Here is a 144,179-nt window from a genome sequence, read left to right as displayed (position 1 = left end):
GTTTCTGTTTTTATCTTGCCATTCTCCTTGGTCAGAACATTTTTGGCCATCCTTCCATCTGACACTTAACCTTCGGCGGGATGGTCAGCTTGGAGCATGCCAACACGGTCAACAACATTTCTTTCCCATCCCCGCTATGACTAAGCAGAGGAGTCAAAAAACAAAAAAAAAACAAAAAAGAACCTCTTGAAAACTTAGGACGATACTGGATGAATCGATAAGAGCACGCAGTTCGTTTTCCCCAAAGCTTTGTGTGCTTGAGAGTTTGTGTGTGTGCTGTGAAATCTAGGGCACAGCTGCATGGTGATGTCAGCTTTGAGGTCATGGCAAACAGCGTCTGGTGTCCTCTGGTGTGAAGTCGGAGGGACTTTTCCCATCTAGAGTGGGGGAGACTAAACACCCATGAATAGCAGAGAGACAGGAAAGAGTTGTTATTTTGTCTCTTGGTTTTAAATGTCGTACACCCCCAGCCCTTTTTTCCTTTTTGATATCCATATTGTGGTCTCCACAGCTCTTTGGTCACCATTTAGCATGACTGTAGGTATGAAATGACCAGCTTTTTATTGGTTTATTGAATGTGTGCACGCTTCTGACTGCATTCAATTCATTATAATAGCCAAGATGGCTATGCCACCATTTTTTTTTTTTTTTTAAATCAATAACAAATCCTGTGGTGGCTCTGTTAGCATGTTTTATTTACTGTGCTATGCCAGATTTGAGTTGTGGCTGCATTTTGCTCATTATACACATACGTGTATCATAACGAAGGATCTACTTTGTTTTTACATTTTTTTAACCAGCTATGCTTAATGCCACAGGTGTCATCATTAGTTTCAACAAAGCTGCTAGACTGTGTACTAGTGAGTGGATGTTACAGTGTCGTAGGGAAAGGTCGGGCCTTGTGTGTGTGTGTATGTCTTTTAAGTGCTGTAGCATCTGGTTAAAATACTTACCGAGCACTGAGGTGGATTAAAGAGCACTGGCATTTTGCATGAGGCATGAATTTCTGTGATTATATATGACTTCCATAGCATCTAGCAGTTGCACTACTTGCTTTGCTCATCTGTTTTTACAAAATGATAGTGGGCTACACAACTGTGTACCCAGATGTTGGGGCAAACTCAGTCCATTGACTGAGGTTTAAGTTTAGATGCCATGGATCTACTTTCATTGTGTTGTTATGACTGTGCGAGCCATGCTATGCTGTTAGCTAGTTAGCTTGTGCTGTCTCTGCTGTTGTGGCCCCTGTAGCTCTTGGCAGTGTGAGGGATTTGCTTTGGTATTTTCCATTGGCAGCGAAGGGCGGGTGCATTAGCAAGTTGAAGTGGATGCAGGCGCTGCTCTGCAGCCTGGCCAGTGTTGGCACAGCTGCAGAGTCTATTGTGATTAACTGCATGCTCCTCTGCATGTCATGTTGATTGCCCAATATACTGTACAGTATGTATTCAAAGTAAAGCAGCCGAACTGGGTTTTGCCAGATAGGAAAACCACAGCTTAACAAAAAAATTTTTTTTTGTTACAAGATAAAAGTCCGTGCAAGCGGGCAGTAACTAATAAGTCAGTAAATGTTTCATTAAGAATTTTGTTTTTGGACAATGTTCAGCTTTTTGTTTGTCTGCTCTGATACTGTGTGTCAAAATGGACACAGTGTAAAGACTCAGGTCAGTCATTCTGCTTCACACACGCTCACAAAGTACTCATGATTGGCCTTTATCATTATCATGTGAAACTCCATGGTGCAATATTTTGTCCTAGATAAATCCATCCAAGGCAACACATCCTAAATCTTGGCTGAATTAGCAGTTTAAACATCCAGTCCGAAGGCTTATGTTGAAAGAAGATTTAGTTTAATGTCCATTAAAGAGACCTAACCAAACGTGCTTTTAGCCAGTGTTGCAGCAGTTTTGAAAGGTTTGTGTTCCCTGTGTTGTGTAGCTGAGCAGGTGCTTAAATGTGAAGCCAAACTAACATGACAATGACCTTTTGAGAGGAGCTGTTACACTGTGAGCATGACTGAACACCCATTAGCAGAAGTCATATAAGACATTTCTTTTTTGTGACCAACATGCCTCAAGCTGCCTTGCTGCATCTCTAGAGAGCAACTGTCTTGATTATGGAGCTGCAATATAAAATATCGCCTCTGTACATGGAAACAGATGTGCTACTGCCTTATTAGAGTAGATGTAGTGAAGGGGTTTTGCTCTTGATTTATTCTGGATGGTAATGTGTGCGTTGTTCCAAGCATGATTGCTTCAGAGGAGAGGAGTGCTTTTGTATCAGTAGATGATAGCATCTGAACTAGTTCCACCTGCTTTACGAGAAGAGGATGTGGTTAAAAAAACATTTAAAAGCCACAAGATTTAAACTGTCACATGTTGTGTGGAATTTTACATGCATCGATTTTGTATCTGAGGGGGTGGTTGTGTCGAATTTAAAATACTGTATGTCTAGTTAGCTGTGGCACTGATGGAAATTGTCAAGATCAGATTTGGAGTATGTGCTCATTCTGTTTTTGTTCCATGGAACTGGTCGCTGTTAGTTTGTGATGTGAACTGACTAGGAAGTACGAGGAAAAACAAACAAAAAAAAAAGTCATTTATTTCTATGGTTTTGTTGTGATTCATCCTATCTGTGTTTTGTGTTTGGAGGACAAAAATGAACTCCAACAAGAGATTGCTTTGTAATCTTCTTGCTAAGGTGCATTTATGCTTATTTGTAAAAAAAATACATAGACAAAACAATAGGGGAGGTGGGTGAGGAATGAGGGAAGGATAAGGGGTTTCTTTTGTGCATGAGTGAACTGGAGGGCCATAGTTTTCCCATTGCCAAACAACGACTATGGCTCCCTGGTTTTTCATGTTTACCAAAATGAAGGGCTATATCAGTCAAACATCCATCCCATCCATTTCATTGAGTGCTTCGTCTGCTCCGTGCTGTCCATTTAAAGCCACAGTTGCTTTATACTCGATGTCCTTTTAATGGTGTGGTGGAGCTCATATTCAACAACAGATGATTGTATTCGACTGTGTATGTTTGTTTTATAGGCTTTAACTTTGCCTTTTTGTTTTGTCAACCTCAACGGAGGTGCGTGATGCGACCCTACTCCCCCCTCACGCCCCCTCTCCCTGCCCAACGAGTGATTCTTTCCTACATAACCAGCTGCATGTGTGGTTGTGACAGAGGACTTTTGCTTTGGACCGTGACTCCACCCTCCACCAACCGCTGTCTTGGTAACAAACTGTAGCCAACGTCGCGGCTGCCTGTCTCCCTCAGCTGCAGCCTGCATGTGGACCCTTGGAAATGGAGCACACATCCACCCATGCAGAAAGCGTCGACAGGATGATCAGCCAAAGGCGCCGCCATCTCCGTGCTACGCAGATCATCACTGTCTCCACTGGTGCGCATGTGTGTGTGTGTGTTTGTGTTGTGATGGTCTGTTTGGTTTCCCATTCTCAGGGTTATCTTTAACTAGCAGTGCTAGACTTTTAAATTAACACATTTTGACCCACCAGTCTCATAAAGCCAAAGCTGTCGTTTCATGGTAATTGTCTCCCCATGTTATATCTGCATCACGCATCTCTGTAGTGTATTGTACTTAACTCAACTAGGCTATGCAAAAACCTAAACCTACTGTTATATGCTGCAACCCCTTTCTCACATTCTGTCATTTGTCTGTAGACACTTGTACAAGCAATATAACTTCCAGTACGTGTGGCACTGCACTGTACTGTAATCTGGTCTGTGTATATGTATTTGTGACGCTACTACGATGATGTAACGAGTGTGTATGCTCCAGTGTCCGCTAAGGGGCTTGAGTTAAAAAGCCATTCTAGTTCATATATTGATTTTTTTTTTTTTTCCTTCTCTTTTTTTCCTGCCTGCCTCCTCAACCACTACCACTTTCTACTCCTGATTTACGGATAAACCACATTATTAAATCGTTTAAGCCGAAGGAAAAAGCTGAATATGTTTTTGTTGGATTAGTTCAGTATATCGTCTTTAGACTGTTTGCTACTTGTTCATCCCTCATTTTGGTTGCACTAATTCAAGGTGTTTGTTTTAGCAACAAGCTTTCTTCTTTTCCCATCTTGATGAATTTTCACTGACTGAATATTTAACTGATGCCTTTTAATCCTCAGTTATCACACCATCAATTTAAAATTTTTTATATATTATACATATGAAAGACCTAAACATGGAACACAGCCAGCTGACATTAGGCTGAAAAAGGAATTCTTTATAGAGCCCTGAACACTTAAAGCCTGCAAAAGGAATAATATCTCCATTATCAGTGTGGCTGTTACTGTCAAACAACTTGTAAAGTTTGTTTTTCTCAACTATAAATAATACTAAACAGATGGAGGTGTTGTAGTTGAACTGTTTTGGGTTTTTTTCTTAGCCAAAATGAGAAACATGGTAGATGGAAGCGGGCGTCTGTAAACATATACCAGACTCTACATTTTTTCCTAACAACTTTAAACAAGCCAAAAAAGAAAAAAAAAAAAAAAAAAATTAAAGCACTGAATGACGGATAAAAATGCTTTGGTTTTAGTAAGAAGTCTGCTGTGTACTTGTTGGGTCATCATTTGTATTTTATTTTTTTAATAAAAAAACATTGGCACTCATCTGACTGCCTCTTGAGATTTCTTGAGTTATAATCCTGTGTTTTTATTCACTGAACCTCGAGTAGCTTTCTGCAGAATCTCTCTGTTGTCTTACATATTTGTAAAGCTTGGAAAAAAGCTCCCTTCAGTGCTAAAAGAGACCTCGAGCGCTTGAGAATGAAAACCGCTCCTTCCAGATGTGTGACGAAGCTGATTTATTGAGGGGTGTCGAAACTACAGCCTGCAGGCCAACTGCGGCCACAGGAAATTCTAAAAATGTATTGGAATACGGCCCACACATGGAACTTGCACTGGACTATATTGTACTTCTTAGTCTCACCGCTAGGTGGAGTAACTGTCTTAAACGAGGCAGCTTCTCTATAAAATGAGTAATCGAAGAAGAAATTTGCTACAGGTGACCCAAAATGGCAAAATTAAGGAAACGTAAGAGAGCAAGTGAGTGTAGAAAGTTTCAGACGTGGTGTGCGATGAGAGCACAGCTAATAACTAATGACGATCACTTTTGCATTACAGAGGAACTGTTTGATGTTAGCAGTCTAAAGAGCACCATGACGGGTGAGGATGTTTTTGAAGCTGTGCCAGATGCAGTTGGCATGATGGGACTTAAATGGGATGAGCTGTGTGGAGGTGCGACGGATGGGGCTCCAGCTGGGACAGGCGAGCGCAAAGGAATGGCCTCTATGGTGTCCGCCGAGGGGCAAGAAAGTGGAGGTAAGGCTGTTAATTCGAGCACCAGGGCTCTAGCACAGACTATTTCAAGCTTCCCTCTCTGATGCTGATGCTGATGCTGGTGCTGGAGGGGGGGTGCTCTACCAACCTCATGTGCACTGGCTAAGTCGTGGCCCTGTGCTGCAGCGGTTTTATTCCCTGAGATCAGAAATCGACCAGTTTTGAAGACAGAAGGACAGACCTCTTCATGAGCTCAGTGACCCTCTGGTTGGCATTTTTAGTGGATCTCAGTGATCACCTTAACACACTGAACAAGAGCCTACAAGGCAAAGACCAGCTTGTACCACAACTAATAAATGAAAGCCCACTAATGGAAAGGCTGTTTTTTTTCTGGAATCATATTCAGTTATCAAGCAGAATTTACCTACATTTGATTAATTTTGCCAACTTTAATCCACTTGAGGTGAGGCGATATACATCACCTCTAGTGGATTACAGTTAGCAATATAGCTCACTTCTAGTGAGTGGCCCAGCCCTTTGTATGTTTTTCTGTATGTGGCCCTCAGTGAAAAAAGTTTGGACACCCCTGATCTAGAGGATCATCACGTCTGTGAGACGGGCGCCTCAGACAATTAGGCTTAATTATGGATGGTATATCATCCAAAAAGAAGGATAGCACACGATCAGATAGAAACATCAGAGACATTGTATGCTGTTGTCGTACACCATGTCAGTGAAGGCCTTGTTTTGTCTCCAATGACGCAATCTAAGTAGCTCAGAACAAAGAAACAAGATAAAAATGTTTGCAAACTGTAATTTTCTGGGTCACTGGACGGATACATGAGGCACATGTTTCTCACACAAAACAAACGGTAGAATATGAATAAGGTAGGATGGTTGTGGCTACGGGAAATGTGAGGGAGTCCTCACACATTACACTGCTGACAAACAAAGCATGGCATAAAAGATACACAATGTTGGCATGAGGTCCGGAACCATTTTCAGAACATAAAAGAAAATAGGTCCGAGTCAACAACAGCTGGCCGTCATAGGAGCAGCCTGAGGCCAGACCAGCCCTTTGGGCTTTGGGCAACCCTAATCAAAACACTTTTTACAATCCCTAAGACAAGCTGACCTCTAATGGTATATCACTTCACATTTTTATTCTATTCTTTTACAGTTTAAAAGCAATGAAGAATAAAAGGCCTTGTGCAAAAGTTTGGGAGCGATTTTGGATGATTCTTGTTTTTTTTTAACTTTTCACGACAATAGCTGTATTTACATGAACCCCAATATTCCACTAATAATTGGAAAAATAGCCCAATTTGAGTAAAAACGCCTAAAGTGGAAGATCCTGATCAGGTTGAGAGGGGTGATGTAAGCATTTGATAATCTGTTAAATAGGAAGTTATATTCTCATTAAATGCTTTTGGGTATCCAAACGCACATCTTATCAGATTACTTTATTTAGCATCCATGTTCACCATTAATTGGAATCTCTAATTAGAATGACTTAAACCAGATTTAAGAAATATAACCATGTAAACGCAGCTGGTGATTCTAAAAGCCCAGGCTCAGGTGAATAACTCATCAGGGCTCTAATGAGAGAGGTGAATACAATTCCATTCCAGAACTATTTACTTGGAAGCAAATGCATGTCTTCTAAATTATCCTCTAAACAGTTGAGCAAGAATCAGGGTAGTTCACTACCACCAACAAGGAGGAGGCTAAAAAACACTTTAAACTACCTATTGCCACGGTCAGAAACACTTTCAGAAAAAAACGAAACCAAAATGTAATTTTTTGGCAACAATCAAAGAAGTTCTGTGCGGAGAAACACCTGGTCAACTGTTAAGCATGGAGGTGGATCCACTGTGCGTTGGGGTTGTGTGGCAGCTACAGAAACAGGCGTCACATAATATGTGAGTGGAGAGAAGAAAGATTCCACCAAATATTGAGACGTCCAAGAGGCTACAGTTCAAAGGTCAGTCCAGACATTGAAGCTGAAGAGAAGTTCTGTATTTCAGCTAGAAAGTGGTCCAAAGCATGAATATTATTGAAATACTGCAGAGAGATCTCAAATATGCCTTGCGTGCAAGGATGCTGAAGAATTTTTCTGAGCTAGAGATGTTCTGCCAGGAAGACGGAGGAAAAATTCCAAAAGCAAGAAGTGAAAGGCTCTTTGCTGGCGTTTGCAAGCTGTTATGGCTGCCAGCAGAGGAGATATTATGTACTAACTGACAGGGGTCAGAATCCTTAGCACAGGGCCCTTTACCTTTATTTTTGTATTCTGAAACTGTAAATAATTAAAATAAAAATCAATCCTGCTTTAAAATGTGAAGAAATGTGTCTTTTTACCATTTTGAGGCTTGGTTAGCTTCTGTTCACTTAGATATTCATTGTAAAAGTCATTTTGATTCGGGGGGGGGGCCCACATTTTGCACACCACTATAGTGCATGACACAGTCAACAGAAACAGATTATATACAAAAGAGGTCATTTTAGTGTTCCACGTGCAAAGAAAAAACATATAAAACATATACTATAAATGAGTGTTCGTTAAAATCCTCTTTTGCTGTCCTGAACTCCATTTCTGACATTTAAATGTATCTATTTTAAATATATTTAGAAGATTTTGATCCATTTTCTCAAATGCATCCATAAAATCTGAGGAAGGAAACAATGAGGAATAAGAATAAAACATTTTCAGCTTGTTAAAAATTATAATTGTAATTAAATTAAAAGTATTTCCCTGAAACACCCAAATCTTTGCCACGTGCACCAATGAGACAGAGGTCAGTTGTCCATATGCTTTACATAAAAGGGTCAAGCATACTGTAAACAAGGAGCAGCGGGGGCCTGGACGATTCATAAGGGATGAACGTCGGCGAAAGTCATGCACACTACAGCTACAGGATGAGAATACACAGCATATTGTACGTTGTATGAACACAAAATGATTGAGTACAAAGCACTGGGATGCTTTTTCTAATGCAAACGAGGGTAGAGATCCCCCCCCAGTGAGCAAGGAGCTACAGCAAAGATGACAACAATGGTGTTTTTGTGCTATCTGGTCAGCGCTTCAAGTCATAACTGCAGCTGGTTCACGAGCAGGAACACACCGGATACTTTAACATAAGATAGTTGTCAAGCGCAGCAAATGGCAGCCAAACAGAAAATGTGGCTGCTCATTAGAGGTCATGTGACGTACTGCGCTTCTGCTGTGTAACAAGTACAGAGGTGGAGATGGTAAGGCCGAGTCGGTGTGTGTGTGTGTGTGTGTGTGTGTGTGTGTGTGTGTGTGTGTGTGTGTGTGTGTCAGACTCCGACTGCTGGATGACAGAGAATGGCTTTTTGTAGCAGGCGATACTTCTACTCCTTCTCCTGTCAAACTAGTGCTGTCCTCAGGATAAAAATCAACCCACTGGCCGACGGTTTCACTTTTGTCTCAGTGCGCTTGGGTCCACGGCCCACAGTAGTTATCACAATCACCATTTCCACCCCCCACCCCACCCCACCCCCCCCTTCTTTTCTTTCTCAGTAGAAGCGCTTGCGTCGGCTCTCGTTCCAGTGGCCATAGACCACCAGGCCGATGACGATGAGGAAGATACAACCCAGCATGGAGAAGAGCATGGTGAAGAAAATAGCTACTCCACTCATCCCTTCGTCAGTCTGACCCACTGGAAGAGAGGACGGCGGTCAGAGAGGTACAGAGGGAAAGGAAGAGAGTGACAGAAGGTGATAAAAAAAAAAAAAAAAAGACTGTGACTGTTTCATGTACTAGTGTGTATGTCTTACATCTGAGTAGTTCAAAGTTATCTACACTGGGTATGGTTATCTCCTCTTCCTCCTCTTCCTCTTCCTTTTTACTCCGCAACACCGTCAGTTGGTAGAGTTTCAGGGAAATGATATCGTGGTTATCTGTAAAGATCAGAAAATGTGATTACATGGGACAAGACAGTACAAGATATGTGATTGAAAGTCTCTGCATTTTCACTACAGAGCCTTTCCAGCCAGACCTAACAGTGGAACCATTTGCTATAAATGGCACAGTCTCTGTCCCAAATTGTGGGACGTTTAAAATGTCTTTACACATTACGACATGGCCGAGTGACAACAACCAACCTTAAAGTGTAAGAAAAGCTGAATTCTTTGACACACAACACAATAAAAATGTAACTCGAGGCACAATATCAGAGACCTAAAAAGGTTTCAGTTGCCACTTTGATGTTCATCAAATCTACACAACGGCAAATTCATACATTACTCAAGTGTCAGTGAATACAGATATACAGTGAACCTGGCACCGGTACTATGTGTGAGGATGTCAAGCTGTGAGCTGAGGCCCAGTGTTATTATTGTTGTTCTCTGTTCTGCATTTGTCTGTGTTCAATGTAGCCGAACTATAACAGCTCTGAACTGATTTGGAAAAAGATTCAATGGTGTGTATTTTAGACCAGGCTGACCGCATTCACTAAATACATATTATATAGTATTTAATACGTTTAAGGCCTTTAATTAGTTCATGTGAATTTACGACATTTTAAGGACTGTGTTTAGAACTGCAACGCCAAAAACACCTGAAGTGGTGAGTAGAAGCTGTTTGGCATGCTGACAGCTGTTTACCTGAGAGGTCTCCCGTGATGGCTGTAGCCCCGAAATAATAACCTTGGGGAAGCTGCACCCCGGGTATGTCCAGGCAGTCCCTCCACTCATGTTGCCCATCAATGTCTATCATCACCTGAAGAACAGAGGCAATCGGGGGTGTCAGTGACTTTTAGTGGGTCACAGAATGTAAATACTTTGGCATCTGGCTCTCAGCTCTTACCTAGAAAAAAGAAACAAACCAGAATTTTACTCAACTTCTTGAAACAGGCTCTGACCAAAGGCAATTTAGAATATGATTTATAAATATGCTGCTGTCTGCACTCTTTTCATTTATTCCAATCTTAGCTGCACTACTTGAAATTATTACATGATTCAACGCTGTATTTTGAATGATGAAGAGATGTAATAACTAGTGGTAATAATCTGTCTGCAAAGCCCATGCCATCTTGGACGTGTGGACAGACCATTTTCACTGCGCGCCGATCTTGTCAAATAATCTGCAGGGACCATTTATGTCCCTCTGTGTAACTTCCAGACTATTCTCAATAGTGACAGTGTAATTCTCAGTGCAGGTTGGACAGTTGGCGCACAAGTGTCTGCATGTGCTGAGCAGTGTTTCTCACCGTGAGCCTGCGGCGGACGTATCTGATGAAGAGGAAGGTGTCGTGCTTGAGGTTGCGCACCATGGCGTTGCAGCCGCCCAGCTCTGTGGGCCGGCCGTCCCGCTCGTGGTCGTAGCTGATGGTGCCGTTGCCGACCATGGCCAGGACGAAGGGGAAAATCCTCTAGTGGGCACACGAGGAAAAGAGAGAGGCAGGAAAATAGTCTTAATTGAAACTAACCCTCTCATCCTAAGTTGTTGATGGCACTTTTCATTAGCCAGAGGAGAGTTTTGCTGGGCTGTTCACACTTTGCAGCCAAGCCTGGAATCATGCAGAGACATTTGAACCAATTTTCACAGTCAGCAGTGCCATGCAAACTGCAGAAATATCTCATTAAAATCTTACGAGGCTTTAGCCATCTTTAATCATGTATATCATTCCCAGTCTGGACTGTAGGCGTGCTGAGATCTGTACAAGTAGCCTGATAATCACAATTTGTTGTCACTTCACTATTTGGATCAACATATAGAAGAAACCAGACTGTCTAAAAAACAAAACCGAGAGCAACGATTCTCTGGCCTTTAGGTCATGTATAAAGGAATGATGTTGGTCTTATTTTGTATTTAAAAAAAAACTCCTTTACAAACTTGTGTTGACTCATTCACTTCAATGCTACATTTACTTGCATGCTTTATTTCTATAATACTCTAAATACTTGCTCCATTAGTTTGTTGAGTTTCAAAACCATTTCAAAATGAATGTTATTCTGATTAAAACCACACAGCCACCATGCAGACACTAGATAAAGCAAACATGTTAGGGTATTGTCTCAAAGGCAAGGGCGTGTTTGCAGTCAGAACCCATGGAGGCTCTATAATGAGGTTAGACAAAGGGCTGGGATCAAATGTTACAAAAGCTGTTTACCTGTGTGCGAGGAGTGTATCTTTTCTTCTGCGCCTGTCTCCAAATGGTTGCACAAAAGAACACAAAGACAGTCCTTTTACACAAACTTGCAAGAGCACTTGCCCATGGCTTGCACTTGCCTTCAGCCCCACTTTACTCCCCCCCCACCCCCCACCCCAACATGTGAGTTCTAAGCGGTGCTACTCCAGCATACCTCTAAGTGCTTCTCCTCATTAGGATACGTGTCCACGAACACACCCAAGCCAGTGAAGTTGTCCATATTTCCAAAAACAGGACCTGTAAAAGAATGTGAAGACAAAGTGTTCATGGCATGCAAAAATGTGTTTCTTATGAGATAAGGTTAAATAAGTAATGTGTCCTACAGGGTTTACCTTTCTGCATGCGTTCTTTGGTGTACCAAATGGCCAGCCCATCACCGTTCAGGTTTTTCTTTCCTTGTCCGTGAATCTTGAAGTGAACCTGCATCTCCCAGTCCTTCAGATGGCAAGGCTAGAAACGCACATGGGTCAAATGAAGCTACCATTATAAGTAGTGTTTACTCCAACAACTGAGCAATAAACACATGAAATAATAACAATAACAGATTCTAGATTTTGGATCTAGGGGGTAAAGATGTTTTGGTAGGCTCCAACCCATTAAAAACCTGAGGACCTGACCAAAATGACTGTTTATCTAAGTCTGGATTTCCTTTTCAATAATGTTTTCTGTAGAGCAGCTAGGGAGGTAGGGCTTAGTTTAGCTTATGCTTAGGTGTCACAGAGTGGTGGTGACTGGTTGGGGTTAAGGCTACGGTTGGGTTGAGGTTGACTCTGGTGGAATTTGTGTCTGCGTCTTAGAGATGAGATATGAGGTTTTTCACCCAACCGCAGTCGTGGGCAGCAGATGACAAGGCTATTTTTTTTGTTTAGTGCGAGGTAAGATCAGGCTGGTTTCCAGCAAATTACATGACGGACAGTTAACTGAGTGAAAGCAAAAAGGTTACTAAAGTGTTATTTCTTCATTTTATATAAATATTTTGAGTAGCAGTAATGTGAGCCAGTGTAATTTCAGAAATTATTATTACGCTGAAAAATAGGACACACCTCTTCATAGTGGATTTTAGTGCTCCTACTATTTTTTATTATTATTTTAATGGAAATTTCATTATTCATTTTCAATGGATTCCATGCAATGTGAGCCAGTGACTCCACAAATAAGACCTACCTGTTCATATTGAATTTTAATGCTTCATCTATTTCATAGTAATATTCGTATGGAAAATTCATGATTTTTTTTCCAATAGCTTTGATGTGACTCGGTAATCAATTCCTGAAATTGTCACTACACTGGAAAAATAGGGGACACGCCTCTTTACATTCGATTTGAGCGCTTCTATTATTTTTAGGAATATTTTTTTTGGAAAAGTCAGATTGTGTGAAATCGCTGAAACTTACCACACCTTAACAACCTCTATTTTACTCACTAAAATATAAATAAGGGTCTTAAATAACCCTTTGATAACTTGCTAGAGTTGCCAGTCTCAGTATTTAGCGGGCAGGATAAATATTAGCAACACCTCTAAGTACAACTCAGTACGATTGAGCAGCATCACCAACAACATATCAGGGTAGGATTTACTGCAGGAGTGTTTTCAGCTTGGAGATCCTATAAACTAATATGTGTACAAGTCTGCTTCAAGTCATCTACTATTACATGATGGCCCTCAGCCTCCCTCTCATCTGTATCTTATGTCTCCTGGCTGTCAATGGAAAACCCTTTGATTGATTTTTGAAACTAGAACATATCAGAAGCCACTAATGGTTCCAGGATGTACCAGTAACAGGACTTGTGTATACTCACAATGCGGTTCCAGACTGCCCCCTGTCTGCTCTGCATGTCAGGTGTGAGGCGCACCTGGTCGGTGGTTACCATGGAGTCCCCCATCAGATCCCAGTGGGAGCCCAGGTTTCCCACACCTGAGCACACAAACAGTACCACCATCATGAGGAGGATGAAGAGGAGGAGGAGGATGAGAGCTGTCTCACAGGACAACAGAGACAGTGAAGCTGCTCTGCCTCGAAACAAAGCATGTTTGGAAAACGTAGCTGAATGTAAGGCACTGAATTTGGTGTTGAACAGTATAAGGGTGTGTTTGGCTGAATGTTCGACCAATTTGATGGCTAAAAGCATTATTCTGGAAACATCTGTCCCCTGAGAATCGGCGTTACCTTGGTAAGGCTTGGAAAGGGAATGCTCCCGCTTTAAAAACTCCTCCATTTCGTGTTCATCGTCGGCAAAACACCGGCTCGTGGTAGAAATAAGAAAGACGAAAGTCCAGAATGATACAAAAGACATTATTTTCCGTTTGAATGGTGTTTTGGGCTCCATGTAATGATGGTTCCTGCTAACGGCAGCCATCGTAGGTCAAAAATCATCCCACTGAATTTCCACCTGCCTTCCCATTGGTTCACTGTGTTGCATGGCTCATCACCATTGGTCCGTTTGATTGTCGATCAGAACCCACGCTTTTAATTGGACGTTCTTGTGATAGTAGTACTAGATATGCTTTCAGATAATGATTGTGAATCAGTTTTTAAATTGGAAGTGTGCAACTGCTGCAGATTTAAATTTGCTGTGACATTGTCAACACTGACATTGATTTTTGCCCGTGAGATGCCACCTTCTTTGTACATGTTTTAGTTCTCAAACCTAAGCAACAGATCTGTTTTGAATTTTGCTAATAATGATTATAATGTTTAGTGTGCACGATAATGTGTTGCCAACTAAGAAAACTAACAAGGCTCTGTGTAGTTACACAGGCTGTGCTTTTATAATGATCACTTGGCTGAGATTTGGGCCTTTTTTCTGTAATCCTGTCAACAGACAGTTCTCTCTAAATTCTCCTCTCCTAGTTTTCATTTAGGCTGTCTGTTACCTGGCTTTCCTCTGCAGGCTTTGTGAACCACTAAGCTTACACTACACTCATATGCTGACCCCTGGTTCCCCCCACACGCTTTGCATTATGCATTGTGTTGTATTGTCACCCATCAAGTACAAGCACATAGTAGACTACAGATAGCAGCTCCATTGAAGTAACCACCCAGTGGCCCTGCTGCCCAAATACTAACCCCACCCAGGTTTACTGTGTGTCAGTTTGTCTGTGGTAATTTGTTACCAATTATGAACATGCATATGATTTTACACAATCTGACTTTTCCCAAAAAAATATTTATTAAAAAAAAATAAAGATGAAGCAATATAAAGACATGTGTTCTATTGTTTGAATGTAGTAAAAAAAAAAATGTGGTATTGATTTGGAATCACTGAGTCAAATCAAAGCTATTGAACAAAACTCTTTACCATAAAAATATTACAATAAAATAGAAGAAGCACTAAAATCCAATATGACCAGGTATGTCTTATTTGTCTATTTAAGTGATACATTTTTGGCATTGATTTGGAGTCATCGGCTCACTTTACATGGAATCAATTGAAAGAAAAAAAAGAAAGACATTTCTATAAGAATATTTATGCACTAGAAGCATAAAAATCCACTATGAAGAGGTGTGTCCTATTTTTCAGTGTAATAATAATTTCTGAAAAAAAATTTTTATTAAAATATTTTTCTAAAACAAAGAAATTACACTTTAGCAGTCAAAATAAATGTGCTACATTAACTGAATTTAATTTCACAAGAATTCTCAGGTCAGGATGAAAAAACTTTGTTTTTATGTCAATTTAAAAGCAGTTTATTGATGGCCCCTTAAATTAGCCTCCAATCTAAAATGGATAAAGATGGGGACGTGATTGTTTTACCTTTTAATAAATGACAGACTCAAAACAATGTAACGATAGTGCATATAATAAAACCTTAAATCAAGTTATCATGTGTGGACAGATCTCTATTTAGAGTGGAGTCCGTGTGATGTTAGATCCGTGGAATGGAAAAGGAGGAGCAGTCCAGCAGTAGTGCTGCTGCCGCCGCCATGTGTCCAGCAGCGGGTTTGTCGCGGATGTTTGTGCTGCCGGATGCTGGAGGTAGTTAGAAACACGCCCCCCACACCCCCACTGCCGTCTCTCTCACACTTCTCATTGAGTTTACACAGCGCAGCACGGAGGGGATGGAGTAAAGGAAGGAAAACATGGATCCCACTGAAGAAAAACCAAGCAAATCGGTCGACATTTATCGCGACACATGGGTCCGCTTCTTAGGTGAGTACTGCCGTGTTTTAGCCGCTCGGTCCCTGAACACATCAGAGGTTACAACGGAGCCGCTAGCTAGCTAACAGCTAGCTTAGCTGGCTAACTTCTCTGTTAAAACCCTATTTATAGCCAACTTGGCCGTTGAAGGACGTTTTGTCACCACAGGACGTAACGGACGAGCAGTGTAGTTGTTACTGCTTTATTTCCACGCCGTATTTAACGTTAACTGTTAACTTATTGCGTTGCGTCTGTAACTCAGTCCTGTCTCAATAAGGGTAGTTGTTAAGGAAGTTGAGACGGTGAGTCACACAACCGCGGAGACACGCCCGCAAGGACGACCGTCACTGTGGCAGGTACAACATAATGTCAGTGTCTGGTTTCCTCTGCTGTGCCTCTCTTACTGAAACATTAGGGTCTCTCTTAATATTGGTTACACCGTCACCCAATGAGCTGGCGGCTGTGAAGGGCATGTGCAGGAGAAAGGCTGCAGCTGTCCCCTCGGTGCAGGCCGTGTGTCCTGGCGAACATGCCCTAATCTCCTGCTCCTCCACAGCCGGCAGTGATCATGTCATGGAAAGTGAATCAGTTTATCGTCTTAATCAGAAAGTCATAATCTGTCCGCTCATATTTTTAATCCTTTCTGTGCAGTGAAATATCTCAGTGTTTCCACTGACAAGCATATGAACAGACAATCAAAATGCTCCTACACCACTATCTGATATTTCTCTTATTTCTGGTTTGAATATGTCATGTTTCTAAACTTGTGGGATCTTTATGTAATTTAGGGTTAAAGTGGATACATCAAATGGAAAACTCATTTTCACTCTAATTTCATGCAACATTTCTTCTTCTACTTGAGATTTTTCGACATCTGTATCTTCTTCTAATATGATTTTCTCCCTTGAAATAGTTACTTGCTCGTTTTTATGCCAAGTACTGGATTCCACAGAACTCTCCAGCATGTCTGGAAAAGATTAGACAATGCTTTTTTTTGCTTGCGATGTGGTTATGCTACAATAACTAGGTTTAACATGAAATGTGGCTATTTTATCCTAACTGAGCAAGCTGGAAAATCCTGCCACAGACATTTTGAACACCATCGAATCGTGTATTGGCTTGAGGGGTGTAGTGTTCTGGTGTCCGTGTACAGCAGGCTAATTGTAGGCGGGTAACACCGGAGCATAGATAGGATTGCCTGATGCCCTTGCATATGCCTGTTTCTGTCAAGGAGACGTGTTATCCCAGCACACCCTTAACATCCACTAATGGTAAATGGTACAGCAGAAGTAGCGAGCCGTACACCCGAACCTGGATGTGCTTGTCAAGCGGACGGATCATCTTTATTTTCCTCCTTTTCTGGCTGCCAGTGATGGTTGTTGGAAATATTTTTTCACTCACCATCCAAGCCGTCACACCTTGCCCTCACCCTGCTGTCACTTTCATTCCTTATCTCCTCTGTTTCCGTCTCTCTAACACACCTTCATGCCTAACAGGGCTCAGGGCGAATAGTCGGTCACGAACTGTAATCTGAACCCTTTGCTCACAGGTCAGAAATTAGGCCCCAGTCTATTATTGCAGGGCATGGCACGTTTTATTATTAACTGAGTGCCGTGATGGAAGATAATCTTATCTGGACTCTCCTTGTTATCGTGCTTTATTATACCAGTACAGCTCTTATCACCTTGTGTTCACAAGTGCCTCCGGAGCTCCAGATCCAGTAGTTACTCCGCTGTCATTTTCATTGCTGCAGTATCAAACCAGGCAGCCTAGAGCGAAGACCGAGTTTCATAGAGTGTCTCAGCAGACACTTTGACTCGTCATAATAGGAAAAGTCGCATTAATGATGGGTCAGTTCTCTTCAAGCATCCCAGTAAGTCATGACAGTTTGATGGAGAGCCAGCGTAAAACACCAGGGCCCTGAAACTGAAGCAGCTAAATGGAATGTAGCTGTTCCTACTGTGACATGCCAAAATACTTTACACAGCGTAAGCTTTAACTCCACTTCACAACATATTGCTTACAGTGCTGGGTGTTGGGTGTCCTGCAAACGGCAACTAAATGCTACGCAAACTCAAATTTGGAATTATAAGCACTTACTGCACCTGTGATTTTTGTTTAGATGTGCAGAATTTGCATCTGTTTTTTTTTTTTTTTTTTCCTGAGACATAAAGTGTCCTGAATATGTCCACAGGGTTCTCTGCGGTGCTGAGTCTGGTGTTTAAAATCACTGTTGGGCTATTGCTTTCAGTCTTAAACACAGTCGACGATTAGTTTTGAGTTTAAAGGGTTTGATATGCTCTTTGGTTACTGCGTGGAGACAATTGGGGGACAAAACGAAGTTGTCATGAGACGTATTCTCTTACTGAAGCTGCAGAAAGATGATTCACACTTATGCATCTCTTATTAGTTCTCAAAGGAAACGAGAAAAAAACGTGGTAATGCCTGTAATCCTTTGAAACGGGGGGAACTCACCAGGTCCATGTACTTCAGCGTTTGTATGAAAATTCTTGTTTCCTGTAAACTCACCCACAATTCTGTGTCCATACCACCCTACAAATACTGCATGGAACTTTTTTGGACAGTATTTTAAAAACCGTGAATATAATAAATCTTGTGGGGAGGCATTAAGCCAGCTTTTTTTCTCTCCTAATACTGATACCTCAACTTAGGCCATCTGCAGATAGTTCTGCTCTCTTAAAATCTGTATACCACATTGCACAGAACATTTTTCATTTTTATGTAAGGTAACATCAGTACTCAGTCTATGATGGCACCATTTCAAGCACCTGATGATGCTGCTATCAGGGAGTTAAATCATCCAGATTTTGTCAAGCCAAAGAATACATTGATGATTTTTATTTGATCAACATATAAGATAGAAATCTTCTGTGTCTTGATAATCCACTAAATAGTTCTGGGGATTAATTACATTTAAATAGACATCTATAATCTGATCTGAATCTGATCAGTTTCCTCACTGAATCCTGATATGACTTCCTAAAGAGGAGAGTAAAGACTAAGAAGCGTACATATTTGATGTGTTAATCATGCAAAGTCCAACAAAAACACTGAGAGGTGTGTACTACACGTAGCACAGTGAAGTGTAGGGTTTGCACAGTAACCTCAGTTTAGCCAGCAGTAACAAAGATGGAGCCAAACAGCAGCAGCAGAATTTGACCTCAGTGCGATCTGATAGTTCTGTCGTCACCGAACCAAAGATAATATCTCCCGTGTGACCGGAGGTAATATTACCAGTGATTTACATGTAGCCGCTGTGGTGTACGGCACAGGTGACCTCTTAGGAAGTGATCAAGGGTGTCATTTAGTCCCCATGGAATTTGTATTACATAATTTTCCAAATGTTGCTCTTCATTTTCACAATGTCAGAGAAACAGTTGAGGACCATTAGCATCTTGTATGTTTCAGGATACGCAGTATGTACTGGAATTTTGAGACACTGTAATTTAACGTCCTAGGAGTACTCCCGGGTATGACATCACTGAAAAACTGAGCTTCTGAATATTAAATACACCCCCCATTTGCTCATAATGGCTCTAAACCTCAGTTATTTTCTAATAAATGTATAGGTTTAATTAGTTTTTTATAGACCTGAGGCTTAGCACCTATTAGCTGGGTGGCTAACTGAGGTTATGATGTAATTAGAGGAAACTAAGAAGGTTAAAGTCTTACCTGCAATTATGTATGTGTGCCCACAGGCTATGCCAATGAGGTTGGGGAGGCCTTTCGTGCTCTGGTACCAGTGAGTTTTGTGTGGGGCAGCTATGCTGTGGCCACTGCATACGTTACTGCTGATGCTGTGGACAAAGGGAAGAAAGCAGCGGTGGTAAGAAATTTCATGTTTTCTCTTCAGTATTATTATATTTGTCAAATTTTCATTATTATGTAATTAGAAGGGGGTATAAATAAACTAGGCTGACATCATAATTCCCTTTTTTTTTCTGGTGACACACTGGATACTTTTAGCGCTTCAAGACTCAAGAAATTATTCAAATTAAGACAAATTTAGTTGTTAAGTGTTCGCTTGCCAAAAAGTTTGGAAACTGTCTTGGATGATCAGGCTGAAACTGGGTCTTTTTAATAAAGAAGCAAGAACAGAGAAAATAGAAATTCAAGTCCAAATCATGAATGAATTTTTTTGTTTTGTGCCCTCATTTTCATCTCCTCCATCCATTCCTCAAGGCCCACGGAGACAACCCAGGGAGGACCACACGGGTAGCAGTAGCAGTAGTGGACACGTTCGTGTGGCAGGCCCTCGCCTCTGTGATCATCCCGGGCTTCACCATTAACCGTGTGTGTGCTGCATCACTGTACCTCCTGGGCAGGACCACTAAGTGGCCCCTGCCAGTCCGCAAGTGGACCACTACAGCCATAGGCCTTTCTACGATCCCCTTCATCATTACTCCTATAGACAGGTAGGTTGGCACAAGTGTATTTGTTTCTTAGTATGCAAGTGGATTATGTAAGTTACCCAAGACTTGATTTTAAGGGTTGGGCTGCTCACACGTGATTAGAGGCTTTAGCTGCACTTGCTGCTGCAAAGTGAGTGCTGGCAGCTCAGTTCAGCACTGATATGTTATTATGTCGGTTTAGGATAAAGTTTTAAAAACCCCAAACCAATAATGAATTCTCCCTACGAAAAGGACCGCCCATGTACGCAAAGCCTAATATAGCTCCTTTCTCTATGCTGCAGAGCGCCGTTGTTGTCCCAAAATGATTTAAAAACACATTACAGAGCCACACTGATGCACGATGATCTATTACTTCATCACCATGAACTACAGTCAATCCCGCACACACTGTCCTACTGCTGGAAATGCTCACTATTACAACACCAAATGTGCATTAATCCACTGCTAAAAATAGTCGCCACTACTTGCTCCTGTTTGGGCCATGTCTGGTTCACTGAGCCTTTTAAACTGAAACTAGATATTTGTGAGCCGTTTTTACACGTTAAGTAGGAACAAATGGCCACAGACGAGGGAGGGAAGTGAGAAAGTATTGAGACCCGAGCACTGAAATGAACACTTTGTTGGTTTTGATCTTCAAAATCATGAATCTGGTGTTAATATACATGGCTTTATCAAAAAAGATGCCAAATAGTTTAGAGCTAAAGGGTTTGGCTGAGTGCATTTCCTTGATAATAAACGATATCAATGCATTGCCATACTTAACTGGAGACATTCCTCCATTTAAAGGTGATTGATGGGGTCTGAATCACAATGTATATTTTAAATGAGATACTGATGATGACTACTTACCATGTTTTCGTTTGAGAGCTGCTGCTACAAATAAATACCGTTATAGGTACACGTGAAAGTATGAGCTCCTCTTGCCTCTCTTGTTGTTAAGCGACAAAGTAATCAGCCACTATTGCAGACCGGTGGAGAGTTACACAAACGGCTGCTGTCTAAAGGAGAGGCTTTTAGAGATCATTTCTGCTTCTGTGAAACTGATTCAGAAATGCTCTACTATGTGTCCATCTTGTTTCCTTTGCCCTGTAGGTCAGTGGACTACCTGCTGGACTCGAGCCTTCGGAAGGTCTACACCGCGGGAGAGAAGCACAAATAAGGAGAGAGCATGCAGGCAAAATTGGCCTCCCTCCAGGGTAGAGACCCATCCAGTCTACAAAGACCTGTGCTGATTGTCCGCCACTGTGTGAAGCCCTAAAGAAATGTGAGGAAGGATTTCATAGAGCAAGACGTGATAGTTAGTCAAAGTTACTTAAAATGAAATAGATTTTATTTCACAATGTTACAGTTCATCCAAGTAAGTTAAGCAGTACACGTGAAATCCTTCTTCATCAAATATCCTGTTGGGGATCCTTAACTTTAACCTTTCAGGGCAATCTGGGTAGCAACATAAAAAATGTTAAAATAGGAATATAAAATAGGAAACTGTATAAATGTTCCTTTTGACGGAGTGAATTGCTGCTTCTTAAAGTATTGTTCGGCAGGGATACAGTGTGCTGTTATATTCCTGTTATATTTTTCAGAGAGAAAGCCTCCAAGGTTGCCCTCGTGGTTTAGAGTTATGAGCAGTCCACCTCATGTCCACATGTCAAGGAGACGGCATAGACCCACACTTTCTGCGTTTATCAGCCATATTCAGTGGTACTGTAATGACACACCAAAAAGCCAGTCTGCCATGATGTCCTCCTTATCCGCTACTTGTTTAACATTCATCTTCTTTGTGTTGTCTGTTACTTTTGGGATCGATGTTTCTTCTGATGCACTTTTCCATCGTTTCATTCTACGTTATTGTTGGTCATGTTTGCACTGGGAGCATTTTTAAAAAAAATTTTTTTTACACAACTTCTACAATCTATATATCGTATATACGAGATGGTGTACGGCCACCTTAAACTAAGAGTACTTGTAGTAGCAGCAAGTACTATTTGTGCAGCGAACCTCACAAGTATTGAAAGACTATTTTAAAGCTGTCCTTCGAGTATGATGAGTCGTATACAACTGGTCTAAGTTTTACATGCCATTCTCCAAACGAGCTTTTAGATATTTCAATTTTAATAGGTTTTCCACCTGAATGCAGATACTTGTGGAGGTCTGTGTCGTACCTATGCACAAAATGGTTAATGGGATTATTTTAGAAATCTACATATACTGTACGCCTACATTATTTCCTATGCTTTTCTTTGAGGAGCCAAGCAATATGCTGTATCTCATGCTTAACTATGCAAGGGAAGTGTACATAGTGAGTGTCACGAACTGCAGGGACTGTACTCTCACCTTTAAAAATAAGGTATGTGAATACATAATGTTAATGTTGTGAAATAAGAAGGGAAATCTGTTAAGAAATGTTGCTTGAAACTTGGATGACAAAGCGGAACATACCGTGTTGGGAACGGTTACATTGCCAATTATCGTGTCCGTGTACACCAGTGTACCATTTTAGCAATAATGTTTATTTAACGTGTTTGTGTCACACCATATCCTGTTTGCTATGAAAGATGAGGATCACTGTGTCCTGCTGGGGAAAAAAAAGATTGTTAAAACTTGGGGTGCACCACTTTATTACTACTTGCAGATACAGAGTACTGATGCAACCTTTGCAGTAGTATTTAATAACCAGATGAGGTCACAAGGCCGCTTACACAGCACTAGTTTTTTGCTGGCTTTTTACAATGACTATGACACATGCTCAAGGCTCCAGTGTGTCGAGTACTGGATGTTTGATTCACTTAAGCACAGAACTTCATTTTTCATTTAGAGCGTGAGGTTAAAGACCCCTTTTTATGTCAGCGCAATTGAACTCGTCATAGCAGGAAAAGCAGAGGTAACAAAGGCCCTAAAGACAAGTTTAAGCGTCCCAGTAAGCAGTGCCGGTGATTAAATGTTCATAGTAACATGGCTCTGGAACTGGGACACTTAAATGTAATGCACACATAATTAATGTTAGAATTACTCTTGTGCTTTTCCTTCTGTAACATGTCAAAATACCTGCATTGAAAAACAAGCCCTAGAGAAATATGTTTATATATTCCTATTCAATTTTAGCATTTCAGACTGTACACAGAACAGAACATCACTGTATTTTTATTGTTTCAAATGAAAACTTACTCCTTTTGTAAACATTATTGATGTTTTTTGTTTTGTGGAAGTGTGTTCGGAAGTGGGGGCGTTTTTTTGTCACATTTTCAGCCTTAACTGAAAAAAAAAAAAAAAAAAGGAAAGTCAAACCTCAAATTTACTTCCGTGTACTACTCAGTTCACAAGGTGGAGATCATTTTTTTTTCAAATGTGAAAGCAACTGTTGAAAGCCGGAGCTCTGTTCATTACAAAGGACACTCAGCAGTCCTCCTACTCTGTAACAGCTTCTGGAACACTGGGAAAAAAAAACTGAACCTGTATAGTGAAATAAATTATGTAATGACGAGCATGTGTGATTTTTCTTTCGAGTATCACAAATGACAACATAAAATAGAATTGGTCTAGTTCATCAATATGTGATATGGTTATAATCATTCCTGCAGCTAATATGGACAACTACAGCAGAGCCACTTTTGTAGCTGTGGGGAATAATGATTGACAGCTCAGTGTTTATATATATATATATATATGTATATATATATTAGCATTATCAGTCTGCATCATGGGCTTCTTGTAAAAGCACCTTTCTACAGTCTGACGTCAAGCGGCAGCATAACTTTCGGTCTGTGCAGCCACAGCTTCCACTTCCTGAGTAACCCATCTGCACTTTCAGCTGGAAGAGGTGTAATTCAAGGGGCAGTTTAACCAATGAGGTTGAAGCACTAAAAAGCACATCGGACCAGGTGATTTGAGAGCCCAGTCGCAGTAAATTAGTTAAATTGAGCCACGGGCCCAGCTGGTGTTAATTCTATCTAAGTGCCCACATAAAAGGCTCAGGAACTCAAGCGCTTCTTGGCTCAGTCATGTTTCATCTTAATCTTGTGTTCTTGGCTGTTTTGGCCACATCAACATGTCAGTCAGGTAAGAAGACAATTGTTCTATTTATCTTCTAGTGGCTGAAGCTTTAGTCATTTTGGCTGGATTTAAATTTATTATTTTTTTTTTTTTGTGTGTGAAAGATCCTGCTGAAAACGTTGAATCTGCTCCCCCTGCCATCTTCTGTACCACACTCCTGACATGTTAACATTTACAGGCATTCCTCGATACATCCAGGGCCAGTGGATTATCACTGATGAGAATGCGCAGTATGAAGACGCTGACAGACAATCTCTAGTAGTAGAGGAGCACATATGGTCTGAGAGCCCACCAGGAGTTGTTGAAGTGGTGACTGGGGAGGACCAGAGCTTGCCTTCTACTCCAGAGCCATATGTTGTGAAGGAGCAAGGTGGGATGGTAACAGTAGTACATTTATAACCCTGAGTTTTATGTCTGCAACGTTCTAGTCATAGTCAGTCTTTGTTAAACTGCCCTTTCCAGACTACATTAACTGAGTGCTCTTTATTTTTTTTCCTTCCTGTTAGATGCAGATGAAAGGGAGGAATCGGCAGTGTGGAAAATCGTCCTGGTGGTAGCCATCCTGCTGGTGTCTATAGTGGGATCTCTGAGCGTGGCCTACTACCTGTGTGTCTGGAGAGGAGGCAGGATTTACTACCAGCCTCAGAAAGAGGGTTATGCTTAAAATAAAGTGAGATTTGTGTGGAAACTGTTCTCGAAGTCTTGTCTTGAAATGCCTTTGGCATTAGTGCAGTATGTGACTGTAAATCTTACTACATCTTGTTCTTTACTACTGAAATTTCAGTGGGCCTGTTAATAATTCAACAACTGGGGGGGGTGGCAGTGTGCTACCTGGTGTTTGTTTTGGACAATAATTGCAGTGCAGGTCAAATGCACATTTTTATATTTTAGCCTAATAAGATGGTCTTTGTTTTATAGCTAATGCTTTTCAGGCAAAAGTGACTGGTTTAAACAGTATCATGTTCCAGTTATTGTAATGGCCACTAGATGTCATCACTAACATTGTGTTTGCCATGCTACACCTGTCTACTTGACCTGATAGCGGCTACACACACCTTCAAGGCCTGTATTTCACTGAACGGTTAGTTTATACTGAAAATGATAAAGATGTTAAACTCTTTACGAATCAGTGGATTTGTGGCCAATCACCACAATGTTTATTTCTGTTCTTATAGATATTTAAAAACCTCTCTGTTGGCCCACAGGGGAAAAAATGCCCAAACTTGCTAAATTATACAAAAGGCTCATCGTGTGCACAGCCTCTGACACTGTCATGATAATAGACCTAAAGTTGCTAGGTATCTTCAGCGCTTTAATAAGATTAGCATGAAAATAAAAAGCTCTACATAATTCAACTTTTTCATGAAAAGCTTTTTTCTATGAAACGTTTACAGTGTGTTCCTCTGTAATCTCCAGCACCCATCAAAGTTCTTTTTCCTCACTTTTCAAACTCCAGTTTAAGTTTTTGTCCTCAGCCTTTGGCAAATTTTCCACTTCATAGGAATTCATCTTGATCAGAGTTATGTCAGAAGTGGCTTTCAGGCTGTTGGCGAAACCAGTGTACTGCTCAGAGTAAAGAGTAATGTTTTAATTCAATGTCAAGCAAGCAGGCTCACATCAGATCCACAAACATTTATAAGTCCCCCCTGAGCAATATCAGGTGGCATTAGGGGGCCCAAGGAGACAAAAAGCTGATGAATTGAATTAATCTCCCCTCCCGTGATGGATGGCCCTGTTCACAGGGGTTGGAAAATGGGAGCATTGTTCATCTGTCACTCGGATTGCCATGTCCCTCTATGATTTGTGCCTGGGTTGTGAAGGCCACAAGTGGCCAAAAGACCTCCCTCTCTTCTTGTCACTCGTCTCACTCCTTTTTTTTTTTTTTCAGGAATTCCCAGGCTTTCAGTTGCCTCCACCCCCACAGCCCTCACTGATATCCATACAGCCAGATGCAGAAAAACAAGCCTTCACTCAGGACAAGCAAACATAAATATGTGTCACTCTTGGCTTATTTCATAAACAGATTGTAAGGTGTCATTGTCGTTTGCTTTTCATATTGAATTCAGATGCAAAATCCCTAAACTATTGTGGACACACTGGACTAAGTCATAATTTGCAAGCATTATGCAATTTGAAAAGACTTTCATAAACTTTAATTAAATTTTCTTTCCATAAGGAAGCACAAAACTGGATTATGTCTATTATTGAAAATAAACTGAACAGTCCTAGAAAAAAGTCTCCCTAATACATCATGTCAAGTATAAGGAAGCTGCTTGTTCTCTGTCTGCATGCTTGGTTTTGCTACAAGGTTATGCTGAAATTATTTTTCTTTCGGATTTGCCGTCTGAGTTTGTATGCATTATTCTGTTTCATTGAAATATGTCTTGGACACAGAGAAAGTCATGTCGGGCCTTAATTTCTTTTCATAATGTTGGTCGTAATCCTCTTTTCTTGCTTTAACTGTGAGGTCCATATAAGTGCAAAGTGGAGGAGCCTGGCTTTTAACTGGAGCTCTCATTTAAGTTGCCTTGTTTGGGTTTCCAAAAAAAAAAAACTGATCCTAGCTAATATTACTTTTCATTTGACCCTGTATTCAGACTGATAGATTAACATGTAAGCCTTCTATAGTGATCAACATTTCATTTAAAAAAAAAAAAAAAAAAACGTAATCCAATATTGGCAATGAAGGCTGCTGCGCTTTATCACAAATCTGCATTGTTTCTCTCAAGCACCTGCCCCTTCAAAAGGTTCCCAACCTGCTAAAGAAACAGCTGCTAAAACTTGACTCAATAGAGATGCAGAGCTCCAATTTCTTCACTGCTTTTGTGCTACGTGTGGATTACAAATTGAGATCAGATAATATCTGCTGCCTTGGAGCGAAGAATACTGGAGAGGTTCATGCAAAAGCTGCAACAGGTGAATAGGAGGTAAAGCAGTAGCTGTTGTAAATGAATACTGTAGACCAATGTGCCACTGAGTGCAGAGGTCGTCGGCCAAGAGAAAAACTCAGTCAGAGTTACAATGGCATACTGGTTAATGCCCCAGTGCCCTATCCCATCATGGTTGCAGGGGCCTGAACTGAACAATCCCTAAACCAGACGGGATAACCAGGTATAAAAAAAATGCATGCATCACCAAAGAACTGTAACAGAGAGTAAACAAGAGTCTACAGCCATGTCAGACTGTACTTAGACAAAGGGAAACAGTAGCATGATAACATGTTGGTGTTCAGCAGGAATAATTCTAATAATATTTACCATCTTCACAAACGTCATATTAACACAACAAAGAGCAGCAACACGCAGTTTTTCCAGGTATTTAGTCATAAACCAAACTATTGGACCAGTTAAAAGTTTGATCTGATGATGGCGCTAGATAAAAAAAATTAAAGGCACAACAGAGTTTAGATTACATTAGATTAGAATTCATCCTGACAGTGTGTACCAAATTTCCTGGATATCCATTTAGTAGTTGTCGAGATATCTCATTGTAAATCACCAGAGTCAGTGGGATACATCCTCTGGGAGCCATGAATGTACAATATTTGGTGCCAATCCATCCTGTGGGTTGTAAGATTTTTCACAGGATTAGTGGAAACATTTACCCTCTGGTGCAGCAAGAGGAAAGGTCAGAGGATGATAATCTTCTGGGCACCATGAATGTCTGTATGAAATTTCACAGCAATCTATCCAGTAGCTGCTAAGATATTTCAGTCTGAACCTGCAGACTCACGTTGTCGTCTCTAGAGCAACAGTAACTAGATATCATTACATTTGACCTCTCCACTTCTTGACTTTGCTCTTTCATTTGACACCTGCATAAAGGGCAGATTGAATGGGACCCCTCCCCTTAAAATAACACAGACACAACCATTAGTGATGGGCAATGGGCTGTAATTTTATTATGCTGCAATGGTGGTTACTACAACCCTCTTTCTCTCTCTCTCGCTCTCCCTCCCTCTCTCCCTCACACACACACACACACACACACATGCACACACATGCAGACAGCTCTCAGTGCCCCCCTTTAGTGAAGGACTATGTTTGTGGAAAGGCCACTTTAAGGGCACTAACTGAAATGTTTGACGCTCAGTGGTCGATTTATTGAGGTCAGCAGAAGGCTACGTTTTGAGAAACAGAGGAGCGGGCTATGTTTGGATTGATTTTCATGAATGATTTTACGCTGTGAGCAAACGAGAAACAAAAGACAATCACGGCACATCAAATCACGTCACAAAAGAAATGAGGAAAGGCAGCATAAAAGATGAAGGGCAAGGCCAGAGCCATGTCACTGAGCATTAAACTAATAAATATCAGTTTCTGTCTCTAAAACATAAAAAGAGAGCGCGTGGAGAATTCTGCTGTTATGCAAATTTGATCAAGTTCTTTACTACGGAACAGGGTAGACTCAGGAAATTATTGGTATTGTAGTTAGTGATTCATTTTGAAACTGTATCTTTAGAAAATAAAGGCAAGCATTATGCTTATTCTGTACAATCAACTGAAACATGTAAAAAAGATGATAAATACAACATCAAAGCTAAAAATTCAGGGTCAAACAATATATTCAGCAGAAAAGAGAAAAGAAAACGAGGGATAGTATGATAAAACAACCAGTGGCAAAATACAGTATACATGAGGAAATCAGGATGTTTATATTTACAGAATAACACCAGGAATATTTCTGATTAATTTGAGTCAATATACATCCCAGTAGATTCAAGCCAAATAAAAGGCAACACGACAGCGCTTGCTTCAACAAGAAGCTGTCAGTGGCGAAGCGGTGATTCCTGATTTGACAGCGTGCAGCGTGATAGGGGCTGTGTGCTCTGCAGTCTGTGTGCTGGCAGAGCTCTCTCTCTCTCTTTGTGAAATGAATTAGGAGAACATGAAAACTGAGCAGACCTTCAGCAATACATTATGTATGAGGAGCTTGAAGGCTCCTACTGAATTCTGTTCAGGTGGCATCAGAGGGTGCAGCCAAGTGGAAATGCTGTCTGGTCACTTAAAGCACACTATCTGTGGTAATATTTCTACATGAAAGTGCAGCACACGGCTCGGGCTATATTCTTCTACGTGCAGGTTGGAATATGCAATACAACCAGGTTTCTATAGAGGCCACAGATGAGGTTTACTGGGGCAACAGGGGATTAAAGGCCTTGCTCTAACCTTCAGGCTATCTCCTACCCTGCATAACGTTAAACTACTATTTGCAATTTAAATTAAAATCTATATTTTCTTCCTCATCTAGCACTTGATGTCTGCAACGTACAGTAAGAACAGGCTTGCATCACACATGCCATCAGTGTATCAGTGAGTTTGACAGCTTGACATCATTTCAAAATCAGATAACATACCAAATCATTCCTCATCTTCTATTGTTATGAGATAACATCTAATTTCCCCATCTCTCGAGTAATCTCACAAAGACATCGTCTGCTCATCGTGAAATCAATATGCTGCGGAAACACCATTACAACAGTCTTCACAGAGCTTGAGCGAATCATTCGACATCACAGATGAACATGCAGAGACACAGAGGAGCGGGTACACAAACACACCGTCACCTCCAGTGTGTCCTTTGATATAATAAGACTTATTAAAAAGTCCAAAAGGCAGTGCTCACAGTAATATAATTGTGTCTCAGTACTCAAAACAAATCTTTGGCATGTTGAGAAATGTGCATAAAATCACATAAGAGCAGAACCAGTGTCAGGATGAATTCCACTGGCTGTGGAGGGCTCACAAGGGAGAGAGGATCATGGTCAGTGGAGTGCATCCTTTGCCGACAGACAGACAGACACTCCAGTCATTAGCAGCAAAGTACAATGGGAAGGGGCATCTAGCACCACAAGGCGGATCAGGCTAAAGAAAACGGAATACAAAATACAAAATATTAAAATATGTGACACTAGATAAGTAGTAAGTGAGCAAACCTGAATTTGGTCTTATTAGTATTAGTCAATCAACAGGATATTATTCAACAGCTTTTGTCATTAAACTACATGTTTAAATAATTTGCAAAGAAAGAAAAGTCCACAACCGTGCTAGCATCTCCGTGAGGCTGCAGGCAAAGCACTGCTTCGAGCTGAAAGCTAACACTAACATGAACATCATCTGTTTCACAGGTATTTGGCCACCAGTCAAACAGCATGAAATGTCGACCTGATGATGGTGCTATATGAAAGGCCAGGGGATTACAGTTGCCTCAGTTCATCCTCTAGAGACCATGCCTGTTCCAAATTATACAGCAATCCATCCGATAGTCAAGATATTCAAACCAAAGATGCAAAAAACAAAAATGAGAACCATATAATGGCGCAAGAGGAAAAGTCAGGGGATCACCAAGTCATTAGGATTAATCCTCTGGGGACCATGAATGTGTGTACAAACCTTTGTGCCAATCCTTCAAGTAAATGTTAGGATATTTCAGTCTGAACCACAGACTGTTTAGAGGAACGACTTTTTTTGTAGCCATTGTGACCCATTTTTTGTGGGCTACCGTTGCCAGACGTGATGCTTGTTTTTTTCCCCAATGCATTCGGTTAAGACCTGCCTCTGATTGGTTAGATTCAGACACGCCTCTGAGCGTGTATTCACAAGGTAGAATAAATCATACCCTGTAAAGGGGCCATACCTCACAAAATGACTATCATAGTCTATCATTTGAAACTGGTGATTGAGATCATAAACTAATTAAGAAAGTGTTTACTGAGGTGATAAATCAAGTGGAAAGTATTCATTTTCTCATAGACTTCCATACACTACAAACATGGACTTCTATTTGGAGGCAGCGGAGTCGGAGTCGGTCCAGATGACCAGCCAACAGACCATTAGCATGGCTAAAAAAGTCAGACATACAGGGTTCCTGCTTCTTAAATATCAGGATCTGCTGTTTTGTTCTACATTGTAGTGTTGTAAATTGAATACTAGTATTGCACTGTTGGTTATACAAAAAAATGTCATTTTACAGACTAACTGATTACATTTAAAAACAATTGCCATACAAATCAATGATAAAAATAACCACTAGCTGTCGCCCCAGTAATGGAAAAAGAAAAGAACACAGTCTGATTTGCAAGCTGATAGAAACAAAAATACACACACACACACACACATACATATATATACACACATATGGAAACAGACATAAGCACATTCAACGTAAGCGAGTTACAGTAGGTAGACAGTAAACTGACAGGGAGACAAACAGTCAGACAGTCTCCTTCCAAGAGCAAAATCAGAGGTGGACTGGGCGGTTAAAAAACAACAACACTGACAGTCGAAGAAGAGTTAGACCTATAGATGTGTGATTTAAAGTCTCTCTCTCCCTCTCTCTCTCTGGCACTGCTATAATTTTCCTGGGTGGAATGATGGATGAGGTGGTGTCAGCCCATGTTCATTATAATGCACACCATCTATTCTTCTCAGCCAGACTCTCCGCGCTCCAGGAAATGCCAGAGAGGTATTGGAGCTGCGAAGAGAGGAGAAACTCTCATCTGATTTTATGGAGAGATTTTGCTGCTAGGTGTGTGTTAACTTAGTGCACGGTGATCCATCAATCACTAATGAAGATACTGCGAGGCTACTGTTTGTTCTTTAAAGAAACACATTGCTCTCCGGGTATGAAGGATAAACAACCTTCAATGTCCATGCAAGCAGGATCCCTTGCAATATGCGCATGCTAATTTAATAATGAGCATCCCAATAGTTAGCTGTGTGCAAAACATTTAGACAAAAGTGCAGATCAATGCTTGCCATCATGACCTATTTGTACTGTTTTAAAGGCCCTGAAAACCTGTCGTCTCAATCAGTATCTTACTATGAGAGATGACACCCTGCAAGATCACACAGTTTTCTGCCAAATCTGGAACAGTTTCGGTTATTTTTCATTCATTTTTAAAAATATTTTTCTTTTTTCATCACAGCAGTTTGAAGTGGGTGGGGCTCAGATATGAGATTGTGATCTCAAGTAAGTACATGCACCAATCAGCATTCAGTCAGGATTTAGAAACATTTGAATCAAAATGGTGACAGCTGTGGGCTTGTTTGACTATTGTCAGTCAACTCTGATCAAACCGCATCTGCAGATAATTGATCACTAAGTTTATGTGTAAGCTCTTAGCAGAGCTAGCTAGTTTCAGACTTTAAAGCATAAGCAATGTCTTAGCTAGTAAAGTCTAGTTTAGTAATGTATAAATTGGTGGCTGGAAAACATTTCTGAACCCAGGAAGTCACAGTAGCATTACAAACTACAACATGAATTCAAAATAACAGTTTCAAGAGGCCAAACAATCTATTAGACTTAGCTGCCAATCCTGTTTTATCCATATATGGATAGATAAATGGCATTTAGGGCCTAGTAGCATTCAAATATCTAATTATGCTAACCTAACCAACACCATTAGGTCATTTAGTGATATTGTTAACATTATTGTCGTATTGTTTTGTTATATATTATATGAAATGTAATTTAAAGTCTTCCAATTTTACATGTGTATTAAACAGCATTGTAGTCAAATGTCAGGTCTGTTACTCTTGACTCGGAACGGGTAATATGTTAGCAAGCTAATGCTAACTTTTTTGAATAGCTACACAACAGAACACCTGGTTGTTACTGAGTGTAGATGTTTAATAGCGACAAATCTCTAGATAGACTTCCATGGTGCAGCTTGTTTTAATAATTCTAATATAATTAATAATTAATTCTAATATAAATGGGAACTATAACAACAGTAAAAACATATTTCATGTGTTGCAAAAAGACTTGTGCCGCCTGAATATATGTCTGCATATATTCATGTGAGTTCATGCTTATAGTTTACTGCATCTTGTCAGTTTATATGACAGGAGACTAAATGAAAGATCCCCAAACACTTTAACAGGGCCACACATTAAACACACACACACACACACACACACACACACACACTATCCACTCCATCCCAAGTCTAAACACATTGTCTAGACAAACACATTATCTTTAATCAGAGCAGTAATGCATTTTTCTCCTCACAAACAGATCAAGCCAGTGGGGGCCTGATGAGGGGAAATACGTGGCATATTGAAATAGATTTATTCAAACTGATAGCATCTCATCCCATCAGCTCCACACCAAGTGTGCCAAACTATGTGCGAGAGTCTTTTGAAAGCCTTTCAGGATGTATTGAACAAAAGGGGGAAAAAAAGTCTCCAAATGAGTTCTGGATCATTCCTGGAGCAAAGGGATCAATAACCGCCAGGCTAAGCCCTCGCTCATCCATCTGATTCATATCTTTCCCCCCTGGTTTTCAGATATAAGAGGAATGACTGGACTAAAGGCTCCCTCTCTGTGGCAATATGTACCAGCTGCAAGCTGTTTCCTCAAATACATAAAGCTGTATGAAGTGATTAATGTCAGCAGTATACTTATATCATAATGAATTGGATATGTCAGTTTTTGATGGTCTTTTCTAGAGATGTATGGCAGCAAAAGGAATATACAGTTGTCTATAAATAGCTCTGTTAGATTTACACTCAGAGGTAACATCTCTTACATGTCGAAATTCAGCCTGGAACAGCCTATAAATTATAAAATGGAAAGCAAACTACTGCCACTGTGTATCCGTTTATACACTTCACATGATGGTTCATGTTCAAATGTCTCTCTGAGAACATGTAAAACTCCCATAGCTGCAACATAAAAATCCTAGCTATGATGGCTCTTATGGTTAAATAATAGTTTTTCATTCAAATAATTTTGAACATGACATGCTTAAATAGCTCGTTGTCTTTGTTGCCAGTAATTAGACAAACAGCTACTTGATATCAAGAGTTTTTACATTATTTGTTTCCTCTCTTGACTAACCGTCAGGCTCCATCCTTACAGTATACAGGAGCTCTCACACACAGTGATGAGACTTCTTCCCTCTGCCGCTGATTCTGTTGCTCTAAAGACCACATCTCACATCGAGAGAGCACTGTTATTATTTGTACAGACGACGGTTGAGCTCAGTGGAAAACCTGTTAGGGAGAAGAAACTTCTCTTGCCGCTGTCTGTAACTAAGTCAGTCTAAAGCATATTCTCAGCTGAATCTTCATGCAGTCACAATGACATGCAAAATAAATCCCTGGAAAGACAGCCTGATAATAGGATAAGGGGTTAGGCAATATTTACGGAGTGTGGGCATTTAAAAATCATTGCGCAGTTATGGCTGCAAATGAAAAAGCCATTCAGTTCAATATGATACGTTTTATTTTTCTGTGAGGGACAATGTGAATGTGGGATAAAAAGCTTATTGACTGAATAAACTGCCTATTGAATCTTTTTAAAGACCTCTGGGGGGATCCATGTGCAAAAGTCTGGAGCTGCTGACTACTATTCATTTTCTGGTTTATTAATGATTAAAATGATACTTGAGATTCAACAGCCTGCACTAGTGTCAGAGTCACTGCTGTCTGGCCCGGGAAAACATCATCTTATTGGTCAACAGAGAATCAAACGTAAGGAAACATACAGAAAGTCTGTAGAGTCTGTCCACTTCAGTCACCTCTGTAATCCAAACATAAAGTATGTATAATACATATAAATGTAGCGTATAATGTCTAATCCATTATTGATAATAACACAAATATTTGATGCACTGACTCCTGGATGGCTCCTCCCGTCTACCTCAGGAAACTGTGGCTATATTAATAATCTTTTGTTCTTCAGCCTCAAAGGGCACCACCTGCAGTCTTGGAGAACAGAAAGAGTGACTGATGTACTCCTTTATAGACGGTGTGAACAAAACCTCCGACAATATGTCTACATTAATATAACAATGCATCACACACATCACTGGATAGTCGGAAAGATAAAATAATATGTTTGTACTGTAAAATTCAAATGAATCAAATCAGTATGAAGTCAGAACAGCCCCATAGCGACTATTGAGAACACTATGGCCGAGTCTCTAGTATTTTAATGATCATTTTGGGGAGGGTTGGAGTTAAAATTCTCCCGCTAAACCTCAAAGGCTGGTTTCAGCTTTTAGGCTCGACACATTTAATTTCACTTCCATTTCACTGACTTTATTTAGTAACCCATGAATTCCTACTAATTTTCTGGACAGAAATCTGTACTCAAATATATTTAGATTTCCAGAGGAATTTCTTTGAAAGGGACATCCACGTTTCAGTTAAAGGGGAATACACGTTTAAAAAAACCCCCCAAAAAACAACTTGACAGGTGATTGGATCACCGTCTGTCACAGGCTACCTTCAACCAATCAGATCAACTACAATGTGTTTAAAACTCTCGGAGGATGTGCTGTTCTATTCTCAGATATAACTGACGCTTTAGCAACATCCGTGCAATAGTTTGACCGCTTGCACATAATTTGGAGCCTGGCGAGATGAATTCTCACGTGACTGTCGTTTCGCGAAACCGCTTACCTCGCAAGGTTAGTTGAAATGTGTTCGCACGCCTAATAGATATGTAGCAGCATTACCACTCGTTTTGAGTCGTGTTTCTGGCCACCTGAATAAAAGTCCAATATTCACGCTCCTTTAGCTCTGTTTTTGGTCACCACCATCTCCTGAAGGAAGGAAAAAAAAAGTCTCTTTAGCTGCTAAATGCACCACTGTTTCACCAGCGAGTTGCTCACTTTGTTTGTCTATTGACAGTGGCTTTTCTAGCTTTATCGCTGTTGCCTACTTTGGCTGAAAACCAAGTAGGTGCGAGAAGTGAGCCAGCATAACAGCGAAGTTAAGGGCCGTAAAACAAAAACAACGAGCTGAAGAACGTTACAGTTCTGCGCAGAGCTGAGAGGAGCTGCAGGGTCGGGCAGTAATCCTCTGAGTCACGCATAGCCATTTAGTCATATAAATATATTGATTAGACTTAAAATAAACCGAACAGCTGCCCCAATGTGTAAAATATGGAAAAGCAAATGGTGTCTTGGGAGGACTTTACTTCGACATGACCCAGTGTCTCTAAAATCTTGGCTGCGGCCCTGGATGGAACCAGTTTGGATCACACAAGCGCACAATGCCTGATCTGAACATGACATGAAAATATCATCAAATGATAAAGAGCACAAAATGTTCCAAGTGTTACGGCGAGGTGAGTGTCAGACTAACCTACATAGATGCCTCTTATGAAACACAGCATGAGCTCAGTAAGTCATTCTGACCTCTATTCTGTCACATCCTCTGTTGTGAGAACAGTCACATTATGTAACAAGTGCATCACGGGAAAGGCACCACGGCAGCCACCAAAAAAAAAAAACACATCATGTAAAATAATCTCTCCGCAGATTACCAGACGCGGCAGAGACGCACGGAGCGTGGCAGGAAAGGACAGAGTGCTGACTGTCAGCGCGCACGACGGGCACGGCGTCTCCATGCAGCCTCTCATCATACTAAACAGTATACCAAACAGTACCGTAATCCCACACTTCGATCACGTGTGCGCAAACTTCGCCAAATGGGAAGGCGAGTCTCGGTAGTACGTTTCCGACCGCCATTACATTACAATGCGCGGTGGGCTGGACGATCGTGCGCGAAAAAAAATGCTACAGCGGCGCTTCGCGTAAACACACACACACACACACACACACACACACAGAGGCTGAGAATGACACAGTGGGGCGACACGCACACTTATCTACCAATCTAATAAGGCGCTCCGAGAGATCATCGGCGAGGAAAGGAAAGGAGTCGCCGCTGAGGACACCACGCACGCGTCCGAGGGTTTAATTCAATAATCAAACCATCCTTTCTCTCGAGGAGGAGGCTTTTAAATGTCGCGGTGCTTTATGAGGACAAATTCTCCAGCGTGCAGCATATCCCTTATGTCAACGATCGGCGTCAGACAAGGACTGTCACTTTCTCTCGAAGTGTGCATTTAGAAAAAAAAAAAAAAAAAAAAAAAAAAAAATCCCATCTGATATTTTTTTTTTTTTGAGTGTGTGTGTGTGTGTGTGTGCAAGATCGAGGCTGTTGTGGCCGCGACAGGACGTTTCGTAATGATTTAAAACCTGAAAGGAAGGAAGGATTTTTTCAGAGCTCCGTCTACAGAAGCCTGCTTGTCGTTTTCCTGGTGGTGGAGTGTGAGAATAGTTTCTCTTTGCTGAACGCTCTGACTCGTGGTTCTAGGTTACTGGGAACCCGCTCGACTTTGTCCGCCCTGCCACGGAGGATCACCGGGGGCTTTTTTTTTTTTAAAAAAAATATAATTTTTTTTCACCCCTTTCTTTTCCAGCGACCCCCTCGTCTGTCGGTCCGTTTAATTCAAGAGCAACAGAGGGATTAAACATTCCTGCTCGCAGCGCCTGTTTGTGCGCGGCGGACTGGGTTACATTGTGAGAGAGGAACGGTTGTGGCAAGAAAGAAGGCTATAAATAGCTCGTGCAATTCTCGAAAACTATCACAAGTGGTGCATCAGCTTGTGGAGCAGACGGACTCGCGTATCCTGCGTGTGATGTCTCGGCTTTAACTTCATTGTTTTTGCAGAGCGGCGAATCATTTTTTTTTTTTTTTTGGAAAGAAGTTCGGACTCTTAATTTGGCGTTTTCTTTTAGGAATAGGGGGGGGACTGTTCCTCGGCGCGGAAGAAAGGAGTCATCTCCCCATGGATTATGCTCATTTAATGATGAAACTATCAGCGGAAAGACTGATATGGAAACGGGCTGATCTTCCCCTGGATTGAGATGGATACATGTGTGTGCTCTCCGCCTTTGACAATGATCGCATTTGGAATCGCCTGACCTGGATTGTAACAATGTTTTGATCCGCGCACACGCTTGGATTTACATTACAACATTTCTCTCCGCTGGGGCTTTATGGATGCGTTCTGCACTTCTTTTTGAATACGCCCATTCCTCTGGCCGACCATCCCGAGTCTATTATCTGGACCTCTTGTGAGGTTATAAGCCTGCTTGTTTTGGCACACTCGCACGGGAACCGATTTGTCAGCCCTGCTCGGTGTTTGGTACCGATGTAGGATTTCGACATGCCCAGCGCTGACGACCCCAACGGCGGACGATTATGACTACAACGGCGAATTGGGTGGCTAACGGGGCAAGCCTTGAGGACTGCCACTCCAACATCTTCTCTCTGGTACAGTATCAATAAATCATGCTCGTCACAGACACGCGAGCCGGCTGTGATCGACAAGTCATAAGACCGGTGGGAGGCACGCTTAAATGTGTGTCTGCTGTACAAAGGTGAAGCCATTGCTGATGTTGTTATTAGGTAATCATTAACACGGGTTAGTGGTGAGGGGGAAACAGCTCCATATTTCCCTTCTAAGACTGTTAAAAGAACACATCTCAGCCCAGAGAATTACATCAGCATGGTTTTGAATGAAAGAAGAACTCCACTTTATTGTCTAATTGTGACATAAATCATAATGCTTGATTTCAAATGCTGCCAAAACAAACTGAAGCACTTATTCTGGTGTGTATTTGCAGTCTTGGCTTGGTTTAGCAGATAAGCAATACATAAACATCTCCATCCAAGAGTGCAGTGTGCTCTGGCCATTCTCCTCCTCCCCTGTTTAATCAGAATTTTACTGGATTTGTTGCTGGAAGTGTTTCATTGCCGAGCATCTAACTTGGAAGGAAGGCATGCTGCCGCCTCTGTCAGAAACTCTAAAAGGTTTTCTTATCTTTAGTGAATAATGGTTTCATGTGCTGATCTACAAAAATGTCACACGTCGAAGGATTGGGGGAATTTTTTTTTGTTGCGTGAACGTGAGGTAAAGAGGTTTTGACAGACAGCAGCATGTGTGTGGCACACAGCAGAAGCAGAAGCAACACCTTCACACTTTTAGTTTATCTGAAAAAGGTTGTTTTTTTTTTTTTAAATCAACAGACAGTGTCATTTTTGCAGAACTGTGTGTTTTCACAGTTTTCATCCTGCAATCAGCGAGTTAACTATCCTACTACAACAGGCAGCCAAGTGGAAAGGCATGCGGTAGACTGAGCTCAGGCATGGGCTGCTGAGAACCACCACATCACAGGGGTCCTGAGGGCTTTTTAGGTGATCATGCAGGTTGTCCACCAGCTGCACCAGAGCCACAGAAACACACGTCACACGGCGTAGATTTTGATGGGTTTTTTTTTTTTTTTTTGCTGGAGAGAGAGGAGAGTGGTTCTCACACATCTTCCAGAAATCTCTAAAATTTCTAAAAAAGAACCGGCGCGTCTTACTTCTCGAGTATTTCAGTAGTTTCTGTGACGGTAAAGGGAGCAAGCAGCGAGAGAGGATTAAAAAAAAAATCTTAAGCTTGAATTTCTGTGCACTGATGCTGAAATAAATGCAACTCCAGTATCAGAAATCTCACATTCACTCCATCTGACTCATAGCAATCGACAACAGTGATTACTTCCCTGTCAACTACTCAGTGGAGGATATTCCCTTGTGGAAAAAGCTTTCATTCACTCTCCGTGGTGTTGTTGGCCATCGTGCTGCCCCTGTGAACATCTCTTTCAAACTCGGGGAGAAAGAGACCATCCATCAGCTGGCTTGTTGAGAATATTTATGACTGGCTATGGCCACAGCAGTCGCTCACTGGCAGGGCTCCTACCGGGAAGACCAAGACAGAACAAAACACTAATGACACACCAAGTGTCCCGGTTAGAGGGTGCAATTGACACAAAGAGACAGAGGGATGCAGATTGCATCCTGATGTTGACAATAAGACCTAAGTGCACGATGATCTTAAGAAGTGGGGGGTGAAGCGCTTGTCATTACCACTGGAAGTGAGCGAAGCACATCAGATGTGAGTAGCGATCCAACAAAAGAAGAATATGTATTTTCTTTGAATATTCGCTCTGTTGTGATTTCCTGCATGTGTTTTATTGATCAGTACTTGGCTTAGTGCTGAAACATTCATAAGCTGATCTGCAGAAAATTAATCTTCAACAATTTGGATAATCTTTTAATGGTTGTAAATTTTTATCAAGGAAACAATGCCCAAAATTCAATGGTTCCTCCATTTTTTTTGTTATCATTATAAGTGGGATACCATTTGGGTTTTGATTGCTGTTCCAGGAATTTGATGATGTCACCAGGAAACTCTGTTGGAGATTTTTCTATATTTTTGACATTTTTTACACTAAAAATAGATGAATCAGTCGATATTGTGATAATGATTAGCTGCAAGCCTAACTTGGTCATCTGGAGGTAAGAGAATAGAGCCTCTGAGGTGGGATATTTCTTAACGTTTTCCTCCAGGTCATATTGGCTTACATGAAGGCCTTGTGGCTAACCGGTGAGCACTCTGGTCTGGCAGCCTGTTAAACAGCATTCCAGCTTGCACTAACCTCGTCCCTCACACTGATTTACTGGCTGTTATTGCAACCTGCATCAATAAAAAGTACCATAGAAAGCATAAGTGCCCATACTGTGGGACTTTATGGGGGCGCAGCAGTTTACCGCCAGGCGCTTTGTGAGGCCGGTGCCACATACTTGAGATCGCTGTGATCACACAACCCACAAAACAACTGTCTTGTGTGTTGGTGATCATCCATCTGTGACAGAAAGCAAACGAGACCCTTGTATGTGGGAGAAGAGATCCGAGCTGGTGAGCTAAGTTGAAGTGGCGACGGTGGAGGGAAGGGTGGAGGACCAGGGGAGAAACAGAGGAATGTTTTCAGCTGAAGGGCTAAGGGAGAGAGAGAGAGAGCGACTGAAGGACTGCAGCGGAATCTGTTTTCATTTTAGGAAAGTATTATGACTGATGTGCATTTCCTGACTGCTAGCCTCAGCCTATTTGAGAGAGAAACTGAGAGTGAAAGAGTGAGACAGAGCGAAAGAGAAAATTAAAGAGGGAGGAACGTAATGAGAGAGAAATGGAGAGAGAGAAAACAGTCGTCTTTCTGTGGACTGGGCAGGTTTCTTCTGACACTGACTCGAGGCAGAGTCCCTGCCTGAATATGAAATGCAAGGAGGAGACAGTCAAGGGCCTCACGACACAGGAAGCCTCAGTGTGTGTTTGTGTGTGTGTGTGTGTGTATTGTAAACTCTGTAAACCATCTAGACTCGGGAGACAAACTTCAAACAGCCATCATATTACACACACACACAAATACACATTCGGATGCATCCACAAACACGAGCACCAACACGGAGAGACGGGAGAAAAATAAACACCCACGCAAACATATGTATCACAAATACAACACACATGCACACACACTAAATTGTCCGCCCGCACCCACATGCACATACGCACTTGCATGTTTAATCGCCTTTATTTGGGCTGCGAGTACACGCTACATCCCAAGGACGCAGACTTGTGCAAACATAGGTAGAATGCAGAGACCTTAATTAAAGGACTTCTTCTGTCCCCTCGACAGAGAGTGCAACACTGGTAATTAAGTGTCCTCAAGTGCAGGTCTAATGTGATCAACTAAGAGGTGCTCATTAGCCAAACTGTATTCCAATAGAGATCGTGCATGTATTATAATGATGCTACTGTCTGGTGTGGAAATAAAGTGCTAAGAGATGAGGCTGGGGGAATAGCATTAACAGCGGCGCCTTGATTTATGGCAGGTGAGTGGCCGTGCCTTGTAAGAAGAAGCAGGTAATCAGGGATGGTGCCTTTTTAATATAGACTGTTTGCATTTCCTCGTTATTGATGGCGGGGGATATTGCAAGGATGCTTAGAGATGAGAGAAAGGCAGTAGTTGGATGAGGTGTGTGTGTGTGTGTCATGATCTGCTGAGCCAAAGAATCGGTCACGTAGGAGCGCCGGGACCGGTTATCGTTTGGAATCAACACTAGTGCTGATATGATACCTGTGTGTTGGTACTGACACCTAAACAACATTATTAATTTCTAAATAACAACCCCTGAGCTTTACAAAAGGCTATACAATTTCAAGGACTAGATACTAGTGCTGTAGCTGGAGTTTTTAGCAAACTGTTTTGTATGCAGGATTTACTCAAAATAAAAGATAGTGTAAGTCACCCAGGCCTGTGTGACTTCTAGAAAACGTCATTACGAATCTGACCTGGCATTCGATCCCAGCTGTTGGTACTTGACAGGTTTTTACACTTATTGTTGAAAACCGTAAAAGTGTCATTTATATTGAGCTCTCCAAAGATGCCATTTACGCTGTGGCAGCGTCCTCTTACACAAGAAGAGGATCAGTCCAGACATCACCCCCCAGTCTTCTGCTGCGTGCCCTATGGAGCAGCTCCATCTGGTTGCTTCTCACTAACCAGTCCACCCCCTACGCCAAACCTGTGCTTTTGGCTCCGCTCACTTGCAATTTTGACAGCTCGCGCTAGCTTCACCTTGAGTCTGTGTGTGGCGCCTCCCACTAATCTGCCCCTGTCACTGCTGTGGGAATCCCTTGTCATCGCTATAGGACTCAACCCAGCAGAGGCCCACCTGTGTGAACATGGGATTCTGTATGTCAGACACAGACATACAGGTTCCTCAAATAGTTTGCTGCCATAACAAAATGGTTTGTGAACAAGCATTGTTAGGGGTTAGCCACTGACAGAAATAGGGCAGGCTACGGGTCGGGAACAGGAAGACGGGGCTCTCCTTACTCGCGCCTATGTTTTTACTGCACATCTCTTTTCTATTAAATTCTCCCGAGTGTAGTCATGGATCTTATCTGAGCAGTAGGCTTGTCAGGGCCCTGCCACAGAGGTGAAGAACGGTTCAAAGACGAGGGAGGGAGGGAGGGAGGGAGGGGGGGAGGGAGTGAAGGAGGGAGGGAGGGAACCACCGCTGGTCCCGGAGCTTGAAAAGGGACGGGATGGGCAGGAGTATTTTGGAGCACGGTGGCTTGAGTGTGAAATATGTAAGCCCTGCAGTGCCAGCTGTGTTCTATTCTCAGCGCCCACTGGTGTTCCTGTATGTGTGCACGGTGACAGAAGGCTGAGTGGGAAAGAAGGATCGGTAGGAATGGGCAGTAGCTGGTGCCATCAAGCACTTATGGTAGCTGGAAAGTTAGCAGATAGATAGATAGATAGATAGATAGATAGATAGATAACAGTGCTGCTGTGTATTTTATGCTTAATATCTGTTGGAGAAAAAGTGTTAAGATCCTTTACTCCAGTGTAGTAACAATACCACACTGTGCAAATACTTGTTTCAAGATTTTTCTAGAAATCAGAATCTGAGATATCACTGCTCCGTAATCAAGAAAAAATATTGACTCACTAAGATGAATCAGTCCATGAAACCCTAATATTTCAATTGGAAACAGTTTGAAATTGTCTCACCAAACTGGCATTGTTCTCCATCTGGCTCCGTCACATTTCCCCCCAAACGCTGGTGTTTTCCCCGATGGATTAACATCACTTTCCTCTAATCTAGTACATTTTGGATGCGTGTTGCTATACTGCCTCTGATCTAAATCCAAATTCTGAGGCCTGTTGCCTGATTGGTGGATAAATTACAGAAATAGATAAAACGTTTGATACTGCCGGCCTCTGTGCCGCCACATGAGAGATACGGCCTTTGTCTCTGAGAAATCTCTTTGCAATCTTTTCACCTGATTGCAGGCACCTTGACAAAGGGAATTTCTTTAAAGGGAAATACTGCTCTCCTTGTAACTGGGCAAATATTTTCTGCAAGCCAGACAGCTTTGCCAATATCATGGTTGGCTGGGACTCAATTGCAGTTAGAGCACACTTAGGTTAAAGGGTGTCTTTTAGAGCTGCAAAACAAGGGGAGAGGGAAAACATTGACGTTGTCTGCTTTGCTGTTGCAAATTCTAATTATCATGTGTTCGTGTTGCATTGAGAGATTATCTGCAACCAATCAGACGGGTACTTGATGAGAACAAACACATTATGTGCAGACTGTTGATTCACAGACGTTTGCGGTGCATTGATTCTCCCGGGGCTGCCAAACGGCGCTCTATCTCATCTTGAATTAAGCAGACACCCATGATTTTTCGGATGCTAATGAAAATTTGTACAGCTCAATTTCAGTGCTGGCTCGCGTCGTAGAATTTCAGTATAAAAGTGAGACCCAAAAGGTTTGATGGAGCATATGCCGTGGTACCATTGTAGCTGCTGTAAAGAGTGTATGGACAGGAGAGGAGGACTTGAGTGGGATTACGTAAGAGAACTTCAAGTGTTAAAGCTCTGATTTGGTGCCACTCCCACTTACTAAGCAAACTACAGACAGCAGCCAGGTGAGCTGCGGGTTGAAACCTGTTCAGGTGTGACCTACGGTGAAGTTAATGGCTTGGCCCTGCCTACGTCCTGCACACACACACACACACACACATACATGCACAGACAGAGGCGTTGTTGCTTGCCAGTTTTTCTCCTTTATACTGTGTTTATCTGGTGTGTAATGAAACAAGGGAAAAGTCATGCTGACTTATGCATGGCTGTCATTTTATCTGAAATAGCATCCCTGTGGAAAAAATCAATGTGGTAAATTACAAGCCAAATGAGATATTTTTCATACCGCTTATGCTCCATTTGCCCAATTTCAGGAACAATCAGACTATTAACTACTTGTAGGCATTTCAGAAGCCTCCATGCAGGGCTAATTGTACAATTACTGCCCTGAATTCTCTGATTCTCTCACTGAAGAAACTCAGTGAGTAAGTCTATACCGCAGTGTTCATGTCTTGCTTCTGGTAATCCCAGGACTTTCCTGACGCATGCATGACGTGCTCGACAATGTCTTAAGCCAAATTTGGGTTTATGGATTCCAGCTGTAAGGGAACAAAAGGAGGTGTAGTTCTGCTCAGGAGAGACAAAATACAGAGTTATACAACACATCCCTTTGTGATTTTTAGAGTAAAGTAAGGGACCACAGAAGTGCTTATATTTTCACTGTAACCCTGGAGACGAAATATCACAAATTGAATACCTTGCTGAATTCCTATAGATGTTGTATGTTGCCTAGCAACTGTTTTTACTTTTCACTCCATCTTCGGTTTTTCCATCTTTGTGATTCTCAGTTTTTCTGTCTTTGTGTCGTTTCCTCATTTCTCCCTCCCTGTGGCTTGTCACGGTTAATTAAGTTACACCAGAGACGCTAGTAGAGCGGAGACTGGTTTATTTATTTGCACGTTAATAATTTACACTAAGCATGGCCACTGCTTTAGCCTGTCCCTTAACGCTTTAAAAGCAGCCTGACGCTGCAGCTTTGTGTTGTTTTGCCAAATGGCTGGAGATCTTGTCAGTCCTTTAAAATGTGGCAGGGCCATTGTACACATTGTCTTGCTGTCCTTATTGGTCTTCCACTGCTGTTTCCTCCCGCCTCCAGCCTCTCTTTGTGTCAGGTGAGAAGTCATGGCTTGATGGAGGCTTTCTGCCACGTGATTGGCAGGTCTATCCGTCACTCAGCCCTGGGGACTCTCACTGCTCTAATTAGGTCGCTTGGCTTGCTCACCTCCCAGGGCTGGATGCTACAGCGGAACACAGATCAAATGACGGTCCCTTGTTTTGTAGGGACTTGTAAAGGTGGCGGCAGAAGGCAGAGGAAAAGCATCTGTTAAGTGTCTGCAGCCCCAGAGGCCTTCTTTCTACACCTGTTTGGTGCTTTTGTGTCGCTCTCACTCCCTCACAAGTGCAGTAATGTGCATCGCTCTTCATTTGTGGTGTAAAATGCCAGAGGGGAGCGCTACTCCTTGTGGGTTAATTTGATTTCAGTGGGTTAATTGATGAAGGGGGGAGTCGTTGCCTGTTCTGATTTCACTCGCTTGCCACTCGCTTTTCTAACTGGTGACTTCTCACCACTGACTTGGCAACACAGCCACGGCTTCGACATGCTGCAGAACCAGTAGGAAATATGCAGTTAGCATCAGTAGTAACTGTGAGAGAGTGAGCAGATATCAATGAAACAATTCTGAATAACATACATGCATTGTTTCCTCTGCGTAGGTGGGCAGTTTGAATCAAGTTCAGGAATGGCGGACTCCGCCACTAACAATGAAAACTACAACATTGAGACATTAATACAGAATGTAAACACAATGAATGGCTATTGATGAAGAATGCAGACCATAAATAGTATCAAAAACTGGGTGTGATTTCATGAAAATATTAAGAATTATGACAACAACAAAAAAAAAAAGAGTGTTTCTGCTGAAACTTCAAATGTGTTGTGTTGGGTCAATTCTCTCGCAAGTGTCTGTTGGACATAATTAAATTTCCCATTTCTTTGACATTGAATAAAAGAGAGAAGGATAGTGTTGCATGTGTCTGATAAAGACATCGAGTCGTATCTAAAGACTTTCAGGCATCACAAGCGATCTGAACACACCCCAAATATTGGCAGCTTGTCAAGTGTCTAAACAGATTTGACGTTGATGAGAAAGCTATGCCACTCTGATAGAATAAGTGTTTCGCTTGTGCCAGAGTAGGTAAAACTGCTGATACAAGCTGTCTCTCAATTGCCTAAAGTGCCTCCTTTGTCAGACTATCAGAATGCGAACCTCTTACACTCTTGTGAGATTCCTAAAGAAGTGGCATCTCTCGTACACGATGCTCTCATACGCTTTCTGTCAGCTTTGATCGAGCACTAGACACTTCTCCTCTTGGATGCAAATGTTCGCATCAGTTGCAGTTCTGACAGAAAGTGTGCTCAAGCATCTGCATAGAGCCAGATGAAATGCTGTTATTTGTCTTAGCCTCCTCTGTAAACACATGCATTTTTAATGATTGCTCTTTTACTTAGCTTCATGTATACATTGAGTTGTTATTAAAAGTAATTTGTCATGAAAGTGAAATTAAGCGCTGTGCGAGCACAGAGTCATGTTTAAATATGTTCTAATTACATTCCTTTCTTTGTCCGGGCGGCTGCAAAGCCTCGTCTGTGTGAAAAAGCATGTGAAAGCGTGTATGTCTGTGTGTGTTTTACAACACTAACATGCATTCAGCTGCATGTTGGAAAGTTCAAGAGGTCCATTCAAAAGGGCCCACATGTTTTTGAGAGAGACCAGAAGGAAAAAAAATATTTTCAGTCTGCAGAAGCATTCCTGCAAAGTGCATGTCAAGTGTGTTTTCCTGTCAGCCTTGCTATCTAAGTAACTGAGGTTTCCTCTGCATTGTAAAGCTCCTGGGCTTTAAACAATATGCAGTATATACTGTATGTATGTGTCAGTCGTTTAGAACAGCCGTACGAAAAACCTTTTGGATCTCTGGAAATGGGATCCTCTTTTGTGTTTAAGGCACATGGTTCAGCGTGTATACATTGCTTTCTCTTTGAGCACTGTATGCTAAAGATTAAAGTTCCACCTTTCATATTTTCTTTTGATTACAAGCACATGTCTGGTCGCACTGAGGATGACCCGTGTTTAGGATACCAATTATGTTTTCCAAGCCTGGGCTCAGTTCACCTTATGTTCAGGAAATTATTTTTAACTCTGTAGTTTTAACTTTGGGTTCGCATTCGGAATGAATTTAAAATACAAAAGCGTGTAAAATGATAAAGAATCCATCTATCTGAAAGGGGATTGTAATAGAATACTACAAAAATGGAGCACAGTCTTCCACCTCCTCTGTGCTAACAAATAAATATTCTGGAAACTTGTGTTTACTAGACAAAAAGACATAAAGAGATGAATAACAAAGGGGGAGAGTGTGAGATACTGCTGGGTGTGTTCAATAGGCATCCGTGACAGTGAGAGAGTGCTGATAGATGAGAGGGAGAGCGGAGACAAGAAAGATAATAGAGGTGAGAGTAAGGTCAGAGCTTTGGTCCGTCTTTGCAATGGAAGGAAAAGCTCTTGTTTTTGGTCCTGCACTCAGTCAGAAATTGAACCAGCTAACCTACAGAATGAGGAGCTTGGAGGAGTGCAGGCTTTATTGACAGTGAAACTAAATCCACCGTTCTTTGCCTTGACCTCTTCGCCTTTTTACCCCTGTGGTAGTTTTTAAAAGAGACGGAGACTGCTGCCTAGAATAATCGTTGATTTGCACTTTCGTACTGTGAAGGATGGCGAGGAATTTGCTGCTCTGGATGCATACCGTATTTGCTCTGCTTTTTGCCTGCTGTATAGATTCACTGTCCCACCAAACGCATCACCAACGTGTGTTTGCAATTTTCTTCATTTACCACCTAAAATACTACAAATCCGGCCAATGGATTTAGAATGGATCCTCGGATTGGTGAACGTGTGCACACTGGAACTATTCCATCTGTACAATCTAAGTTTGAAGTCTGCAGCTTCCACCCCCACTTCTTTTAAACGAACAATGATAGAGCCGCAGCTAAAATGATTAAGGCTTGTTTTTATTTGCGTGACAGGATTTTACTCACAACGCTGATTTATCACCAAAGTTGCAGAGATAATAGCTCGACACGCTTGACAGATTTTCTCTTATGTGTTACAAGTGATAATTTATTCATACAAATCTACAAATTGACTGGTTGTTAGTGTTGATATTGCTGCGAATTCAGAGGGCTGATTTAGCGAAGGTGAAGTGTGCTGAGAACTTGGAAGTGTGTAAGGGTGAAGCCCTCGTCTACACACAGCACATGTGGATGCATGTGTACACACGGGACAGAAACACATCCTAAAATACACACAGAAAGGCAGATCTTAGCTGTCATCTATAAAAAAAACATAACTGGACATCAGCCAGAAAATATGTCTGCCCCCTGATGCATGTCAGTGTTTTTGAGCACTTCTGGTCTGCACATCAACACAGCTGCTGTGTGTGGTGTGTGTGTGTGTGTGTGTTGGTGTTTGTGTGCAGGCATGTGTTTGGATCTGCCTGGAAGCATGTGACTGTAGCCCTGTTCCTCTTCTGGCAACTGTGCCACAGCTAATCCTCCACAGGAGTTCAGCAGGGTGTTAGGTTAGTTCTTTTACACATGGCCAACAAACTCACAGCACCTGTGTTTGGGCTCTGGGAAGACATAGGGCAGCCTCTGGCCATTTTGTGCAATACTTCACCTGAAAATACAACTTGTTATGAGAGAAATATTGTACCTTAAGCCATATTTCTGTACTGACAAGTGACCAGATTTGTCCTCGAAATTGTGTTTTGGTTATTGTTACTGTATCTTAATGTTTGACCTTCACTTTGCAGAATGATTGGAAGGCTGATTTCACGGTGTCTCTCTTTTCACCTCAAATCTCAGTTTAACCCTTTCATTCATGAATTATGATAGCCTCAGTCAGGATTGTGCTTTTATTCATCTTTAGGCATGAAAAACAAGACCAACTTTTTTTTTTTCAACCCACATTTTATAAAGATATATTTACATGTCCAGTAGTTGAAATATAGTTAGTGATGCATGATGTACAACTCAGTGGACATGTGATTAATCATAATTTCCTCCCAATATAAAATCAATACTTGGAAAATTTAGCAATTGCATGACTCCTTAGATGTTACTTGATGTCACCATATTTTTCTTCCCTGCAATGGTTTCTTTTTATAGAAGGTTCGAACAGAAAAAAATGAGCAACTGTCTGTTTCTGGCTGTCTGTCGACCATGTTGGCTTCACTCTTTTTTTTTTTTTTTCACTTGCAATGGATTGGCACTGGGTAGCAGTGTATGAGATGATGCAGTAGCATCCACTCTAGTGGCTGATGTGCAACTATGCCATCAAAACTCATGCATATACAAGCTTTTGAATAGCTGTACACTGTAGTGACCTCTATGAATGAAAGGGTGAAGGTGTGCGCCTGTGAGCCTGATTTTGTGACATCACAACTAATAGATTGAGATTGAGACAGACGTGTGAAACCTCCAGTGCACACACACTTTTCTTTTAGGAGACATTATAGCTCAGTAGACAAACACTTTTTGAATAAATGGCTTTGCATATGGAAGGTCATGTCAGTAGGTTGTTTGGCCAGTTTTGTTTGGCTTTGGTCCAGACTGAGATTCTGTATCTCATAAACTTAAGGATGGATTTCTGGGAAATTGTATCCATTCATGGTCTCCAGACGGTGAATCCGTCATCACATCAGAATTTAGCTGCAAAATTCATCTGCATTTTGTCTTTAATGCTAATTGTACCAGCTAAACATTGTAATGTTAGCATGCTCATGTTGTTAATGTATTTGGAGAAAAGTCATATCAGACTCAAATTATTCTTCAAAGTAGAGTATTTTAAAATGTGCCTGGAGGGGATCTTTAACAATCAATTCACCGGAGAGCATGTGTTGCCTTATAAAACAAACAACCGGCGTGCCTTTACTGTGAATATATTTTTCTGACATTTTACTTCTCCTCCTCTCCGCTCCCGATGCAGTAGCTGCAGACAGCTGTGTCAAACAGTGGAGGAACTTTTGACATTGACTGGGAGTGACGAGGCAGTGCAAGCAGATGTCTTCCTCTTTGCTTTGGGAGAAACAGCATCCTTGACCTTGTCATGGCTAATTTTAGGGCTTGGCTTATCATAGCACCGATGTTTATATCTTCCATCACACATGCTGTCATTACAGGAGGGACATGCTTGTAATTATGGGTGCATTCTGCAGTCAGGATGTTCCTGGGGGTCATGTGCATACCTTACTGTAAACCCATATATACAGTGCTGCAGTATGCCTTTACTACATATACAGACTTCCTCAAAAGCATGGTTTGGTTAGATTTTAATTTTGATTTGGACACATCTCTGACAGGCTTGTGTACGCACACTGAAAGCACACGCACGCATTTCCCCACCAGCCGTGGAGCCTCCCCGTCTTCACTGAAAGACACCACAGGCTTCAAATTTCTTGCTGCTCCTTTCTACCTGTGTCTGCGTTAAAATGGGTCACTATTTTTTTTCCTCTCTCAGCTGGTCTTGGGTGCCTGAGCCAGTGTGCCAAACATGATCCTCACAGCTGGGTGAACACAGGAGAGGAGGGCAGCGCGACGCACCGAGAGATTTCCCCCCTTTCCTGCCAAATCTCTGTCCTGTTCAACAATGTCTTTTGTGCACTCGACTCATTCATGCACAAAACACAAACACGTGGACACAAACAAACATAGAAAAAAAGTTTCCAAAGCACACACACGAGTGTCACAGTGTCGCTGATTTGTTTGTGTTTTTGCTAATTTGCATATGTACCCTACATTATTGAAAATAACCTGCAAGCTTACTGTGTTTCTGGCTCTGGTGGAAGAAGAAATTTGCCTCTTTTTACTGGCTCATCACTAAATGCACCACGGCAGAGAGCCTCCATGCCCAAGTCTGCAATAGGCAACATAAACACCTATCATCTTATTAGATTTAAATGGAGATGATGTCAGTTGTTGGGCCAGGCTCCAACCATTGACCCCGCCACTATTTCTTCTTCTCATGTCTCTCTCACTCTTTGTAGTCCCCTCTATATTTCACTGCTGTCTCTCCTGTAGTAGTTCATTCCCTGTATTTCACTCAAGGCCATCCTTTATGTCTCCCTGTCACTCTCCACCTCCTCTCTCCGCAATAGTTGCACACACTTTATAGTGTCTTTACAGCATCAACAGCAGCGTGTGACCGTATCAGTCGAATAAGGTAATTCCAGCCCAACAGGGAGTCGTTAAACGAACTTAAACATTTACACAAAGATCACGTGTAAACAGGAAGTCTGTGAAAATATAAGATAAGTGAGCAGTGCCAGTGCAGTTATTGATCGAATCAACATCGTCTGCTGTCATGTTCTCCTTCATGTGAAAGAAATCTATGCGCTGAAGTACAGTACTTCACGGTTAACACAACACTAATAAGGCTGCTATCACGTAATGGATTTGTGCATAATGGTTGTTTTATTTCATCTACTGCATGTGAGGTGAATGTTTTAAAAAGAAATCCACTTCTTTAGGTTCAAATGGGGAACATGCATCTTGAAACTATTCTTAACAAATATGCAATTACATATGACGTGTGTAGTTGTAACTGGTGATTATTTTCAGTGTTGATTCATCTGCTGATTAGTTTTTGATTCATTTATGAATAGCTTGTTGTATAAAATCTCACAAAATGGAGAAAAATGCCCATCGCTCTGCCCCAGAGCTGAGGATGATGAGGTATGAGATCAACAGAAAAAAACCCAAAATATTCAGTTTACAGTGATATAAAACGAAGAAAAGCAGCAAATGCTCACACTGGGGGAGCTGTAATGAGACTAATAGTTTGTGTTTTTGCTTGAAAAAGGACTTAAATGACTAATTTATCAATGAATCACTGACTTGTTTCACCATTTTCAAATATTAAACCATGTTTGGACTGAAGAGTGAACTTCCTTTTGTAAGCACCTGCACATAACAGCAATGCTGTATTGGTCATCATAAGGTTGTTTAATGGGCTGATTACAGCTGCTGTGCTTTAATCATTCTCCTCTCTCCTCCTCTCTCAGGCGGAGTTGACGGGCATTAAATGGCGTTGTTACAGCCTCCGCAGCAGCGGGGAGTACGGCCCGGTGATCTCGGCCCCAGCCCAGGACGACCCGGTTCTGCGCAGCTTCATGCGCTGCGTGCAGGCCAACCTGCTGTGTGTATGGCGACGCAAGATCAAGCCCGATGCCAAGGAGCTGTGGATCTTCTGGTGGGGTGAAGAGCCCAACCTCTCCGATGTCATTCATCATGAGCTGGAAGGTGAGAGAGAGAGAGAGAGAGAATGAAAGAGATGAAAGATGAGGCTTCTTTGCTTCTCTCTATCAATTATTTTTCCATCCCATTGGTCTTTACCTCAGCTTCCGTTGATGCTCTGAAAGTTTAGGGTAGAGGCTTGTACAGACTGTACAGTTTGATGTTTTCTGTTTATTATGTTGCTTTGGATTATACAGCCTGAAAAATGATTGTGTGGAATATAGTCATCTTGCGGTTTTTGCAGATTTTATGTAAAACTGACTGGGAAGTAGTGAAATATGTGTTGCGTCTTACAAGTAGATGTCCAATAAATGAATTTTAGTTATATGAGTGGCAATTAAATGAGATTTTCATGGGGTAGCATAGTCCTTGTCTAAAATGGAGCCAGGGTTCAGTATTATGTAGCTTCGAGCTCTGTGCTGTTTGTTTAAGATGTATAGGGCACATTGACTTGTTTTGTGTGGAGTAGTCCTTTATTTGAGCCTCTTATAGCGCATATCTGAAATGTGTTTGCTTTGCAACTCAAGCGTTTATATGCTGCTTCAGGACTATCACTATGATGAAGCACGCAGCAATGGGGCATATTTTTCTTGCCAGTATTTACAATGTGTGTGAGTTTGTGCATGTGTGGTTGTGAGCGTTAGTGAAAATTACACCGAGATATCTCACTTGAGAGAGTGCTACTGTCAGCACTATTGTCCCTATTTATAGAAATATTTTCATTATCTCACTGCACACGTGTGTAGAAGTCTAACATATCGACTAAGCCTCGGGAAGACGGCGAGAGGAGGAAACAGGAGAGGGATTATATTGGGTTTGGTTTAGCAGAACAACAGTCAGGAGGAAAAGACCAGGAATATTGGATGGGGAGGTTGAAGCGATAGTGAGAATTTCAGTCTTCAGTTACCTATTAAAGCTCACTTGATGTGAAAAGGCCTTTCAGGCACAGCCGTAGATATTTGACAGATGTTCTTACTGCTGTTGGGGAGAGCCCTTTACTCAGGCTGCACACGCATTTGCATAGGGAAAGATACACTGTACATTTCACTTGAGTAACATCCAAACTGTATCTCCACTCATCTGTACATATGATTACAGCATCCAGCTCTGGTATAGTATAGCCTTTTTGATCATTTAATTTTGCGAGTTTAAGGATCTCGTTGCTATTTGCTTTAATATCTGTGCCGACCGTCCAGATGTACTCTGCTAAAGGGTGTTGATTATCTGTCTCAATTTAACGAATTTATGCAGAAAAATAATCAGCTAATCAGAGCCAAGGCAGCATTTTTGGAGTTTAAAACAAAAATTAAGACAAAAAACAGTCTAATGTGGCAAGTACATTTTGACATTTTGCTGTCATGTGTCCCAATTTAGTGCTGCAACTTATAGTTGTTTTCATAAAAGAGTAACTTGCAAATTAATTCATTGATTCGTTGATTGAGATATCAGAAAACTGTGAAAAATATTCATCACAATCTCCTTTAGTTTAGTTGACATCAACAAAACCCCCAAATATTCACTTTACTATAATATATGAAGCTAGGACCATCACATCTTGCTGCTTTTTTTCCCAGCCTGTGACTTGTATGTGTTTTGGCATCAGTGTTCCCACTAATTTAACATCATACTGGCCATTTACGCAGACCCTTTGTTAGTGTGGATGGAATACACAGACACACACAAACACACACGCTGCACACAAGTATGAAAATTAGAGTTCTTTACTCCTCACAGATCTCTCTGCATAGTTCCTATTAAGCACAGAAAATAATGACGTTGATAATTGTTAATTAAAGGGAAGCTGGATTTCCTCCAAATTGGAGTTGGTTGTAACACTGGGAATATCAGTGTTTTACCAAGTCTTAAGAGAGCCACACACCTGAATTTCTATCCACTGTGGGAAAGGTTTATGTGTTAGATTTCTCTCTCCTGCTGTTCTCTCACTTTGTGTCCCTCATGTCACCTTGATTTTTTTCTCTCTTCTCTCTCACCTGTGTCAGTCTGTTCCTCGCTCTACTTGCTCTCTGGCTGACCTAGTCGTTGCATAAAAAAATCTATTGAAGTGATGTGCTGAATGGTTTTCTGAAGGTGTCACAACACATTAAGCTAACCTTGGGTGCTGTATTTAAAAACAGACATGCAATATTGGAGTTCAAGTCTTTAGTTTGAATCAAATCTTCAGTTTGAATGCACAAAATGTATGTGCAATCATTTTTCTATTATTGGCACAAATAGTTCAATTCAGGTGGTGTCAGAACATTCGGATTCATTTGGGCCGTCAGTGGGAATAATGTTTTATTTCTTCCTAGGTTTTGGCTGAAAATGGTTACACTGGAGGTTACTTTAACGCTCAAAAAGTAAAAAAAAGTATTAAGTTTCACTTTGACTTATATTATACATAACATTCTGCATCAGTGGTTTTTCATTGTTGTTTGCCGGTTAAATCAGAAAGTTTGACATACAGAGTAGCCAGTTGTAACAAATAAACTACTGATATTGCTAATACATGCCAGATCCACATAAGAAAAAGGCACATTTTTATTCTCACATTGGAGATCCTCATCCATTCAGAAATGCTGATTAACACATTTGACTAAACAGCCAAAGCTGTCGGCTTGTCAGGCACATTTAGTGTGAATAAGCAGCAGGTTAATTATGTTTTGAGTCATATAGCAAATATTAAAGCGGTGCGGATTGGCATGTTTTGAATTCGCTGCACAGCTCAGAGTGTTGTCTGCAAGCAGAGCGGTGAATGGGTGAATTTTCTGAGGGCATGTTTGACATGTAGTGGTTAAGAAGAGGATGTTGCCTAACATCCCTTACACAACAATAAGAAAAAGACTGACTGTACAATTTTACAGTCAAGTTCAGCTTAAAAAAGAATTATTGCAATTTGTTATATTACACATTAAAAAGGGCAAAAATACACAGTGAGATTGTGCTGCAGCCAGGATGGGGACTAAACAAAAACACTGAACTGTTTTAAGTAGATTAATGTAGAAAAATACAACTTCATTATATTTACATGGCATTTATTTTTCAGTATACCTCCTAACTTTTAGACATATTCAAACAATATAAACTGTGCTGTGACCTGTGAAACTGAGAGTCCCACATTTACACACAGAGCCTGGACTCCAACAGGTGGGATTAGGGGGGGGGTGACTTCAGTTTAGCTGGCCGAGGAGGTGCAGAGGGGTGTGCCCGGAGCTGAGAGGACAAATGGCCCCGCTGACACTTATTGGCAGGCAGCAGGAACGACTAAGCCGTTCACTGTGGGATTGTCCAGTAAAGTTGATATCAATGGCCTGAAAATATGTATTGGGTCAATATTTAGAAAGGATGCATTTGAAATTGGAACATCAGTAACACAATATTTTCTATCCTATTCAGTCATACTTATAGCTAGTCAGCAACAATGTTGGGCAACCACCTTTTTAACAACTTTCAGAGTCATCAGAGTTCTGTGAGTGATAAGTATCATTCAGATGTTGAGATATTATTTAAATTCGCTGCAATTTGGTTGCACATAAAGGCAATGCAGTTAGGCTGCCTGGTAGACACTGCAAAAGCTATTGGTGCTGTTAGAAAGTAAAAACATGAGATGCAAAAATATATTTGTTTGGATATTATTATTCATGCAAACGCAGTGATATGTTTGCACGGTTAGACAGGAAAGGAAGTGTTTCACCTATCTGTTTTTTGCTCGCCACTACCACCAGCTTATTCCTATAGAGGCAAAGACCTCTGCTGCTCTAGATGTCCCGCAAACTGCCCGCTTCTCAGCAGCATTCATTTGTTGTTGTTGTTGTTGGTTGTTTGGAAGGATCTCAAAATTGTACAACAGCGTGACTGGTGTGTATAACTGTTTAATAGCAAAGCAAATGGTGAGTGAGCAGATATTGTATGAAGGAGATGAATCTTTTCACCAGTGGTTAAGTCTAAATAAATCATTGCTTTGAGAAAGTGCCAGCAGTGTGAGCAGCTATGATCTAGTGTTACCTCTCTGCTCCTCTCTCACTGTGCTCTAGCACTCTCTGATATTGTCTTTGGTTCAGTGTTTAAACTTCACATTCAGCACATGGCGTCTGGCCCTCGTAAAAATCAAATGGCGTTGGCTTGTGCGTGTGGGTTGAGTACAGTTTGTGAGGAAGCAGAACTGATGTGTTGAATTGACTGTGTCGTCAGCATGTTGCCAGCAAAGCCGGAGAGAAAGTGACATATTTTGGACGTGAGTAATAAATATGAATTTGCGCGCACACACACACACACACACACACGCACGTATGCATGCCGTCATACGCATACTCACACACACACGCTTCTCTTTCCCCGGGCCTGTGTGTTGCCAAGATGATTAGTCATGAGGATGAGTAAGTCGGCACATCTGTAAAAGTGGAATTGTTGTTCAAAGATAGGATCAATTATTTGAATATTTGAAACACAACCATGATCCCATATATGTGTATCGTAACACCCAAAGTACTACTAATAAATTAGTAGTAATGGCGAGTAGTAATGTGAGTCCTTCACTGTAATCAGAAGCACACAGCGACAGTGATGATACTCTGTGACTTTGGACCCACGTAAATGGCAACTGCCTTGTTCAGTAGATTCATGCATTTATGTAACTATTAACAGTATCAGCTATACCCAAACCACAGCAATTTACTTAAAATGTCATTGTGTTTCCACCATGATTATATATATATATAATATAAGAAAGAGATAAATTGTTTATTGGCTTATTGAAGTAGGTGTGTAGACCTTTTTCCAGGCAGATATTTTAACTCGTCATAGAAGGAAAAGCACACTTGTAACTAATAGCAGTAATGATTGCTCTGTTCAGTGTCCCTGTAAGCCAAGAGAGTGAGCTCTGGCACTGATGCGCATAAATGGAATGTGGCCATTGGTCATGTGGTCATTAATCGTATTAGTTAACATGTCAAAGTGTCTGCCATGAAAAAAAGACCAATTAGAATAGTGTAAAGGGCCAGTCAGTAGGTTTTAAAGGATATATTTAAACATGAAATTAAAAGTGTGAACAGATGCTGTAGGTCTCTGTGCGTATGGGAGCGATGAAGCATGCACCTGTAAAGAGCTGCTGTAAAGAACAGCGTTGGTTGAAATGAAGGTGTCTCAGTTCTGAGGGATGAGTGACTCAAAAGTGATCTAAGTTGTGTCCTGTGTAAACAAGCTTTGGTCACAGCTGGCTGCACACAGACACAAAGTCAGCAACCACATCAGAACGACCAAAGACAGTAGTGGGCTGAACACATATAGACGGCATTTTGGTTTGTTCGTAATTTGCAGTCAAATCTATTGTACCAAAATGGGGATTTGCTGACACAGTAGTAACATTTTTACTACGAGATCACACAGCACAATGCACAGAGTCTGAAATAAGGAATGGAGTTGCTCATAAATCCTACTGCCAAAATGCTATCTGATTATACTTGGAAAGCACCAAAAAAGCCCTGTAGGATATGCTGGTATAGGCCTACAGTGGAGGACGTGTAAAGGTGTCATGTGGGATGTCTTGGGGTTATAACAAGGATTCTCAGTTTTTATTTTATTGCAAAAAACTGAAGGTAATTGGGTAAGTTAGGTATCTAACAAAAGATTGTTACTTTGTTAGTGTTTTTACAGATTGTTACTTGACAGTCAAATCAGCGTCTTGTTACATCACAGAAGTAGATGAAACTCTATGATGCAAGGGCTCATTACATTTTTATTTAGGAATTAATATTTCATCTGGCCTTATAAATTCATTGGCCATTTATAAAATCTATCCTGATGCCTGGTGTAACTTGCACATCTTGTACTATAATATTACGGGGACATTTCAGGATTTAATTGTTTATAATTACCATGATTATTTTTATTACTTACTTTGTGGTATCTAATGAATATTTAACTTTTATGTCTATATAAGTCTATTAAATCTGTCAGCTGTAAAAATATGCAGGAAATGTAAAAGTGATTACATGAAAAAAATCCATATGCATCAAAAATTAAATGCGAATGAAAAGTCACTGTTTGATATATCTTCAGTACTCTCTATTTCTCTACTGTTATGCTTCTGTTTATTTCCAAATCATCGATGGGAACTTTATAGACTACAGAGAGGAGCTCTGTTTTTAGTGCTCATCAAACCACTGGAGTTCCCCAAGGTTCACTCGTGGGTCTTCCCCTGTTCCCTTTCTAGACTCTAGTCTTTGGCTCTTGTTTCACATCACATGTACGTTTACATTCTGCCCTCTGACAGTTGGGAGTATGACACATGGTTTCTTCTCAGCAGAGGGTTGTTCCTCTGTTGTTGCCTCCCTGACATCTCCAGTCAAATGCTTGTCCACCACCTTAAGATCAACCCTGACAAGATTGTGCTGCTGTTTTTTGTCTGCAAAACCTGTGCCAGACCTTCCCATCAATACTGACAATACTGCACTGACTTAGATAACAAATTGCTGTGTGAGCCCCACATCTCAGCCATGATCTGAACCTTCCACTTCTACAAAATTAGACTATACACAATCACATCACTGCCCACTTTCTTCAGCCTCTGCATCTCCTAATGCTGCAGCCTGAATTGTCCTCAGTGTCCCTAAATTTCTCCTGTCACATCGCCCCTACATCCTGTGCATGAAAACAAAACTCATACTTTCAGGTCATGACCTAGCCTCTTGTCCATGCTCTCTGTTCTGGTACAATTGTCCAATTATTTATCCCTCTGCCTGCAGTGGCCTTGCTGTCTCCTTTCTCCCCTGTGGAGAAATGACTTTCCCACCTGAGTTAGATGTGCATGAGTCATTACCTCTTCTCCATCACTACTTCAAAACCTGTATCTGAGTCATATCTTGGTCTATATTTTTCTACTTGCTTACCAAATTATCTTGTTTTAAATAAATGTCTTACCTTTGTCCTATCCTTCTTTCAGAATTTTAGACTTGTTCAGTTCCAAAGGAGGCGAACGATGCTTTTGTAGACGCTTAATAATTATCCTTTGTCATAGGGGTACATTTTTTAAAGTTTAATGCTTATTTAATATGCACTTTTTATTGTTTTTTATTCTGATCAGATGCTGTCACTAAATTAGCAGTTGCCTTCTATCATACATAAGGACGCAGTAATAAGTGTTGTGTGTGCTGTGCAGGCACTGAACCCTACAGCCCTTACAATGGGCTGATGACTTATGAATTTCAAATTATTTCGCTGTTGCACTCAGCACAAATTACTCTGAATAAAAGGATCAGCTAGATCACTAAAATGGAAATGTCAGTTTGGTTTGTCTGGCTACAAATATGCTCAGTTCACAATGAGACAAGAGTACTGTAATAGGATTGATTATGGATGTGCTGAGGACTGTGTGGGTGTAGCTTTATCAAGTTAGGACTTTCTACAGCAGAAAACTAAGGGCTGATGACTTTGATAACACCATAGGAGGTGCTCCTGTGTGCCACCAAAACAGCATGTGGTCAAGGTGAATGCAGGAGCAGTAGGAAGAGTTAAGAGGGCCATTCGCTTAACACTGCATAGCAGGTGTTAGAATATTTATCTATGCTGTAGAATCAGAAAAAAAATCATCTGAGGTTGCTGGAATATTTATCTTGTGCATCCCAATCAGATCAATTGCACAGTAAATGAGAGATATTTTTCAAGGTATTTAAGTTAATTGTGTTGCTCTCCATACATGAACATTTCTTTTTTTTTTTTTACCAAGATTCAGCCTTCCACCAGCCTGAGTTTTCCTTTTCTTTCTTGAAACTGTAATAAAGCTGAGAGGAATACAAAGTAGGGGAAATCCAGCAGAAAAAGATTTTGACTGGAATCAATCCTAGCTGGGGGTGAATGTTGTTCTAGAGACATGAGCCTTTACTGCACTGTCTCAGAGAAACTGCGTGCATATTTGATTATCTTAAAAACGACTAACTAAATAGCACAGGGATACAAAGCAGTAGATAGATAATTAGACACCATGTCTTTAATTTTACATTTGCAGAACTGACAAAAATCACTCACCTGTAAAGCCATTTTTGTCATTATCTTACTTTAAAATGACTTTCGGCGTCATTCTGTATATTTCTGCTGCCATCACAGTTACCATTCAAAATGGGAGATTGGACTGAATTAAAATCCTGGGTCGTGCACATCCATTATCTGCTCAGTGGTTGGCTGGTGCAACAAAGATATGTGACCAACAAGTGGATTAGAGCAGCAATGCTTATGAGAAAATAATCAGAGATAATGGAATTAACAGAACAGAGAGAGGGTGTGAATTGGACATGACTTCAGGCACTGGGTTTAAACCAAAAAGAAAACCATTGCCAGATATGTAGGAGAGAGTCTGTCTGCCTGTCTTCTGTGTTAGAAAGCTGCAGCTGGGTGCTGTGCCCTTCATAAACCGAGCTGGTTGCCATACTTTGTGGAGCTGGAGGGGTTGTGGAGTGTGTATGAACACACCATGACAGGTTTCTCTGTGTGTGTGAGTGTGTGTGTGTGTGTGTGTGTGTGTGTGGCTCGACTGTGACTGTTATCATTTTCCTTGTGTGTGTTCGTAATTGGCCAAGTATGTGTGTTTGTGTGTGTGTGTGTGTGTGTGTGAGTTTGTGTGTGTGGGCTGGCAGAGGTCGCAAGGTAATTGTCCTGTGAAAAACTGGTTGCCAAATGTGTGTGTGTAGCAGAGCGCAGGAGGGAGGGCTAACCTCTGCCTCCATCTGTCCACGTCTGGCTGTGAACTCATAATCTGGCCTGTGGAGACAAACCCTCTTCACCACTTGCCACCTGCTTCAGAAATACAGGTTAGATTGAGGTTATTACTGTTATGGATCCGCTGGCGGGGATGCTCAGTTGTTAATGCTCCATACATAATTTCCAGTTTATTCCTGGGCTCCACCTTACTGTTTGTTTAAAACTGGATCAAAACTTATGGTGTTTTACAATCTCATTTTACACTTGAAGCATTTAGCTATAATTTTCATTGAGGGCACAGGTGCGCAGGAGCAGAATGAACTCCTGACTTGAGGGGCATTTTGTGTATCTTATTGAGAATCATGTCTACACCAGTAAAGGGTTTGATTTGCTCTAATTATGCGCACCAGTTTACCCTCAGTTGGAATTATACAAAGATTTAGGACAAATATTTAAAGAGTTACATCCTCTTCAATTAAGGCTTTAAAAAGTCTGATTAAAGGACTAGTTTGACATTTTAGGTAATACGCTCGAGTGTGTGCACTACAAGTTGTTGTTTTACAGGAACTGAACTGTTTCTTGTCTCTGCCGGTTGCCTGGCAACCTCATGGCTGATGACAAAACTCCAGGAAGTCACTGCACACTGCCAAAAAAAATTCCAGCACACGACCTCCTGTAAAACATTTTTTCACCTTGTTTTTTTGTGCAGATTAAATCATTAAGACATAACTACAGACTGACTGATAAATATAAGCTTTTTGCAGATGTGTGTGTATTGCTGTATATGCTGGCTGTATTAAGTAACAGTCCGAAAATATCAAACTAGCCTCAGGGTAATTCAGAAACAGTGTCACGATTCACCATTTGCCTACCAGAGAGCTTTTTAAGTGGAAAATGTTCCACATGGTAACTCATAAAGAAATCTGAGGGATCTGTTTCAAGATTATTAGTATTAATGTACTAGCTTCATATTTAATAGACAATTATGAGAGTTGTATAGATTTTCTCATGAAATTCTCATCAAGAAGGCGAACAAGCAAATATTCTAGACTGTCAAATCATTCCTTGTTGAAGTGCTGTTTATTTTTGTTATCGTAATGCAGATTTGAAGTGACAGTGTGCAGTTTCTAGGGACCTCCTCATATAATGCCAGGTATATTTTACACCTATCCACCAGATAGCACTATCATATCCTGTGCAGTACTGCCACAATCTTCTACCTATGCCCATTCTTGAATCAGTGGTGGATTAAGTATTTTGCTGAAGTGCATCTCAGCAGCTGTTATTAAGTGAGTGGAGACAGGTGTCCATTTCCCCACCCTGATTATAGCAGCCAGGATTCAAAAAGTGCTAGCTCTTCATGTACTCGTCCACTGTGAACTGTAACCAACTGATCATTTTAATGACAGTGAGCAGCTGAATGTACTAAACTTATACTGTGAAATCTAACCTTTAAGGTTATGCCGGGGCTGACACATTCTCAGGTCCATCATACTATATAAAGTTTTAAGATGTGGGAAGTAGTTGGGTGTTACGATGTTTTTATAATTCGGCCATCTCCTTGTCTCTCCCCTTTATTTCTCTTTGTTATTTTTTCCCTTCATTCTTCTTCTGTCTCCACCCCACCTGCCCAGCCATTGTTATCGATAGCCTCATAATGATACCATACAATGGCAAATTAACAAGTGGAGAAGAAGAGAATCAAGTGAGATTGTCACAGGCGATGTTACAAGAGCTTTCCAGCATTGCTCCCCCGTGCACAGCATTGTGTAGATGTGATCCCTGCATGCACAGCAGAAATGATGAGGGGCGTGCAAACACGTTGAACCAGTCCTCCCTGGATCCATGTTGGATGCTGTCAGAGAGAACACGTGCCAATGAGCAGAGAGGAAAGTATGTTTCTGACCTGATAAGTGGTAGTCCTTCTCCACACATGTTTCTTAGGAAGCCTTTTATGTTTATGACTTGTAGACATAAATCTGTGAATAGGAATTGGAAGAAAGGCGCCAAAGATTAACAAGATGAGTGTCACGCGGGTCAATTAGGGTAAAATAAAGGAGGAAGGAAGTGGATAAAAGTTAGTCAATGAAAGTGAGAGACATCTCTTTGAATGTGGAAAGGTACTTTTTTTTTAGGGTCATCTCAAACAGAAACATCCAGCAACCTGCTACTAACTGTTTTTATAGAGGGCAAAGCACATATTCATGTCTACTGGCCTATTTCATAGATGCAATAATATGATTTGCAAAGTGTTTTGCAATGAAATGTATTACTTTACAAATGAAAGTAAAATAAAAAAAAAAGAAAACAACCCAAAAAGCACAACTGCTGCCGAGCCTTGCTGGTACTTTGTAATAGAGAAGTGTTAGAAAAGCTTCTTCTCGTAATCTGATCTCAATACAAAAAATCCAGCCCTGATCTAAAATGACTCCCAAGCTCCTTTTCTGTGTCAACAAGTTTTACTTGGCATTCATTCTTTCCTCTGACGCTCGCCTCTTCCAGCCCTCTCTCCATCCTCTCCCTCCCCCTCCTCCTGCTACTCCTCCTCTTTTCAGGCTTTGTTGTGCTTTATTTTTTTTTTCTCTCCTCCCTTGTTTTTAGGGTTGCTCTCTGTGATGTTAGGGTGGCGCATGTCTGCGAGCACGCTCAGCTCCTTGGCAAATAAAAGGTGGGGGTGTACGGTTGCCAATCAAGGCCTACTCCATCTCTTTATTCCTTCAGGGTTTGTCTTAGGAGCAGCTCACAGAAGCAGAACTCAAACAGAGGGAATGAATAATTAGCCTCCCAATTTTTGCTTGAATCGGGAACTAGGTCGCCAGCTGACACATGTCTCAATAGGGAACAACCTCGCTGAAAGAGGGAGACCCATGGAGGTTATGAGAGCCCCCCGAAGGAATGCTGCTTCACCTACTGAGAGGGACACAGAGTCAGAGAGGCAGAGAGAAGACACAAGCATTTGACTTTTTTTTTTTTTTTTTCTGTCTGGCTTTGACTGTTGAAAAAGTGAGTCACATGTGGAAAGCGGCGATTCCATGATAGCAAAAAAAAGAGAAAAAGAGGGGAGGAGGGGCAGGAAGAGTGGGAAGAAGAAGAAGAGGGAGGGGTAAGACAAGGGAGAGATACATGTAGTGAAAGGGAGGGGAGCGCGCGCGCGCGCGTGTGTGTGTGTGTGTGTGTGTGTGTGTGTGTGTGTGTGTGTGTGTGTGTGTGTGTGTGTGTCGGGAATTCATGCTTCAAAAAGAAGAAAAGAAGTGGTTTGTTTGGAGGGAGAGAAGAACATCTGTGATTTCTCTCAGTTAGATATGCAGTTGGTTTGTTGTTCTGCACGTTTTTTTTTTTTTTTTTTGGTTCCTTATTTGCCATCCGTCCAGCAAAAACAACATACACTTATTCTGAAAATTGGTCACTTCACACCTCCTGTTCAAATCTGTGAGAGAGGATCAGTCTGTTCTTTAGCTGTGACTGGGTGGACAGATGTACGGTATTCTGTCACGGATTTACTTGCAAAATCACACCGCAAAGAAGAAAAAACTTTTTTTCTCTGGCTGCTCCATGTCAGGCGGAGGTAGATGTACATGGAGAAAGGAGGGAAAGTGAGCTAGGAAACAAGGAATGAAGGAAGCAGACTGGGAACTGAGGAAAAAATTGCCTCAGTCATGTTTACTTGTCTGTAAATTTGTGGGGAAGGACGGAGAATCTCTGATTTCCCTCCCGCCTCCTCTTCTTCTCTCCACCCCTTGTGGGTTGTCAGGGCGTGGCCTGTGACCTCCTGACCCTGTACTGTGTTTTATGTGTGTGTGTGTGTGTGTGTGTGCGCCAGAGAGAGAGCGAGAGAGAGAGATGGTAGGGGTGAAGTTTCCCAGCTGCACGGAGAAGGGGTGGGGGTGTGCGTTTTTCCTTCGCAAGCTTTCGGTTTTGAAAGAAAAGCCACAAACTGAAAGAATGAGAGCTTTGTGTGTTTGTGTGTGTCTAAGAGAGACAGACAGAGATGGAGAGAGCAAAAGAGGTGGAGAGAGAGGAGAAGGAGAAGGAGAAGGAGTGTAGAAGGAGACAGAGAAAGAAGAAGGGGAATTAGGGAGTTAAATACTTGGTGGAAGCGTGGAGGGTGCAACAGTGAAAAAGTGGGAAACAGCGGAGGGGTGGGCCGAACTGTGAGATGGAAGGTGGAGGGTAGTAAAAGAAAGGGAAATCAGAGAGAGAGAGAGAGTATGACATTTTCATTTTGCTTTCAAGATCAGCGATCAAGTGTTGATATAGAAAATAGCTTTATAGGAATCCCTGAAAACAAATAGATTATGTGTGTGTGTATTTTTCTTCAGTAGTTTACCTCTGCAGCTCCTTTTTTTTAAAGGCAGCTGTGTTCAAGTAAAAACAAAAAAGGGAATCGGGTTTCTCAGCCTTGAACTCGAATGGTCTTTTGTTGGATGATTTGAAATAAATCGCTAAACTCTGTCTCTGATATGTCTGTCTGCATGCATGGAAGATGAATGCTTGAGATAGACACACTGTATAGATTGTGGGCTGATATTAACGTTGGTTATACACTTTCCTTTCACATTTCCATTCCGTGTGCGAACGCGTTGCATTTATTTATCTGATATTTATCTGGTTCTCGCTTGCAATAAAAAACGGAAAGGCATCTGATAGTAAGGAGTTCAGAGAAGGTCAGACCAAAGTAGCCCTGGCAGTATTATGAGATAACTTTAAGATAATGCGGGGCATCCACTGTGTGTATGGGCAAATATTTATTCTATTTACTTAAAAAGATGCAATTCTCTGATATATCATCGCTTAATGCTTTTATGTGGGTTTTTTTCCAGCAGGTATCGTACTGTTGTGCAGATTATAAAGCCCTTGGGGGCAAATTTGTAGTATTTCATTGTATGGCTACATAAATGAAATGTACTTGACTTGACACTCTTTGAATATAGCTGTCAGCAATTTAAGTGCAAAAAACATCTAAAACAAAAGAATACATTGACAAAATTTTCAGTTTTTGTGTGTATAAATTCTTTCAGTTTGACTTTAAGATTGTTTTTTTTTTTTTGCTTCAGGACACAAGTATTATGATGCGCTGACTAAAGCCAAATTTGTTTCAACAGCAAAAACTAAGCTATATATGCATATATTTTTGAATACACGTTTGAGGATTAAACAGAATGAATACTGTTGTTGTTTCCTTCCATCCTCTCTTCTGAAGACGCGCCAGCTGCCTTTGATATCTGCAGTTTGCGTGAGGCCTCTCAGCCTGCATCAAGTGACTACAACGGCAAAAATTGATTTTTTCCCCTGGCGTTTTTATCACCAGTGTAGAAATGCTGATTTTGTTGCAGTACCCACACAATCAGTGTCTCCACAATAGACGGCTTTTCTCCTATAGGGACTTCAGCTGTTTGTTCAAACAATTAGAAATCGAGAAAATGTAATTTTTTTGATACTGAAAGCCTGCACATGTTGATTCTCATTTAGCTTTTGCCAACATAGATTCTTCAGTCACACTCACTACTACATAGATTGTACTTTGCAGGCCAGAATAGTGATTGAACAGTTTTTACTTTTGTGGTGAATAAACAGTTTAATTTTTTGGAAATTTGTAGTTACTGTTCATACTTTGGCTTTTCTACTGGTCCACTATTATAACCAGTTGGGGCTAAAATCACTGCTTGGTGATGCCACTGAAATGAATTCCCACATCCTTTTAGTTTTTTTTTACAATGGTGCTGTTCTCTCATCATCACTGTCTGTTTATCCTTCACCCTCTATAACCACATATCTCGCTGGAATGACAGTGGCCTGAAAAATGTAGTCATAAAAACTCAAAGGAAAACGACACCTTGTGAAGCCAGAAACAGAAATGATCATTTCTGAGTTTGGAGCCTTTTTGTTGAGACACATTGAGACACATGGTGCACAAAATGATATGAACAAACACAGGTGTGCTTGAGTAAGAAAGAAAATATGAATAAAACTGAATCAACACTTTTACCTTGTCTGCTCCACCTTGTCTGATGAGCTCATTAAATTGCCAGCATACAATGAGCAGTAATACCAGACTCTACTAAAATGTGTCTGGTTTGAATTATGACCACAAAATGCAACACAGCTACTTTGTATAGTTCTGTTGTTCAATTATTGTGCAGATTCCACATCAATTAAGCCCATATGTGGCCAGTATAAGATAGTAAATTCAACATGCACTGAATGATAATGTTGTTTTTTAATTGCTAACTAGTGATAAGCAAGGCTTGGCTGAAAAATGTATCCTCATACTGTAAGTGCTCTAAGGAGCGGCGCAGACACCCCCAGACACCTGCCATGAATGAACTGCAGCTTGGCCTGCCTGGAGAGAGAGGAGAGCTCTCCATCTCTCGCTCATCCTTGAAAGAGAGAGAGAGCTTTGTTGTCAGTCTGTCTCGCTCTCCCTCTCTCCTCTCCTCTCCCCTCTAGTGGCAGTTAGGAGGCCCTGTGGAGTCCCGCTAAGCCTCTCAATAGCTGCCCGGCCTCCCACCTCGAGGCCCATTCACTTCTAATGAGGTGCTCAAGTGTCTGTGGCTTAACATGAGGGTCAACACCACAGAAATGGGCCCTTTTACACCGCTGGCTCCACCGCTCTGGCAAACGGTGAAGTGATTAATGATATCATACTCTTATGTTTCAATCAGTAATGTGCATCAGTAAAATGCATGACAAACTTTACCTTTCTGAGCACCAAAGTCTTCATTAATATTAAATGTCTGTCTCCATAGCTTGCTTACACGATGTTACTTGTTATTTGGAATATTTACATATATTAATTTGTATATTCTACATTAATTTGGAATATTTACATATATTAAAGTCTCAGGTCTCAGATCTGGCTTGTGCGTGTGCCAGCACTACTCCTGCTGCTTGACCCATGACACATTCTTTTGAACCTGGATGATACTCAAAATATCAAGGTCCTGAGCAGACCTCCTGCACTTGAGATGGCGTTGTGGACAACAAACAAAAGCCACTTCACTTGCAGTCACTCTCCAGTCTCTCTGGAGCAACGAGTCAAACGCGTCGTTTCTGATTGTTTGTCAGTATCTTTCCCCAGATGTGGTGCTGTGATGTGACCTGAGTACAGGCTGTGTGGTTACGCTGCCAGGGAAAATAATGTGAGCCCAAAGTGAGTCCACCTTCCTTTAATTACATGGATTGCTTCTCAGTACGATCGGGCACGGGCAGAGTTCGGTGTCTAGTTGATGATATGGTTGGTTAGAAAGAGAAAGAGACAACTTAGAAGAAGTAAAAGTGAGAAGAAAAGAGGAGGAGACTTTTGGAGAGGTGATGGCTTCACGTCTGTTTCCTTTTGATGGTATTTAATATTTCCTTGCAGCTTAGTTTTCAGAATTAGCGTCACCGGTTTTCTGCTGTACCGGCTAAGTATTTGTGTTCATCCCTATTTTTAACTCTCCATCTATCTTCATCACTTAGTTTGTCTTCAAGCGTGTGTTCTGCGTTTCCGAGTGCTGCTATATGACTCAATCATGTGGTTAATTGGTTGTCTGGTTGTTGTTCTTTGTCTAAAGCCAAATTTACATAGAAAACAAATTTCCAGAAAATCTGCAAATGGATGCATGTTGTCATCCAGTACTGCTATGTGAATAATAAGAGTTGGGTGCATCAAGATAAAAAGTTGGCATCACCGTTTCTCCAGTTGGGTGCAATTGGGTCAGTGGAAGAGGGCACCAGTCAAATCTATCAAACAATGGAACATGTGATTGCATTTGTTTGAGGGATGTTACAGTCTTCTCAATGGCTCACACAGCATTTTGTTTTTATACGTGATACGCTACCTTTTTCACTCCAGCCAGACATAAGAACTTTTTTCTGCGATATATTATGTTTTGCTGCTTAGAAAATGAGCATAAAACAGGTGAATGGAGACGTGCACATTGCAGTTCTGATGCAAACGTGAAGAGAAAGTCTAATCAGCTCACGTAATCCCTTCACGACCCATAACGTCCATCCAGGGTGCTATGATTTTTATCCAGATGAAGCACAAAGCATAAAGCATCCCAGTGTAAATGGACATATGGATGATACCGTCATACAGGCCACCGCTGCAGTGGCTCAGAAGCAGCTGCTTACATAAATAGCAAACTGTAAATACGACTCATCTTCACCGCATTTGGCTATGTAAGCAGAAATAAGCAGTTGCTGTTATTTTCTGTGTGTTCGGACAAATTAATTGTGGGAGGACACAGGAGACGGTGACAAGATGATATTTTAATGCTGCAATTTGAGAGCCATGAAACTCAAAATGTGAAAGGAATACTAATGTACTAATCTTAATAATAATTTTTTTTGGTTAAAGGTCCCAAGGTGAGCAACTAACCTAATAACTGAGGTTCAGGTACTTGACAAACTTGATGTTTTTGCAGAGCATCCCTAACTGAAGGCAAAGGCCATCATCTAAAAATGCTACGACAAACATAGTAGTATCTATTTTAGTTTGAACCACTCAGGGCCCATAAATCAAAGCTGAGGCCAGTTTTAGAATATAAAGGAAGACTTCAACATTTTGGGAAATAAGCTTTTTTTTTTTTACATGAGCATTTTTAATCTAATGCGAGTTCAAGAGTTTCCCACTTTATTTATTTTTACTTTTTAATTCTGCGCTGAAATCCACGAGTCCAGTATTGTGAGACCGCAGAGACCGAGTGTGTTTTCATGACCGTGTGTGCAAAACAGTTCAGATACCGTGTCCCATTCATTTATTTGTTTCCCAGTGACTTATGGGAAAACACTTGGCACTTAGCACTTAGCATCCCGCCATCCACAGCATCCCAGACATCAAAAGCTTTCTGTGTGGTGTTGGTGTGTGTGTGTGTGTGTGTGTGCGTGTTCGCTGGGTTGAATGAGCTAAGTGACTGTCAAATTATGTAAGGATGTGGGATAATTCTGTTGGCTTTTTCTCTGCATCATAGCGAGGCCATTTTTATTCCCTTACCTTTTCAGCAATGACTTTTAAAACATTTGTCTCTCATTCAGACCTATTTCATTACTTCATCTAGTTTTCTCTTTCCCCCTCTTTCTTGCCATCTATCCCCTTGCATCTATATCTCTATATCTTTCCACTACACCACCATTCAACCCAAACCACTAAACACACGCACACGCACACACACACCGCTTTATAGTAGGTTATATTAGAGAGTAATCTCATTTTTGTTCGTGATGTTGATATAATAACCCCAGCTAGATCCTCTCCAGTCACTCTAATTACACCATTGACTCTGCATTAATACAGTAAATATCCTGTAAATTATAAATTACTCTGTCGACATGCTGTTACAGTAATGACAGACCCTGGAATTACGCACAGTTTCCCTCCAAATCAGCACTGGGCTGACTGGCGAGATGCTAAATAAATGAAAGAGTTTATGTGTCATTTCTGCTTAACAAATTAAAAATAAATGAAGAACTCAAAGCAAGATAGCAAATGTAGAAACATGCGTTTAATATCTAAAAAATTGAACGCAAATTGATCATGAACATAAGCCTGCAGTATAGTGATACATGCCGCGTGTCTTGGTGGCTTTATGAAAAGAATTTTAGCTGTGAGCAGCAGCTGTTTTCTACTGTTAACATGGTGGTGCAGCATTGTGATTTTCTTTGTTGTTTTCAATTATTTATTTTCCTCTTTATTCCCCCCCCCCCCCTTTGAGTGTGTAAAATGTGCAGCTTTGTCTGTGAAATAGATCCCTGTTTGCACATGGAGCGGCTTACTCCTCCAGAGAATCACACCTAGTCACTGTATAGCTCTGTTTCCCTGCTTCTTTGTGCATTAGATCTTTCCAATCTCCTCTTAATCTTGCTGTTTTACACAAGCAGACACAGTAACACTCATCCTTCACATGTTTTCACCTCTGTGTCCTCTCCCTCCTCTCGTCAGTATGCCTCATGCATGCCAGTAGCATAGGTGCTTCAGGCTCCCAGTATTCACTCCAGGTCATCTCTGGCAGCAGCGTGATTTGCAGCAGCACTAATAGCGTGTGAATAAACCTCAATCTGCGTTACTTAAAGCTGTGACATGATATATTTTTTGCATATTGTAGTGTCTGCAAATTCAGATTTGTTCTGCAAACCTCAGCTGCACGCACAGCGAGATGTGAGCCAGGTTTCTACAATGTGCTCACAAAGTTCCTGTTTGTGCTTTACTCTTTCTTTTATTTCAAGCCAAATCCCCCCGTCGTCAGAGCCAGCGAAAGAGAGCAAAGTGCTGTGAATGTGGTGTGCAAAGAAGTTACAAGGGGAAGTTGTGTAAGGGAATATTGAGAGCTGCTGTGTTGACATGGCCTGGGTCGGTGCCAGCCAGCCGTTCTTACCCTCCACTTTGACCTCAGCTCACGAGAGGTGGGGCTTTTCTGGCTGCAACTTGACTCCTCTTCTCCAAGTGGTGCTGTTGGTGTAACGAGACGACCGAAAACATTTACGTTAGACAGTATGCTCACACAGACAGTTAGATATGTCACCAAATGCTTAATGAGTGGGCACAAACTGCAGTTGCTTTTGTGTGCTGGTGCTTAGACGAGTGCATACACTCATGGCACAACACGCACACCCTGGTCCCTTCTCTTGCCTCTCTGCCTGACTCACTCCCACAACTATGCAAGCAACTCCAGCTCAGCACCTAATTGATTCCAGATTTTCCCCTCATCCCTTCGCTCTCTCTGAGCCTCCTCCTCCTCCTCGCTGTCACTGCTGCCCCTCATTCTGTCCATCTTTCTGGGTCTCAGTGCCTGCCATGTGTGCATTCAAATTGTTTGCTAATACGTATGCTGCATATACTTATGAATGTGTACGTGTTGACACGTTTGATGATGTTGTTGAGTGATGTAGGAACGTATGCCATGGGTTGATAAAAGAGCCAGTTAAAGTTCACATTTAGATGCAGTTTTTACGCCCAAAGGAGGATTAACTGCTTTGATACACACACTACCATTAAAGACTTTAACCACAAGTTGTAAATCTAACTTGAGTCCCGGCTGAAATAAAGGCAAAGTGAGTCATTGTGTCTCGAATTCAAAGGTGGTAAAAATTTGGAATCCATTTAATTCAAAAGCCCACAACGTTTCCTGTTTACTGCCCTCCGAATCTGGCAAAGTGGTGGTAGTTTGTTTCCAGGCACGGCAGAGACTCTGTCTGTTGTGTTGAGTTGACAGGTGTCACTAGAGCTAGAGCTAAGGATATCTGTCGCTTTAGTTTGGTTCAAAATGATATTTTACAGCATGAAATCACAATCCATAATTGTAACCTTCCATCTTTGAGCCTATTACATTAAGTCCCAACAAACATATTGCACAGAATGTATTTGCACACAGAAGGGCAATGGAGGATCAATGCAGACATGAACGGAATATTACAAGCATACATAATTTAAACAGTATGTCCAATGGCACAGATTTACTTAAATACACAGAATTTACATACAAGTGGGTAACAGGCACAGTCAGATGTCCACATGCTATCGGTGCCATCTGCTGCTTGATGTTTAATTGACCCCGTCTGATCGTGCAACTTCTTGTGTTTAAAAGAATCTTTCCCATCAGCCGCCTTGATGTTCATGTGACCGAGAACAGGAAAAAAAACAACCAAAAAACAGGAGAAATAACAGACCACAGAGGCCTGCAGGAGTTTGTTTCTCAATCATTTAACAGGAATAACATAAATGACACAGAGATTTAAATAACACTATGTAAGACAGTCCTATTGTTTCAAATTGACGCTAAAGAGAAATCCTGAAAGTTGAACAAAGTGAATAGATTTACGTAAAAAACCACTTTGATCTATGGTTAGTGCAGCAAATGGATGGAGTAAGTTCCATGGATATGTATGTCGGATGGCAAACCAGCTTATTTTTAACACAGATGTTGAAGCATTCATATTGAGTTACTGTAGCAATTATTAAATAATGGGGCCTTGGTTCACCCCAGTAGATAAAAAAACAGAGCTGTTACAGTTCAGAATTAATTAACAGTGGACGTTCGGATGAATCCCTTAATTATCCGACCATGGTGTGATGTAACAGCATCAGCTGTATGGAGCACAGGTCGGGGTCATCTCCCTGTTTTGCCCTCAATAAGCATCTACACTTGTACCAGCTTGGCTTCGGAAAGTGAGGCTTATGGTGTTTTTCAGTCTATTAGCTGTGTGATTCATTTGCAGACAGTGACAGCTCCTGAAAATCATCTGTCCACAACACAGCTTGGTGGAGCACATTTTGTCTTATCACTGGAAATATGTGTCTTAAGCCTCATTAATACTTGATGCTAATCCAATTAGATTTTAGGAACAGATCTCAGAGAGATATTAACTATATTTATGAAGACAGCGATGGAGAGAGGCTGGTGGTTAGACTCCATCAATGTGAAGCATTTTTATTTAACACAGACTGTTGAAGACAGGAGATCCCCCCCAGACTCACACAGTTGGTGTTGGTTGAGTAGAGCTTCAGAGGAGAAATGGACCCTCTCAGTTTAATCTCCTGGATCAGTCTGGGAAGATTTTAATCAGACATCAGAGGTGGTGTTTCTGAACAGTGGGGTAGTTAAGCATAACTTTTGTGCACTTTGCGATAAAAGCAACACATTTGGCACAGATGTATCTTTATATGTTATAAGAAGATATATATATCAGGCTGCTGCAAATTTGGCCCCTAAGGGCACCAAATAGGTACAAAATATTGATGAAAGTTGCAAAAAACTGATTTCATGACTCATGATGATTGCCAAGTTGTTTAAGCTGATTAAATCAGTTGTCAGAAGACCCTCTTTGACTTTTGACTAAAAAGATTCAAAATTCACTGAACTGGAACTACAAAAGATTAAACATGCTAATGCTTGCTTGCTACACTACTGCCAAAGAACCCAGATTGGAAGCGGATTTGATTTACAGGTAACTCCTCAGAAAAGTTCTTGTAACATCCTGTGGAAAACATCCCCTTTCATTACATGATTAAATTAAGGCTGTATCTGTTTTGTGTTTTGTATATTTAGGGCTGTGTAGCTCAGCTGGCCTGGCGGCATTAACTCTGGCTCAGTGCCAATGTAATACAGCATATTATGGCCATATTAACAGCCAGCACAAAGACAGCGAGCTGCTATTACTACATAGGTAAAGACTGTAAGTAATCCCCTCTGGGCTTCTTTTGTCTCCTTGCACACAATTCCTTTTGTTCTTCTGATGTCCATGAGAGTGTTAAATGGGAAATTGGCCCAGTTAGAAATGTGCTGTTTTGCTCGTATCACACTAGTACCTGACCACGGTGGGATATTTCCCCTTTTTTGTGGAGTGTGCAACCCAATCAAGAGATGCAAAAACAATCAGAATTGTTAAGTAATTGAGAGTGACGTCTGTGTTAAGGGTTCATGCTCAAGTGCATGTTTATGATTTGATTTAGATTTGATTTAGAAATCTTACATGTACAAACATTACTTATTATTATTTTCTTACATTTTGGAAGACTTTTAGATAATGTTCTGATAAGTATCACAGTTAATTAATATTGCCCAAATCACCCCCTCCACAGACTCGCACACACTTGTATGTTTCATTTGTTCCTTGTCAAAGTTTAGTCAGCTCACATGTGCATAGGCTCACTTGGGAGACATCATCATCATCATTATCATCAACATCCTTATTCGTTTTTCCCTGTTACCCTCTGTCTCTCTGTTTTGCTTTCTGTCCATCTGTGTAGCCTTGTAATCTTTCTCTCTCTCTCTTGTGAGTAAAAACACATAAGCACACTAAGGCATGTTGCAGTGCACAAGCACCACAGGCAATTCACACACACACACACACACACACACACACACACATACGTAGCGGACACAGACCAACCTCTGCTCAGACATGCAGCAGGGCAGCTAATTAGTAAAGTGGCAGTGGGGTTTGTGTGAAATCACACACACATACACACAGTGCTACAAACACACACATTACCCAGTGAGAGCACATAGCCTGCACAATGCAGAGACACCACCAGACGCCAAGACTGCTGGTGCTATTGATCCAAGACAAATGAGTGAATGAGAGAGAGAAGCGGAGAGAGAGAGAGAGAGAGAAGGAAGGAAGGAAACGTGTGGAGAGGGGTCATCGTGTACGAGACAGAGTGTTGTCACAGCGCAACCCCCGCCTTCTCTCCCCCTCAGATCAATATCATCTTTGTGTTTGTTAGCACAGTACTGCCGTGGTGAGCGATCACTCCCTCTAGTGGCGTGAGACCAACACAGTCAGCGTAGGCGAAAGAGAAAAGACGGGAGGTAAAAATGAGAGAGAGGGGGACAAACCGAGAAACATGGAAAGATAGCGTTAGATACAGAGTGAGATGGAGAGAAAGAGAGGTCGAAATATAGAGAGTATGTAGTGGTGACCCAGTTCCATCACTGCTTGTTTGTGTTTGGGGTGGTTCGGCAGTTAAGAGCATTGAGGCTCGGGGATGGGGGGGGGAGGAAGGTCGTGTGAAATAAACACGCATTTGTGAGGACGTTACCTCACTGTACACACATACAGCACTCACACATGAACACGCAATGTCAGGCCCAGACCATGTATGCACATTAAGGCACTTTGGGAACCAGCTCTCCCACACACACACACACACACACACACACACACACACACACACACTGCATGCATGAAGATGAGCATACATGCACACAATTGATGATTTTGATGCTTGTTGCTCCTCTCACACTTATATGTTCATTTTTCTGCGTATAGCACAAGCACACTGTGACCGTGCACGTCTGTAGTCAATCTGTTTGCAGGCTGTTTGAAGCTACAACAAATGTATTTTCTTTTATCATTTCCCGACATTTTTATCTGTGGATCATAGTTTGGATGATTCCACATTTTAACATGATAAAAATGTCAGATAATGTTAAAAATGCTAGTTTAATTAGGACTTTTTGGTTTTAAATCTGTAAATGTAGTAGTGTGCATTCTGATGAAAACAATGTAAAATTAGGTTTTAAAAATATTTAGCTGATATTATTCATGAGATATATGTTTTTTCTTACTTGGTTAACAAGTTTAGAGCATAATGAGCTCACCCTTTGCATGTTGCACCCTTTTTTCACTTTCTATTATTAGAAACAAAAATGGTATTTGTCTGTATGTCTCAAAATCTGCATGAAAATCATTTTGAAATGGTTCTTATTTTAAAAAATCTCGCTATCATCAGTGAAAATGAGTAAAAAAACAAAAATGATGAGCTTTCAGTTTAATCTAATTGAGGTCGATTGCATCCAGTTCCTTTAAGATCTTTCAGGATGATGCGGTTCCCTGTAGCTCAGGCTGTAAAGAATGATGGATCATGATGCTTTAAAGCTCTATTGCACTTAGCTGTGCATTTAGTGTCTACAGCGCACTTTTCCCTTGGGCCATCTGTGTTCCTCCTCTGATTAACAGGCAGTAAAAACTCAAAACATGGTGGTTACTGACTGACTGTTGGTGAAGTGACAGTTTCATGGTGTTTTCTCCAAGTATACGCCTCACACATCCCTGTGGGGTATCACTGCGTTAGTGTATCAGATCATTGTTTTATTTCACACTCCATTTTCTATATTTATAATGTTAGTGTGGGGTTGTGTGTGCATGCTTGTGTGGATGCCTGACCTTGTTTGCTTGTAAGAGTGATTTGTCACACCTTGTGTTGATATGGTGCAGTGAGCTGGCTCTTTGACAGCTACAATATAAACAGGAGCGTCTAATGTGGATTGCCTGTTTTCCAGGCATCTTAGTATGTGCTGCTACCGCTGTTGGGATTTGTTAAACACATTGCACCTGCTCTTGTAGGAGCTACAAAAGCACATGTACAAATTAGGGGAGCAAATGTGGAGAAGTTTCCTCTAAGTCGATTTCTTTTGGGTGTGTGGTTCAGATTTGTCAACTTTTGGGTGGGAGTGTGGAGAGGATGAGGTGTCAGGGACACAGTTTTGGAGCAACAGGGGTGAATGGCCTGCGGTGGGTCCGGTCATGATGAGAGTAAATGAAGATGTGTTGTGGAGGTTTGGCAGGGTGGGGGAAGAAAAAAAAGTTTTTAAGAGAGGAGAGAAAGAGGGAGATGTAGAGACAGTGAGAGCTAATGAGCTGGATTTGCTGGAGACTTGGCATTCTGCTCGTGGTGCTCACTCTATCTCTCTCTGTAGAGGAGCTGGCTAGAGCGAGCTTCCTGTCTGAGCCCTGAAGCAGGAGTAAATGAGGGGTGGGGGGGTGGGGGGGGAGACGGGGGGGTGCTGGGGTGTTGGAAGCAATAGAACAGAGGAAGGATGAGAAGGAGGAGGGTGAGGGGCGGGAGGGACCAGTGTTGAAATTGAATGCCAGGGCGCCATGTTCTCACCGCCAGCGTTTCCATGGTTACAGGGTAATTCTGGCGAGTAAGGAAATTTCATTCACTCTGGTATGAAGAAGAAGAAGAAGAAAAAATCAGGAGGGAAATATCAACAAAGCAACAGAGGAGGAGAAAGGAAAAAAAAAAAAATTCAGGGAAGAGAAAAAAAGAAGAGAAAGAGGAGTAAAGAGAAAACCTCTACTGGGGTTTATGCCACCCATCCCCCAGGCGATCTGCCTCTGCCTCTGTCTCTCATTCCTTTTTTCTTGTGTATTTCTGTGATGCTTGGTTTGTTTGCCACCACCCTATAAGCAAACACCCACCCACAAGCCTCCAGTTCTTCCAGGAGCCCTGCAGGTATATGGCAAAGAACAAAGAGAAACACTGTTAACTGGCCCGAGTGTGTGTGTGTTTGTGTGTTTTTTTTTTTGGGGAGGAAGGCATTGGGGGTTGGTGCTGTTGTAGGGTCGGAGGGTTAAAGAAATCAGCAGGACGCACAACACGTTTGACACATGTGAAGCGGCTGCTGACATGTCAGAGGCTCAGGCAAAGTGCGGCTCATGTGACCACATTTGTTGTTCGGTGCCTAAATTTCACAGGAAAAATGGATCGAGTTAAAACTCTGCATACTTGCACAAACCTGAGCACACAAGCATGTGTGTCAGCCCGCACAAATGCAGGCACACTCTCTGGCATCAGCTAACTGGGGTTGACAACTGCATGGGGTTTGACTGGGCTGTCGCTGCAGCCAACCTGACAGCTGTACAGCCAAACACCCTCTGTATACACACACACATACACACGCGCGCGCACACACACACACACACACACAACATCATGTTCAGTGTAATTTCTGATATTATGTGCAGGTTTTCTCATCAGCACATGCAGCATGTTTTGACAGAGTGAGCTATAAACACATGCAGTTAAGCGCTGAATCATGTGCTGCTTATTATGCTCAAGCTGCTGTGTGCAGATGTTTTTGCTGAAAATATAACTACTTTTTTTATTATTGAGACTGAGGAAATACTGAGATTTGATATTTGATCAATATTTTCTCCTTTCCTTCCAGTGGCTGAGGAGGGACTCTGGGAGTGCGGGCTGTCCTACGAGTGCAGGACTCTTCTGTTCAAGGCCATACACAACCTGCTGGAGAGGTAAAACCATCGTCATTATACGGGAGAACTTCACGAGCTGCACAGCAGAATGATAGACGGAGAATATGAAAAGATGTTACAGGCATAGATACACAGATATAAAAAGTATAGAAATTATTAAAAGTATAAAAATTGTAGTGGTACAAAGATTTTGCAAGTGATCTCAAAAAAGTCTTATTTAAAAGTCTTATTATATTAAATCTTATTTAATTTTTTCATTTAAGATGCGTATAGTGTTTGACTTTACACTTTATTTAAACCCCATCAGCCTGTAGCATTTATAAGTAGCATATAATAAATGGTTTGTAACATACTATATATAGTTATAAGCAGATATATTAAAGTATTTATCAAAAACTGCATCCCCTCTTGTGGGATACGGTGGAGCAGATAATGTACAACATGTTGTATGGCTATACATGTTAAATAAACATGTAAATGTTCTTATATCTGCATACAAATGAATAACAGGATGCTATAAGCCATTTATTGAATATTTATATGGGACTATGGTGGTTCTAAAAGTGCTTATAAATGCTAAATAATGAAATGAATTTACAGTAAATTACAATTACAATAACTGAAAGCACTTTGTACTTTTTGTTCTTCATACCTAGTTTAATAAAAAATAAATCTCTGGATGCAAATTATCTCTCTCTCTCTCTCTCTCTTAAAAGATAACTTTGATGTTTTTAAACCTGGGCCCTATTTTTTCACATTTTGGGGTTTGAAATTACTTGAAGGTACAACAAGTTTTGAAACTGCTCCAAAGAATATAAAAAAAAAAAAATAAGGTCCACGTTTAAAAACACCAAAGTTACCAATAAAATTTGCATACCAAAATCACAGAGCAAAACAACTTCATGTCTTATTGATAGACAATTTTAGTTTTCTTCCAGCAGCTTCACCTTAATGAAATTATAATCTGAGTGCTGAATCACTTGCTCAAGTACCCAAAGCTCTCCTTTCTGAGTCAGAGCCATCTGTTAAATGAAGCAGCACATATTTGCTCTCTATTAAGTTAAGCATCAGTGATCATCATAGGGGGCAGGCTGAATTAACCTTCCTATTACCTTGAAGCTAACTCCTTTTTATAGCTCACTATTTCAACACAGAAGGGATATAATTTCTAATTTCTCTTTCGTACCAAATGGATGAAATTGACCCCTGTCATTATAATTATTATTATTATTGTTATTATTAGTAGTAGTATTAGTTGTAGTAGTAGTAGTCGTAGTAGTAGTACTGCATTATTATTAGCATTATTAGCATTATTCTTTAATTTATCTATTTATCCTTAGTTTCAATTTTTAGAATCAACATAAATTTGAATTAACCTCATCTTAATCAAACAATTTGTGAAAGAACAGTTATGTATATTTCACTAAAACAGGCACAGAAAAGAACACTTTTGTTAAGAACGGCAATATAAAGTAGTTAACAGTACAAACAGTGAGGATTTCACAAGATGTGTCTTGAGTTTATCAGTGGAAGAGACAAGACTTCTGTATGAGATAGACTAATTTGGGCTTTCAGCGGTCAGGAGAGCTCTGTTAGATGGTCCTTTACTTTTTGAAAATTTCAGCATAAGACCAGAGTACCGGCACAGAGATGAGGGACTGTGGTGGTTGGTTGGAGTCTCAGGATAATCAGGTTTACGGACTGTACAGATGTTTTGTTGAGTTAAAAAAGTGGGACATCTGCCACTGGGGCTACGGTTAGATTGAAAGGCAGCAGGATCTCACATGGAGTGATTTGATTTTATGATTGTTATCAAGTATTCTCGGTGCCTTGGTCAACACAGACGTTTGCATGTGAACGTGTAATGCCATGCTTGTTTCCAATGTGAGCACAGAAACAAAAAGCAAAATGTAACATCAGTCAAATGAATGTAAACTATACACATTGTTGATAGCTTTTACAGTGCCAGTGTAGGCTGCTTGCTTTGGGCAGGCAAACTTGCATCATGCCCACCTAGACAAAAGTTAAGAGAAATAAAGAGCTCAGAGTGTCTCCTGGTCCGATATTGAGATGACGCTGATGTATTGCAGCAGTGGGCCGAAGCAGTCGATGTGGTGTGCAGCACATTATTAGTACTGCATTACTTTGCCAACTGGTTTCCAAAAGTCTGTGTTGAAGGCTGGAGTTAGGGTTTACCTATCAATCAAGCACACATGCTCACAAGCCTATTTCTCTTCAGAGCTGCTCTGATCAATATTTTTTATATCAACAAAGGGTCAGATGCTGTGTAAAGTCAAAGGAGTCGCACATAGAGAAAGACCACCCAACTGTAATGTTCCTCTACGTTCTACAGAGAATTTCTGTGTCCTTGACATGGTGAACAGTTGAGAATTTAACAGCTTAACAGATAGATATTTCCCATAGGAGTCGGTGGAAACCAAAACAGAGCTAAAAGGAGAGGAAACCCCAGATGAATGCAAATGTTGCTCTATGTCTACTGGATGTGTAAACAGGCAATTATTTGTGCCATATCAGCTTAATACAGTGACTATGCCACTTTTGTGTTTATAGATTGTTGCGTTGCTCCCATGTGGCCTCCACGTCACTCAATTAATGCAGATTAGAGCCTTAATATTCGCTTGATAGATGAATATACACATTTTCTAATTTTCCAAGGAGACACGTAGCAGAACAAAAAACTGGTTGTATCTTATTGGCTTCATTATCATCAAGATGTTTTCATTTAAAACTGTGTCTGGTTCCTTTTAGTATTAGTTTCAGCATTTACTCCCAATAGTTGCTCCATGGATATAAAGCACTATTAATAGGACTTGCTATCGATACTCTATACCTTATAATATCACCCGAGCACAAGTAGTACTGATACTTGTTCGACTGAATATCAAATTATTTGGTCAAGCAATACCTGCATTCAAAACTTTTTGAGCACAGATATAAAAAAACAATGACTATTTGTAAGGATTCTTTGATTTAATGCGACGTGTGAGTGGCCGACTACTGCAGCAGCTATAACCCATACAGTCTGTGGCGGTGAAGTTGAGAGTGGTGATGGTAGTTTGTAGTTCAGTGTGTGCTGAAAAATGCCGTAGAAAGCGCATGACTATACTGCACACCAGTGGTCTGATAAGAAATAAATTCATAAAACGTGAAAGGATTGGAGGAAAAAGTGAAAGAAAAATTAGGAATATGAGTAACATGACAAGGCACCTCACCAAGCATGGAGAGGAGGTATCAAATGAAGTATTCTATTGGTCCTGATATTGTAGTTTTTAACCATTCCCTGCCCTAACTGTTATCAGCACTGACTGGTTTGTGTATTGGCCATAATGTGACCAGTCCACGTTAAAGACATAAAGTTTTGGTAATGTTATTACAAGAGAAAGAGAGAGATCCCATTTCATTATCAATAAGCAGTCATGGTCAGATAAGAAAACGCGTTGATAAGAATGCACCAAAGATGGTAGAGTCGGAGGCTGGAAGCTTTGGATAGCTGAGCCTGGCTGCGTGGAGAGGAGTCCATCAAATCATTTTGTAATTCCCTGACCTGGGTCAGAGGATCCAGCGGGGATTCCACTGGCACCTGTACACAGAGACGAGTCAAAGTTCCGAGCGTGAGTTTTGTCTCTGAAAGGAGGCTGAAATGAGGTGAAGAGGTGCACAGATGGGGGGATCGCCATATAGGGAGCATGGTGACTGAACTGTTTGATGTGATCAAATTTTGATCTGATGAAAGAAAAGGGTTTGGAAAGCTGCGTGTAAAAGCGCACACCACTTTGGGGAAAGCCGATTAGCAAGAAGATTGCCCTTCCTTTTCCTGTGCACTTGTCATAAACTCCATAGATCAGCCGAGGCGCAGTCCTTTCTGCAGTTTGTATGCCATAAATAAAATCATAAAACACTTCTAACAGGCACAGAGCCAAAGTTAATGTCAATATTCAGTTTTGCAGGTCTTGTGGCTTATTTCTGCTCTAGATCTGGACCAAAAAATGGATTCAACTTATGCAAGGTCAACTAAATATAAAAAAAAACAAACACTTTCTACTGATATGAGCAATGAAATTCAGAACAAGGCCAGAAACTGCTATTGAAATAAAGTCTGCAATGTTATGAAATCTTGTTCCACCAGAAGCTACAACATCTAAAATCCCTTTCCAAGCCAAGATAGTATTAGTCACATGATTTTTATACGGAAGCGCATTACACTTATTGTTCAGCTGTTTCTTTAAAGCGGTCGTCCTCATGTACATATGTTAAACCATTTTCTCACTCTGTTCAGCCCTTTCTAATGAATGTCGTTTTTTCTTCTCCTCTTCTGTTTGCTCCTCTCCCTACTTCTCTTTCGTGCTGCAGATGTTTGATGGACAAAGGGTTTGTGAGGATTGGGAAGTGGTTCTTCAAGCCGCATGAACTGGACGAGAAGTCTTTAGGCAACAGGTAAGAACACACACTCACACACACACACACACACACACACACACACACACACACACACACACACACACACACACACACACACACACACACACACACACACACACACACACACACACACACATCCCTCCATGCCCTATTGTCATTGGACTTCTTCAGCATGTTTTGTGTCTCTGTGCCCACGTATGTTAGGGTGTGTGTGTGTGTGTGTGTGTGTATGTCACAGTGTGACACAGCTAGGCAGTGTGAATGGCTTTCATGTGATTCAGTATTTGTCGGATCTCCTCTCCTTGATGTTCCAGCGGCTGGCTCGTGGTGTGAGACTGTGAAAAACCAGGACAGTGAATGGTGGTGAGAGGTGAGAGCTGTGCTGAGTCGAGCTCTCGCAGCTCTCTCTTTCTGGGTGAGGGGAGGGTTGTGTGTGTGTGTGTGTGTGTGTGTGTCAGTGTCACGCTGTGTAACTGTGCAGCCAATGTGGGAGACAGACTGAAACAGAGTAAAAAGAGGGGTGGGTGTGATGACAGTAGCTCAACTTGTTGCTTCAGCCATTATAGTTCCCTCTCACAGCTCAGTCTGCCCACTTCAGCTTCTCCTGCGGGTGAGGATGCAACATTCCTTACATCTCTAACATAGCTGTGCTCAAATATTGAAATAAATGGCTCCTGGGAAACCGCTTAACTGTCAGATGGCTCATTTCAGAAATCTGTTAAGAGTATTGCTTAGGGGCAGTGAAGACAAAAATCATCCCTCTATTTAAAGTTTGTCGTTTTTTTAAATGGAAAGCTGTAAACTGGATTGCCATTCAAGTTTGGTGCAAATTAAGAGAGCGGCGGGTGGACGTCTCTCAGTCACAAAAAAAAACGCTATAACCAAACTTACGAGTTACCAAATGAGAGTGAAGCAGAGAGATTGCAACTGAAAGATCAGTAAATAACACATATGTGGGAAGAAGGAAAGTGTGAAGACACTGGGTCCTGAGTGTTTGTGTGTGCATACAAACATATGTTGAGTTTATACTTTCTGAAATTACACTCCGGGCTTCAGTGATTGCAGAGATTTACATTTGCGTGTATCTTTTGTACATCATGTAATTACTCTTGAATTTGACAGCGCCGTATGAATTTGTTGTCAGTTGGTACGCCCCCTGCTGAGCCAATCCTGACTTGTTCTGTCTGTGAATTATTGAACATCATGGAAGTAGAGACAGAGAGGGAGAAGGAGAGAGACATTCTTGACACAATCATATACTAATCTTACCTAGACGTTTGCACTGGTCACACTTTTTCATGCCTGCACTCTGCGGCTGTTGCATGTATCACATTGTGCAAATGAACCATGACATTTTTTCTTTCCACATATCTCCACTGCTTGCTCCCAGCACACATGCAAACACACATACTGTCCTAAATGCCCACACACACCCTCTCTTGTTCCCAGAATAGCAGTGCTGATCCACACTTGACAGTGTGAGCCGTAAGAACCCCTGCAGATCCCTGGCCATCAGTGTTTTCATGCCATGAGGGAACATTGCTCAGTTAGGCATACACTGACCTCCTGCCTCAGCTGTAACCAGCTCCTTTGTCTCTTCTTCACTCCCACACTGTGCTGTTTATCCCCAACAGGGGGCGCTTCAGCGCTAATATCCATGCCATGGCCCCTTATCCGTGCCAATTCCTGTGCCTTGGCACTGCTGCCTTTGTCAGGCTTATCTGGTGTTTATCGCGTATGTGTCCCGGGGGCACGGCGAGGATTGGCACATCCAGGACACATCCAACCCCCCCCCCCACACACGCACACACACACACACACACACACACACACACACACACACCACCACCACCACGACTCCTCTCTCAGCACAACACTCGTGCTCTCTTTGTGTCTGAATGGGAGGAAAGCACTCTGGGTTGGTAACGGATTGCATCAGACACTGAGGGGAGTGAGAGAGAGAGTTACAGGGATGCAGAGAGAGTGTGAGAGAAGAGGCACGAGAGAGAGAGAGAGAGAGAGAGAGGAGGAACAGGCAGGAGGCTGTGTGTCTGTGTGTGTGTGTGTGTGTGTGTGTGGTGGGGAGGTGGGGATCAGAGTAGGTGGGGGGTTGTAAATTAATCATTGCTATAGACGGCTGAATGGATGTATTAGAGGCTGTCTCTCTCATTAGTTCAGTCAATTCTATGCATGCCAAGTACAGTACACAGTATGTTTGTTAATCTAGGTGCTTTCTTTCACATTACTGACCATATACTCATGCATGACTAATGCACATATTTTACAATGAAACAAAGCTACCCTCTGGTACGTGACCATGGAACAGAAACAAGTTGCACTACTAGTAGAAACAATTTTTTAAAAATGTCTAAAATCCTCTCCTCTCCTCTCCTCTCCTCTCCTCTCCTCTCCTCTCCTCTCCTCTCCTCGGGGACCAGTGACATTGAGATATTAGCCATCTCCTAGGCAACAAACATTTTGTGTTAGGCAGCATCACAAGGTCACGGTATCTCCAGAAATAAAAACGAACAATATGAAAAACATTTCCTCTTTTCTCACCCCTGTTCCTCTGTCCTCATTTTACCAAAACTAAGAACTGGGCATGAATCTTCTATTAGAAGACCTGTGCGATAAATTTACTGTTGCCAAAACTTGACTGCGTGATAGAAATAATGTTTTAAATGGATGTGTGTAGGGGAGAGGGGAGGGCAGGGGGTGCTTGTACAAAGTCACCCCTAAAATGAAAAAGTCTTAAATTCAATTAAGTCTAACCAGAAAAATCTAAAATATTTAATTAAAAATCGCCAGCTGACCTAATTCTGTTCATATTGGTCGGTTTGGTTGAATCTTTCCTACGGGGGCTTTAAAACAAACTTGATCTCCCAGTTGTAATAAGTGAGAGAAAGTGAGTCACATGCCTCTACCTCCTTTCACCTTTGTTCTTCATCCTGATTCAGAACAATGTGATATGTCGTTTGCAACGTGATTCTCATGCACTAATAGTTAAAGGATTTTTAAAAAGAACATTTAAGGCTTACATAAATAAATTTTTATGTTTTAACTTTTGTCATTGAAAAAATTATCGGTAAAAATGAGTAAAGGATGGATGAATGGTTTAAAATGGCAGATGTGGTCGGCGGATTATTTCAATGGTTACAAGGATGACTGACAAGGAAAATGCCTGCATGAGTGGCTGATTGATGGATGGAGACCCGACTGGCAGACAGATGGAGAAGGTTAAATAAGTTGTAGTGGTGTATTGCTTAAGGATTTAAAGAGTTACTTCAGGGAGTTAGATGAGATATCCTTAATTAGTGTATGTGGTGTTTTCACTGTATTTTTTAGTTTTTTTTTAGTTAGTAGCACCTTTAAGGAGAAGACAGAAGGCATCCCATTCATTGCTCTTGTCGCTCTTTATTACTCTGCCATCCATATTCACTTCACTGCAAACTTAGAACTCTTTTCAAAATTAGATTTCTGTTTTTTGCAGAGCAGTAGTAGTGTATTCAAGTGGAGGTTGACCTCTTATGAAAGCCCTGTGTCTTGTTTTTTTTTTTTTTTTCTAAGAATCTAGCTCAAGCCACTGCTATGTAAATGAATGAAATGCACAAGTGTGGGGAAAGATAACACTGAAAACCATTGCACCACGTTCAGTCCATAAGTATTAAGAATGTTTTTATAGAGAATTCATTAGAAAATTCACTGCATTGAGAATTGACACAGCTGACAGTGTTTTAAAGTCATTTTACAGATAATTGTTCAGGAGTGCCACCCTTTCATTGAGAAGCACCCTTATTAAATGATTGTATTACTGAAATACTCCCATTTTCACCTTTGTTCTACATGTGTATTGAGCCTCCCTAAAGACAAAAGCAGAGGACACGTGATGCGCTATCCTCCAGATTCCTAATATCACCAGGTGAAATCACTAAGAGAGAGAGAGGGAGGGAGAGGATGAAGAGGAAAAAAAACGGATCAATAGAGAGCATGGTGATACATCACAGCAACAGCCTACCAACAGATCCTTTTCCTTTTTTTAATTAGGGCCGCAGATATGAAGGTAAAAGCCTGTGTTAGCTTGCACTCCGTTCTTACTGAGGTTTGCAGACTTTTCAACTTGGTTGCATTTTTGTGGGACTAGTCTGGTAATAAAGTCTTCACAGACATTCTCTGCAGTTCTTCAGGACTAAGAAGGAATCTAATCTCAGTTGCAGTAGACTGGTATTTCTTCTTTCCTTCTCGTGCCCATAGAAAGAGCAATGAGCACTTGAGTCCTTGAGCATGGCACCTTTTCATCGCGAATCCATATTAACAGTTGGAGCGGTGTTTGAGCGCAAACATTGTGATAGCAACACTGGCTAAAGCCACCCACTTGGGGCCACTGAATAATACATTGAGCTGACTGGATTCCTCCTTATGCATGTGTTAATACCGGTGTGTCATGCAGGAACATAAGCACACACCTGGATAAGCCTGAGAGTATTATGCATGTTTAGTGGTTTGGTAGGATTTGTTTGTATGGAATAAACTCACCGTGCCAGTGCAGTGGAAGGACTCTAAGAGCGTGTGTGTACATGCTGCTCACAAGAGCTAACAAGAGGGTAAACATCCTCTGCGATGGTCCACATACACCAGTCTACACTCTTGTAGAGTTTCCAAGGCATGTGTTCAGATTGTGTAGGAGGAGCTAGGCAGCTAGAAAGGTAACTCATAACAGTGCAGATAAAAAATAAGATGCAGATTGAGGAGGATTAATCCCCAGATTTGAGAAAATTTAAGAAAATGCTACCATGCTTGCTTAGTGCATATCACTATAGTTAATTATCTAAACTCAGTTATCACATTATAAGCTTTAAAGCAGTTGAAATAAAAGCTTTGTGTCTTTTACAGTGTATTGTTCTCTACCTCCTTTAATCTAATCTTGTTTTATTTTTTCCCCACTGGGTTACACATGAGAGCATCTTGACAACCAGTATACCCTTTGTTACTTTGTGCGTCTGTGATTGTACAAGCAGATGCATGTGTGTCAAGTCCATGATGCATGTCGGACATTAACCAGCTCCCCTGCTGGCAGTTTGGCTGGCAGCGTTGCGACGGGGTGAAAAGACGCATGTCGTCGCATGAACCCCCGACACGGCCGCTTTACCTGTTTTTCAGCGGCGTTCGGGCATGGATGTGACGCACGTATGTACGTTCACATGTTGTTTACAATAGCCACAGGTTTGTGTGCGTTCATTTGTGTCTCTCTACGTGCGCACGCTCACATTTGCACTGTGTATAATACACATTTGCACACATGTGATAGCCTAAATGTAACTATTAATGCTGCCATATAAGCTCAGGCACATACGGTGCATATAAATGAAACACACACACACACACACACACACACACACACACACACACACTCACACACGTGGACAGTGATGTCTGTGTGTTCTCCCGCTCTACATTCCTTCATTGATTTCACCATAAAATTGTGTTCAGTAGCCACCCATTGAAACTCTGATCTCATCGATATTTGTGCAGCAATTGCAGTGCGTGGCACTGAATTATTCACCTCCTCCTCTTCCTCTCACTCCTCATTTTATACTGTATCTTTATTTTCTTGTCCTCCCAATTTCCTCTGCATCCTTCTATTTCCCTCTTTTGTCTCACCCTTATCTGTGCCATTCCCTAATTTTCTACCTCTAGTGCTCACACTGTCTCCATTTTCTTCTGCTGCTGTCTTTCTTCCTCCCGTGCTCTTCCTCCTTTCATACTCCTCTCACTCTTCCTCTCCTTTTTCTCAACCCCCTCACCCACCCGCACTCCCCTTCCTTCTCTCAGTCTCCTCTCTCCATCTCTCTCCAGTACTGTCAGCCCTGAGGCGAGTCTCAGCCATCACTCCTCTTCATTTATTAATACCTGTACTCATGCAGCCCAGCACACACAGCTGCCTCACATCTCTGTCCGCTGTTCACACACATACACATGCGAGTGCTTGCCGACTGCACAAATGTCCCCGAGGATGCGAGGAGCCCAGTGTGTCCACACACTCACACCCGCTTACTGTGCAGAAAAATGCCCTTTGTAAAAGGACAGGGAGCATCAATCTCCCAGCTGCGTCAGCCTACAGTTTGATGCTCTTTTTGTAATTCTGCTTTTTCCAGACTCGCATTTGATTGCATTTTATTGCAGTTATAAACTATCCTAGGTCATAATTGTAGCACGTTAGTTATTGGTTAGAGTGATTGCTTGTATAGTTTATCAGCTGTAGATATTTACCCAACTAAACACTCATTTTCTACACAATATCAAACGACCTGAATAATTGTCACGAGTAGCCTTTTTTGGGGCTCTGCTTTGTATCGGTTAGAATTAATTGAGAGCACCGCAGTGAACAAATTCTGTTGAGTGCACAGTAATTCCAGCTGAAAGATCAAAACGGTCCAGCCACTAATTCTGTTGGATCGATGTCTGATTTTAAGACGGCGGTGGAGAGATAAAGAGAGAGGAGAGATGATTTCCTGCAGTGATTCCCTGCTATCTGGCCAGAGCTGTGGTTTTATGGGCAGGTCTTAAGGGAGTCATGCTTTTGTACACGCATCAGTTTTGATCAGTACACGCACATCTCATAAAAATATACAATAACAATATAAACAGAATTGTGAACACATGAGGGAAATAAATTCTAATGGATGCTTCATTTCACAGCCTTATTTAATCTGTGCAGGGCTGTGAACAGAAAGTGTGACATGGTGAAATACATACAATGAAAAATGTAAAGACTTATTTGTCCTAATGCGCCTTAATTGTATCTATTTATGAAGGTAGGTTTCTTCATGAGTATGAGTGCCAACACAGAAGATAATTGGAACATGTGACTTTCTGCTTTTCAATAGACTGGTTGAATATCCCAAATGTAAATTCTGACTGTTTGTGCGTATGTGCCTGGCAGTTAGCCGGACTGGTACTCTTGACTTGCAGCTGTTCCCCTGAGCTTCCCCATGCAGCTATATATAGCTCTTCATATGGTGTAATGATGCACTGAGGACAAGGTTGGAGGGCAGTGGCAATGAAAGCATTTTGACTCATGTGTTGTAGAGATGTGAGTTGTGGAGATGATGGACCGGTGCTGTGTACCAGCGTGCGACACTGCCTGTGCACCTGTGCGTCGCTGTGCCTGTGCATGCTTATGCGCGCACTCAAACTCTGCTCTTGTGTCCAAACCACCTGTTATGGGGGTTATATTTTTCTCCAGAACCATAGGGAATGTTTATGAAGCAGAACCACCAAGAGGTGGCCTCTTCCCTCTTTGGGGACTCAGCGCCATCTGGAGGCCGCCACGGTCAATGCCACAAGACATTTGGCTCCCTCTGGACTGTGTTTAGTTCTGCCCATGAGTGACTGTGGAACTGGCCATTTTATTGAATTTGATGATCCATTACAGCTCAAATGGAGGTCCAGCTCCCTCAGGGCAAAGGAGATATTGCATAGGCAGCAGGGTAATCACAAGGAGATTACAGTATCTGCTGACTTTATTGTCAGTCTGATATATACAAACCAAGGTGGTAAGGAGCTTTATAGATTAAAAATATACATCAGAGAAGCCGTCTTGGTAGTTAATGATGTCCAGCCCGCCCACTGGTATATAGATTGCAATAAGGCCCCAACAATTACTCCTCTGTGATTAAAAAAGAGCAATGCATGATGAACTATGCCTGGGCTGTGTAATAAAGAGACAGAGAGCGCTGCATATGTAAACATGTAGTCACCACAATCAGTCATAAGCAAATGAGGATTTATACCTGCAATAAGCGGCCCGTGTGGGAAACGATGAAGATGATCAATGCAGCTAGAGCTTAGAAAGGCTTTTACAAAGACTTATTCCGAGTGTGTTCTCTAAATTGCTGTTTGGAGAAAAGCACTCATCATTTGTCACACCATTCCCTGAAATACTGGCACACTCATGTTGTACATTTGTGTTTCAATAGATATGATTTATGGCTTTATTTAGTCTTAAGTTTAAATCACTAAGTGTAGTCTTGATTTAATGTAAATCTCTATTTATTTTTGTTAACACTTGCAAAATCAAATGTACATGTTATTGAATTGGACAAAGAGAGCTGTTTCTGTTTTACACTACAAACACATTAAATGTCTTGTCGGCAAATTAAATGTCTTTATGATGTGAACAAGCCGAAACGTCATATCTTTCTATGATCAACTCACAGTACATGCACAGAAGATACATGATCACATTCCTGTGGTCTCATCCTCCAAACCTTTTACTCACTTCTTGTCTGCAGCGAACACCTGTCATGCTCCTTCTCCTTCTTCCTCCACGGGGAGAGCAACGTGTGCACGAGTGTGGAGATCGCTCAGCACCAGCCTGCATACCACATCACAGAACACCACATCCGCCTCGCACAGACCTCCATCACGCCAGTACAAGGTAGCACCACAAACCCACTGTTTTCTTCTATGCCTTATGCACACACAACAAAACCGAAATGATGTTCAGTAAGCATGCACTGCAATGAAGTACAACCAGACATGTGTTGCATTACTGATGAATATTTACAATACAACTTGCCGGATATATTCTGAACTTTAGCTTCAGTAAAATGATCTTGTGCATTGTTCAAACATTTAAGTATTCTTTACTAAATTAAAATGAATGTACTCAATGGAGAAAAAAAGGGGCCCTGTGAATATTATGCTATTATATATTGAATTATTGATTTATTATTACTGATGTATTCATGTGTAAGTAGAAAGTTACTGTTGTAGTTGGTCAAGGTAAGGCTAATTGGAATGATTGTGTATCATTTTGGATGTTTCCATGTTTCTGGTTTTACAGTAAAAATCCAATATTTCCCTCTGAATTGAAGTGAAGTAAAAATAGAAAATAGCATGAAATGCAAAGTAAATCATAATGACCGTAAAAGTACCTCTAATTAATTGAAATTATACTTCAGTTCAGTGCTTGAATAAATGTACTTATAGTTATATTCCATCAAAGCAAGTCAGTAAAGTTCCTGATTTTCTGATGATTCTATGAGCTTATGTCATGCTCATATTTCATTGATTATTATTGGCAAAGTTAATGGAACCTTTTGCAAACTTAAGGTTTTTACTATTCACCTCCTGAGTGTGTATCTTTCTCTGTGCAATATAATGAAATCCAATCTTTTTATTATCCATCTGCAGTGATCCTGAGTCCATACGGTCTGAGCGGCACTCTGACAGGTCAGGCCTACAAGATGAGTGACCCAGCGGCACGGAAGCTGATGGAGGAGTGGAGCTACTTCTACCCCATGGTACTTCAGCAGAAAGAGGGAAGTGGGGAAAAGGAAAAAGAAGAAACAAGCCACGCGTATGATCGCAACTGTCACGTGGCAGTGGAGGTCATCGTAGGTATGGGAAAAAGTCAATGTGTTTGTTGGATTTAACAGAGTGTGGAGTGGGAAAAACGGGTCTCCGGTCACAGAATTTACTGCTTATGGAAAACATTGTAGCTCGTCCAGTATTTAGACATTTGCTGTAGTGTATGTCCATGCTGAAAACCACGTTCTGCATGTTATATGAAAGCACAGCAGTACATTGTAAAGAACGCTGGAGATTACAGTGATGCTGCTCTACTAAATTAGCCAAATGTTATTGTCAGGACAAATCCCTTGAGATGCATCGAGTCGTTTTTCAAGGGGGTCGCAGATCAAACACTCACATGAACACAACAGAAAACGAATCAAAGCATGTGGCACTGCACATAACACAGCAGCCCTTTGCATAAGAAGAGATGTGAGATCAGTGTTGATCCAATGTAAAAAAAAAAGGGCACGTTTATTGACCGTGTAAAACTATCCTGAACGTCCGGTATTATTTGGTATATACACTTAATAGCAATCAAATCATGAGTAAACATCTCTGGTTCCACTTTTTATGAATCTCATTTCAATCAATGTTGGTGGTAATTTGGGTGTTTTAATCATTCAGACACAGTAAACTACTAATTTGTTGCTGAAGCAAAAAACAAAAAACAAACAACTGCTTTTAAAATTGAATTTGAATGTGAGACAAGTATCCAGTCAAGCAAAGACTGAGAAGTGGGTTCATTAATTAGTTGTGTTAGGTTCAGATTACAAAAAAATAGCTTTTACTTTGCAGGGAGGATCTATCCAACTCATTTTTGTTAAAGTAATGATAGAATAATCATTTCATTATTACAGCTAATGCAGCTAGAGGGCTCAGGAGGTGCAGATGTGGTCTGTATACATTTCTTATAGTTGTATATTTATTCTCATGCAGAATTACTAGAACAAACTGACACTCAGTGTTTTGCATTGAAACATATGTAGCCACTCCGTCGCCTTTAGTGCATCTATCAGCTCTATATTAGCACATCATTAGTTAGTTAGTCAGCCATGTTTCATTATATTCGGTTTGTGCAAGCTAATCCATGCTCTAAGTAATTCCATTTTTGGTACAAGACTCCTCTAATATTTATGTGTAAAATTTTTTTTTTTAGCTCTTTAACATTATCCCTTGGTGTCCATGTGGACTCACGGGCAGTTTGAGAAGGGATATGAGTGGATGGTGGATGCCTGTTAAAGTGTACTTTGGCTGCAATGATCCTTACAGTCTTTTAGCACATCTCAGAGTGGAAAAGGGGAAATGACTGGAAGGGAAGTGAGAGCAGAAAGGGAAAAAGCCAGAAAGAAAAGATGGGGAAGTTGAGGTAAAAGCCCCAGGGAGTTATTCTAATAGCTTTGTCTAATCAGTCTCATCCCACAGCGTTGGCTTGACCTGATTATAATCAAAAGTCCTATGGATACCAGTGGCTTTAAAAAGAAAAGTCTGTCTAGTCTTTGGTGCCTGAAATGATAGTGAGGAAGTGAGTGTGAAGGGATTTAAGATTATGTGTTTTATATGAGCAGTCAGTGAGAAAGCTTGTGATTACATTAGTGGATGAGGAACAAGAGCATTCCATATACTATATAGCTAATGTACTTGTGGCCAATTACCATGAATGTCTGAGACATATGTCCTTTTATTCAACACACTATTAATGAATGGATAGCTGGTTGTGGGTGAACACATTTTTACGCTCCTACAAATGGTGCTCATTTTTAACAGTCTCAGTAAACCTTGCAGGTAAAAATGAGCAGCGGCCTCTGCTGTCATAACAGTGAATGTCCTTCTTTTTGTGTTCTTAGGTGGAGTGAGGATGACCTACCCAGCTGCTTTAGTGCTGGTTGCCCAGGGGGACCTTCCAGTGGAGCAGCCTCCACCTGTTCCTACAGCTCAAGGTCTCAACAGGGAGCCAAATCATTGTAGCGTGCCGCTCACACCGCCTACGTCTCCGCAGCAGCCATGCTCTGGTAATAAATACACACTAACCTGCAGGATATACACACAACACTATACATACACGTGGAAACATTACAGGATCTGAACTGTATTGATTTAAACCAGTTTAAATCAGAGACGCACTTTTTTTAAAAATTCCAGGCAATTACGACCAGCTATTTCAGAGCGATATACAAATCACAGTTTTGTTCTATGCATGCGCTACTGAAAACATAAACATGTTACAAAAAAAATTGAAATGAGACCAAATAATTGTATTTAGGCAGAGTTAACAGTCTCATTGTTTTTTTCTTTCTCATTAGTTACAATATACAATTTCGAAGACTTGAGACGAAATAAGTGCAAGTAGGGACAGTTAACAGGTACTCGTCTGCAGAATGGTGGCTGCAGAAACCATGAAGTGTAACGTTAGTTTGTAGAAATACCAACGAGCTCCCCCATATGGCTTAAAAGTAGATTGCAGAAATAAATCTTAAAAGACTTTGCATGAAATCTGGAAATGTATTTGGCGACCCAAATAAAATCTCCTGTGACCCACATGTGTGTTTCGACCCGGTCTCTTAGAATCACTGATTCAAACCACTTAACAGACCACTTAAACACACTGAATCTGCAGTGAAAGTAACTCTTAGGCCAAATGTGATGAAACATAATGTAGCCACACCGTTGCCTCTTGTGCATCTATCAGCTCTATATTAGCACATCATTAAGGAGTTTAAGTGTTCAAGTGTGCTTAAGTGTTTGCAATGTTGCTACCTTAACGTAAAATTGGTACAATAATATAAATAAGAAATCATATATAACAAATGATGCTGGTGCAGTTGCAGTGAATTTAAAATCCTGTGCTCAGTCCTGCATCATGAAATCTGTTCCACCCTTCGTCTTTTCAGCAGACAGTGGCTTTGTGACCTCCGTCTCAAGCGTCCCCACACCGGACAGCAGCATGGGTTCCACAAGCATCAGCCCAAAGCATTCTGGGAAGAAGCTAACCTGTCAGGTAGTCCATCAGGCCTGGAGGGAGTGCTATCTCAACCAGCCTCAGTACGTGTAAGTTAAGCCATTGCAGAGTTTGTCTTTTCTGTTTGGACTGATTATTAATGAGTGAGAGTGCAGTGAGGCAGTTAGGCTGGTGCCCTCATGGATCGGTTTGTTCCCTGCAGAACAAATCAGCCAACTGATGTGACGCCTAAGAGGGAAGTGCCAAATGGAGTAACCACATGGGACTTCAACGATCCGGGAGCGAGAACATCCTGCAGATGCTCCAGGTACCACAGAGCTGCACCCAAGCTCAGCACGACTTCAATGTCTGCATGAAATTGTATATGCACAGTATCTAAGCTTGTGTTCATGTTTATTACAAAAGAGTAGCCAAATATTAAAAGCAGGGAACTAATAAAAAAGATAAGTGGAGCGATTTCGCAACTCAATGACATTACAGTAACATTAACGCAATATCTCTATAATAATTACATTAAAAGAGGTCCTTTAGAGGGTTTACATTAGTTTTTATTCTCTTTTTTGACCTACTTCACTTTGTTGCAGGTTGAAGCAGCAGAAGCTGAATCTGACCACCACTTCCACTCCCAACCCTCAGACTAGTGCCAACCCCACTCAGTCCTCTGGCCCATCATTATACCCTCCCTCCGTGCCCAAACACAAGACCAGTGACAAGACGGAAAAGGCTGACAAACAGTCAAAGAGACCAGCCATGATCCCCTTCCACCACCGTCTATCTGTCACACAGGAGACCCCTCTGGAGCAGGACACAGCAGGAGGACCCCAGATTGGGGGTCTTGTGGCACTTGAGCCGCCCATGGAGGCTCTTGCTGCTCTGCCAAGCTGCAAGTATCCTAAATCCCTCTCTAATGGCAGAAAGGCCCCTGAGTCCCTTCTCCATTCGCCAATGTCTCCACTCCCACCCACACTCAGCCCACATCCACGAGTGCAGGACCCAGAGATTCTTGATGGGCCTGTGGATATGCCTGTCTGTCCGGATGGGGCTTCAGGGCTGGGGGTGATTACCAGTGAGACAGCTATGTATACAGTTCTGCTGAGGCAGAGGGAGAATGGGGCTGGCTGGTGGAGAGGCTTCAGGACTCCCAGGACTGATAAGACTGACTTCAGACCCCCTGAACTCCCCTCTGATAAATTAGAGGAAGTGAAGAAGGAGACAGCCACCGAGGGAGCACCGCTGAAGAGGTAGGAGAGAGGCACAGCAGCAGCCTTTTTTTCGCAAAATGTTAGGTGCATTTGGGAGAGGAAGGGCAAGGAGTAGCCAAGAATATACTAGACGTAAAACATCAATAATAACTGGGCTACTGTGTGTAATACATTCAATGAAAGCAGGGATATGAGATCAGATATGAAGACACAAAAGAATGAACAACTACTACACATTGTGCGATCTGATGTCTCTGTCTCCTCCAGACTCTACACGCAGACCCACAAGAGATTTAAAATCTCAGAGGAGAGAGTGAGGGACCACATCAATACTCTGGGCCTGTTCCAGCAGCCGGGTGTGGATGCACTGCGGGAGCCTGGGGATGATCCCTATGACTTTAAGGAAGGAGACATTGAGTACACTTTTTCCACGTCCAAGAGGTTAAAGGGTCAAGGGCGAGAACCCAGCAAGAAGGTCAAGGTAGGACGTTTAACTTAGTCATTTTGTGGAATTGATTCCACAGCGTAAAACGTATTTTCGGTGGCACAAGATACAGCATCATATTCCCGTCATCTTTTTTTTTTTTTAAAGACTCTTATATTCTTCCAATTCATCCAACAGGGCGAAGAAATCACCAGCAATGGAGCGCTGCCTGATGGGAAGGATGCTATGTCCATTTTCAACTCCGCTCCAAAATCAGGTGGGACATAGCCACCACCATCAACCCCTCCATTTGCATATTCTACAGTATATTGGGTTATTCAGTTATTCCTTGGTGATGCGGAGCCAATGTCCTAAAGTTTGTGTTGTTTTTAGATGAATCAGGCCAGGATGACGGAGCTGCCAAAGCCAACCCTTCTCTGACCAGAGAAAAAGATCTAGTGGTCAACATCTCTGACCTAGACAACATATTTGATGAAGACGAGGAAGAGTTGGTAGGGCATCATGCATTACATGTATTTATACATATATATTTAACGAACAGGGTACATGTAGTGTACACTGTCTGACTCTTCTACATTTGCATCTGTAGCAAATGATCCTCTAATCTCGTGTGTAATAATTTGTAGACTGTTTACCCCAACCAGCACTCAACCAAACTGCCAGTATCAACCGAAGATCGCCCTCTGGGGAAAGAAGGGAGAGTTGCAGTACCTTATCCATCAAGTGAGTCACTTTGAGGAGTATTTAGTTCTATAATCTTAATGAGCCACATTTCTATCTAATTACAGGTTTTATGTATAGTTGCTGCATTCATACTTTGTGTTGCAATGACTTTCTGTTTTTTTTTTTATCCCATTACACCTGTGTGAACTACATTTTCTTTCCTCTCTCCATCTCTTTCTGTCTCCTTTCAGCAGTAGCAGACCTCCAGCGGATGTTTCCTACCCCACCTTCTTTAGAGCAGCACCCAGCCTTTTCTCCCATAATGACGTATCGAGACACCCCGAGCCAAGAGCCCCCTGCGCCCAGCGGAGCAGCTGACCACCTGCCGTCTTTAGCCTCCAACCACCTCACAGAATACAGGATGGAGATTGACGAGGGGATGGTCAGTCCTCGGCAGGAGGATATCAAGGTGAGGAGATGTGGTAGTTAACATGGTCAGTTGACATTCTGAATGAATCTCCAATTAAGGGCACATGTAGCAGCATATTTTGCTCTGTGTGAACTGAGAAAATTCCATTAAAGGAAGGGAATAAGGACTTGGGCCTTAATTGCTTCCATAAAGTTCTTGAGTCCATTTAAAACTCAAGGGGAAGTCAATAGAAGAACTTGTTAACTGACTGGCAGTCAGTTCCCGAGCAGCTGGTCAGGCTCACATATCATGTTGGAATTGTTTCACTACTACCTGTGGCTCGCTAATTAGCCGTCTCTATGATGTGAGTCAGACATCTGTACTGACTGCAGGCTCTGTGAGCAGGGAAATACTAATTATAGTAGAATGCATTTAGCGGCCACTATTAGGTGCATCTGCTCGTTACCACAAAGAACGAGCTCCTACAAACAACAACTGCTGTTTGTGCAACTCAATACGTAAAACATACAAACAGGATTAAAAGGCTCAGTTTAGCATTTGAAGTGATTGGATCTAAGTAAATTAATGACAACTGACTGTTTGGTCCAGATGAATACATTTTCATCGTATTGCTGTACAGCCTCTATCATTCTAGAGTGTGATGTGATGTATAATTAACATGCATTCAGTATATATCAGCTTGTTAATGAGAACAGTGAGAGGAGGTTTTCTATACTTATTCAGCCTAACAGGAATTAAAGATTTCATTGTGATTACCTCAGTTCAATGAGAAATCAAGAGGCTACAGTGGGCACTTCATCACTAAACTTGGCACTTGAAGAGTCTATAAATGTTGCACTGTAAATTACCTCCGTAAAGGAGCTTGTGTTTTCAGTTCCATTTGTTCGCATTACGAGAGAACCACTGGCTCGATTTTCATGAAATCTGGTGGAGGGGTGCAGCATGGGCCAAGAGAGAATCCATTCAATTTTGGAGCGGATGTGGATTCGACTCATGAACAAGCAATGATATTGAACAACAGTGAAGGGTGTCGCGCAACTAAGCATACAACAAAACATTTTTTTGACATAACTCTCATATCTTTTGGAATATAACCAGACATATATTGGCTGCACTTACAGATTTGCACATGACAGAAGACGGAGATCTGTGCTCTCTAAGTGTCCTTCTAGTTTTTTTGAGTTTAAACTTACATTTTTTTTTTCATGATGCCTTCTCTATAGGCTACACAAATAGGCTCCTCCATGTTTGCTCCACTATCCTGCCTACCCAGCCAGAGTTTACCACCACTCAAGATTCCCGAACAATGTTACTATCGTCCATCCTGGGCCCTGCTGCCCAAAATGGAGCATTTCCCAACAGTCATGCATCCCCAGAATAACACTTTCATCAGAGACGGATACACGTGAGTAGTCAGCTGTGACAAGCTTTTGTGACTCATAAAGTTTTATCATGCTATGATTTCTGATTCTTTTATTTAGCTTTTAAAAATGATGTGCTAGAGTATGTTGGTTTCAGAACAATAAGTAAGTAAGTAATCTTACTTGTCTATCTGACCATTGGTTTTTGTTTCCTTCATTGTGTGTATGTTTCCAGAAACGTCCCCAGTGTCAACACCCTTATGGACCAGGAGTACGGCCAGATGAGTGCCACCACTGCATCCGTGAGCACAACTGTTGGCATCCTCCCATCTCCTGCCACTCCCCGTTTCTCTGTGCCCACTCCGCGAACGCCTCGTACACCACGGGGTATCAACGCTGCAAGCTCTGGGCAGGGTTCGGTGAAGCAGGACGGGACTGAGCTCAGCTCGCCGGCCTCCACGCCCTCCACCAGCCTGCCTCTTAGCTCTGTAGAGCCTCTAGCACGGCCAGGACCCTCCCTGCCTGAGGTCCACAGCCTGTATGCTGTCCTCCTGCTCTCAGACTCCGTCCTCAACATCTTCAAGGATCGCAACTTTGACAGCTGCTGTATCTGTGCCTGCAATATGAATGTCAAAGGAGCAGATGTGGGGGTGTACATCCCTGATTCCACTTGTGAAGATCAGTACCGCTGTATGTGTGGCTTTAGTGCCATTGTGAACAGGCTGCTGGCCCACGGCACAGGCCTCTTCCTGGAGGATGAGCTGGATATTTATGGTCGGACTTCTGAGGTAGGCCGGGCGGCAGAGAGGAGGCTGGCTCTTTGTCGGCGGGACCCAACTATGGGAGACCCCAGGGCTAAGCGGGTGCAGGATGCAGCCCCTGCCTCACCGTTGGTCATGATCCTCCTGCAGGAGCAGTGCTCCCAGCCCATTTCTTCCCTGGCATCACTGCATCTTCCCCTCAGCTGTTCCTGCCATGGCCGCAAGGGGGCACTGCTCCAAAGCTGGATGTCTGAAAAGCAATGGGCAGATGGGAGCGATGCCTGCGTGGAGTGTTACAATGCCTTGGAGCAGGGGCTGCAGTATGTGGATAACCCCACAGGAGGGAAAGTAGATCCAGCTGTTGTCAGAAGTACTGCTCTTCACTCCTGGCCTCACACGAACGGTAAGGAGCATGATTTGGCTGCAGAAGAGGGGATTTGAAGGAATACATCTCATAAAAATAACTCAATGGGTTCTTGGGATTACCTTATGTGATGAACTCCTTGTACTTTACAGTTTAAACAAATTATTCTTATTCTTATTATCATATGATACATGCTTAGCTTCCTTTGTGCTATCTCAACCGAATATTTACATGTTTTATGTGTGTTGTTTCTTTTGTGCATAGAATAATGTTAACATGTGCATCTACTTGTGTATCCTTTGTGTGTGTGTGTGTGTGTGTCTGCCAATGTCCACAGTGGTGGACATGAGCATGTTGTCGTCCCAGGATATGGTTCGCATGCTGCTGTCTCTGCAGCCTTTTCTGCAGGATGCCATCCAGAAGAAGAGAACAGGACGGACCTGGGAAAACATCCAGCACGTTCAGGGTCCACTCACCTGGCAGCAGTTCCACAAGATGGCTGGGAGAGGCTCCTATGGTGAGACAGTATATTCTTTGTGTTTATACAGAAAATAACTCCCCCGTCTGTGTTTTTTACTGTATGTTACCTGTAATAGCACAAATGTCTAAAGGGATAGTGTGGAATGCGCAGATAAGTTGTTATTATACTATATACTACTATATCCCACTAAAAATTTTATCTTTTCTATTTGTCTAAGGTTCGGAGGAGTCACCAGAGCCCTTACCAATCCCTACAGTGTTACTGGGTTATGATCGTGAGAGGGACTTCTTGGCATTGTCCCCTTTGGCGTTACCTTTCTGGGAGAAGTTGCTGCTGGAGCCTTATGGGGGACAGCGGGATGTGGCGTATGTGGTGTTGTGTCCTAATAGCCCCTCTCTGCTGGCTGCAGCCCAGGCCTTTTTCCAGGAGCTCAGCGCTGTTTACGAGGTAGGAGATTGGATTCTAAACCAGAAGGAAGTTTCAACACACATTGGAATATAATGTGATATTTATTTCTGATGAGAGAATGAACAGTAGCCCTGACTATGTTACCAGACATGCCGTCTTGGGAAGCACCGTCCTCTGGCTAAAGTATCCAGGGATGGCCTGGTGCGTGTGGGGGAAGAAGTGGATCCAGAAAAAATTGAGGAGATGGACGTGGACCAGTGGGTGACTGGACCCTGGGCTGGACAGCAGCACACTGACAACCTTAGAAAACTTAAACTCTATGCTTATGCCTGCAAGCAGCAGCTTGGTGAGAATATATATCAAATCAATAAAATATCATCCAGGCACTTCTATTGCACTGTATTCTGTTTTCTTTAATCAATTATTTTAAATGCAGGTCCCCAGCTGTCAGACCTGCCTTTGGACAGCAGTCTTCTGTTGCCTCCCAAAGTCCAGCCTCCCTTAAAACCTACATCCTCGGCCCAGCCTGCTTCTACTGGGCAGCCGCAAGCTTGGGGCCCTGATGGTGAACAAGCTCCAGGGGCTGCCAGTACAGGAAACGCTTCGACCCCGAGTGGAGCAACCTCAAACCAGACAGGGGAGACAACCCAAGGAGCAACCAGCGATTCTAAAGGGCCTTCCAGTGCCACACCACCAGCCAACACACCAGCAGAAACCCCTGAGCTGTAAGACGCAAATTACTGGGCGATTGGCCTCATCTAGAATTTAGAGCCACACCTTCGAACTAGTACAATTATAGTGCAACTTCTCTCTTTTCTTCCTCTCTTTCAGCACTTCTGAGCAGGCTAGAATCGGCATCCCAACTGGTGCCGACTCAATGGACAGCCACGCCAACCCACCAGCAATTGTTGTTTATATAGTGGATGCTTTTCTCAGTTCGAGTGCAAGAAATGAAGGGGGAGAGGAAGAAGAAGGTGACGAGGTAGAGGCAGGTAGCCTTTGGCTGCTGGGGCTTCTCCGCTGTTACACTGAGATGCTACAGACTTTGCCTGAGATGATGAGACCTGCACTGGTGCTGCAGGTAGGAAGCTACATGGATTTACACTGGACAGAATTAGTCACTCTCGCTCTTGTGAGCTTCCTCTTTTTTCATCTTAATGTTTCTTACTTAGGTGGTGTCATGCCAGTACCTACTCCAACCAGCCAGTGGGGAGAGCCATTTGTACCTGCAGCATCTGCGCTCTCTGGCCTTTTCCTGTTACTCCCAATGTAGACGTCTGCTGCCCCAGCAAACACACATCAAGTCCCTGACTGGCTTTGGACCAGTATCCACTGTCAATTCTGTACTTAAGAGTCCAGAGGTGGGCATGAAATTTCAAATATTTATTGACTTCTATGCAACATTTGTCATATTATACACCGAAAAGTATAATAATATACTTGCTCCTGCCTCCATTAATACTTTCTTGACATCTGAATGTCCTCTACAGCATCCCAGCCCACTGCAGCTGTACTCTCCCCCCTTTATCCTTGGTCCGACCCGTCCCAAGCAGCCAGAACCAGGGGAGATATGGGCTGAGATCCCTCCAAAATACAATGTGCTCTACGTTGGATACTGCCTATCACATGACCAGCGCTGGATCTTGGTGTCCTGCACCGACCAGCAGGGGGAGCTCCTGGAGACAAGCATTATCAACATCGATGTACCCAACAGGTGCAAAAAAGTCCTTTCTTGGTCCAAATTCTGTTGGCATTTGTCTTTGAATTGTTCTACTTCTGTTATTTTCAAATGTCTTAGAATGTGTTCAGCATGAGAATCTCACTGCTTTTTCGCTTCAGAGCGCGACGTCCCAAGGTTTCGGCCAGGAAAATGGGACTACAGAAGCTGTGGGAATGGTGTATTGGCATCATCCAAATGACCTCACTGCCATGGAGGATTGTGATCGGTCGATTAGGCAGATTGGGGCACGGGGAGCTAAAAGGTGAGTGATGTCAGTTCAGAAGATGGCAGGCTCATCTTTGGTGTATGAAACTCGCTGTAGTTGATTTTGCTTCTTTAATTCTAATGTGCAAGTATTACTTTGTAATTATCATAATCAGAAGACCAAGCAGGAAGTAGGACCATTCATTTAGCATAAACTTTAACTTAATACACCCATTTATAGTACATATCCTCTTAAAGATAAACAAATGCATACACATACCTAAAGCCAAAGTTAAAAATGTACATGTTCTGTCACCTATATTCTATCCTCTGTTTTTAATTCTAATCTCCTTCTAAATATCTCTGCTTTTATCTTGTTTCCTCTCCCACACACGCACCTCCCAAACTCTCTCTCAATCAGACTGGAGCTCACTCCTCGGGGAGCATTCCCTCCATTCAATAGGGCGCCAGCTGAAGGAGGCTTGTCGCATGTGTGGGATCTCGGCTGCGGACTCTCCAGCTATCCTCAGTGCCTGCCTGGTAGCCATGGAGCCACAGGGCTCCCTTGTGGTCATGCCTGGTTAGTAGCCGACAATGGTGATATAGATTACTGTGCAAAAGTCTTAATTAAAGTCTGAAATTAATCAATCTTTCTTCTAGGTACACTAAAACTTTTGCACAGTACTGTGCATGTGTGAATAGTCACCATTTCTCTATGTGTGTGTCCAGATGCAGTGACCATGGGCTCAGTGTTTGGTCGCAGCACTGCTCTGAACTTGCAGACCTCGCAGTTGAACACACCTCAGGATGCTTCCTGTACACACATCCTAGTCTTCCCAACTTCTGCCACAACCCAGCTGGCCCCCAGCTCCTACCCTACTGAGGACAATAATGGTAACTACAGCCCAATTATAAGATTATGTCTTGAGGCAGAGATAAAACTAACCTCTTGTTTTAAAATGGTCTGGATATATTACTTTATACCAGCAGGTGGCATCTTTGTGCCAAAAATCTCTCCCCACATTACAGTCACATATTAAAAAAATATGTGACTGGCCCTCATACTAAAACCATGCCTCTTTGTGGGAACATCTATAATGTTGGTGGGAAATGACTCCATACTAGAGAGGTGTCACAGTTTACCAAAGAGTAACTTCTTTGAGGCTGTGCTGACATTGTTTTCATCTCTGTTTCTTCCCTCAGATGACATGTTCGATCTACCCTTTCCTGATGAACTGGAGAATGATATTGGCCATGACATGATGCTGATCACAGGGAACCTTCACCCTTCCCCTAACACCTCTCCTGTACCCTCGCCTGGCTCTCCGTCCGGGATGGGAATAGGATCACATTTCCAGCACACTAAGGTGGGTCAGAGACCAGCGGGAAGATCCTACAGTGGCTAGTAGCTGTGGCAAATGACACCTGCTTACTTGATTGTAGATTAAAAAAAAAAAACATTTTCACTTCCAACTATTTACTACAGATATGGTTAGGTGGAGCTAAAATACATTGTCAGTTTTAAGATTTGATTTTGTATTTTGAGACGTTGGACCTCCTTTACTGCAGTCTTTGCTGACACCCAAGACTTTATGTTATCAAACAAGAATCAAAATTAGAGTTTTGCTCAGTATAATAGATGCACAGGAGAAGAGATGTGCTGCCAACCTACATTACAGCACATTTTATTCACTATTGGCTATGTATAACTGCAAAGCAGCAAGTAAAGTGATACTAATAATACTAATAAAGCTATTACTACTAATACTATTAATAATAATATGAATAATAATGATAAGAAGAAGAATAACTTCAAATGCACACCTTTATGTTTTAGCCGTGACATGTGCTGGGTATGTTATTACCACATTAACCTGCAGGAAAATGTATACATGTATTGGTTGTTCATTTTTGCAATTATGGAGCAGAAAAGAATGACTGATCCCTTAATGTAATACAATTTGGTTGATTAAAACCAGTATTTTTCCTTATTTCCCCTTATGAGAGCCCTTATAAGGAGAGGTCTGTGCTCCCATTAAAGCAGTAAAATCATGCATCTGTGGGGGTCACTAAAACATTACCAACAGATGGTCTTTTCATTGAAAACAATGCATTTTTCAATGTAATGTGAATTATTTATGTTAACGAGTTAAATAGGCTGAAAGAAACATGTTTCCCAAAAGGACTACATACCATATCCTCACATGAATGACTGTAGGGCTGTACTTCACCACAAGGTTACAATTGTTGCAGTAGTGGGCTGCTGTGTGTGTGTGTGTGTGTGTGTGTGTGTGTGAACCCCCCAAAAGCTCATACTATAACTAGAACCCTGTTTATATATATATAATATAGGGAGGCCATCCACTCATGTAAAGCTCGGAATTGTAAGATGGATCACAATGAATGTTTGTAATGAATTGTCGTCCTTCTCCTGTGTCTATAGAGTCAGGGAGAGCGCCTGCTGTCCAGGGACAGTCCACCAGAAGAGCTGAAGCAGCAGCCGCTTGCTCTGGGCTACTATGTCTCCACTGCACAAGCAAATGGGCTCCCTCACTGGTTCTGGGCCTCCTGCCCGCAGGCTGAGAGCCAGTGTCCGCTCTTCCTCAAGGTATTCAAATCACTGCATGTGTGTGTGTGTGTGTGTGTAGGTGAGTGCGAGAGACAAAGAGAATGCCAGTAAAGTTTATAACATTTGAGAGGGAAACGTACAAATATGGAAAGTGATACTAATATATTGATCAGGTGAACAATTTGTCACTATAGCCAAGCATGCTTCAACTTTTGACATTGTGCCATGACATTTGTTTCTTTACTTCAGGCCTCCCTCCACCACCACATCTCCATAGCCCAGTCAGATGAGCTGGTTTCAGAGAAGAGTAAGAGGACTCCTCACCCCTTAGACTCAAAGACCACATCTGATGTGCTCAGGTAAATGCAAAACACGTGTTGTCCCCTTACGTTTCTTAGATATCCGCTGGAAGGTGAAGACATAACGGCATGAAGGGCTTTCCAAAGCCAGAGGTCTCAATAAAGTAGTTTGTGCACATCTATATATTTAAATTATCTGAAGTAAGTGTTTCATTTTCATCAAGTAACATTCATTATTCCATTGTTAACAAGTGCTAAGGACAGGTTTATCTGTTAAATGTACTCATCATGTATCTTTAGTACATTCATCATCACCAATGGTAATAGTGGTGTCACATAACATTAGAAAAGCTTTTATTTATTATCATTGTTTTGATCAGAGGTAAATGTCTCATTAAGAATGGATTAAAATGGAAAAATATTGTCAAGTGCCATTGTATGCCACAAAATTGTGATTAATTGTTAACCAATATGTGAAAAACTGATTTTAGCGCACACTATTATGATTAAGAAAATCAAGGTGGAGTAATTGGATAAACTTCTAGAATATAACTCATTTCAAAATTAAAATTAAAATGTAAGAATTTCTTACAAATTTTCATTGCTGAAAATTGTATTTTTTTCGAACACAGGTTTGTATTGGAGCAGTACAACGCCCTTTCCTGGCTGACGTGTACCCCTGCCACCCAAGACCGCCAGTCCTGCCTGCCTGTCCACTTGGCTGTGCTGGTCCAAATGTACAATGCCATCCTGAACATGCTTTAGCTGTGTAAGACTTCAAGGACAACTCAAGGGGACTGACGGCTACCCTCGTTTCCTCTGTGCCTACGCTTCCTTCTTCTGGCACCAGAGAGCACCAGAGAGCACCAGAGCTCTTCGGTTGTTTCTGGTAGACATGGATTTAATGGCTAAAAAAAAAAGGACAGGGCAAGTCAAACCCTCCCGTGCCCCTGGAATGTAACGGAGTGAAAGGAGGAGTGAAATGCTCATAACAAATTTTACTTTTACTTGTTAACCACGACACCCTGCAAGCCCAGTACCTTCAAAAGCGGTTCCCGTGCCAGTTACTGTGCTTTCTGAGAGGACGGATCTATCCAACTATGCCCATTTTATTGACATATCACAATGTCAGCTTTCTCCTGCTCAAAAAAGCATTATGTCCCACTTGGGCTACACCTCTCAGTGGCATTTGAAGCATGTGTGGATGACATTTCCAGAGAAGCTCTTTACACCCTCACCTGTGAAAAGGGATGTCTGCGCAGGGCCACGTAACTCCACATCGTGCAACCAGCAAAATGGCATGACAACAAACGAACACAAACACATGGCTTTGTTACATCACTGATGCTTTTACATTTTTGTATAGAACTACACTGTTGAGCTTCTTGGGATTTGCAGCTGGTTGATGAAACCTTTACCTTTACTATGAGAGGGGCAAGCGTCCTTGTTTACTCCGTAGGGGGAGCATTTGATAATGGCACTTTTTCCTCACCTTCCAAAGTGTTGTAGATATGAACACAATGGAAAATATTTGACCAGTTGAGACAGACGTGTTGTTTATAATGTAAGACATGCATTTGCAAAGAATTGAGACTTATTTTTTAATATTTAAAACAAGAAAATGAGAAACTTAAACAAGGCCTTTTTCCCAAATTGACTGTTAATTGTCTTGGGATCTGAAATAAAAAAAAATTGTCATTTTAATGCAATTGTAAAGATGCCATATTTATACAAATTATATCATGTCATAGAATTTGATATATATAGATATGTATATACATAAATATATATTACCTCTTCCAAGCAGGCACTTAAAGATAAGGGTGATGGACACAACCATCTCTTTAGAAGTGGACACAGTATGAACATTTATCAAAGAAAATGCATTTTAGTTGTTTTTTATTTTTTTTTATTTTCTACAGATACTGAACATTTTACCTTTTTATTTAATGAGTTTAAATTAAACAAATTGATGCAGGAGATACAGTATACTCTATATTTATAAAGTGTTCCTCTTCTGCTAAAAAACTTGAAATAGGCAATAGAAGACGATGGTATTTGAACATTGCAAGGTTATTAAATATTTAAGAATGATGCTTTATTTCATTGGCTCTCCTAAATGATGTCAAGCAAACCATTAGAAAGGCCTGTTTCTTCAGCTTCACTCAGTCTGCTCTTTGTTAGATTCCTAGCATGTTTGTATATACACTTTTCAGCTGTGTTTTTTGGAATTTCTTAAGGCTGTACATTTCATGCTGGTTGGTTTACTTTCAAGTGATTCATATCAAAGTATTTTTTTGCTGTGAGCTTTTTGATATACAGTATACAGTACAAAACTCATTTAATTACAACCAAGAAGTTAAATTGCCAAGTAAGTGTACACAACTGTACAGACAAAGGCAAGTTTGCAAAAATTTGTTACATCTGTCATCACTTTGAATATCAGACAGTTCCACTTTAGTGGGACAGATCTGTTACTTTTACACTCTTTTTTTAGTAAATTATTAAAACTCTTGAAAATGATGTTGTGTTTAGTGTTCTCCTTTGACTCAAAAGACTGTTAACCACAGACTCCTCTATATTCTTTTTTTTCATTTTAGTAACAGTTTACCGACAGTCACGGTTGGAATGGAACAAAATATATTTACACATACAATTTTGAGGTGCTAGGATCTGATTCGTCTTTCAATTTAAGCTAATGTATACTTATATGTTTCAGATACCTCTATACTTTGATCATTTTATGAAATATGCTGTGTTCCTATTGATTAAATTACCCTGAAAAATATCAAGTACTTAGGGCCCGAGCACCAAGCGGTGCGAGGACCCTATTGAAATGTAAAGAAATGCATCTGAAATAAAAAGCAAGTTTGAGGGCCTAAACATACACGAAAACTCATGAAACTTTGCACGCGCATCAGTCGTGGTGAAAATTTACATATTTTATGGGTCTTGCAAATGGACGTGGCAAAATGGCTCCATAGCGCCCCCTAATTTCAAGTGTGTGTTTTATGTACAAGTACAAAATTTGGTGGGTTCATGTATCTCTTCAAGATGTACAAAAAAGTCTCTTGGAGGGATGACCTAAATCCAACAGGAAGTCGGCCATACATTTTTGGCAATTTACAGGGGCCATAAATGAACGAACTACTCCGAGGGGGTTGAAGCGATCCCCTTCAAACTTGGTCAGCTGGTAGAAAAGGCATTAACAATGAAAAGTTATTAAAAGTCTCTACAAAACTTTAACGGTGTGGGCGTGGGGAGCTGTCAAACTTCAGTGTCTCGCCATGAAACAGGAAGTTGTTAATAAATCTCTACAAACTCTACATCAGGGGTGTCCAAACTACGGCCCTCGGGCCAACTGCAGCCCGTGCTCCAATTTTCATTGGCCCGCAGGAAATTCTAAAAATGTATTGGAACACGGCCCACACATGGAATTTGCGCTGGACTGTGTTGTACTTCTTAGTCTCACCACTAGGTGGAGTAACTGTCTTGAACAAGGCAGCTTCTCTATAAAATGAGTAATAGAAGAAGAAATTTGCTACAAGTGACCCAAAATGGCAGAATTAAGGAAACGTAAGAGAACAAGTGAGTGTAGAAAGTTTCAGACGCGGTGTGCGATGAGAGCACAGCTAATAACTAATGACGATCACGGAGGAGCTGCTTGATGTTAGCAGTCTGAAGAGCACCACGATGGGTGAGGATGTTTTTGAAGCTGTGCCAGATGCAGTTGGCATGATGGGACTTAAATGGGACGAGCTGTGTGGAGGTACGACGGATGGGGCTCCGGCTGGGACAGGCCAGCGCAAAGGAATCTACGGTGTCCGCCGAGGGGCAAGAAAATGGAGGTAAGGCTGTTGATTCGAGCACCAGGGCTCTAGCACAGACTATTTCAAGCTTCCCTCTCTGATGCTGATGGTTGGCATTTTTAGTGGATCTCACTGATCACCTGAACACACTGAACAAGAGCCTACAAGGCAAAGACCAGCTTGTACCACAACTAATAAATGAAAGCCCACTAATGGAAAGGCTGTTTTTTTTCTTGAATCATATTCAGTTATCAAGCAGAATTTACCAACATTAAAGTTAAAGTTAGCAATATACCTCACTTCTAGTGAGTGGCCCAGCCCTTTGTATGTTTTTCTGTATGTGGCCCTCAGGGAAAAAAGTTTGCAGAGTTGGAGGGAGGAGATGCCAGATCTATAGCCTGAGCTGTTGTGGCTTTCCTGGAGAAGTGTTGTCTTAAAAAAGAAAAACTCCTGGGGATAGGGACTGACAATGGGCTCCATAAAGTGCTGAAGGAGGAGTATGGCCTCAAAGATCTGGTTCTTATTCGCTGTGTGTGTCACTCTCTGCAGCTTGCTGTAAGTCACGCCTCCATGTGTTCATCATAAACAAAATGTAATCAATTCTTTTCAGGTAGTTTATTCCACAGTGCAGGTAGAAGTTTGGGTTCAGGTGTTTCGCATTTTTGAGGACACAGCACCCCCTTGTGTCCTGTAGGAGTAACTATTTATCAATGTTCCTCCACTCGTTTTCTCTTTTTCACTGTTTTTTCTTTTAATTTATTATATCTTTATATATCTTTACTTTTCATAAGTCATTCAATGCTATGTGTTAGCACTGTTCATGTGGGATAAATAAAAACAATGTGAAGTGTGTGTACCTGCCCGCTGTGCTCTTTTATGTCCAGGGAGCCACATCTGGCCATTTTTGCATCAAGCACATGAGCCAGAGCCCGTCTGCCCTGTGCCACGGCTCTGTGGAGAAATCTGGCAGTTTGAAAAGAAATGACACAGTTAGATTATATGCAAATGACTTCAGACTGTTTATCCATTACTTTAAGCTATTTCATTATTTGACTATTTCAGCCACTTTTAGTTGCCCATTTCAACCTCTTTGCTTGCTAACTAGTGTTCAGTCTTTAATACCCCTGCCTGGAATGACTGGTTTAAATTGGTGACTTTGAACCATGTTGGTCCATAGTGAAAACTGTGAGTTTTCATCAAAAGGCGTTGCCTTGGTGGTGCGACGATTTTCGATCGAAAATTCTGAAAGAATCACATTTTAACAGTGCTGTGTAATAAGCTGTGAGAGGAGAAAGTTAAGCACTTTCTACACTTCTGCACTTCCAACATCTGCCTTTCATATCACACCATCTAAAGAAATTCCATCAAAAGTTTTGCCATAACAAGGTAAAAAGCATTACTGCTGTCACTGTGAATGACACTAAATGTGGAGATGAGATGACAATGTTTACTTTGTGGCTAATCAAAGCAAATGGAAATAATTAATGATGCCGTCAAGTGACTATCACCCAGCCTTTGTCCTTCCTGTTCAACAAGATAGTCTAGTTTCATAATTTGTGTGCAGCTGCTGCACACATTAAGATCCTATTCAATTTCTTTTAGAAAGCACAGAGACAAAAGGGAATAAAGTAAATAGATTTTTATCACAGCTTTCAGGGAAAGCTTTTTCAGCCTCCACAGGTAAGTGTTTTCCCTGCACTTACCCATGTAAACTGACAGTCGGTGTTAAAAGAAACAAACTGGCTAAGGAAATGGTGCTGAGCCACAAAACAAGAAGTGCCACACCAGTCTAGTACTGCTCCTGCAATGAAGCCAACACCGGGACTGAAGGCTGCTTATGCTTGGTGTTTGTCTCTGCTGTTGCACAAATGTGCAAATTTGAAATGAGTCCAAAATAAGGGATAGGTCCTTATAACATTTAACATATAATGTAGGGGAGTCGACTGCCTGTAAAGCTGTGTCTGTGTGTGTATACATTATGAGCATTGGGCATCACAAAGGACAAGATATGAAAACTAGTTGGGTTATTGCGTGTATGTAATGATTCTAAAGGATGTCCTCTAGAGGGGAGCTAATAGCTTTGCTCTTTTAGTGGGATGTAGTGGGGGAGTTTGAATATGTGAGGATAAGAGAGAAAAAGCTGTAGTGGAGGTTATTTTTGACCATCGGGATCACATTAAGTGCTTGAGTGGAAAACTGCATTTTAATAGAAGCTAGAAAAGCCTAGAGGACAACAAAACTAGACACAAAGTCAGTCGTTGAGGGACTGGGCAGCTCGAGGACACCATGAATGAAAAGAAGCAGGTAGCTTAAGAGTAAAAGCCACTGAAGAGTCACTTGTCGTGGTGGGCTGTCTAATGGCCGTCACAACTGTAGGCACTGGACTCTTAATTGACTGCAATGTGTTTTCCACAGATGGCCTATTAGGCCATGGCCATTCACCTGTTATCTTCCTTGCCAAGTGCATTGCTGCAGCCAAATGGCCTACAGACTGGACAAAGGAGGCCAGGGTCTGTCTTGACATAGCATTAGCGCAAACACAATTAGAAGTCATTGACATTTTATGCTGCTTTCCTGCCAACGGTGCACCACATGAGACGACAAGGTTGTTCAAAAAAGCCCTCTTACAAGAGCAAAAAGGTTAATTTAACACTGAAATTCTGGCTTATTGTTGTCATGAAACTGAATGTAAAAACCATCTTCGAACTAAATATTGACATGTAATTGGAGGCATATGTTAGATCCATACTTAGAATATCCCATATCAACAGATTCTACAGTACATTCACAACATGATGTCCACAAAATGTCTCAATTGTATTATAGGACCTACTATCGATGAGTAGATGCAATAGATACACAAGAAGATGCAACATTAATTCAAAGCAACATAAAGGCCAAATGGCTGCCTGGCTCACTAGTAGAAATGCTACTAAATGATTTCATTTGAAGACGGAAACACTTCAAGGCTCAAGGCAAAATGGCTGATAAAGTGTACTTCAGTTACTTCACAAAACACGTAGCGTGTTTGGCATGATTCTAATGTTGCTGTGATCTTTACAAAATCATCTCCTGCTCCTCAGAAAACAGCCGAGGTCTGTGGAGGATCAGGGCCGCAGCCATTCTGCCACTCCAGATGACCTGTGAGAGTGCTCCACTTGCAGGCATGACTTTGGCAGGGCAGAGCCATGTGCTATTTTGACATGCCCTCTCCCTCTGAAGTGGAGGCAGCTGGGGGCTGTAGCTTCACACTGCTTTGTAGATGGTAGTAACACTGCTGATTTTTCTCAACTTTAAAGGGAGAGGGAAAGGGACACACACACACACACACACACTCCTCGGACACTTTGCTGTCTGTCTGTTGTCTGTCATGGCAGCCTTTAGCCAGTGGTCATATGGGGGGTGGACAACGTGGTAGGTCGTATCGCTACCTGACCCCTGATACGCCAGCCAGGTCAGCAAGGGTTCAGGGGACTGCAAGAGCTGTGGGTGGTACATGTGTGGGTCATCGCCATCCTCATGTGAGAGCAATGAGTTTGGGTTGGTTTGGTTGTAGGGCTGATAGCTTCTGCTTTCATCTGATGTGAACTCTAACGTGACCACTTTACAAAAGGCTTTGTCACCAGGTTTGGCATGCTAAATGTGTCATTAGGGCATATACATAAAAAGACTCTTTCATTCAGTCTGAGAACAATGAGGAAACTGGTTCAGTAGGTGTGGACTTTAAGTCACACATTTGACCTCTCCACTTTTTATGTGAGATAGATACATGCATTTTGTTTGCATCACAACACATCATATCTCATTTCATGTGCCACTGCAGTTGCCCTGTAGTTTTTTTTTTTTTGATGATTGCATTTTGAAATCACGTTCATTATTTAAGTTTGCAAAGAATGTTATGGTACACCCGTATAATGGAGGTGCAGTGGTTCGGAAGAGGCTAACCCATCCCAATTCATTTACTTGTTTTCTTGTTCCTGCAAAAAAAAAAGGCAGTTATTCCTGCTGTGCTGCATGTGAATCTGCCTCAATCCATAGGTCAACATTTGTTGGGGTTAAAAATCGCTCAACCATCTTCCAGATGGCTCAGAAGAAATGCAGCTTACACTCGACGCAGAGAGTCATCACCAGCTTTTGTTTAAAGGGTCCCTGCTGAAGTGACAGAACATCTGGCAGCTCAGCACGGCAGCCTGTTTGAAAACATCTGATTTTGTCTGGAAGTGCTTTCCATCTACAGCCTCTGCATTTGCATGAATAGTTTTTGCTAGAAGGGGCCCCCAGAAGGAACTCACAGAGTTTGCAATCGCCCTTAGTGTAAATTTCTCATGGCAGGGTATTACATCCCTCAAACCGAAAGAAAACTCCACTCAACACTTTAGCCAATGTAAATAGAGGAAGATCAGGGCTCTGCGGATTTCAAAGCATTCCGTGCGCCTCTCTCTTGCACATCAAAACGCAAGGGAGAAGACAATCTGTCATTTATGTCAGATATAAAAGTTTGAAGGACATTAATGGCCTTGATGCCACAAGCAATCCAGGAGTTCTGAGTGGGGAGCGGAGACGTAGAGGAAAGCCAAGGATGAGGACTGGAATTTTGCATTCATTTTATGAATCAGGTTAATGTTTACGCTAAATGTGTGCTTTATGTACTCGTTCTTCGTAAACTGGAATTATTCATTTGTAATCAGAGACACAGATATGCAATTAGGAGCCTATTGAAGTGCATTAAATTAACTGTATAATAATATTCCTGTCATATTTTGGTTGAATACTTAATTAATTTAACTAGTTTAGTTTACATAGCTTTCATTGCAACTTGCCTTTCTTTGAAAGATCATGTTACTAATCGCAGACCTCTCATAGACTTTTTACTGTCTCATTGTAATTTTTAATAAATGCTTACCTACACTAATTAAAGCCCTAATTAGAGCTTATGATTGAAAGATCAAACGGGAAAGTAGGAAGATTTGGACACAAGAAACATCTACTGATGACTTTCCTTATCGTATCGTTAGTTTGGAGGTATCATGGATTACTTTTTTTTTTTTTTTTATCATACACATGAATCCATTGAGCTGGTTAACTGCTGTGGATGAAAACAGATGTTTAGTCAGTGAAGGTGACAAGAAGTGGAACTGTAAATAATAAAGGACACGTGAAATTCAGTTGTTCTTTCTGCTGCACATAAAACAACATGATTTGTTTGTACCTCTGTCTGCTGAGGAGGCAACGCTCACACTCAGTATTTAAAGTTTATGTGGTCATTACTTTATTAGTTACTCCAAGTTCATAAGACACAGAAACCTGCACTGGTTTACACTGTAAAGTCTTTGAAACAAATCACCCTTTTCAAGGGAAAACAAGCAATTCTTTCAGACATTGATGACTATATTAAAACTAATTGAGCAGTAGGCTGGGCCTCATCTACATATGTTTGTTAGAAAGCTGACAGTCATAAAGGCTTCACTGTAAGCTTGTAACAGCTGTTTATCATTGATCAGCACATCAGTGACATATCAAAGCACTGCTGTTGCCCATAAGACATGAATATTAATTTGCTAAAATAAAATCAACAACACACAGGCTTAAAAATCTTGGAACGCTCTTGTTGCTTGTCAGAATAAAATACAGTTATTCCTAATAATACATTTATTCAACATGTGATATCTTTTTCAATACTAAAGTGTTTCTGCTGATTCCAATAAGCCATCAGACACTTGAACCCCCGCTCGGCATCATGATGAGGCCTATCAACGCCTCTGAGATGTAAAACACAGCCTCTCCAGGCTCATTGTTTCATTATTTCATTAATTATTTGACCTAATTATTAAGAGGAGGTTCCGGCGTGCAGCTGTGATTGGCTGAGACATTTCGGAAGTAGCAGTGAAACACCCGACAACGGCGGCACACCTGTGTCTGAATCACAGTGGACCACTCACACTGGTAATTATACACTCCTGTCTGTGTCGCCTAGCAACTGCAGTGTTTTGTTCAACTGTAGTGCTTCAGGTCATAGGTTACTATTGTGTACTTTACTCATTACTTAGTGAAAATACAGAAGCACAATTATAAAATTTCCACTGCACTTCTTGCAATGTTTTACACATCTTCACAGGTTCTTTTTTTCAAACTTTTTTTCCACAACATTAAATGAATATATTTTGTAATATTTTGCATCAAGATACCTCTGAAGACTTAACATCTGAATTGCACCGAACACACTGTTGAAGACAAGGAGAAGGATCACGGGATAATGAAACAACACGTCTGTAAAGCAGTGAAACCTGTGACAACACTGCAAACTAGGAAAGCTGTGAGGTTTAAAAAGGGGCTCGTTCGTGAAGCAGCAACAAAAGGTGGAGGTGATTTTTCTTTTCCTTACTCATGCAATGTCCCGCATGCCCACAAGGGAGAGTTGTTAGTCAACAGTTGAGCCACGCATTTGCAGATTAGAAAAGTTTAAATGTGTGCTGCACTTATGGATGTAGGTTCAATATAACGTTCGTTTTACCATTTTCCTATTTCCTTTTCAGTAACACACACAGATGACACACAGTGACATAAACAAGTGTGCACAGACACATATGGACAGACAAATAAATAGGGAACTAGTGGCACTGGGAGCAGTGTTTATAAAAAAGAATATCATAGGGGCACTTCAGGCTTCTGTAATTCAAAACCAAGTGTTGGAAATATCCAGAATAAAATTTCTAACCCTTTTCCTGTAAAAAAGAGTGACCCTGAAATGAAATCCATCAAGTATTTATTCAGATTGCAGGCTGCTCTTCAACTTTGACATGTTTATGTCGTGAAAATTGTAATTTTATTTACATGACGTGACATGAAGTAAATTGAATGTCTCCGTGCACAGCAAGAAATTATTTCCTCCTCTGTGCTTCGACAAATATAATCATTTTCCGTGTTCTTGTTTCTACTGATATATGAGGAAACCAGACTATAAACACCACACTAAATATAAACTTTCTTCCTCTCCAGGATAATTAAAGAAATTGGTACAAACTGTTTTTACTATTAATATTTGCATCATAGTGATTTTCATCCTTTTAAAACCCAATCAGAAGTTAAACTCTCTTTCTCTCCCTCTCTGTCTCCCAGTTTGGGGAAACAGAGAGCAAGAAGAAGTCAAGTGCCATATAAATACAAAAGTCTTGCCAGAGGCACTTACTCTGCAATCTCCTGAAAATTGTGCCTTAGCTCAGCTAGTCCACTCAAGTCACATTGGAAAACGGGCTAAAAATCAAAGCCAGAATGGCAAAGCCCTGCAGTCATTAAAAAGATAGAGGAATGAGGAACACATAATAATGATCCATTAGCCTTCTCTCCTTGCATATTCTTGAGATCTGCCTCTTATGGTGAGATAAATCAGCTTACTGGCATGACTGAAACTGAGAACATAAGCGCACGTTCCCCTTTCCCTGCTTTTCAGCCTCCTTTTGTTATTCACATGCAGGACACACAATTGCATGTAAATCAACACTATTATGGTGGAGAAATTTGATGAAACATTCGCAGACCCAATGTTGTTTCTGTCTGCCTTGGTGATCATAACCACTGACATGCTATCAAGGAGCAGTGTGCCACAAGCCTCCTTACAATAACAATTGGTCTTTTTTTTTTTGGGAAACAAGGCTTTATTGGCTCTGTGTATCAGTACTAGTAGAGGTAGCAGGCTGAGGGGGATCATCGCTCTGCTACTCGAGCAGTTTCTCTCTTTCCGCCTGTCTTTCTCTTGCTTTGCTTCCTCTGGTTCTAATTTAGTCGTCCTAATCATAAAAGCATCAGCGAGCTGCTGTCGCGGAGTAAACCAAGAGGTGAAACGTGCCCCTAAAAATTCCATTTTCACTCAAGTGGACCAACACAACGAGGAACACGCAGCAGACAGAGACAGACTTCTCAGCTGCCAGATCAAATGGCAGAGAGGCTGATTATTAGAGACAGACAACAAACAACCCCGCTGATGTGGGTTTTGTTGTGGTCGTCCCAGTACGCACGCAAGGTGAGGTGCGCCACGACATGTGTGGATCAACTTGGGGTAAAAGGTACACCAGCTTATCTTTGGCACTTTTGATCTTTACGCGCGCAAAACACCCTCATGCGCCAGATTCAGCAGCGCACCAACGAGGAGAGGTTACATGTGTCTGGAGCCCATAGCTTTTGGGGGGCACGGGGTCGATCGGATGCTGTCTGTCCATATTCTCTGGCATTACGTTCACCATCTAAGCTGGCAGACCTTCCGACTGCATATAATTTGAGTCATCAGTCTCTATTTCTACGCAGCAGATGTTTCTCCATGTCAGCAGGCCCCGTGACAAAGCAAGATGGAGAACCCTGCTCTTTTTTTTTTAAAGTGTTGCGCATGAGTCTCCCTTCTCTCCTTTCCTTCCCTCTGCCCACACCGGCCTCTGGGATCCCACGGGACACTGCCCCGTGTCCAGTCCTGAGGGTGGGAAAACACATTTTAATCGATGCCCGTGTTCGTGTTCTAGAACCCAAATGAAAAAGTAGGCTGCACGGTGTGACACACGGGAACAAAAGGCAGTTATTGTATTTTTTGCGGTTGGGTTGATGACTCATTTATCCTCAAACATGGACTGGGATCCTGGAACTCCTCTGAAAGCCTGCTTAAAGACACTAATGGAAGGTGATTAATAGGCAGCTGGGATAAATGATTGCTGTGATACTGGTATCATCACTGTAATGTGATTGAGGCAGCCATGACGCATACTCTTATTCCTTCGTAATATGTTTTGCGTGGGGATGAACAAGAAGTGTAAAATAATGCCGAAATCATGATTTTATTTATTCTAGTAATAATATCACCAGTGCTCTAGAAATAGAGGGTGCACTGACATTGCCCGTTGAAATACTGTTTTACTGACAATTAACTGATATTGAGGCTAAATCTGCCTCAATATTAAACAGAAAACTGTGTTAATTTAAATAACCAGTGCTATCAGACCTGCCTTTTTAGATGTTTTATTATAAGTATTTTTAAAAAATAATAATAACATTGATAATATTTGACTGTGGGCTAAGCATGGTGTGTGGAAATCTTGACCAGGACGAAAGAAAGAAAAAAAAAAACCCGTCAAACAAAGCAGAAATAAAGTGTGACACTGCTCTAGTTTCTCTCTTCTTTAAAAATAATCAGGGGGGGGGGGGGTACTCTGATCCCTTCATGGGCCTATTTCTTTTTAACCGTGCGTCACTGCGACACACTTCCTCAAATATTTCACACAAAATTATGCTTTGAGTCATAAAACGACTTAAAAAAAAAGCAAGAATAAATTCAGATAACGTTCCTACAACATTATGTTTTCAGTGATAACTGTAAAGGTCTAAAAAAAAAAAAAAAATTCAGATGATGTTCCTGTCATAGCTTCTATTTATCTGCAAACCACTTAGAAATAATAATAATAATAAAAAAAAAAACGATCAAAAGGGGAAAAAACAACGGTATTAAACGGGGACTGGAGAAATAAGAGTGCACTTGGTGGAGGCCACAGTGAGTATCACTCTCAATAGATCTATTTTGCATTGAAAAATGAGATTTTGCGGACCCGTGCGTGACGTCTCAAACGCTAATTAGGGCCGACGTGTTTTGAAACTCCCCTCAGGAGTGACCTGGAGAAACTGTTTCAAAGAAAAACCGTCCTCAAATGGTCCCATGTAATATTTCCTCCCCTCGCCGGCAAATGAGTCCGGGTGGAAGAAAATTGCAGGGGTCATTAGACAAAAAAAAAGTGTCATAGTTTTCTTTGGGCATTCTTTGAACCGAGCGAGGGGATGTTATTGTATCAATTTTACTTGATAGAGCCAATTAGCCTATTAGGCTTTTCCTCCTGAAACGGATTTTGTGCTAAAACGCTTTTGATTCTTGACATCAAAGTTGCGTAAAAACACGAGTTTTGTGTGTGTGTGTGTGTGTGTGCTTTTGACAAGACATTTGTAAACTCCTTCAAAGTCGGGGGATAATGGCTAATTTTGCGCAGGCAATATTTCCTAACTGTCCAACAATTCAGCAAGTCAGAAAACTCAACAATCGCTCTACATGAAACAGAATTGCTTTTAGAGTTATCAGTGGGCTTTAAGTGGGGAAACAAGAAATCATACCTGGGCTTGTAAAAAAAAAAAAAAAAAACAGTATAGAGAAAAGTGACACACAGGGCGAGTATAAATCACTCCTGGGCAGGAGTCCTGTGTGGGGACCGAAAGGAAACCGCATTAGAAATGTTTTCCCACCACTGTATGGCGCTAGGGAACTGCAGGACACAGGACAGGACAGTGTACACAACAGCAACAGCAACAATAACAGCATAAAAATATTAATAATAATAATAATAATAATTTATTATCATTATTCCTGTAGTAGCCCAGCAGTTTAGAAAATATGAATTTCTTGTGCATAATTCTCAAAGGCTACTTTTATCTTAAAGGACTGAAAGTATACTGATGTTATCTATATTCACTCTCAGCCTCCTTTACGTGCAATGCTTTTGTCAAATAATTAGTGTAAACTACAAATCTGCAAAATCTGCAAAATAACTTTTTTTTTGTTTTGTTTTGTTTTTCCAAACTTCTACGCGACAAGAAACAAGTGCAGCTCCAAATTTTAGGCAGCGTGTAAAAATACATTTAATGCGTTTAGCAGGTTTAATTATGAGGGACTGACGATACAAGTAAAGGCCTGTTTACTGGTGAATATTCTAGGCTAATAGGTTATTAAATACAAGGCTGTTTCTCCAAGTCTTTCTATGCGTAACAATACGAATAAACAATACGTGCCTGTTGTCCTGCATCAACCTTCAGGTGGTGGAGAGTTTAAATGATCTTACTCTATCGGATTCAGGCCTGCTGTCTCTGTCTCTGCTCCGCGGAAACACACTGCTGTGTGAGGCTACCTGGCGCTGCAGCAGCATGATACTGTATACTGTATAACTGGCATACCCCCCCCCCCCACCACCCCCACCCCACCCTCACACACACACACACACACACACACACGCACACACACACATGCACGATACACTTTACAGCTCCAAACACCAGAACAAAAATATTCACCAACATCATAGAAAATCATCCAAGCAAATTGACCTCCCTTTGTGCACACACACCGGTGTTTTCCGCATTACAGTAGCCTGCCCCCCCCCCCTTCTCTCTCTCTCTTCTGCTACCAGTGCTCCCCTTCACACAGCTCAACAGTATGGATCAGTCACACAAACAGCTGGCTGCTTGACATCGTCTGAAATCCTCTCCCGGGTGTGACACTGGCACAGTGAGAGCAGTGTGTTTGCATTATCACAGCTTTAAATGGCGGGCTCCTTTCCAGTGCGTGCCCTCTGGATAAGAACAGAGGGCCAGTCACAGAGAGAGAACAACAGTGCAATCACTGCATCAGAAGACTACGGGAGGCGTAGCAAGAAAAAAACTCCAGGAAAACACACAAGACAAATACATGAAACTCAGCCGGTAAATGGAACTTGATACGTTGCAAATTAAGAATAATGATTCAAAGTTGGAGCCATGATATGACAATGTCAATGTTTAGACAAACCAAAACTGGCCAAAAATAGTACAGAATTCTTAATCAACCCAAGAAATCTCTAATGAATTTGAACAAATAGAAGTGTCCAGAGAATAATACCTGTGGTGTCCCCATATAATGTTTTGTTTGGAAATAATTATTTCAATGAAAAGTTGATAAAAAAAAAAAAAACTATTTCAGTTCAGCTGTTTAATCATTTAAAGGCATGTCTTTGTCATGTTAGTCTGCTTAATGCACTCTGATATCTGATGAGTCTGATAAGCTTTATTCCAAAAATAAAAGAAATAAATAACTACGTTCTTGTATAGATGAATGTACTGGGCCTTTTTTTTGGGACTTTTGTCTATTTATTTTCATGGCACAGAGATAGTGCTGCATACTCTTGCCAATGAAAACCAGCAGCTGTAAACCAGCTTATTCCAACAAATACAAACATGTTTAGAGGAAGATAAAATCTTATAGACACACAGAGTGAGATTACATACAACAACAGAACATACCGTGATGGATAACCCGCTGTATACAGCTAAAAAGTTTCTATTCTGTGCATGCTTTTTGTCCGGATAAGAAAACATTTGCTTGTTATTTAAGGTGCAGTGGATTTCTTCACGCAGTCTTACAATTCTGACTTGTGTTGAATTCAGAGAATATTATGACTGCTATAGCAAACTCTCCTGTCTAAACATGCTCTGCCTGTGATGGATGAATCATGTCCGAAACTATTACATACCCCATTTAGGAGGAATCTCGCGTTTCATTAAGTCTTTACAGATAAATGCATGTCATTGTAAATTGTATGCAAACAGTCAGCAGCTGATCAAGTGATGGCAAGTGCGTGATAAGAGTGCAAAGGCAGAGTGTGCAAGTCTAACGACAGCTGAGGTGTCTCATATTCAGCTTCACATAGAAGTAGCTATGCCGTTGTTGTTGTAAGGAGATGAAATAGCTGCAAAAAGCACCACAGATGCACGCGTTTGTCACCATGGACAACCATGTACAGAGAAATACTGCACATATGTGTTTGTAGGCGCACACACACTAGTATGCAACAGCTATAGTTGTGTGTGTAAATAAAAGCACTACAGAAGAACATAAATGTGCACACCGAAACGCACATTCAGTTGATCCTATGTGCAAAAAAAACAAACAGAGAAGCACGTGAAAACGTTTTATCACAAAAAAATAGCAAAGACTAATTCATACGTCAACCTCTCAGTTTCTCTGCCCTTATCTGACCCGCAAATCAACCAATGCATCCTCAGCCCTCCACAAAGAGCATTTCTCCTCCTTTGTGTTTTTTTTTTTTTCTTCTTCTCCAAGCTGCCACGATCATGTCTGGGGAGAGGCGACCCTGCAGCCGCCCTCCCCAGAGGATAGCCTCGTCCGGGACTGCCTGTCAGTCAAGAAAAAGCGCTCCTTGTTCTTGTCTGCTCTGCTCAGCTCATATCATCGCCCAACACTCCCACTCCCCCAGAACTTCCACTCCCAAAAAGCGTCTCCAAATCTGATTATTCTTGTGTTTCATCAGGTTGAGAGATTTGGCCGATGGCGTATTGGCATTTGACTTCTGATTTATCCTCTCTGCCTCTCAGCTGCAAATGGAGCCCTGCAGCTGGCAGCAATTGCACGAGTAGTATCCGTTTCATTAGGCCCTATGCAGAGTATATTGAAGTTTTTCCATCTCGCCAATTTGTTGAGGCGCCACTGATAAATTTCCCCACTCTTCGGTATCAGAAACATGTCAGCCGAGCTTGTTTGTTTCACCGGAGCAAACAGCTTTATCTTTGTGTGGAAGTCACATTGACTTCCTCACTCCTTAACACAGACATAAAAGAGAAAACCTTGTCACAAAACAGCATCAGTTAAACCGTTCTGTAACTGGGACTTCAACAACTTTGCTACTCCGTGACCTTCGCAGCCACAGTGCCCCTATTTTGAGATATTTCTTTTCATTTTAATCTTTCACCACCTCGACCTCCGCTCTCTTATCTATGCTGACGCCTATATACTTTGCCTATATGCCATCTTAGTGCCACACCTCTTCATCTCTTCCATTAGCTGCCAGGAGGAGTAGATGGCTCCTCTGAAGATAAGAAGCAGACCTAAAGTGACAGCCAAATGGAAAGTCTTAGACACACTTACAGACATGGATCGCAGCAGAAGAAAAAGGAAGAAAAACATTAAATTAAAAAAAAAATTGTTACCCCCCCCCTCCAACTCCATCCAGGAACTTCTACTCTTTGTGTGCTTTGGTGTGTTTTTTAAAATTATTTTTATCAATGTAATTCCTCTCTTTTTGTAATCACTGTTTTCTTTTTTTAAGGTTGAATATTGAAAAAGTTCACCCTGACAGTATATATATCAGCATAGTCATATCTTAGCATACCCCTTACTGTTCTATCTATTAACCGTATTACTTGCAATGATAATAAAATCAGATCTAATCTCATCTAAAAATCATAAGCTTGCCCTAAGCTTAAAGGAATAGTTCAACATATTTAGGAAATGTGCTAATTTGCTTTCTGGTAGAATTACATGAGAATATTGACACAAATATTAAGCCGCAGTCAGAAACCGTCTAGCTTAGCTTTGGACAAAGCTAACATGGGGATACAGCCGGCCTGGCTCTGTCCGGGGGGGGCACTGGGCTCCCATGGGAGAACGAGGCCTCTTCTCCCTTTCTTATTGTGTGTGTCATCATAATATATGTTTTCAAGGTGGATTTTGATGTTGGTATTTTCTTTTTGTCCCTTGCAAGTGAAAAAATGTCAATGCATTGTTTTGTAGGCGGCTATGACTACTTGTTGTCCAGTAACTTCCTGGAGTTTTAGCTGGTTGCCTGGCAACTACCCAGAGCCGAGAAAAAGACTAGCACTGCAAATTATTGTTTTTTTTGTTTGTTTTTTTTGTATGGATTAGAGCTTTACAGGTGCTGTTATGTGGATATTTTTGTGAACAGAGCTGTTTCCCTCCTTGTCCAGTCTTTGTGCTAATCAATGCTAAGCGGCTACTGGCTATAGCCATATATTTTAGCAATGGCTTTAAGAGTGCTATCAATCTTCTTATCTAACTCTTGACACACAAGTTAATGAGTGTATTTCCCAAAATATCACACTTTTCCTCTAACCAACTGTTTTAGTAGCCCTAGTGTTAAAGCCCTACACTTTGGACCCCCCACACTGACCTCCTTGCTATTTCTTCTCTAAGGTATAAGAATACTATTCCTCCTGGGTTGTAAATTAGTGCTGAATAAACATATTTTGTATATAGAGAAGCCTGCTTATTCAGTGGATTGCCAAAATGTTCCTATTGAGTCCACCCACTGTTGGTTCCTGTGTGTACTGTTCTCTAATAGAGAACATTGTGTGTCAGTATCTGTGTGCAGGATTCACATTTGCTTATATTTTGCCTGAGAGGATTCAACACCCTCCTCATTACTTCACACTTCAATATTCTCTGCATCCTGTCTGCTTTCCCAACAAAGCAACAAGCTTTTATGTGACACACCGCCTGTCTTCTCCCCCCTCTTTTATGAAAACACACTCTGACCTTCACCGGCCTCCATCAGCAGCTCCACTGATCAAAGACACTGACATTACAACTAAATTTAGAACAAGCACCTGCCACCACTGTGCCGAAAGTGTATGCATTATGTTTGTTCAGTGATTTGTGCATGTGTGTACATGAGCGTGTTTGCTACCAGCTTGTGTTTGTGTGTGCACTGTAAGTGTGCATGAGTGTTTGTGCTTATTTTTACACACGCATACACACAGGCATCGTGTTTTCTGTGTGGCTCAAATTGCATCTTCTCATTGTTGCAGCAGCTCAAGCCACGGCGCACACCATCAAAAGGAAGAGCTGCTACATTTCAAGTGATTTGAATGAATACTCAAACCTTTCCCTTTGCATATGACTTTGTATCTCTGACAGCAGTGTGCAGTGAAGAGAGTTGTGAATTAGACAATAATTTGGCAGGGCTTATTGATTTTGTCTTTTACCCGGAATCCTATAAAGCTAAATGAACGAGTGTGTGTTTGTTGTAATGTCCCTTGGACCTATGGCAACTTTCACGGAAGGGGCCATGTGAACTTGGCATCCATTGCCATGTAATTGCTACTGCTCACATTTAAGGTTGCCAGGGTAGCCAACCTAAACCAATTCATGGCTCCCAAATATTTTTATTTCCCTGAGTGGCCGACGTGCAATCACAAAGGATACATGCAATAGACTATCCTTTCTCATCGTGACCATATTAAGCTGAGGATGAATTGGCTGTACTCCTCTCATCCATGGGTTTTATTTGGCTGCACCACTTCAATGGATGGAGTCTGCTGAAACTGTTTTGCTCTTTCTCGCTATGAATCCTCTGGAGAACCTCCAAACATTTGAGTCCAGCACAGGCAAGACGAATAAAGATAATTGAGGACATTTAGCCGGGAGATATGTTTAACTTTTTAATTATGTCTTGATCTGTTACATCTGAACATCTGAGAATAAATGTTGTCTTTTGTTGAGTGTTAATCTCTATGCCTTTGCTACCATTTAGTGCAAACAATGACATTGTCAAATCTGAGTTTTGATGGAATCAGATTTTTTTGTACACTATAGTGCTCAGTGATTACCCTTATTGCAAAAAAGTTCTCACCACATTTCCATGGCTTTTCTCTCATGATATCAAAGATACACGATTGTGACAAAGCCAAGTCTCTTTATTCAACCAATCTCCACACAAAAGTATCTATACTGGATATTTGTGAAAATACTTCAATGTCAATATTTTCTTTTCATATATACCGCCAGTGATTTACAGCTTTTTGTTTTCTTCTCGCTTTCTCATGGAAAGAACAGCAAGAGATCATTTGTGTCCTGGGAGGTAAATATATTGTCTAACATGACACAGTGTGTACGGCAGTATAGAGTACAAGTACAAGTCTGGGGTGAGGTAATTTCCATTGCTACTGTTAGCAGTAGTCGGGTATTAGCATCCATCTTGCTTTATCTCGCTCCTCACACTGAGAGGGGAGGTAGCGCGTGAGGAAATGAGAGTGAGGAAGAGCGGATGAAAAGTGAGAATAAAAGAGGCAAAAAGCATTTGTCTTTTTTCTCCCACTCCTCGTCTTCCTACTTTAGGCCTTGGGGAGATAATGAGGGCATTGGCTTTGTAAACATTATTTCTGGCATATTGCAGCTGCCATCAGTTTATGTATGGCCTGAATTTTAATAATCTGGGAGCTAATATGCTTCAGAAAAAAGGGAAACACACGGTAAAGGTGGAGCACAGCCAAACATCGCTCTCCTACCCTCAGCAAGGAGGCCACTCAAGAGGAACATCAAACGCTTGCTCTGCTGTGGCTGGCCCGCGTTAATTGTACATCTATTGTTCCCACATAGGTCCCTGAGAACCAAAGATGGAGAAAATTGGCAGAGAGAGAGAGAGAGAAAGAGAGAGAGAGAGAGAGAGAGAGAGAGTAATGAGGCTGAAGCTGAATAAATATGTTCTAAAACAATATCAGACTGACAAAGGTTTTGTTGCCTTCCCTTGGGCTCTCCATTGCCTGTATCCCCATTACTCACCTTAATGACAAAAGAGGGCTTATTAGAACAGGCATGTTCTGCACATATGCACACACAGTATTAGACCTCATGCATACAGTAAGTGGTGTAGATGGACCTGCCCTAAAGACTAGGTGCCCTGAACGTTGTTGCTATACTCAAACGGATATTTCAAGTTTGAACATTTAAAAAAGTGCATTAAGCACGTACGTTTTTTTTTTTTTTCAGAGCAGTCCATCTCCAAGAGATAACAGGGGCACAATGCTAAATTGGTGGGGTACTCATGTAATGTCACCATGGCCTGACATAATATGTTTTCCCAAGAACTTATTAAAAAGTCATACAATATACAAGTCCTCCAAAGTAAATGACAAAAATCAGAGCCCCAGAATGACACATGCATGCTTTGATCCGATGCCCTTATTGCCAGAATGACATCATTTGTCAATGCCCTAGAAAAACCACATAGAGTACACTGAAAGATAAATCAATTTCATGATCTGACACACACAAACATGAATTGGTTAAGATTAGGGGAACAGCATGGTTTGAATTTAGTACTTAGTTCAAATTACTACTTGGTTGATGACCTTCATCATGGTTACAATAATAACCTCTTGGCTAAGGTTAGGGAATAATCGTGGTCATAGTTAAAACTAACCAATGTTGGCCATCAGTAGGAAAAGGGAAATGAACAGCTGTCTCCTGTCTCACATTTTGTTTACCCATCCTTCCACCCTGATTCCCTCCTTTGGTCCTGACAGATAAGAGTCAGCATTACTATCACCACTAGAGGTCTTCGTCAATTGAAGGAAAACAAATATTGTTTCTTGGGCATTTGCTGAAACGATGCTCTCCTGTCATTTTCTTTTCTTTTTCTTGAGAGGACAGTCTCGTTGCATAAATGTATTGCCTCAGCAAGTACTGTAGTGCAGAAGATTATGGAACTAGTTTAGAATCACTTGCAATTCAAAGATTATCTTTGCATGTATGTGCCAGCACGGCAGCGTTACCGGAAGCATAGTGCACAGTAATACAGAAACACATCAAAGCATGCACAAGAGGCGTGAGATGTAATGTGCTGCTGTTCAGCTAGAGAGCAACACGAGAAGTGAAAAAAAAACAGCAGACAGTCGGTAGACTCTCAGCTGCTCGTCTCACATTCTGCCAAGCAGGCTGTGAGAGAACAACCTAACAGGCAGTCGGCAGCAGGACCAAGGTGACTGCAAGTTTAAAGGGCAGGGTTCAGAAAAGTAACTGACCCCGTTGTGCCTCACACACTCCCTAGCTGTACATATTTACGAGGTGTAATTTTTATGTGAGCGCCAGGCAACAACAGGTTTAAGAGGGCCAGCGTAACCTTCCTGGGGCCCGGGGTGACCTGCACCCTGGCTACAATAGTTTCCCTAGGCCACAATTAGGACCAGGGCTCACTGAGTCACCCCAGCATCATGCTTCCATGGAGCCTCATTCTGGCCCCAGCTCTCCCTCTCTCTAACTCACTGGCTGGCTTTGAAACAGTCATAACTCTCCTTTCTCACCAGTTAAGTTAACCGTTCATATTTATAAAATCCCAGCATACAGCCTTGGACAAGCTGCTGGACAACATCATACTAAGGAGGAAAACTAGAGGTAGATTGAGATTGAGATTAGTTCCATTGAGTTGAGAAAAAGACGAGGGATAAAGAAATCTATTTTTCTTCTACTGTTGTTTTCCTTCTCCTCTTCCTCCCATCCACGTTTCTCTCTCATCCCCTTGCTGGCCCTCCCTCTATTTCTATCTTTGTGGCTTGGTGAGCTGTGACAGTTGCTGCAATGCCCTGCGACACAGTGAATATGCAGCAGGGGCTCACTGGGTCTGGCCACACAGACTTGTCACCACCGTTCACCATCAAACCCCAAACTACCAATTAACTCCTGAGCCCACCCCCACCTGCCTGAAGGCACAATGACCTGCCCCCTTGCTCCATTCCACATAGCGCTAACCCCCACCGCCCCTCAACCCCGCTTTATACTCTCTAAACATGCCCCATGAGATGCCTCATGACTCCATGACATACAGATGCTCAGAGATATTCTCCCCCATCTGTGTGCATCTGTCCGTCTGTCAAAGCCCTGAACTTTACAAAAGACGATAAAGTCAATTTGTCTGTGCTCGTTTCAGGCAGAGCCCAGTGTGGCTGTAACAACTTATCATTTGGGAGTAACAGAGAAAGACATGCTGAGGCTGAAGAAACAGGAAGCACGGAGCGCAAAGACACTTACGGCATATGAATGGGTAAAAGGAATTCAGATCCTAAGATATATACAGTTATACAGTTCTTCTGTTTTAGTGGCTTTAATGCAACTAACATATTCAAATATTCCTGGATAATCATATTGTCTTTCACTACATACCTTTGCTAGTTACTCGTACACCTTTGCGCTGTAGGCACAGGAACAGTAAATGGAAAGACTAAAATATTTTATAGGAAATAATACTCCTGGTCGTTTATTTTCCCATTTTCTCTTCCCATTATCAGGGAACTATGAAAATCACAAGCAACAAAATGCACTTACGTAGCAACAACCATTTCAAATGTGAAATAATGGTAAAATGGTAATGAAAGAGATGATGATGTCATCTCTGCAGTTCAGTCCTCTATACAGTTCACTTTGCTCCTTTTAGTCCTTATATTTAAGTTCTGATTATTTGCTTCTGATCCTGATGAAGCAGCAGGAGAAATGCAAACTGTTCTAATTCTGTATTTAGTTTTATATATACACAACGCTGATAATGTGAATCACTATTTTTTTTTTCCATCCGTAACGTACGTTAAATTGCAGAGAGTTAGCTGTGGCTCTCTACACAGTTTCTGTGAAGTCATCAGCCTTGGCTGCCGGGAGGAAAATATTTGACCTCAAGTATCATGAGCAAGCCACTCATTCTGTGAATCTGCAGGGCTCAGTCCCTTTGCTGTCCCACCTTTGACATTCTGCATTAACATGGACACGTCACATGGCGGAGGATGACACACTCCCATAGCCGCAGTACTGGCCGCAGTTCCTGTATCCCTCCATCCCCCATTACCCAAGGGCTCACCCTCTGAGCAGTCAGCAGTCCCTTTCACCTTCTGTGTGGCCATAATTACAGGATCACCAGGCTCAGAGGAAGGCGTCCACATGTTGGAAGCCTTACTTCTAATATGATATTTGTTCATGACAAAATCAGCAAACATGATGGTTTTGCTGTGTATTGTGCAGAGCATATCTACAAACTTATATGGGTCAAGATGCCTGCTTGTGTGAAACATGCTTGCAGAGAGTGTGCGCATCCATAGTTCCGTTTATTGGAGGGTGTGTGGACGATAAAGCACAACATAAACTGGTACTTATGAGTCCACAGATGAATGTGGCCCACTTGATATCATCCATTAGACACACTTGCAGTATCCTTATCTGTATATACTCATTCATCGGGCAAAAAAGGGAAACAGCAGCCGTAAACAAATCACTAAGTGTGTTCTCTTGACACTGTGTACATGACTTTATTTCTGCCACAAATAAAATTCTTCCTCATTAAGGGTTCAGGTTTCAGACAGGATACTCTCTAAGATTTGTTTATTGCGCATAGAGGGTGACAACACTGAAGCAAATGACCCATGCCTTGAAAATGTGATAAATTCATCTAACCCTGGTTATCCTTTAAACCTGTAAGACAAAACCTGAAATCCTGTTTGTGTTTCTTTCCCTGCATAAATCAAAAGCTATATAAATTTGATCAAGGATGAATAGAATGGATTTATCCCTTTTTGTTTAAGTTTCTTTTTTTTTTTTGACTCTGGCACTTCTGGTGACTTTTCCCTGCCTGGATATTTATTGCCTTTTATCTTCCCTTCAAACGTGTCCATATGATTCATAGGAGACATGTGTTGGGTCAGTTGTTCACAGTATAATGGTGAGGGGAGATTTGTTTAGCTTTTTGACATGAGGGTCTTCCCAGTCTGCTACACTGTACAGCTTCCTGTGACACACAGTTACATCAGTCATCCAAAGCAGTAAGTCACTGGAGGTGATGTGTAAGGCAGAAACTTTGCGAATGAAATATGCATTTTAAATTACCTTTACATTGTGATGCGGTAAGATTATCAGAGCACTGTCTAGTGCACAAAATCACCCATTCTACCCTGAAAAGGCTTATTTTGTTTTGGGAAGATCAAGGTCACGGTAATCTCAGCTGCTTGGCCTCTATCATTTCCCATCTGTGGAAGTTGAACCGGAGAAAGGTGACGAGGCATTTTATCAACTTTGGACACCTCTGCTGACAGTACAACAATGGAATCCAGATTTCTTCTCCCATCTGTGGACACATGATATCAAGAGCGTGAGCTTTCACTTTATGCATCTCTGCTCCTCTCCTCCACAAATCACCTCTTCAGCTATCCCGCAATCACCAGGAGGGTCAAAGGGCATCTCCTCATGCTTGTCACTCACAGCAGTGTCCAATTTGAGGCCCTGAACTGCCCGTGTAGTTTGGTCCAGGTTGAGAGAGTGAGAAAAAACAACACACAGTGGCTAAAAAGGGAAACAGGAAGTTAGATACAATAGAGGGGACCTTTGATCCATGATGAGGGGGAAGACTTCCCCTCTGGGTGCAAACTATTAATGTGAAAGTGACTCTGCCCATTGCACATTTGTTACAGCGAATAATGGGCCTAAAATTAGCACACAATGGCAGGCAGACGGGCGACACTTGCACCCAGCCATGCGCAGGAAGGGAGCGGGAGGTAATTGTATAAAAATGAGTGATTTGTTGAGGTCCGGGCTGGTTAGGAGCGCCGGCCGGTCGGCATCTAAGGGCGAAGAAGAAGAAGTAGAAGAAGAAGAAGAAGAGGGGAAGATAGTAGTTGAGACGATAGACTGATGATGAAGCTCCTTCAGCTTTACCCACATGTCGCTGTAGTTGTGTGAAACCAGTAGGTGTGTAAATCTGTCGCTGCTTAAACTGTGTGTTTGCTCAGCTGTTCTGCTTAGATGTCTGTTGAGGATTCACAATTCAAGCCATTCAGGAACTAAGTGTGTGCCTGTGTTTGTGAAAGAGCATTAGTGTGTTTTAGATTTGTGCATCTTTGTGCTTGTTTTATTTCCTGTGGGTACAAACAGAGGGTCGTGGCCTTAGGTAGAGGAGTTGAAGTTCATTCTCAAGCCACTGCAAGTTTAATTATGCACTTCTGTTATCCTCCTCTAGGAACATCCAGGCGAAGGATGGGAGTAAGCCAACAACATGTTCCAGTGTGGCAAAAGCCTAGGCAGTGAACTGTAAGAGGAACTTGACACTGTAATCTTACAGGTCGCACATTCTTCAAGAACAGCCAGGAGACCTGTAAACCTTTAGATCCAGCAGGGATTCTGACACAATCTACTCACCGCTAGGACACAGCGGTGGATAACAAGAACCAAGCAGCAGCAGAGATCCTGCCTAGTTGAAAGACAAGCTCTGAAAGCCCTGAACCACTGTTCCTTTAACAAAAACAACAATTACAAAACCCTGATGGAAAGCGGATTTGATTTGCGAAGGTTTTACAAGGCCAAAAGAGAGAGTGTGTGTGTGTGTGTGTGTGTGTGTGTGTGTGTGTGAGAGAGAGAGAGAGAGAGAGAGAAAGAGGTCTGTTGTGCATTAACTTTTTTGGACAGAAAAGAGTTTTTCCCAGGTGCTTAGGGATTCCAGAGATGCTGCTGGGAGAGTGTGTTATTTTGTGCTTGTGTTTGCGTGTGTTCACATGTGTGTTATTTTATAATTTATCACTGTAACCTAGAGAACACTGTTGAAAGGGAGGTAATTTGTGTGTGCATACACATATAATACATGTGCATAATACAAGTACCCGCCTTCACCTCCACTTGTTCCTTTTTGTAGTTTTAAGAGGCTAGCCAGCAGCAGGGATTATAAGATCTAATTTCCAGTGAGCAGTGGTTACAGAAAATGTCTATATATGGATGCACGCAAATGTGTATGCATACACAAACACACCAACTGAATTACCAGCACAAAGATAGGCTTAGATAAAGCTGTTAAATGTTGATTTTGCGGTGTATGAAGCCAAGACGCTGCAGTGCCATGTAAGTTCCAGTCTCCTCCATCCGAGAAAAGGCCTTGAGGTAGACGAGCCCCTACTGAGGACACTTTCCATGACCTCCTGTAATGAGAAAGGCAAAGTATGTGGCGCAGTTTAGTGGTGGAGGCAGACAATAGGGTCTGTCGGGGATCATAAAATACCTGCACCACACTGATTAGAAAGAAAGCAAATATTCATTGTTACACGCTCATGGGTGTATCTCTATTAATTGGCCACTATTTACTGGCAACAGTATAAAAACTGGTGATTGTTTTTCACTTCATTTTGGCATCAGCTGACCTTTTTTTTTTGGATTGGTGCTATATTAAAAAGTAAGTAAGTATCGGAAATGGGGCACAGATGCTCTCCAACATGATGTTTTTGGAATAAAAATGGCACAGATGTGCAGCATTCAACTTATCACAACTGAGTTATTGATCAGAATCGATAGATAGATAGATAGATAGATAGATAGATAGATAGATAGAGGTTAATGCTGTGGAGGCATAACATTTTGAATGCTGAGACAAAGAGAGAGGGAGAAAGAGAGGTGGAGTAACATAGTGTCCCCAGCTGGTTTTGGCTATCTAATAAACATGTAAACACTCTGCGTTCTCTACCTCATTAGGTGATTGCAGAGGCCGCTTGCTCTCCATAAATCAGGGCCCAGGTTATCAAGGCCTCTGATCTTAACTGTAGTGGGCGCCCAGCTGTCTACAGCCGCACTGACTAGGAACAGCAGGGTTAGAGGAATCCAATTCCCCACCTCTCCCACCTTTCTCATTTTGCAAATAAAAGAGGAGATATGCTCGTAAGTGTGTGAGTACACATGCTAACTGGTCATCAAACTCAAGGTATGTTGTTTGCTGGACTGGACTGCTTTCAGGAAATTGACAGTATAATGTCTCTTTTACAAATGTCAGGTGACTGTGTTTGCTTGATCAGCGCTGCTTTGCTTTTCCAGCAGATCCCAGAGGTGTTACTTCATCGCAATGGTGAGAAAAGCATAATCTCCAGAGAGTGAGCTTGACTGAAAGATGAAAAAGTTAAAAGAATGAAAAACGGCTGTGTGAGTTTGACTTCAACCCCCTCTCATACCACCATAAAGGTTACTACTTGCCAGGTTCAAGCACAGTATCACTCTCTTATTCCCTAATGTAAAACACACTCCGGCCTTGTGCTAGCCAGCTGACTACAGTGAATGCTGCAGTGCTTAACTTCCCATGGATTCTCAAGGAATCTTCAAAACTGCAGGAAATTGAGCTCCCTCTGTATTTTCCTTGTAGCCGACTGATCATTCCCTGTTGTAAACCTAAGAGGCATTAATTTAAAACAATATTGACAATAAAAGAATAAAGAATTAAATCACACATCAAGTAGAGTACTCACACAGTGGTCACCACTGAAGCTAAACTAATTAGATTTAAATGATGGATAATGGTCTGAAAACAATTTCAAGATGGTTTTCAAACTGCCTGTGATTAAGAGCCATAAAGCCTTTATTGCCACTATGCAAAGAACAGTGTCACAATGTCACCGTTTAAGGTGTTTTGAGAACATTAGCTGCAAATGTAATGTCAAAAACTCAACAGCTGAATGGAAAACTGAATTATGACAAGTGAATAGAGTTAATAATAAAAGATGAATGACCAAAAAAGGTGATTATGTAAACTAAAACCTCATGTAAAGTACTGATTGTACTACATCAAAAACTTTGTGATTAATAGACTTCTCCCTTTCTTTTAGTGGCAAGAATACATGCAACAATTCGAATGATTTGAACACCTTTTACTGTTTCTTGAACAGTCTGGCAAGTGGACTGCAAGAGAAGCCAGTGGAAAGTGGAAGTGTTGGGAGTTGGCAAGGATGTCGGGGTCTCCACAGAGCTTGAAATCTGTTTAAGAGCTGTGGATCCTTCTTGGCCCGCTTTGGGTTGAAAGTCTCCCACTGTGGACAAATTCAGGGGTTCGGGTTTCTGGATAAGGGGTGCTGAATGAACCTTTCCCCAAGTTAAGCCCATGAGACCTTGTCATTAGCTGATGCCGTAACAGGTGCATGGGAATGTCAACTGCTTGTAATGATGGAGCCATTCTATTGGATGATTGGTTAGAGGGTACCGGAAGCCGTACTCCTATGAAGGCTGTGTGGTTGCAGCTGCAGCGACAGCCCACTGTTTATCCTCTTTAATTTGATCTGGAAGTGAAACGTGACCCCAAATCTTTGAAAACCTTTGATTAATACTGAGACAGCTAAGGCTGCACTGAGACTGCACTGTCAGCATGATCTTGAAATGCATTCAGCTTAGACATTCATCCACTACATTTAATTAAAATCTGCATGCAGTTTTCCTTTAAATCAAAGCACCATAACTAAGCCCATCATAACTTTAATCATGAAAATGAAAAAAGTCAGCATGAAATCACAAAAGAGTGAACTATTACAGTAAATAAATGTAATGATTGAAGGTTGTGAAAGGCAACCTTTGCATCGGATGTAACATAAACATCAACAGATATGTTCTTTATACTTGGTGATAACTCCTAGGTGTACTCATGGCAGCAGGGTTATCCAAAAAAATTTGCAACCGTTCTTTGCGTTATTGGAAATGATAATCTCTTGACAAACTGTTGTCCCCATCTTAAACAATAACTTAACAAATAAGCTGGCCATTTCTCCACAATGCCACTTGCACATATTCAGATATATCACTCTTCTGGCCACACCCAAATCAATGCTGCAGGTGTTTTTCATGGCTGCGCTCCATTTGATCGCACCCAGGTGCCATCTTTGCATAGCGGCAAGGATGTAGAAACCTGGATGAATGGAGTCCAGTCATATGATAATCAAACAGCAGAAGGCTGTAGAGATGTTGTGATACTTTAATATCTTTACAAGGCTTTTCTTATTGCATGCAAAAACATGTTTTCATCACCCTGTATTGTTTATGGAAGCTGTGGCAAACATGCCATGCAAATGTACTGGAAAATACAAAAGAACAGTGCAGAAGCATTTTTTGCCCAGTATAATTTATTTACATTTACCCTTTAAGTGACCTGGGATATGTTTAGATAAGGAACAGCATTCACTTCACTTCCCCAACAGCATTTCCTATGGAGTAATAAAATTATTCATACCACTGACCCTCTGGTCAAAAGTCTGGTTCTGTTTGCTGTTGCATCTAAGAGCACATGTGTATGCCAAGAATGTAATACAGAATGGAACATTCAATATGTTACAATATGCATGTCATTTTTTTATTCAAGGGTAAGTCCAAAACTGCAGCACAGATACATTTGTCAGACAAGTGCAAAAGAGATCAAAAGAGATGTATTTTGCAGGTAAAGACCTCAAACGTTTAAAAAGAACATTCTGGATAACTCATCAAATCCTTATGTACCAAAACTTCTCTTTGGTTTGCGTTACAACTGATTCCGTCAGTATTGTAAAAATCTCCTATAAAACATTATTTATCCTAAACTACACATTGTCATTCTTCTTCTAAATAAGCACACACACACACACACACACACACACACACACACACACACAAGAAAAAAAATCAAAAGCTTTGGGTCAGTTTGAACAGTTGCTATAACTGGTGCTACCCTCCTGATGGCAATGCTGACCCTGGCCTGAATTGCTCCGGTAACATTGCATGTGCTTGATGGCTGAGCACAGCTGTCTCCCTGGCAGAAAATGAAAATTTTGATTGTAATCTGGACTTCTCTCATTACTCACTAATCGCAGTAAAAGTGTTGTTGCAAAGAGAAGAGAAGAGAAGAGAAGAGCTGCAGCCCAGAGTGGGCCGGATGAACCACTCTCGGTGTGATTAGTTGAGCTGGTGAAGGTGAAGTTAACAGCTATTGACAGGCCAGGCAGGCCACGGCTACTCTTCACCTCTAATCAGCCTTAGCCTTTAATCAAGTCCTAGGCTGGAACAAGTCTCCAAACTACTGATGAACGGCACTATTGGATTACCTCATGACCTGGATATGGACTGCACTGAAACTTATGTACGCACTAACAAAATGCTCAAAATATGTTCACATACTGAGACCAGCTACACATGATTTTAACCCTCGCCCAAACAGCATTTGCATGCATTCCTTCCACATTTGCACCAGCTCCTGCTGTTTTTTAGAAAATAGAACCTAATAGGGTCTGTTGGTGCGGCTGGCAACATGTAATATGTGTAATTTGATGGGAGGCTGCAGAACAAGGAAGCAGGGAATATCCTGGCCACATCTTTAACCTATTGAGGCAGGATGATGTCATGATTAGAAGAGGAAATTGGGATCCCTCCAGAGCCTAAACACCCCAAGGCTGTCAGGCCAGCCATCCAGACGGCTGGAGGGAGACAGAGCCAGAGAGAGAGAGAGAGAGAGAGAGAGAGAAAGTGTAAGAGAGACAGGGGGGAAAAAAACGAAAGAGATGGAGGCTTAGGTTGACCCACAGTGTCAAGATCAAAGCGTAGCACCACTTGGCTGACAAGGAGGGGCACACTCCAGGGATAAGTGTGTGTATATGTGTTTGTGTATGCGTGCAGTATGTCTGCCATCCAACCTTCCTGCCTCTTCACCCAGACCTCATGCCAAATATGCTGTGCTATTAATGATATCTAGTCTCATCTCTCCTTTCTATTCCTCTTTGACTGATTCTTTGTCTCCCGTGTGCACGCACACGTACACACACCTACACACACACACACACACACACACACACACACCCTCACACACACACACACACACACCCTCACACACACCTCATAGAAGAAGTCGGTACATTAAACAAATCAGGCTGTGATGCTCTTCATGGCTTCCTTCCCTCACAGTGGTGAGACACTGAGAGGTGATGAGGTGAAGGAGACAGAGAGCAGAGACAGGAGGGAAACAGAGCCAGAGAGAGAGAGCAACAGAGAAAGTAATTGTACATCTTTGCGCTCATACTCAGAGAAGATTCCTTTGCGTGGCCCCAAACACTCATACATACACTGTGTAATCACATGTGTTAAATCCCTTAATGAGCTGACCACAAGACTCTCAGTTGAGGACATAAGAGAACAACTGACGGGTTGTAAGGATCAGGGATGTTTTGACATTTGTTGGTTCTTAGCAACACTAAATCTCTCTCTCTCATACAGTGATCACTGGAGCAATTATCTCCTCCTTGTCCAAGAACTCAGCTGAGCTGAACTGGACGAGGGCCAAGATGGGCACAAGGGATTCTGCACGCACACACTCATTTATTCACCCTTTATCATGTTCCTGGATGGTTTTCTGTCTTTTGACTTGTCCAGCCAATCAGAAGCAGTATATGTGTTAGTCTGACTCCTGCAGCAGGAAAGTCCCAACTGTGCTTTCCCAAATGTGTTTCTTTTTTTTTTTTAGTATGATAATAGTGGTGGTTTATCAGTCAGAAGGTCGCGTCCTGAAAGTGAACTCTGTGTTCACAGAAAAAAGAAAGAAAGCTATTCAGAAGCAGATTCTGGTTGGTAAAGAGCATCCAGTACTTGGCAACAGCGGACGTGACCTATAGGTGCACTGCTCATATTCGAACAGTAGGCATATTGTCTTAATACGAGCACTGCAACTATCACCTGATGATCGCACCTGGAGCAGGTGATAGGAGGTGAATGAGAATGTGAGTGAGGTACTGAAAGAGAAAGAGAGTTCCCAAATGTGATGTTTAAGCAAGTTTTTACTTCTCATTATTAAGGAAAGAAACAAGATGGTGCTGAAAAATAACTCATTTAAATCTATTCATACAGTAGCACCAGCATAAAGAGCCTGTGGTCATTTCATGCTCTCCTACTACTGTGACTATGCGTTGCCCCACCGACCCCTCACAAATCACTTGCCTGTCAATGTATAGCTTTGGGCTTCGGTCTGTTTCGGTCTGTTGAGACAAGTCGAGCCTTGCCCCGAGGCCAAGACAGTGAGGGAATCACTTAAGGAGTTTTAAGGACTCATATTTCCTCCCCTCACCACATAGAATCCGTCTTGCCTTATGACCTACAAGGCCGTGAAATATGTTCTCGCCTCCAACTAAAACAAACAAAGCATAATTCTTCATCAGCATCTTCTTCAACAAGCTGAACAAGGCTGCAAAAAGAGAGGGAGATACAGCAGGAGGAAGAGGTGGTGGGGGGGGGGGGATCACTGCAGGTGTGAGCTATCTGTCAGTCATGGAAATGATTTACAGGCTCAAAAACAAGTTAATTCCCTCTTTCCGTAAACATGTCATTCTCTTTTGACGGGGGGAGCAGATTTGTAGATGGTGATTTAGGCAGAAAGACAGAGCTGGGTCAATTTGGCTGTTGCTTGCAGGCATAAAGTGGGACTGTGTGTTTTGTGCTGCAAGAAAACAGGAACCTTGACACTTCAGATGGAAAAGTGAACTCTGAGCAGTCATTCATAGCTCGGCTGGCTGTGGCCTTTCCAAATCACAGCGAGTTCAGTAGCTAGCATTTCAAAGGAGAGCCGGTTTTGTCTAATGATGAGTTATGGCAATCTTACAGTGTCAGTTCATATGGCGTCCTAGCAGTGTTGAATTCATCATTCACAGGCAGAAAAAATAACCACATTTCTAAGTCAATTTACTTTTTTCACTTATATTAGTCACAGAAAACTGACGTAATATTTCCCTCAGAGTCTGGATTGACTTCCTTGCATGATTATCCGCGCAATGTGGATGCACTTGAGGAGGATATCCAAGACTATAACTAGGGCTCATCAGAAGTCACCTGATCCCCTGTGGAAGTGTGTTTTAAGACCCACACTCCCTGGCATCCTGAGTTTGTTTAGGCAAGAACACTCACTTCCTCCTGGTGTGTGCGGAAATTTAAATACATATGATAGCATTAACGTGTATGGTTATGGCTGCACTTATGCTGTCAGAATGTCACTGAATGGTATGGTGATTGCTCTGATATCTGTGTGTGTTTTTGAGTGTGTGGTTGTAAATTGGTTCAGCCCAAGGATGACCCCACCCTCCCCCCCCGCCCTTCTTTTTCAGCTTGGTCAATTTCACCTGAGCCTGCATGGGTTCTGTGTGGGAAATAATAGGCCTGGCACAGCTCTGGAAGCTATTTGCCATCAGCGTGGATTGATTGGAGCCACAGTCTGGCCCCTGTCAGCCCGGTGGAGGGTTAGCTAAGAGACGTTGCTGGTGAGGTTGAAATTAGTGAGGGGTAACATAGGGGCCTCTGGTGTGGTGTCAGGCCTGATTAGGAGGATCCTGGCCCCCTGACACACTGCAAACAGCGCGCAACCAAAAACTGTGCACACATATGTACACAGGACATGATGCCAAGGGCCTCATGGAGAAACAATCTGTAAATAATAAGCTCATCTCAGAGTGTTATTTTGAGAAGAGTATTGGTCATCTGGCAGGAAAGGATTGGCTCAAAGCTAACGGAGACAAAGGAGGATGATGTCTGTACAGGAAGAGAAAAAGCCAGTGAAGGAATTCTCATTGATTTACCATTGATCCCCATCAAAGATCAATGCAGATTTGTCTGAAGATTTGCTTGGCTGAAGACTGTGAAGGCTCCCCTCCCTAACGGAGGGCGGAAAAGGAAATGGCAGCTAATGTCGCCTGAATCTCAAGAGCACCTTTTTGTCAGCAAATCAGAGAAAAGCTTTTACGAAAAACGTGACAAGGCTGCCAAATGTAATATCACTCCTGACATGTGAGTGGAGAGCACTTCAACAGCTAGCCCATCAAAACCCGCTTGATCTCACACTTGTCGCGATTACATGACACATTAAAGCCATTTCAGCTGCAACGTTTTCCCCCCTTTTTTCTCCCCAGTCATCGCAGAGCTTTTGCACCTGTAGGATTGTCTCCTTTTTAATAATATACAATTGCTTATGTGACCAATACAAAGTTTGGCTCTATCCAGTGCAGCTTGGCAAAGTGAGAATAAGCAAACTAAGAAACGCACTAAATGTGAGAGTAGAAATTGTTTGACTTTGACTATGTTATCAAATAGTGAAAAAACTGAAGCGACAGTCTGCATGTGTGGCCTGAAGTTGCTACTTTCACTATAGAGTTAAGTGGTGATGGTCATCTTAAAACCCTATATATCATCACCACTAATACTTTTTGTTGATGAAATTGATTCTTTCATTTCAGTTATTGTATAGTGCTTATAGGCACCAACGTTTTTCACATTATTTTTGGCAAAAATAAAAAAAATACAAGCTTCAAAGGGAGGAAGAACTCAATAGAAATGTATAAGTTAAAACGCCTCAATATAACCGTAAAATATGTGTGTAAAAAATATTTTGTGTATTTTATGTATGCCTGTCTGAATACGTTTAAATGTACATTTTACCGTGAATATATTAATACTTCTCCTGCGTTATGAAATATATCCAAATAATCATATTTTAATACATTCGTGACACAAGACAATACATAAAACTATATAATTGAACAATATTGGAAAACAATAAAAACAGGAAAAGAAACTGAACCCTTTCCTCTTCCCTGACAGAAAAGAATGGAAACAAAGGAAAACTGATCTAAATGTCAGTGGAATCTCAAGAGCTTTTTGTCTAGAAATCAAAGAAAAGCTTTTTAGAAAAATGTGACACAGCTGCCAAATATAATATCACTCTTGACACAGTAGTGGAGTGCACGTCCAACCGTTAGCCCATCAAAAGCCCGCCTGATTACACTTGTCATGATTACGGGAGACATTACTGCCATTTCTGCTCAGACGTGAATCAAATATGAATGGGTTTTCTCTCTGAAGGGCACAGAGAGGTAACGGATGTTTCTGGAAGGAATTTGGAGGTGAAACGTTATTTTGAGTTGATTTTGGGGGGGATGGCTCGACTGAAAGATGAGAGTCGATGGAGAGATGGAGATGACCCAGTAAGGGCAGAGAGGGGGAAATGAGGGAAAGCGGTGACAAGGGTGGAATGGGGGGTTGAAATAAGAGAACACATACTTAACTTCTGACTATAGGCTATTCGTATAGTAACATTCAGCTGTATATTTTAGACTCTATCACAGCTCCACCTGTTGTCACACTTTACCAACTTTACCTTTCTAATACACGCATCAAGTTTCAAGTCACAAAGGAGCTCCTTCTTTACCTTGTATGCCGCAATATCCAAAATGAATATCATAATTAACATATTAAGTATCAAACATAAGCATCCTGTTTGTGTAAGGGTGTGTGTGTGTGTGTGTGTGTGTGAGAGAGAGAGAATGCGCAGTTCTCCAAGAAAGCATTCACTGCAAGTTGCTTCTTTCTCTGTGCTTGTAAAACAAATTGTACATGTATTTAATCTTGGAGATATGTAGCGCTATATGTGCTATATGTGCAAAAATACTTTTGGTGCCTGTTTTACCTTTACCTTTAAGGTCAGTACATCATGTTATAAATCATCAGACTTCATTGCTAAGGTACGACTGTTCTATTCTTATGTTTAGTTTGAAAACTGTTGTAACTCTGCACCTTATAAAATAAGGTGACATTTCTCTGCAGGTCATGTCAGCTTTGCAGTCATATGCCATGTCACAGTGATGGCCTGATATACTGATATTGAACAGGATACTGGCCAATAACAATGCCAAACAAAATCTTTCATCTTCACCGAGCATATTATTCTTATTTGGCAACATTTGTTCTCCAGAGTGATGATGCCATCTGTACCCAAAAACATTCACACTGGTACAACGGACTGAAATATCTATTGGATGGATTGCCTTTAAATTTTGTGCAGGTCTTCATGGTCCCGAGAAGATCAAACCTTCAAAGATTTGTCCAATAGTTTGGTTTATGACCAAGTGCTCTACCTGTAAAACATTTCACCTACTTAATGTCCAGTGCAAATTACTGTAGCAAACATTAGGATCCATATTTTGCAATCCTGATCCTGTGAAATTAATTAAACTCAGACAGTCCTGACTAAAACCAACCACTAATTGTAAATGCCACAAAATGGTCAAATTAACATACATTATGGCATTTCTGGTATTATTGATTGTACATTGGGTTAGGGTTAGAGGTACAGAGGGCAAAATTATTGTACAAATATGACAATTGCTGCCATCTGGCAACACTGACACCTTCTGTGGATGTGCTAGGAAAGCTTTTGTGCACTCTGTCTATAAATGTTGCACACCCCATTTTTCTTTTTTTGGACTTATTCATGTTTTTTCAACCAAATACAACAAACATAGGAGGTTCAGGAGGTCATCAACACCTCATCCAGTGCGTGCATGTGGAATGTATCTGCGTATGTAGACCTCCAATTGTAGTAGGCTTCAGTTTTGTTTGTCAGATGCTGAATTGGTCATTCCAATGTCAAATACTTTATGATTGGCTGTCAAATCAGCTGCCGATGTCAATAGTCACTGGCACTAAATATGAAAGTCATACCATACTCTTGAAAAGTATGATGCGCTCACTATCCTTCACCTTCCCTTCTGTGCCTGCACATGTTCTGTATGTCTGTGTTATGGGTATTAATCAATAGCCTACAGTATATTCCTTCATGTGTACACTGTGTGTGGGGGCTCCAGTATCTCAGGGCGCTGTACGGGATGCTGTGCACCGCAGCACCAGAAAAAGACTGTCACTAAATCAGACAGACAGGCAGTCAGTCAGTTTCAGCCATGAAATATTCATCAGTAAGTGTCCTCTGTGTCTTCTGGCTTCAACGTCAATGAATGAGGTAGCAATATTAAACCTGTGTATCATTCAAACTTCTCTGTTTCACTTTTTCCATGGTGATAATGT

At 41.5% G+C, this 144,179-nt stretch overlaps 3 protein-coding genes across 3 annotated transcripts; 2 read left to right on the top strand and 1 right to left on the bottom strand.

Annotated features, from left to right (window-relative positions):
- Nucleotides 1-8,831: 8,831 nt before the first annotated feature.
- lman2la (lectin, mannose-binding 2-like a) lies at nt 8,832-13,825 on the bottom strand. The gene is made up of 9 exons (XM_070850771.1): nt 13,636-13,825; nt 13,268-13,383; nt 11,800-11,917; nt 11,622-11,704; nt 11,429-11,461; nt 10,526-10,687; nt 9,921-10,035; nt 9,093-9,215; nt 8,832-8,974 (listed from the first exon to the last, which is right to left on the bottom strand). Exons 1-9 carry the CDS (start codon nt 13,823-13,825, stop codon nt 8,832-8,834), a joined length of 1,083 nt encoding a protein of 360 aa, XP_070706872.1.
- A 1,679-nt stretch (nt 13,826-15,504) lies between these two features.
- mtfp1 (mitochondrial fission process 1) lies at nt 15,505-23,521 on the top strand. Its single transcript, XM_070850461.1, has 4 exons — nt 15,505-15,619; nt 19,327-19,454; nt 19,811-20,043; nt 21,133-23,521. Exons 1-4 carry the CDS (start codon nt 15,550-15,552, stop codon nt 21,197-21,199), a joined length of 498 nt encoding a protein of 165 aa, XP_070706562.1. The 5' UTR covers nt 15,505-15,549; the 3' UTR covers nt 21,200-23,521.
- A 14,490-nt stretch (nt 23,522-38,011) lies between these two features.
- On the top strand, nt 38,012-108,917 carry LOC139219087 (mediator of RNA polymerase II transcription subunit 13-like). The gene is made up of 31 exons (XM_070850878.1): nt 38,012-38,171; nt 52,334-52,571; nt 78,689-78,773; nt 83,106-83,189; nt 91,466-91,611; nt 92,370-92,576; nt 94,376-94,540; nt 95,420-95,576; nt 95,690-95,794; nt 96,072-96,728; nt 96,957-97,170; nt 97,312-97,390; nt 97,507-97,625; nt 97,761-97,857; nt 98,049-98,266; nt 99,451-99,632; nt 99,824-100,752; nt 101,051-101,230; nt 101,412-101,641; nt 101,750-101,948; nt 102,039-102,327; nt 102,434-102,683; nt 102,775-102,963; nt 103,093-103,316; nt 103,442-103,584; nt 103,948-104,106; nt 104,256-104,420; nt 104,730-104,893; nt 105,970-106,134; nt 106,345-106,454; nt 107,027-108,917. Exons 1-31 carry the CDS (start codon nt 38,100-38,102, stop codon nt 107,157-107,159), a joined length of 6,354 nt encoding a protein of 2,117 aa, XP_070706979.1. The 5' UTR covers nt 38,012-38,099; the 3' UTR covers nt 107,160-108,917.
- The last annotated feature ends 35,262 nt before the right edge of the window (nt 108,918-144,179 follow it).

Source organism: Pempheris klunzingeri, chromosome 19 (genome assembly GCF_042242105.1).
Source record: "Pempheris klunzingeri isolate RE-2024b chromosome 19, fPemKlu1.hap1, whole genome shotgun sequence".
NCBI classification, from domain to species: domain Eukaryota; kingdom Metazoa; phylum Chordata; class Actinopteri; order Acropomatiformes; family Pempheridae; genus Pempheris; species Pempheris klunzingeri.
This window is presented reverse-complemented; position numbering and strand designations above follow the sequence as displayed.

What these genes read in the sequence shown, in the direction of transcription:
- lman2la (XM_070850771.1), bottom strand. Translation starts at nt 13,825, where the DNA reads ATGGCTGCCGTTAGCAGGAACCATCATTACATGGAGCCCAAAACACCA. An exon ending in CAAAGAACGCATGCAGAAAG is followed by an intron (nt 11,705 to 11,799) that starts GTAAACCCTGTA and finishes ATTCTTTTACAG; the next exon opens with GTCCTGTTTTTGGAAATATG. An exon ending in GATACACTCCTCGCACACAG is followed by an intron (nt 10,688 to 11,428) that starts GTAAACAGCTTT and finishes TGTGCCCACTAG; the next exon opens with AGGATTTTCCCCTTCGTCCT.
- mtfp1 (XM_070850461.1), top strand. Translation starts at nt 15,550, where the DNA reads ATGGATCCCACTGAAGAAAAACCAAGCAAATCGGTCGACATTTATCGC. An exon ending in CACATGGGTCCGCTTCTTAG is followed by an intron (nt 15,620 to 19,326) that starts GTGAGTACTGCC and finishes GTGTGCCCACAG; the next exon opens with GCTATGCCAATGAGGTTGGG. An exon ending in AAGGGAAGAAAGCAGCGGTG is followed by an intron (nt 19,455 to 19,810) that starts GTAAGAAATTTC and finishes CCATTCCTCAAG; the next exon opens with GCCCACGGAGACAACCCAGG.
- LOC139219087 (XM_070850878.1), top strand. Translation starts at nt 38,100, where the DNA reads ATGACTACAACGGCGAATTGGGTGGCTAACGGGGCAAGCCTTGAGGAC. An exon ending in GAGGGAGCACCGCTGAAGAG is followed by an intron (nt 96,729 to 96,956) that starts GTAGGAGAGAGG and finishes TGTCTCCTCCAG; the next exon opens with ACTCTACACGCAGACCCACA. An exon ending in TGCAGTACCTTATCCATCAA is followed by an intron (nt 97,858 to 98,048) that starts GTGAGTCACTTT and finishes GTCTCCTTTCAG; the next exon opens with CAGTAGCAGACCTCCAGCGG.